Source organism: Ascaphus truei, unplaced genomic scaffold (assembly GCF_040206685.1).
Source record: "Ascaphus truei isolate aAscTru1 unplaced genomic scaffold, aAscTru1.hap1 HAP1_SCAFFOLD_157, whole genome shotgun sequence".
Classification (NCBI taxonomy): domain Eukaryota; kingdom Metazoa; phylum Chordata; class Amphibia; order Anura; family Ascaphidae; genus Ascaphus; species Ascaphus truei.
This window is the reverse complement of record NW_027454460.1, coordinates 390,800-534,978: the sequence shown is the minus strand read 5'-3', so window position 1 is coordinate 534,978 and position 144,179 is coordinate 390,800.

Below are 144,179 nucleotides of genomic sequence, written 5' to 3'. Positions count from 1 at the left end.
TCATTTTATACTGGGTCCCATAACCTGCTTTATATGAAGTATCATTTTACACTAGTAGAGATGTTACATTTTGAAAAAATAGCGCTTCTGGCGACAATGTTCATTTTCTCTACAAATGATAAATGAAAAAGTTGGATAAAACGTTATATGTGTGTGTGCGCGCGCAATATATATATATATATATACTGTAAATATTCCTGTATATTCATTTGCATGTCTTAGACAGGTCTGCAACCCTGTCTTTCACCATTATCTTTAACCTTAATAGTCGTATATATATATATATATATACATATATATATATATATACATATATATATATGTATATATATATATATACATACACATATAGTATGTATATATATATATCATACTATATGTATATATATAGTCTGTTTTATACACACATAGACGTGTGTGTGTGTGTGTGTGTATATGTGTGTGTGTGTATATATATATATATATATGGTATAACCCAGAGGTGCGCAAAGTGGGGGGGGGGAGATTTTTCGGGGGGGGGGGGTGGCGCGGGCGGTTGCAGAGGCCCCGCGCACTTCCTCGAGGCATTAAAATTAAATGACGGGGGATCACGCTAGGCCTCTGCAATGCTATTACTAACCTTGACTCTGCCGGCGTCACTCGTGTCCATGGCAACGCGGTGTTAAATTACGCCGCGGGGTCATGTGACGTCACCCTCGTCAAATGCCGCTGCAGGTCACGTAACGCCGCATCAAGGTAAGTGGGGGGGGGGGCTCGAGCACCAGCAGAGGGAAGGCAGCGAGGCGAGCTGCAAAAGTTTGTGCTCCCCTGGTATAACCAATAAATAATATAGCTGATATAGCAATCTGGTTGTGGCTAGAGAGAGATTATAATGGCAGTGAGAAATAGTGGCCAGAATTAATAACAGTGCAATTACTAAAAAGTAGTTGTAATAAAATAATAATAAACACTATGCCTAAACACAATAAAAGTCCAGAAACCTAGCTCTAATAGCTATGTTATAACTCAATCATAAAAGGATCCAATTCGGGCGTCCTCTGGAGCCCTGGCAGCTCTCTTCAGGGAAACAACCACCTCCTCGATAGATATCTAAACAAAACAAAAAGAAGAGAAAGCGCCCGCTCCATGTGTAAATTTGGTTTAACAATTTCATTTCCTGGACAAGATAAAAATAACAAACTCACAAACGCCCGTTTGGTAAAAGCATTGTGTGAGACAAGCTCGGGCTCCGTGGTAATCCGGTGGTCAATCCGCAGCTCCAGACTTTGGACGATGACCGGGAAACTCGATAGGCTGCGCCCCTCGCAGTGTGGTCCTCCGGCAATCTGTAGTATGCAGTTGTGATTCCACTCTGTAATTCCGGTGTCTCGTCTTGGCTGCGTACCAACTTCCCTTCCGGCGTCAAGACGGATAGTGTGGCAATAACGAGAAGAAAGTACCTACGCGTTTCTTCAGCACACGGCCGATTTCATCAGGGGATAATGCTACAACTCACTCGTAATGGTTTTATAGTCCTACAGTCCAATTGGTAATGGCATAATAGATCACATGTGTTACTGATTTTAGATAATACAGTAATAGATTCTTGTATGACACACACACACACACACACATATATATATATATACACACATACGTATGTTTATATATATATATATATATATATATATATATATATATATATATATATGTGATAAAAAATCACTGGCACTCCAATAGAAATTCAATAATGAATAGGTGCATGTCCCATATAAATAATAAAAGTATACATTACCGCATAGCAGCAAAAAGGGAGACAGCACTCAGGTGAATGAAAATTTTCATTCACCTGAGTGCTGTCTCCCTTTTTGCTGCTATGCGGTAATGTATACTTTTATATATATATATATATATACACACACACATACATCTATTTACACACACACACATACATACATACATATAAAACGGTCTTCTTCGGAGAGAAGAAGATATATATATGTATATATATATATATATATATATATATATATATATATATACATATATATATGTGTGTGTATATGTGTATATATATATTTACACACACATATACACACACATAATGTTATAGGTTAGCGGTGCGTGAACTGGGGGGCGGGAGATTTGTCTGGGGGTGCGCGGGCGGGTGCATAGGTCCCGCGCTCCTCCCCAAGGCATTTAAATGAAATGCCGGGGATCACGTGAGGCCTCTGCAACAGTAACACTGACCGGGATTCAGACACGTCTCCATGGCAACGCGGCATCAAATGACACCGCGGGGTCATGTGACGTCACTCGACCCCGGAGTGTGCTGGCAGGTAGGAGAGGGGGCGCAAGACCGGGGGAGGCCAGGCAGGGGGACGCAGCTTCAGAAGTTTGCGCTCCCCTGTTATAGATTACCATGCCAACAAATTGTAATAGTGCTACAGGGATCAATAAATATTACATTTAATACTTAATTATTGTGATGTTTCTAATCTACTGTGTGTTACAAATAACATTAATATCTTACAACTGAATATATTGCAATAATGTGATACCTATTTATTTGTGATTTAAAGTGTGTTACATAGTGATAAATTATCTAATAAATAAATCTTAAACTAATCCCACACAGTGACTACTTAATTCTGTGAATAAATGTGTTTTTAATGTCATTACTATGAAGGAGATGAAGATATAGTGTATATATAAATTCCTACCTGCAAACGCCGTCTCAGCCTGTCAGAATACGCGCAGAGTGACCTGTCGTGACACGTCAGGTCACTCTGTAACCGAACCCGGATCTGTGACGCATATGTACTGAGGTGGGGTTGGATCCCCCACGGTTATTTCTTGTTTTATTAATAAATAATTTACTATATTTTAATCTCTGGTGCGCATTGTGTGCATTTTTCTTCTTGTCTGCACAGTGCTTCAGATGCTGCATCTGAAAAAATGCCGGTGGATCGGGATGTGAGGTAGGGAAGTGACGTCCGCGCCGGAACGTTATTGCCACGCCTCCAAATATTCATTGCCACGCCCCCAAATCGCGCCCGAAGCATACCCTGCAAAGCCATAAAAAAGCTCAGACTTCAGCAAGTGTATTGCAGCGTGTGCCTTCCCTCCGTCTGAAATACTATAGACGCAGCCTTATCGACGCTTACTAAATAGGCCCGTGTCTCTCTCTCTCTCTCTCTGTGTCTCTGTCTCTCTCTGTGTGTCTCTGTCTCTCTCTGTGTGTCTCTGTGTCTCTGTGTGTGTCTATGTGTCTCTGTCTCTCTCTCTGTGTCTCTGTCTCTCTCTGTGTGTCTCTGTTTCTCTCTGTGTGTCTGTGTGTGTCTCTGTATCTCTGTCTCTCTCTGTGTCTCTGTGTGTGTCTCTGTCTCTCAAATCAAATCAGCTTTATTGGCATGACAAAAGAACATTTCAGTATTGCCAAAGCGTGAGTAATAGGGGGTGTGGGACAATGATTACACGAATACTAGGGGGTACGGTATAATGGTTATACAGTACATTACTTTTGTCTCTCTCTCTCTGTGTCTCTCTCTCATTCTCTGTCTCTCTCTCATTCTCTGTCTCTCTCTCATTCTCTGTCTCTCTCTCATTCTCTGTCTCTCTCTCTCATCCCTGTATGATAGGTATGTTCCAACTCTATTTTTTGCTCTTCTTTTCCGTTTGAGAGGAGGGAGTCCCTCACCTCTTCATAGGGTGACCACCCGTCCCCATTTTGCCGGTACAGTCCCGGTTTTTCGGGAGCTGTACCGATTTTCTGTGTGTACCGGAAATGTCCCGGATTGTCCTCAATGTGTCCCCATTTAAAAAAATTTTGTCGCCGGCGGTGCGCGAGTAAGCTGCGGTGCGCTGTGTGCGAGTAAGCTGCGGTGCGCTGTGCGCGAGTAAGCTGCGGTGCATGTGCGCTGTGCGCGAGTCTGCGGCGGCGCGGAGGAGGAGACTGCAGCAGCCCGGCTGGTAAGTATTTTTTTTTTTTTTAATGCCAACCCCCTCCCCCCCCCCCACCCGGCAGTTTCCTACCTTGTTGGCCAATCCCCAGCGTCCCGGCATTAAGCCCCGCCCCCCGGCATCATCCTTCACCAAGGACCGGCATGTGGAATTGATGGAAGGAAGGGTGCCTGGGGGCGGGGCTTCCGCTTCCTGCGGCAGAGCACACGTGGCTCCTGGCTCTTCTGCGCGGTGTTTCCCCCCCTCTGCCCGCCCGGGGGGATAGGAGGTGGGTTTTTTATCCTTTGCCCCCTGTCCTGGCGCTCCCTTCCCCCCCCCCCCCGTCCCCTTGGTTCGGGAGATGGGCGCGGGGGCTGGCAGTGGTGGCTGCGCGGTGTTCCCCCATTCTGCCCCGGGAGCCCGTGGCTGCCCTCCGGGGGAGGGGGGGCGGCGGCAGTTTACCTTTGTGTCCCGGCGCTCCTATCCCCCCCCCCCCCTAGGTGCGGGAGATGGGCGCGGGGGTGGGTGCAGGGGGAGGCGGAGAGCCACCTGCTCGTGGCTGCCTCTGTACTCCAGTCTGTGTGTGTGTGTGTGTGTGTACCAGTGTCTGTGTGTGTGTGTGTACCAGTGTCTGTGTGTGTGTGTACCAGTGTGTGTGTGTGTACCAGTGTGTGTGTGTGTGTGTGTGTGTGTGTGTGTGTGTGTGTGTGTACCAGTGTGTGTGTGTACCAGTGTGTGTGTGTACCAGTGTGTGTGTGTGTGTGTATGTACCAGTGTGTGTGTGTGTGTGTGTGTGTGTGTGTGTGTGTGTGTGTGTGTGTGTGTGTGTGTGTGTGTGTGTGTGTACCAGTGTACCAGTGTACCAGTGTACGTGTGTACCAGTGTGTGTGTGTACCAGTGTGTGTGTGTGTACCAGTGTGTGTGTGTACCAGTGTGTGTGTGTGTGTGTGTACCAGTGTGTGTGTACCAGTGTGTGTGTGTGTACCAGTGTGTGTGTGTGTGTGTGTGTGTGTGTGTGTGTGTGTGTGTGTGTGTACCAGTGTGTGTGTGTGTACCAGTGTGTGTGTGTGTGTGTGTACCAGTGTGTGTGTGTGTACCAGTGTGTGTGTGTGTACCAGTGTGTGTGTGTGTACCAGTGTGTGTGTGTGTGTGTACCAGTGTGTGTGTGTGTACCAGTGTGTGTGTGTGTGTGTACCAGTGTGTGTGTGTGTACCAGTGTGTGTGTGTGTGTGTGTGTACCAGTGTGTGTGTGTGTGTACCCGTGTCTGTCTCCCCCTCTCCCTCCCCCTCTCTCCCTCCCCCTCTCACCCTCACCCTCTCACCCTCTCCCTCTCTGTCCCTCTCCCTCTCTGTCCCTCTCCCTTTCTGTCCCTCTCTCTCTCTGTCTCTGTCTCTCTCACCCTCTGTCTCTCTCACCCTCTGTCACCTTCTCTCTCTCTGTCACCCTCTCTCTCGCTGTCACCCTCTCTCTCTCTCTCTCTGTCACCCTCTCTATCTCTGTGTCATCCTCTCTCTCTCTCTCTGTGTCATCCTCTCTCTCTCTCTGTGTCACCCTCTCTCTCTCTCTGTGTCACCCTCTCTCTCTCTCTCTGTGTCACCCTCTCTCTCTGTGTCACCCTCTATCTCTCTCTGTCACCCTCTCTATCTCTGTGTCATCCTCTCTCTCTCTCTGTGTCATCCTCTCTCTCTCTCTGTGTCATCCTCTCTCTCTCTCTGTGTCACCCTCTCTCTCTCTCTGTGTCACCCTCTCTCTCTCTCTCTGTGTCACCCTCTCTCTCTCTCTGTGTCACCCTCTCTCTCTCTCTCTCTGTGTCACCCTCTCTCTCTCTCTGTGTCACCCCCTCTCTCTCTCTCTCTCTCTCTCTCTCTCTCTCTCTCTCTCTCTCTCTCTCTCTCTCTCTCTGTCTCAACCCCTCTCTCTCTCTCTCTGTGTCACCCTCTCTCTCTCTGTGTCACCCTCTCTCTCTCTCTCTGTGTCACCCCCTCTCTCTCTCTCTGTGTCACCCCCTCTCTCTCTCTCTGTGTCACACCCTCTCTCTCTCTCTGTGTCACCCTCTCTCTCTCTCTCTGTGTCACCCTCTCTCTCTCTCTCTCTGTCACCCTCTCTCTCTCTCTCTCTGTGTCACCCCCTCTCTCTCTCTCTGTGTCACCTTCTCTCTCTCTCTCTGTCACCCTCTCTCTCTCTGTCACCCTCTCTCTCTCTCTCTGTCACCCTCTCTATCTCTGTGTCATCCTCTCTCTCTCTCTCTGTGTCATCCTCTCTCTCTCTCTGTGTCACCCTCTCTCTCTCTCTGTGTCACCCTCTCTCTCTCTCTGTGTCACCCTCTCTCTCTCTCTGTGTCACCCTCTCTCTCTCTCTGTGTCACCCTTTCTCTCTCTCTGTGTCACCCCCTCTCTCTCTCTCTCTCTCTCTCTCTCTCTCTCTCTCTGTGTCACCCCCTCTCTCTCTCTCTGTGTCACCCCCTCTCTCTCTCTCTGTGTCACCCCCTCTCTCTCTCTCTGTGTCACACCCTCTCTCTCTCTCTGTGTCACCCTCTCTCTCTCTGTGTCACCCTCTCTCTCTCTCTGTGTCACCCTCTCTCTCTCTCTGTGTCACCCTCTCTCTCTCTCTGTGTCACCCTCTCTCTCTCTGTCACCCTCTCTCTCTGTGTCACGCTCTCTCTCTCTGTCACGCTCTCTCTCTCTGTCACGCTCTCTCTCTCTGTCACGCTCTCTCTCTCTCTCTGTCACGCTCTCTCTCTCTGTCACGCTCTCTCTCTCTGTCACGCTCTCTTTCTCTGTCACGCTCTCTCTCTCTGTCACGCTCTCTCTCTGTCACCCTCTCTCTCTTTGTCACCCTCTGTCTCTCTCTCTCTCTCTCTCTCTCACCCTCTGTCTCTCTCACCCTCTGTCTCTCTCACCCTCTGTCTCTCTCACCCTCTGTCTGTCTCTCTCACCCTCTGTCTCTCTCACCCTCTCTCTGTCTCTCTCACCCTCTCTCTGTCTCTCTCACCCTCTCTCTGTCTCTCTCACCCTCTCTCTGTCTCTCTCACCCTCTCTCTGTCTCTCTCACTCTTTCTCTGTCTGCCTCTCTCTCTCTGTCACCCTCTCTCTGTCTCTGTCACCCTCTCTCTGTCTCTGTCACCCTCTCTCTGTCTCTGTCACCCTCTCTCTGTCTCTGTCACCCTCTCTCTGTCTCTGTCACCCTCTCTCTGTCTCTGTCACCCTCTCTCTCTCTGTCACCCTCTCTCTCTCTGTCACCCTCTCTCTCTCTCTGTCACCCTCTCTCTCTCTGTCACCCTCTCTCTCTCTGTCACCCTCTCTCTCTCTGTCACCCTCTCTCTCTCTGTCACCCTCTCTCTCTCTGTCACCCTCTCTCTCTCTCTCACCCACTCTCTGTCTCTCTCACCCACTCTCTGTCTCTCTCACCCACTCTCTGTCTCTCTCACCCACTCTCTGTCTCTCTCACCCACTCTGTCTCTCTCACCCACTCTCTGTCTCTCTCACCCACTCTCTGTCTCTCTCACCCACTCTCTGTCTCTCTCACCCACTCTCTGTCTCTCTCACCCACTCTCTGTCTCTCTCACCCACTCTCTGTCTCTCTCACCCACTCTCTGTCTCTCTCACCCACTCTCTGTCTCTCTCACCCACTCTCTGTCTCTCTCACCCACTCTCTGTCTCTCTCACCCTCTCTCTGTCTCTCTCACCCTCTCTCTCTCACCCTCTCTCTGTCTCTCTCACCCTCTCTGTCTCTGTCTCTCTCACCCTCTCTGTCTCTGTCTGTCTCTGTCTCTCTCTGTCTCTCTCTGTATCTCTCACCCTCTCTCTCTCTGTCTCTCACCCTCCCTGTCTTATTTTAACTGCCGTATACCTACACCGAAGTAACCTACCCTTCTTTCTTCCAGATCTGACTCAAGTTTCACACGGGAGACCTCGAAAGACAGGTAGGGAACACCTCCCCTCCAGTATAGTACCTTGAGGGACTGCGGATCAGGTAAGATCCCAGCTGCTTTAGAAATTGTGAAGAGGGGGCATCCAGACACTGGTTAAGGGGTTCAGAATCATTCACATCTGGGTTTTTTTTGTTCGATTAGTGAGGTCAACACACACACACACAACTATGTAACAAAGACTAATGGTCGTAAGTATAAGTGTACTACAATAAATAAACTGTTATGTAAAAAAAAAATGTCCCGGTTTTTCATTTTCAAAATCTGGTCACCCTACCTCTTCAGCCACACACCAGGAACGCTGGATTGCTTTCAGACGCTCGGAGAGGCGGATACAGTCGTGGATTGCAGGCACTGATTTATCTGGTAAGTACCGCAAACATGCTTGAACAAGGGCCGTAGACATTTTATTTGACGGTTTAGATTACCATTGTCTGTGGTTGTTAGTTATTGGTATTAGAGTTTTTTGATGTTGTTACGAATCAAATACATTTTGAAGTAGTAATCCCCTCCGAACTGGGCATTCCTGGCCAATAATGCCCTGGCTGTAAGAGTTGAAGGGCCCAAGCAAAGCCCCCACCTCTATACACACTAACACTGCAGGGGCATCAGAGTGTCTTGTTGTCATGGCAACGGGGGGGTGTCACGTGATGTAATTTGTTTAATAAATTATTTTTTAAGGTGTCCCGGTTTTTCATTTTCGAAATCTGGTCACCCTATGTATTTATGCTGCATTCAGTGTTGTAATGTGCTGTAATTGGGTTACATGGCGTACATAGTGTATATACCGCATTCAGGGTAAGTGCTGTATGTGGATTATAAAGTGTATATATGCTGCATTCAGGGTTATAAGGTCGTTTATAGAGTATATACTGCATTCACGGTTACGTGCGGCATGTGGAGTATAAGGTGTATATATGCTGCATTCAGTGTTATAATGTGCTTTAAGTGGGTTACATGGCGGGTATAGTGGATATACTGCATTCAAGGTTACGCGCCGTATTGGATTATAACGGGTATATATGCTACAGTCAGTGTTATAATGTGCGGTATTTGGGTTACAGGGGTGTATACGGTACCGCAGTCGTGGTGGCGTGCTGTATTTGGATTATATGGTATACACTGCAATCATGGTTACGTGCTGGGTTCTGAATATAATATTTATAGACCACATGCGCGGTTACATGACGGGTTTGGATTATATGGTGTATATACTTATCCCCCCTCATCCACTGATGAAGTGACCACATTGCGTCACGAAACGCGTATGGAGAGGGAGGAGCTAGAACTGACACGGTCTTCAGAAGCAGGAGCATAGAGATCAGGAGAGACGCCAGAGTGTGACATCAGAGTGTGACATCACGAGGCGTAGCGCGGGCTGACGGCAGTTACCCAGAGAGGTGAGCAGAGCACATTCTGCAGTGCTGGCCACCTCAAGCTGAGATAGAGGAAGCTATAGCAAATAGAGGGGGCGAATCTCGCAGAGTAACTACTGAGAGTTAGACGCCACTTCAGGGTTTGCAAACAACAATAGCGCCATCCTCCCAGAAGCCTGCCTACCTGATTGTATCAAGCTGCGGACAGCACGTTGTCAGCTGTTTTTACACAGCCTGGTTTATGTGAGTAAGCCCTTGGCTGTTTTTTATTTTTATTGTAATAAATTTTTATCAATCTGCACCATCATCTTCCATGTTATTTCCTTTCTGGGAACACATGGGAACTATGACCAAGTGGTAATGCTGTGAACAGACAGAAAACCTGGAGGATAGACATACAACACGTGGCATTCGTGATATCTGGAAGAGAAGAGGTTCAAAGCACAGATTGTCTCAAAGGAACAATAACACAGCAAGTCTGTAAGTTCATTACTTTAATCTGTTGTGGAGTTATTTATGGATTCTTGTGGCTGCGCAATGGTCTTTTCCTTTTTGTCCATTACATACTAGGAGGAGTTCGGAACCAGCAGCCAGCAATTGGATCACCATCGCTCCATCAGCTGGAATATTGAAAAGAACTTTCCATATCTATATGGACTAATCATTGGACTGGGGTATTGTTGTAGCCTGAAGCGCCGGGTCGTTACATTTTTTGTACAAAAGATAGGGCGATGGAAGTCTAACAGATACCGGTCCTATATCAGGCCCGCATTATCTGGTATTTAGCGTGCTTGGATAAACCCCCTCATCCTCTTTATGCCTTCACAGACGCCGCACCCACTTGGATAATCGGAGACTCGCTTATACACTGGGCAGAGAAGCGGGCCGTCAAACGCCCATGCGGGGCTAACCTCGGGTTGCGAACGGAGGAGGCAAATGTGGTATGGGGGGGAGGTAGGGGGCTGCGGTGGGCTCAGTTGCTCCCGCGGCTAATGGTGATGGGCAGGGATAGGAGGGCGCCGCAGATCTTGCTCCTCCACGTCGGGGGCAACGACCTGGCCGCTCGACGCTACTTCGAGCTGGTTAATTCAATAAAACACGACCTAGCCCTCATGCTCGCCCGTTGGCCAGAAGTACAGATCGTTTGGTCGGACATATTGTGCAGGAGAGTGTGGAGGGGCGCAAGGGCACCGGGCGCCATCGACTGAGCGCGGGTCAAACTGAACAAGATGGTGGGGAAGTTTGTGACGCAGTGTGGGGGATGGCAGATCACCCATCCCGAGTTCGACAACAAGTCAACTGGCCTGTTCCCGGCCGACGGCACACACTTATCCGAGATAGGGGCGGACTTGTTCAATAACGAATTGCAGGAGGGGCTGGAGAGGGTCCTTGCGGGGTTGGCGGCACGGTCTAATTTAAGGAGGTTTAAATAGAGCCGTGAGTGGCGGCAGTTCGGGGGTAAGTGCTTGTCCTTGCCAGATGGGCTCGGGGCGGGCGTCGCCCGGGGGTAGGAGCGATTGGGCGGGGTCAAGCTAACGTGACACCCGGGAACCCACTCGCGACAACGGCCGGCTCTTTAGGGGTCGGCCGGGTACGGGGGTGGCAGGCCAAGGCCTGGCTGACCCTCTGACCCCACTCTGGCTTGGACTAGCGCTTACTCCAGTATTATGATTGTTAATAAACAAAGCCGCGGCCTTTTATACCTACAAACTGAGTCTGTCATTACTTGTCTGTTATATGTGGGTACCGTTTCCAAGTGGGAGGGGGTCCCTCGCAGCCTCCCTGGTCAAGCAATCCCTCCAGCCAATTAGGCGAGGGAAGCCCATGACCAGGGGGCAAGCCCCCCTCCCCCCTCACCTCGCTGGGATCTCTGGGCCGCCGTCGCGGCCCCCCCTGGGGGGGGGAGGGGACAGGCCTAGGGCAGTACAAAAGAGACAGCCGGGAGCTGAATCTTCCATTCTGCTCCCGGTCTGCTGCGAAGTATCCAACCCACCCACCCCATTAGCAAGACAGTCGGGGGCAGACGCTTGCCCCCGGCCACTCCGTGGAGTATTTACAATTCCCTTGGTGATAAGCTGTCTGCACTACCTGTAAGCTGTAACATGTACCATCATATTTTACAGGGCAGTGTCCGAAGATCTCCCGAGAAACAAAGGACTGAAGTTCCTTCAGGAGGCTCCAGTTGGTCATTTTACCACTGTCGCGGCGGCAGTTCGGGGGTAAGTGCTTGTCCTTGCCAGATGGGCTCGGGGCGGGCGTCGCCCGGGGGTAGGAGCGATTGGGCGGGGTCAAGCTAACGTGACACCCGGGAACCCACTCGCGACAACGGCCGGCTCTTTAGGGGTCGGCCGGGTACGGGGGCAGAAGGCCAAGGCCTGGCTGACCCTCTGACCCCACTCTGGCTTGGACTAGCGCTTACTCCAGTATTATGATTGTTAATAAACAAAGCCGCGGCCTTTTATACCTCCAAACTGAGTCTGTCATTACTCGTCTGTTATATGTGGGTACCGGTTCCAAGTGGGAGGGGGAGGGGGTCCCTCGCAGCCTCCCTGGTCATGCAGGAGACAGAAAGGTAGATAGAGACACAGACAGAGAGCTACCAGAGAAGGTGTTACATGGGTGAGTGCTGAGTTATTACTGTGACTCTCTGATGCTAACATGACATTAGGTTCTGGGCTCTGCGTCCCACACATGATGAACACCATGACTGTATAAAACTGAGGGGTACATATATATGTATATATATATAGCAACTGTAAATATTACTGTATGTTCATTTGCATGTCTTAGACAGGTCTGCAACCCTGTCTTTCCCCATTATCACCCAGCATACAGCGCTTCCACTGCAGCAAGGGATTCTGGGAAATGACATGCAAATGAGCACTCAGTGCCACCTTTTGTCTCAAGCTCGTATTACACAAGCCAATCCTCAAGCCAATGCATGCTGTTTTAAACACAGCTTTTAGACAGAGGCTGGGATGAGATGCAAAGCCATTAAACCCACTCACAGACATTTTTTTTTTTTACGGTTCACATATTAACAACCATTTAGTATCATTTTACAGAAAATAATAAACCGAAAACATCACTATACAATCCTTATATTGCCAAGACAAAAACCAACCCAAAGGCACAAAACCATTCTAAAAAGCCAAACAAAACAACACATTCCAAGGCATCATCTGTGCATCTACTACCAAACACACTCAATACAAAAAAATATGGTTACTTCCCATTTCTACTCGCGACTTTTCGTACTTTCCACAGGACATTTAACATTGCATCTAATTACTTCACGTGTCCCAGCAATTTCTCTAACGCCTCACGGATATGATACGTACTACATTGTATTCCTAATTTTCTTACTTCCTCTTTAGACACCTCTGCTTTTGGGAACTGTACTTTCAGCCATCCCGTTTTTGAAACATTTAACCCTAAGTCACCTGCCTCTTTATTTATATTATTTATCACCTCTTTTACATGCCACTCCCTCGCCTTCCTTTCTCTCTCGCTTTCATAACTTACTTTTGTTCTTCCACTAAGGCCTGCCTTTTCTCCTTTTCCCCCTTTACTTTCCCTAATCTCTCCCCCTTCACCCCCACTCTGTTGGCCTGCCTTTCCATCACTTTCATTCCCACTTACTCCACTTACACTTCTCTGTATTTTAGTTCCCTCCACGCTTATCTGGCTTTGTGAGGACGAGCTATTGCCCTCACTTCTCTCCTTCTCTCTCACCTCTCCCCTAGCCTCTTTTATTTTAACCCACTGTACATGCTCCTTTTTTAATTCTTCATACTGCTCTTTTGTCAGCTGTTTTCTTTGGTACATCAGTTTTTCTAATCTTTCTATTATCTGTTCCTCACTACTCCCCCCATGCTGCTTCCGAAAAATACCAACCCAAAATAGAACATCTCCCACTGCGTCTTCAAAATGTTCCATCTTCACTTTTAGGGTTACTTTCCCTGATACTTTTACAACTTTACCCTCTACACCTTCCTCTCTAGGCTCCCCTTTACTCTGGCTATCCTTATCTTCTTTTGTTTCTATCCCTTGCAGATTTTTACGCTTTTCAGCTTTTTTCCCTCCTATTTCCATTTCCTCCTCCAAGACATCTTGGGGACCTTCCCTCCCCCTCTGTGCATCTTGAAACTTCATACTTTCCGCCCAGCTAGGTTCCACCACACTCAATGACCGTATTTCCCCCTCCCCCGCATCTTTCTGATGCACTGCTCCCGTCTCCTCCCCTCCCCCCACCTCCAGTTTCTGGGCCAAGGAGTCCAGGAAGAGATCTTCCTCTTTTTTCTCCACGATATCACTTATAGAACCCGCCAAACCCTCTATTGGGCCACTTGCTAGCATTTCTTCTCTTCTTAAATCCTCCTCATACATTGCTGTTATAGCAGGATCACGCCCTCCCTCTTGGGAACTCCATCTCACAAATTCCCAGACCCTCAACTGTCTCTTCCTTTTCGTCTAGCACACTGTCCCCTTTAGCTGCCTGGGCATATGTCCTTTTAGTGCACTGCCGTGCCAAGTGTCCTTCCTCTCCGCATAGATGGCATCTCTTAGGGACTCCACAGTTGGCTGCAGTATGTCCCTCTTCCCCGCAATTACGGCACACAATTCCCGTTCTGGTGCAACCCTCCTTTGTATGTCCATAAGTGTGGCAATGCCTGCAATATAGAGGCTGTCCCGAGTAAAACAAAAATCCTCTGTCTCCTCTAATATTGAACATGGCCGGTGGGTGTGTCACTCCTCCCGCACATGATGGATCCCGTCTGAACCGTACCCAGAAACGTCTCTTCCCGTTGAACATGCCATACGGATTTTTTAGTTCTTCACCTCCTCTAATCATTTCACAATACCGTTTCAAAAAAGTCACAATCTCCTCTTTCCTTGCATACCGAGTGTACATGTGAAGTACAAGTGGTCTCTCCTCCAGCATAAAATTTGGGATTACCTTTACATGAAAATGAACATTTAGTAATATTTACAGTTGCTTTATGCTTTACTGTGGAGGGTTTTTGTCACTTTTTTACCCACCATAACCTTAATAGTAGTGGTGATTACCTAGTCTAGTCTCAAACCTGCTTTGCCATTAAGACCAACCCCACACTGATGAGACCCATCAAGGTCGAAACAGCGGTGTAGCTGAGACTGTGCCCCTTTGGCCTTGAGTCATCGTTCCGGAAGGGACTTAAGACTCATGCTGCTATTAGGGGGGTACGCCATCTCAGGCAGCGGGAGGTGATCAAGAGCGGACAAGGAGAGAGAGAGAGAGAGAGAGAGATGGTGAAGGGCCGGCGCCTTGGCCTTGGGGGATCGTCCTGATGGACTAAACCCCCTCGCTGCTTTTGGGGTGCCGCACCAGATCCTTGACGGTTGGACAGACGGAGCATGACAGCTTGAGCACGGGGCGGTCAGGAGCGGACAAGCACGTGAGCAGGAGAGAGAGAGAGTGACGGGCCGACGCCTTTGCCTGGGGGGATCGCCATAATAGGCTTAACCCCCCTGCTGCTATTAGGGCGTCGCACCGAAGCTCAGGATGACGAGGACAAAGACGGCGGCGATGGAGAACCGAAAGCAGACCATCAGATTCCTGGTGGTTGAGGCGGAGAGAGCCCAGGTGAGACTCCAGTATATCGTGGAGGAGATCTTGATTGACCTGGTGGAGATGAAGATTGCACAAGTCTACTGTCTGCAGGACTTCCAGGAAGAGGGAATCTTTGATGTGACCTTCCGCAAGGAGGAGGACTGCTTGAGTGCATATGAGAGATGCAAGAAAAACGCGAGTGACCAGAGGATGAAGGGGATCAGTGTTATCCCAAGTTTTTTGTTGGAGGAAAGAAGCATAATTGTGCACATGTATGATCCTTTTGTGAAGAAGGAGGAGATAGCCTTGTTTTTGAGACATTATTGTGCAACTGTAAGAGATGGTGAAGAACTTTTGAATTGCTATGGGATATTTAATGGCAAGCGGGAATTTCACGTACGTCTAAGACCGGACCCAGCATGTGCAGGGGGAGTGATGCACCCCCCTGCTGTTTTCAAGGTGGGTGGGAAAAAAGGCTTTTTGGAATATTGGGGCCAACCCAAGAGATGTAAGAACTGTCAACAATATGGACATTTGGAAGAGAGATGTGGGGAGGTGGGAATGGTGTGTCACAACTGTGGTAAAGAGGGTCATGTGGCTGCAAAATGCAGAGTACAAAAGAAATGTGACTTTTGCTATGAGTCTGGACATTTGGCGAGAAAGTGTTTAAAGAAGAGTGAGATTTGGTGCACAAAAAGGACAAGTACGATGTCATCAATTGTGGGTAATCGTGCTAGACAAATGATGAGACAGAGTCCGGAAAAGACTAATGTACAGGTGCAGAATAGTGAGAAAGGTCAGCTCAGAGGTTATGTCAGTGAGGATGGAAAGGGAAAAGAAGGAGAGGCGGGAAAAGTTTTGGAGTTTGTGAGTGAAATATTGTGTGAGTCTGAAGAGAAGGAAGTATATCAGCTTACAACAGAGGAGAGGTTATTTTGTGACTTTCTGTGTGATTATAAAGAGAATGAAGAATGTCAGCCAAGAGTAGAGGAGGAGGTAGAGATTGAGAGGGGAAGTAAGAAGGGTCTTTCTGTGGAAAGGGAAAAGTTAGTGGAGGAAGACTGTGAGGACGATTGGATAATTAGACATGTAGCAGAGGTAGAAGCAGCATCCTGTAAAGCAAAAGAAGAGGAGAGGAGGAGAGAAGAGTTTTGTTCAGGGGAAGAGGTGGAAAAAGTTTTGGAGTTTGTGGGGATTGTAAATGGGGAGGAAATAATGGAATGGGTGTATGTTAAAAAGCAGGAAAAGCAGAAAAAAACAGAAAAAGAAAGCAAAAATAAAGAAAGGAGGTTTAGAAAGAAATAGAGGTATAACATTATGTAAAGAAATGAAGAGGAAAAAGAGAAAGAAAATGTAATGAGAATAGTATATACAGGGAGAATATGCGAATGTAGGTGGTGTTAGTTGAAGGTGTGGAAAAGTGGTTTTGTTGTTGTGTGTTTAGAAGGAAAAGCTGTGGAATGACAAGATAAATTCTGACCTTTTTTGTACAGAAAGTAATGTATTTACAGTATGTGTTTTTGAAGAAATGTAATTATGTGATTTAGTATCTTTTGGAAAAGTTCTCATTTTCTGTTTGTAAATATATGTGATGTGAATAAAACTTTTTAAAAGAAAAAAAAAAAAAAAAGCTGAGCCTGTGTCCCCTTGGCCTTGAGTCATCGTCCCTTCGGGGACTAAAGACTCCTGCTGCTTTTGGGGGAGCACGCCATCTCGAGCTAAGAGGAGTGATCCTGAGCGAGCGGTTCTGAGCGAGCGGATGCGGAAGTGAGGGGCCGGCACCTTTGCCCTGGGACATCGCCTTTACTGGCTAAAGTCCCTTGCTGCTTTTGGGGTGCCGCACCTGAGCTTGGGAGAGCAGAGATGACATCGCAAGCTGGAATGCGCAATTCCATTCGGTTCCTGATCGAGGAGACCGAGAGAAGTCGAGTGAACCTGCTGTGGATAGTGGAGAAGGTGCTGAAGCAATTGATCGGTCTGGACACTGAGAGGATCTTCTGCCTTCAGGATTTCCCTGCACAGGGGATTTATGACCTGACCTGTCATCAAGTAGCGGATGTTTGGTGCACTTTTGAAAAGTGCAAGGAGAAGTCTGGTGACCCGATCTTACATGGCATCAAGGTAATTCCAAGTTTTATGCTGGAGGAGAGACCACTTGTACTTCACATGTACACTCCGTATGCAAGGAAAGAGGAGATTGTGACTTTTTTGAAACAGTATTGTGAAATGATCAGAGGAGGTGAAGAACTTAAAAACCCATATGGCATGTTCAACGGGAAGAGACGTTTCTGGGTACGGTTGAGACGGGATCCATCATGTGCGGAAGGAGTGACACACCTACCGGCCATGTTCAATATCAGAGGAGACAGAGGATTTTTGTTTTACTCGGGACAGCCTCTATATTGCAGGCATTGCCACACTTATGGACATACAAAGGAGGGTTGCAGGAAAACGGGAATTGTGTGCCGTAATTGCGGGGAAGAGGGACATACTGCAGCCAACTGTGGAGTCCCTAAGAGATGCCATCTATGCGGAGAGGAAGGACACTTGGCACGGCAGTGCACTAAAAGGACATATGCCCAGACAGCTAAAGGGGACAGTGTGCTAGAAGAAGAGGAAGAGACAGTGGAGGGTCTGGGAATTTGTGAGATGGAGAGTTCCCAAGAGGGAGGGCTTGATCCGGCTATAACAGCAATGTATGAGGAGGATTTAAGAAGAGAAGAAATGGTAGAGAGTGGCCCAATAGAGGGGGAGGTGGAAGTGGAAATAATGGACACGACCGGACCCAAGAAAGGGGCGCAAAAACTAAGTTTACAAAGTGACAATGATGTTTGTACAGTTGATGGGGAGGGGAAGAGTGAGCTACGGCAAGATAAGGTGACGAAGTCAAAGTTTTGTGCGCTGGATTTGTCCAGTATTGACGTTAGTAGGGAAGAGGAACAGACCGTGAGTAAAGGAAAAGAGGAAAATAAGAAGTTAGATAGGGAAGCGCAAGAAACTGAGGAGAAGGCAGGCCCTGGTGGTGCGAGTGGAAAAGGTAAAGAGGGAAAGAGTAAGTGTAAAGGGTTTGTTGTTAATGGAAGCAAAAACGAGTCTTCGCAAGGGATAGAAACAAAGGATCATAAGGATTGCCAGAGTAAAGTGGAGCCTAGAGAGAAGGGTGTAGAGAGTAAAGTTAAAAAAATATCAGGGAAGGTAACCCTAAAAGAGAAAATGGAACAATTTGAGAACGCAGTGGGAGATGTTCTGTTTTGGGTGGGTATTTTCTGGAAGCAGCATGGGGGTAGTAGTGATGAACAGATAATAGAAAGATTGGAAAAAATGATGTACCAAAGAAAACATCTGACAAAAGAGCAATATGAAGAATTAAAAAAGGAGCATGTACAATGGGTTAAAATAAAAGAGGCTAGGGGAGAGGTGAGGGAGAAAGAGAGTAGCGAGAGCAACAGCTCGTCCTCACAAAAAAGTCAGATAAGCGTGGAGGGAACTAAAATACAGAGAAGTGTAAGTGGAGTAAGTGGGAACGAAAGTGAAGAAAAGGCAGGCAAAAAAGGGATTGTACAGGCAAAAGAGGCAAATTCTGCGGGAGATAGTAAGGGGAGGAGCACCCAGGGAAAGGATGAAGTAGGGCTTACAAAGGAAGAGGTTTTGCACAATCAACTTGCGAGGGGATTTGGGCGGAGATATTGGGATGTGAAAGAGGCAAGGGACGGGTATGAAAAAAGTGTGATGTCTGGATTCCAGTTAGAGGAAAGTAAGAGAGGTTTGGAACGTATGGAGAAAGAATTAAAACAGATGATCGCATCACTTGAGAATAGAGAAAGGGTTTTTGTTTTTAAATGAAAGAATCTTGAAGTATATGGTTCTTATCTTTGTATGATGTTTTGGTTATAGGGTTTTTTCGTAAAGTTATGTTTTTTTTTTCCCTTCTGAAAAGTTTATCTTTGTGTTTGTATATATCTGAAGGATGAAGGAAGAAAATGTAAATATATTATGTTTTGGTGTCTTTCTAATGTTGGGTGACTGTTGTCACTATGGTGTGTTTTTTTGGTTTCCCAAAAAGTCTGTAAACTTAAAAAAGTTGTTGAATAAAAAAGTTAAAAAAAAAAAGGTTGAAACATGTCTGTGAGTGGGTTTAATGGCTTTGCATCTCATCCCAGCCTCTGTCTAAAAGCTGTGTTTAAAACAGTGTGCATTGGCTTGAGGATTGGCTTGTGTAATACGAGCTTGAGACAAAAGGTGGCACTGAGTGCTCATTTGCATGTCATTTCCCAGAATCCCTTGCTGCAGTGGAAGCGCTGTATGCTGGGTGACAATGGGGAAAGACAGGGTTGCAGACCTGTCTAAGACATGCAAATGAACATACAGTAATATTTACAGTTGCTTTATGCTTTACTGTGGAGGGTTTTTGTCACTTTTTTACCCACCATAACCTTAATAGTGTGTGTATATCTATCTATCTATCTATCTATCTATCTATTTGTGAAAGTGTTCTGTGGCCGTGTCTGTATGTGTCTCCCTGTGTCCCCTGTGTCCCTAGCGGCAATCCCATTGGCTCCCTTGGCCCGCCCCCGCACACCTCTCATTGGCCGGACACACACATACACTCACACAGAGATACACACACACACGGAGACACACACAGGCAGGACACGGAGACACACACAGGCAGGACACTGAGACACACACAAAGATACACACACACTGAGACACATACAGATACACACACACACACACACACACTGAGATACACACACACTGAGACACACACAGATACACACACACACACACACACACACTGAGATACACACACACTGAGACACACACAGATACACACACACACACTGAGATACACAGACAGGACACAGATAGACAGACAGGACACATACACATATACAGACAGGACACACACACACACACACACACACACCACCCCCCCCCTCTGTCCATCCCCCCCATCACGTGCGCCGCCCTGCACCGGCTCCAGACGGAGGGGAAGCACGGCCCTCCTACCCCAGCCGCTTCCTTACCTCCCCGGCGCTACCTCCCCCTCAGGTAAGTAACTGCGCGTCCCGCCTCAGCTTATGGCGCCAGTAACTCTCCCATTTCAGGCGCGCAGCCTCGCGCCTCAGGCCCACACAGGCCCACACAGGCCCACACAGGGTGCTTCCTGCCGCCGGCTGCACGCCTCACTCAGCCGGACGGCACATCGGGGGACAAGTGGGCGCCGGCGGGGGGGAGCGCGAGTCACGGGGAACGGGGGGGGGGCGAGTCATGGGGAACGGGGGGGGGGAGCCGCGAGTCACGGGAAACGGGGGGGGACGCGAGTCACGGGGAACGGGGGGGGGGGCGAGCCGCGAGTCACGGGGAACTGAGGGGGGGGGGCGAGCCACGAGTCACGGGGAACGGGTGGGGGGGGCGAGCCGCGAGTCACGGGGAACGGGTGGGGGGGCGAGCCGCGAGTCACGGGGAACGGGGGGGGGGGCTTTGTGTTTTTCAATCAGATCGCCCAACAAATGTAACCCCCCTTCCTTGGGCTATTGTGAACTAATAGTAATAGCATGTTTATTAGGCCAAGGGGGTGATGTAGCGAGGCAAATTGTTGCAAGGTCTTTGCGCCCAAGTTTGGTGCCGGGATTTGAAGGGTGACAACAGGAGGAGTTAGGGAAGAGTTCCCCCGCGTTATACACGGCTGTAGCAGACGTTTTTTGTGTGTGCGTTATGAGGGACGTAATGACACCTGCCTTAACTGTCCAAGCAGTGTGTCGATCCCCCCCTCCCCTTTCTCCCCCCCCTCCCCTTTCTCCCCCCCCTCCCCTTTCTCCCCCCCCTCCCCTTTCTCCCCCCTCCCGCTCCCCTTTCTCCCCCCTCCCCTTTCTCCCCCCTCCCGCTCCCCTTTCTCCCCCCTCCCGCTCCCCTTTCTCCCCCCTCCTGCTCCCCTTTCTCCCCCCGCTCCCCTTTCCACCACCCCCTCCGCTCCCCTTTCCCCCCCCCTCTGCTCCCCTTCCCCCCCCCCTCCGCTCCCCTTTCCCCCCCTCCACTCCCCTTTCCCCCCCCCTCCTCCGCTCCCCTTTCCCCCCCCCCCGCTCCCCTTTCCCCCCCCCCTCCGCTCCCCTTTCCCCCCCCTCCGCTCCCCTTTCCCCCCCCTCCAACGCTCCCCTTTCCCCCCCCTCCTCCGCTCCCCTTTCCCCCCCCCTCCTCCGGTCCCCTTTCCTCCCCCCCTCCGCTCCGGGAGTGTCTCTAGCTTTGAATCATTACAACTCAAAGCTGGATTCCGATTGGCTCACACACATCAGGGGGTGTTCCAACCCATATCCACCCTTTGGATTAACATGCTCAAAGGTTGCTTAGGCCTGCCCCTGAATATTGCTACTATACTCAGAGCTGAAATGCAAACAGGCTAACTGAAGGAATTAACCTTTCCACTGCCTGTTCTAACAGGACTGACAGAGGAAAGGCCCAGAATTAGCAATAGATGCCGAAGGCCAGGCTATATATATGTAGAAAAGCACTTTATGCCCCATGTTAGAGTGTAGCCTTTTCCCCATACAGTAAGGCTGAGTTCAGCGTGGCTGCTGCGGCAGCGTGCGTCCACGCGCACCTCCCCCGCGTGCTCCTGCAGCCTGGCGATCTGTGTTCAGGCTGCAGGAGTCGGGTCGCGGCATTTGGGGGCTTGGCGGGGGGAACGTGTCACGGAGCTGGTTCGCTGAACCAGCTCACGTGATGCGACTGCAGCCCCAAATATCATTTCTGGTTACAGCGGCGTCAACGCTGCACTTTACCGCCGGTGGAGTTTTCAGTTTGAACACTCCCACCAAACAATCTAAAATTGCGACGGACGTGCGCACGCACGCGTCGCGTAGCAGCCACCCCGAACACGGCCTTAGAAAGGCAGCCAGTAATGTAATGTGTGTTTTAGCATTTCTTTGCATGCAGGCACAGTAATTCACTTAGCTGCGTTGTCTGCAGAGAAATGCAGGGTCGTGACAAAGAGCTGGGAGCAGCTAAGTGCCGGGACAAATGGTGAGCGGGGAAGGGCTGATTATCAGGTCCGGGGACGGACTCCCAGTGCGGTAGAGTCTATACACATAATATATAAAGCTTGGCCCCCTGCAGAAGCAATCCCTCCAGCCAATTAGGCAAGGGAAGCCCATGACCAGGGGGCAAGCCCCCTCCCCCCTCACCTCCCTGGGATCTCTGGGCCGCCATCGCGGCCCCCCCTGGGGGGGGGGGGGCAGGCCTAGGTCAGTACAAAAGAGGCAGCCGGGAGCTGAATCTTCCATTCTGCTCCCGGTCTGCTGCGAAGTTTAGTGTCCTCTCCTCTCCTCCAGGTGAGTTTGTAGTCTCCCTTTGGGCCCGATCGCAGCATCCCCCCCCTCCGCCTCCGCTATGGCTGTCCAGGGGATAGTTGCGAGGCGGCCGGGGAGTGCTGCCACGGGGGATCCCCCTACCGCGCGGCTCTCCCTCCCTCAGCCTCCGTGGCTGGCCTGCTCGGCGGGCGGGGAGGGGGGGGCCTCCGGCGAAGGGGGGGATCCGCCTGCCGGACCAAGGGATAGCTAGTGGGGATCCCCCTTACCGCGTGGCTCTCCCTCCATCAGCCTTGGTAGCTGGCGGGCGGGGAGGGGGGGCCTCCGGGGAACGGGGGGATCCCCTTGCCGGTACCAGGGAATAGCCAGGGGGGATTCCCTTGCCACGTGGCTCGCCCTCCATCAGCCTCTGCGGCTGGGGAGGGGGGGGCCAGAGGGAGGACGAGGAGAGGCACAACAACCCCCCACGTTTTTTTGCCACGACGGTTCCCCCAACAGAATGGCCGTGGGTATCCCCCAACCCCCCCCCCCCCGGGGTTGGAGCACGGGACACTCAGTCGGGTTACATGGCAGTGGTATAATGTGCTGTAATTGATTTCTTTCAACATTGGATAAAGTTATGATCAATGCTAGAATGGCCGTGGGTATCGCTGCATACCGCATTCGTAGTGACAGCGGGCTGTATGTGGGGAATAAAGTGTATACACCTCAGTGTGGTTATAATGCGTTGTATTCGGGGTATGGTTATAATGCGTTGTATTCGGGGTATGGTTATAATGCGTTGTATTCGGGGTATGGTTATAATGCGTTGTATTCGGGTTATAAGGCATACGAGCTGCATTTGAGGTACAATTGGCTGTAATTGGGTTACATGGCGTATATTGTATTTGGATTATAGGGGGTGTGTATATACCGCATCCGAAGTTACAATGGGCTTTAATGGGGTGACATGGTGTATATAGTGTGTATACTGCACTCGTAGTTACGTTCTGTACGATAGGGTGTGTATAGGTGCTGCATTCGCCGTTACAATGTACTGTAACTGGGTTACATGGCGTATATAGTGTATATACTGCATTCACGGTTACGTGCTGCATGTGGAGTATAAGGTGTATTTATGCTGCATTCAGTGTTGTAATGTGCTGTAATTGGGTTACATGGTGGGTATAGTGTATATACCGCAGTCAGGGTTAAGTGCGGTATGTGGATTATAAGGTGTACATTTGCTGCACGCAGGGTTATAAGGTGTCGTAATTGGGGTACATGGCGTATATAGAGTATATACTGCATTCACGGTTACGTGCTGCATGTGGAGTATAAGGTGTATTTATAGAGTGACCATTCGTCCCGGTTTTGCCGGCACAGTCCCGTTTTTTTCTGTGCTGTCCCGGTTGACAGTCCGTCCCGGAAATGTCCCGGGTTTTGCCCCTGGTGACTGGTACCGAGCGCGAGTCGGCGGCGGTGCGCGGAGGCGGCAGCATGAGGAGGATGCGGCGGTGCGCGGAGGCGGCAGCGTGAGGAGGATGCGGCAGTGCGCGGAGGCGGCAGCGTGTGGAGGATGCGGCGGCCGTATTTTTTTTTTTCCCCAATAGCAGGATGCCGGGGGCGGGGCTTTAGAGTAGAAGCAGGGGATTGGTTGGAGGTTAGGATATGCCGGGGGCGGGGCTTAGTATCAGGGACGGATGTAGTGTGTGTGTGTGTGTGTGTGTGTGTGTGTGTGTGTGTGTGTGTGTGTGTGTGTGTGTGTGTGTGTGTGTGTGTGTGTGTGTGTGTGTGTGTGTGTGTGTGTGTGTGTGTGTGTGTGTTTTCACCAGAAGGAAGGCTCACAGCTGGCAACTGAAACTGCCGGCAGACTGGAAAAAAGCCTCACTACTTCTGGCTCCCTACAGTGGCACTACAGGTAAGCCCCATGTCGCCTGTGTGTGTGTGACTGCCCCCTTCCCAGTCTGTGTGTGTGTGTCTGCCCCCCTCCCAGTCTGTGTGTGTGTGTATGACTGCCCCCCTCCCAGTCTGTGCAAGTGTGACTGCCCCACCTCCCAGTGTGTGTGGGTATGACTGCCCGCCTCCCAGTCTGTGTGGGTGACTGCCTCCCCTCCCAGTCTGTCTGTGTGTGTGTGTGTGACTGCCCCCCTCCCAGTGTGTGTGACTGCCCCCCTCCCAGTGTGTGTGACTGCCCCCCTCCCAGTGTGTGTATGACTGCCCCCCCTCCCAGTGTGTGTGTGACTGCCCCCTCCCAGTGTGTGTGTGACTGCCCCCCCTCCCAGTGTGTGTGACTGCCCCCCTCCCAGTGTGTGTGACTGCCTCCCCTCCCAGTGTGTGTGTGACTGCCCCCCCACCCAGTGTGGGTGTGTGACTGCCCCCCACCCAGTGTGGGTGTGTGACTGCCCCCCTCCCAGTGTGTGTGTGACTGCCCCCGCACCCAGTGTGTGTGTGTGTGTGTGTGTGTGTGTGTGTGTGTGACTGCCCCCTCCCAGTCTGTGTGTGTGTGACTGCCCCTCCCTCCCAGTGTGTGTGTGACTGCCCCCCTCCCAGTGTGTGTGTGTGTCTACCCCCCTCCCAGTCTGTGTGTGTGTCACTGCCCCCCATCCCAGTCTATGTGTGTGTGACTGCCCCCCCTCCCAGTCTGTTTGTGTGTGTGACTGCCCTCCCCCTCCCAGTCTGTGTGTGTGTGACTGCCCCTCTCCCAGTCTGTGTGTGTGTGACTGCCCCCCCTCCCAGTGTATGTTTGACTGCCCCGCTCCCAGTCTGTGTGTATGTGTGACTGCCCCCTCCCAGTGTGTGTGTGTGACTGTCCCCCCTCCCAGTCTGTTTGTGTGTGTGACTGCCCTCCCCCTCCCAGTCTGTTTGTGTGTGTGACTGCCCTCCCCCTCCCAGTCTGTTTGTGTGTGTGACTGCCCTCCCCCTCCCAGTCTGTGTGTGTGTGACTGCCCCCCTCCCAGTGTATGTTTGACTGCCCCCCTCCCAGTCTGTGTGTATGTGTGACTGCCCCCTCCCAGTCTGTGTGTCTGTGTGTGTGTCTGTCTGCCCCCTGCCACTGTGTGATGCCCCTCTCCCAGTGTGTGTAAGTGCCCCCTCCAAGTCTGTGTGTGTGTGTGTGTGTCTGCCCCCCTCCCATTCTCTGTGTGTGTGTGTCTGCCCCCCTCCCATTCTGTGTGTGTGTGTCTGCCCCCCTCCCATTCTGTGTGTGTGTGTGTCTGCCCCCCTCCCATTCTGTGTGTGTGTGTCTGCCCCCCTCCCATTCTGTGTTTGTGTGTGACTGCCCCCCCAGTGTGTGTGTGACTGCCCCCTCCCAGTGTCTGTGTGTATCAGTGACAGAATGTTGTGACAGAAACCAGGGGTTGGTAATAAACTCCATATACAGGGCTCCCAGGATACTGAACAGTTTCTGTCCTGTCTAAGCTGAACAGGGCAGCCTCGTGGTACAGGCACTCCATTCCACAGTTTGTCTGCTGCCTGTTTTCTGTCACCTGTCATGCTGATTAGAGTTCAGGTATATAAGACCTGTTTCCTGTTTCCTCTGGGCCCCGCCCAAGAGCCTGGGAGGCTGCTGAACTGCAGAGGGGTGAGAAAGCCTCTTTCCCAAATCGCTTCATTCATTCTGTTAGTTTGTCTAAAGACTGCAAAGGTACTTATTTTGTTGGTGGAAGTGGACAAGCCACTTCCAACTCTGAGTCAGGGACATCTAAGTTTTAAGTTATCGCTCAGACGAGCAGCTTTTTGTTTGGCTTTGTTTTCTGTTTACACTGTAGCAGTCCCAGTGCCTGGGACTGAATAAACCAGGTATAGCCTGTTTAAAGGAACAGTACGTGACGTCTCATCATTTAACCTACCCTAAAAGACCGTGTTCTAACAGTCCCGGACAGACGGCGGAGCCCCGGAGTAAGCCGTTTGTCACATATGGTGGAGAATGCGGGCAGAGCACTAGGGGGTCTGCGGGTTGAAGAACTTTGAAGAAAAAAAAAAAAAAAAAAAGTTTTTTTCATCCTCTGCAAACAAGATGGAAGACGTGGTGGGTGCGCTGGTACGCAATGTCGCTGCCCAGAAAGACGCGAATGAAACCCAGCAACAGCTATTAATAGCCCAGCAAGAAACTAATGCAAACCAGCAGCAGACGAATGCAGCCCAGCAACAGCTGCTAATAGCCCAGCAAGAGATTAATGCCAACCAGCAACAGGCGAATGCAAACCAGCAACAGACGAATGCAAACCAGCAACAGACGAATGAAGCCCTGCAAAACGCGAATGCACACCAGCAAGAGACAAACCGCTTGCTGAGAGAGGAGCAACAGCGGTTCGCTCAGGGCTTACAGCAGGAACTCGAGATCCTGAGGGGGACTATCCGTAACCTTCCACTGGCAGCGGCAGCCCCAGTTCCGAAAATGACCAGGGCAAGCCACTACCTTCAGAAGATGGGACCCTTGGATGATGTGGAAGCCTATCTTCTCACGTTTGAACGCACGGCACAGAGAGAGGGATGGCCAGAAGCTGAGTGGGCTGGTCTAATCGCACCCTTCCTAAGCGGCGAACCCCAGAAGGCTTACTTTGATCTAGAGCCAGCCGAAGCTAACGTCTATGCAAAGTTGAAGTTCGAGATCCTCGCCCGCCTTGGCGTAACCACGGCTGTTCGTGCCCAAAGGTTTCACGCATGGTCCTTCACGATGGATAAAGCCACCCGAAGCCAGATGTATGACCTCATCCACCTCGCCCGGAAGTGGCTACAACCCGAGATCAACTCAGCAAGCCACATCGTGGAACGGTTGGTCATGGACCAGTTCTTGAGGAAACTTCCCTCTGCCTTACGTCGTTGGGTCAGTCGGAGTGACCCCCACAATGCGGATGAGCTTGTGGCCCTTGTAGAAAGGTACAGTGCAGCAGAAGAGCACCCGCAACCCACAGTCGTGGAGCAACCCCACTACCCGAGGTTCCAGGACTCTTCCAGAGACGGTAAAAGGGTACCGGGGTTAAGGGGCGCTGAAGAGCGGCGACCACCTTCACGCCGCTCCAGCAACAGTGGTTCGCACACTAAGGGCAATAGCCAACATGGGGAGCCGGGAAAAGGCTCTAAGTGGGACACAGACTATGTACCTAAATGTGTAAATTGTCATGAGAGGGGCCACACAGCAAAAATCTGCCCACTAAATGATGAGCCCATGCAATGCAACAGCGTGGAACCTTATTCGCTGTTGTCCCAATGTATGGGCCCTAGCCCAGAGGACCCCTTGAATAACCATCTGTGGGCATTTGTAAAGGTTAATGGTAAGAGGGTTCGGGCACTTCTTGACTCTGGGAGCATGGTCACACTAGTGTCCGAATACCTATTGCCCATTAAGAAGAAACAGGTAAACAGTTCACAAAGAGTGGCAATTTGTTGTATACATGGGGATAATCATGAATATTCCACTGTTGATGTTTTTTTTTAAACAGAATTTGGTTCTTTAGATTTCAAGGTGGGTGTTGTACCCAAACTGGCACATGATGTGTTAATAGGGACCGACTTTCCCCATTTTCTAAAAATGTGGTCCCCAGCTCAGAATAGCGCACAGAGTTCAATAGCGGACCATAACGAAGTGTTAGAAGAAACAAATCCTTTCCCTTTTTCAGAAATGGATGTTGACGAGGGCCCAAATAAGAAGGGGGAAAAGGAGGAGTGCTGTGAAATTCCCTTCCCCATCACTACTTTGGTAGGGAATACCCCAAATCAAGATGTTGATCAGGCACTTACCACCCCAGTACAGGATAAGACCCTCGCTGACCTAGAGGTCAGTCCTGGGAGTTTTAAGAAGGCCCAGTGGGAGGACCCCACATTAGCGGTAGCAAGGGGAAATATACGGGACCAGAATAGTACTCATGGCCAACCAGATAGGTCACTTGCTTACCCCTACTTCGAGGTAGAGAACGACCTAGTATATCGGGTTGATAAAAGAAAATCAGTTACAACTAAACAATTGTTGGTACCACGGACATTCCGTAACGTAGTATTACACCTCGCACATAGTCATCCATTGGGGGGACACCTAGGGGTGGAAAAGACAAAAGAAAAGGTTCTCCGAAGCTTTTATTGGCCTGGGGTTCTGGCAGAAATTACAAACTATTGTTCCTCATGCCCAGAATGTCAGATCACCGCCCCGTTCAAGGCATACCGCAGCCCATTGGTACCCCTTCCCATAATAGAGGTACCATTTGACCGGATTGCTATGGATCTAGTAGGACCCCTAATAAAGTCTGCTAGGGGACATCAGCATATATTGGTAATATTAGATTATGCTACCCGATATCCGGAGGCAGTTCCCCTACGTAGCACCTCTGCTAAAAACATAGCAAAAGAGTTAGTACTTCTGTTTTCCCGGGTCGGAATTCCTAAAGAGATCTTATCTGACCAGGGAACACCATTTATGTCCCAAGTAACAAAAGAGCTATGTAAACTCCTAAAAATCAAGCATCTCAGAACCTCAGTCTATCATCCACAAACAGATGGTTTAGTGGAAAGGTTCAATAAAACCTTAAAGAGCATGTTACGCCGGGCGGTCGATAAGGATGGGGAAAAACTGGGACTGTTTGTTACCATACCTGTTATTTGCCATTAGGGAAGTTCCCCAGTCATCCACAGGCTTCTCCCCGTTTGAACTATTGTATGGCCGACATCCAAGGGGCTTACTGGATATAGCCAAAGAAACTTGGGAACACGAGGTTACCCCTTACAGAAGTGTAATAGAGCATGTTGCCCAGATGCAGGACCGCATTGCTGCAGTCCTACCCATAGTGAGGGAACACATGGAGAAAGCTCAAGAAGCACAAAGGAATACGTATAATAAGGGTGCTAGGGTCAGAATTTTTTTTCCAGGTGATAGGGTACTAGTTCTGGTTCCCACCGTGGAGAGTAAATTCCTTGCTAAATGGCATGGGCCATATGAGGTCTTGGAAAGAGTGGGAGAAGTAAATTATAGGGTAAGGCAGCCAGGTAGGAGGAAACCTGAGCAAATTTACCATATAAACCTACTCAAGCCCTGGAAAGATAGAGAGGTCTTGTTAACCCTAGTACCCCCAGGTCCGTCAGAGAATCAAGAAACTGACCCAGAGGTTAGCATAGCTGAAACACTGTCCGTGCATCAGAAACGAGAGGTCCAGAGTTTAGTGAGAAGGAACAAAGAAATCTTCTCTACACAGCCAGGTAAAACTAACGTAATTAAACATGACATAGTCTCTGAACCGGGGGTCCGAGTTAACCTTAAACCGTACCGAATCCCAGAGGCCAAGAGAGAGGCTATAAGTTTAGAGGTTAAAAAAATGCTAAAACTAGGCGTAATTGAGGAATCCCAAAGTGGGTGGAACAGCCCTATAGTTTTAGTCCCAAAGCCAGACGGTACAACAAGGTTTTGTAATGACTACCGGAAACTAAATGCGGTGTCAAAATTTGATACTTATCCTATGCCCAGGGTGGATGAACTTGTAGAGAGACTGGGCAAAGCCCGATATCTCACAACCCTAGACCTAACAAAAGGGTACTGGCAGGTTCCCCTCACAGAAAGGGCAAAAGAAAAAACAGCCTTCTCAACCCCAGACGGCCTCTTTCAATATAAGGTGCTGCCTTTTGGCTTACATGGAGCTCCCGCCACATTCCAAAGAATGATGGATAAAATTTTAAAACCACATGTTCGGTATGCTGCCGCCTACCTGGATGATGTGGTAATCCATAGTGAAGATTGGCAGTCCCACCTTCCAAAGGTCCAAGCTGTGCTCGACGCAGTTCGGTCTGCTGGACTAACTGCTAACCCCGCTAAATGCACTATTGGTCTGGAGGAGGCCAAGTATCTGGGGTATTCTATTGGTAGAGGGTTACTCAAACCACAAACACTCAAAGTAGAGGCGATACAAAATTGGCCAAGGCCAGTCACAAAAAAACAAGTAAGGACCTTTTTGGGGTTAATTGGCTACTATAGGAGGTTTATTCCCAATTTTGCAACTAAGGCAACCCGACTAACCGACCTCACAAAAGCAAGAGGACCGCTAATGGTAAAGTGGTCCCCCGAAGCCGAACAGGCCTTTAGAAGCCTGAAAGAAGCTCTCTGTGCCCAACCAGTGTTGGTCACACCTGACTTCTCCAAAGAGTTCGTAGTCCAAACCGACGCATCTGAGGTAGGGCTGGGGGCGGTACTCTCCCAGGAGTCTCAAGGGGAGGAGCACCCCATCCTTTATTTAAGTAGGAAACTAAATCCCCAGGAGAAAAATTACTCCATAGTCGAGAAAGAGTGTCTCGCAATAAAGTGGGCTGTAGAGACACTCAAGTATTATCTGTTGGGGAGAAAGTTCCGATTGGTCACAGATCATGCACCCCTTACCTGGATGTGTCAAAATAGGGAGAAGAACGCTAGGGTGACCAGGTGGTTCCTAAGCCTACAGCCCTTTAAATTTTCTGTGGAACACAGGTCGGGGCACAAACATGGCAATGCCGACGGGTTGTCAAGGATGCACTCCCTAATATCCATGGTCGCTCACCCCTCGAGGTCTGAGCTGGGGGGGAGGATATGTGACAGAAACCAGGGGTTGGTAATAAACTCCATATACAGGGCTCCCAGGATACTGAACAGTTTCTGTCCTGTCTAAGCTGAACAAGGCAGCCTCGTAGTACAGGCACTCCATTCCACAGTTTGTCTGCTGCCTGTTTTCTGTCACCTGTCATGCTGATTAGAGTTCAGGTATATAAGACCTGTTTCCTGTTTCCTCTGGGCCCCGCCCAAGAGCCTGGGAGGCTGCTGAACTGCAGAGGGGTGAGAAAGCCTCTTTCCCAAATCGCTTCATTCATTCTGTTAGTTTGTCTAAAGACTGCAAAGGTACTTATTTTGTTGGTGGAAGTGGACAAGCCACTTCCAACTCTGAGTCAGGGACATCTAAGTTTTAAGTTATCGCTCAGACGAGCAGCTTTTTGTTTGGCTTTGTTTTCTGTTTACACTGTAGCAGTCCCAGTGCCTGGGACTGAATAAACCAGGTATAGCCTGTTTAAAGGAACAGTACGTGACGTCTCATCATTTAACCTACCCTAAAAGACCGTGTTCTAACAGTCCCGGACAGACGGCGGAGCCCCGGAGTAAGCCGTTTGTCACAATGTATACAGACACCAACCCACTCACCCACTCACCCACGTGTCAGTCAGTCACCCACGTGTCAGTCAGTCACCCACCCATATGTCAGGCAGTCAGTCACCCACCCACCCACGTGCCAGGCAGTCTAACGTGTCAGTCAGTCACCCACCCACGTGTCAGTCAGTCACCCACCCACCCACGTGTCAGGCAGTCAGTCACCCACCCACGTGTCAGGCAGTCAACCCAAGTGTCAGGCAGTCACCCACCCAAGTGTCAGGCAGTCTCCCACCCACCCCCCCAAGTTTCAGGCAGTCTCCCACCCACCCAAGTGTCAGGCAGTCTCCCTCCCACCCACCCAAGTGTCAGGCAGTCTCCCTCCCACCCACCCAAGAGTCAGGCAGTCTCCCTCCCACCCACCCAAGAGTCAGGCAGTCTCCCTCCCACCCACCCAAGTGTCAGGCAGTCTCCCTCCCACCCACCCAAGAGTCAGGCAGTCTCCCTCCCACCCACCCAAGTGTCAGGCAGTCAGTCACCCACCCAAGTGTCAGGCAGTCAGTCACCCACCCACGTGTCAGGCAGTCAACCCAAGTGTCAGGCAGTCACCCACCAAGTGTCAGGCAGTCTACCACCCACCCCCCCAAGTTTCAGGCAGTCTCCCACCCACCCAAGTGTCAGGCAGTCGCCCTCCCACCCACCCAAGTGTCAGGCAGTCTCCCTCCCACCCACCCAAGTGTCAGGCAGTCAGTCACCCACCCACGTGTCAGGCAGTCAGTCACCCACCCACGTGTCAGGCAGTCAACCCAAGTGTCAGGCAGTCACCCACCAAGTGTCAGGCAGTCTACCACCCACCCCCCCAAGTTTAAGGCAGTCTCCCACCCACCCAAGTGTCAGGCAGTCTCCCACCCACCCACCCAAGTGTCAGGCAGTCTCCCACCCACCCACCCAAGTGTCAGGCAGTCTCCCACCCACCCACCCAAGTATCAGGCAGTCTCCCACCCACCCACCCAAGTGTCAGGCAGTCTAAGTGTCAGGCAGTCAAAGTGTCAGGCAGTCAACCCAAGTGTCAGACAGTCTCCCACCCACCCAAGTGTCAGGCAGACTCCCATAACCCACCCACCCACCCAAGTGTCAGCAGTCTCCCATAAAAGTGTCAGGCAGTCTCCCATAACCCAGCCACCCGTCAGGCAGTCTCCCATACCCTAGAGAAAGTGCAGCGCACCATGATCCAGAGAAGAGGCAGGTCTGGCAGAAATCTATCTTTATTAGAAAGTCATAAAAACAAGGGATGCAACCCCACCCCACTCTGCCACATAACCAGGATGCTGACGCCCACCTGATGACATCAGAGCTACCATATGGCGCCCCCTAGTGACGTCAGACGTCTAGGTCTAAATCCCTGGCAATACAGCATAGAGCTGCCTTGGAGGACTGCAGCCACAGCCACACCTCTCCCCAGACTGAACACTCCCCCATGTGTGGCTGTGGCTGCAGTCCTCCAAGACAGCTCTATGCTGTATTGCCAGGGATTTAGACCTAGACGTCTGACGTCACTAGGGCGCGCCATATGGTAGCTCTGACGTCATCAGGTGGGCGTCAGCATCCTGGTTATGTGGCAGAGCCGGGAGGGGTGAGTATCAGGGGGGTGTTATATATTGTGACTGTTTCTTGTGTTTGTAGCCTTCACCTTGACTGCCGAAACGTTGGACTTTATGGCATATTAAACCTCCTTTGAGTAAGACCGTGTGCCTAATTCTTCTTCTTTGTCCGGCTACAGGAAGGGTCAGGAGACAGGGAGGACAGAGGCAGGAGAACCCCATCTGGCTCCGGCCTTGCCTGTCCCTACGAATACAAACATACAACCCCTCACTGAATAACATAGCCCTAACCCCATGTAATAATCCTGGGTGTAAACAAAATAATGGTTTTATGAATATTGTAATGGTTTAATAGGGACCTAGGAGGTGGCCAGTGGGGCTGTTATGTGTATTTGTGTTTATTGAGGGTAGCGGGGGTGGGTGAACGGGGTATTGGCCCCAAGGATGGGTGTTTAGGCCTACCGGGTGGGGGGGTAGTGGGAGGGGTTAACCCCTTCATTACCTTAGCGGTATTAACCGCTAAGTTAAAGAAGAGGTTAAGTCATCCCCCAACCCCCTGGCAAGGCCTAAACACCCAGCCAGGGCCAAATACCACCTTCTGCCACCCCCGCTACCCACAATAAGCCTGGCACGGGTGTATAACCCCTTCATTGCCTTGGCGGTAATGAAGTTGCCTGTAAATGCATTTTTTATGCATGGGATTCATGCCGGGGGTCTCTGGTGCTGATATTAATGGATATCAGCTCTGGGACACATGCATGTTATTTTCATCGCAGCTTCACCCCACCTTCTTGCCAACTTTTGTGGCGGGACAATTTGGAGAAGAAACAGCAATTTTAAAGTGGCAATCAGCCGCAATAAGCTGATCAGGGCTTATAGAATTGAGCGTGTTTGAAAAACTGGCGATCAGTGCCGAAAAGTGGCTTATCACCGCGCGTCTGCAGATTTTATTTATTTATTTATTTTCCGGCAAAAAAAAAACGGTTATTTTTGCTCTAATCGCCAGGTTCTCTGGGCTTACTGAATCGCTGTAGGCGATTACTGCATGAGGGCCTTAGGGAGGATTTGTTCCTGTAAAGTACACCTAGTTTGGCATAGGATTTGGATGTCAGGGTATCAATGTGCAACCCAAATGTTAAATGGGAGTTGAACTATATGCCCAGATATTTCAAACCAGTAACAGGGGCTAGGATGGTATTAGAGTTGGTTTTTATCTGAAGCTCTGTCATTGGTAGCTTTAGCAATTTAGCTCTGGTCCCAAATACCATTGTTACAGTCTTGTCAGTGTTTAAAATCAGTTTGTTTTGGGAAATCCAGTTTCAAGTCTCAAAAAATCAGATTGAAGTACGTGTTCAAGGTCAGAGAGGCGAGGGCTGCGTGCATATAGGATAAGATCTAAGGCCTCTCACAATAACCCGTTAGGAATATTAATTCCTCATCTATCCGACATAAGTATAAAATATACTCTAACCAAGACCCCTAATACAGAGTTACCCACCTTATACGGGAGCAGCTGCCAGACGAGTATAGTAAATGTATCTTATTTCTTTTGCCACTGGAGGGCAGCGTGGAGTTACATGGAGTGGCGCCCGTAAGGACGACGTGCCAGTTAGGCGGAAGGAGACGCGCACACACTTTTATGTGAAACGGATATATTTGGGGAGGGATTTAGGAGTCTGAGTGAGAAAATTTATATTTTGTCACAATGGAAAAATGGAAAAATTAACCATTTAAATATGCACAGATTTTATCCCACTTTTGGAAATTAGGGATGTTGCCTAAAAGTTTGAGAATGCATAAAGTGCCACCCCTGGGCTTTAATGAAGCAGCATTTGTGGGATAAAGGGAACAGCATTCTGTATAAAGGTATTTTGGGCTCGATATAAATAATTGAAGCCAAAAACTAATATTAAGGGGCCTATGCAGAGAGCAGCGCGAACGGAAATTTCGGCGTTTTTTAGCGCTATATGGCTATAATAAGGTTGGAAATGGCGAGTTGAGTAAAAAGCGCCATTTTTTATTTTTTTTTAGTAGAACTCGCCGCACGGCTGGCGAGAACCAAAATCTCGCCAGTTTTGAAAAGGGCCGTATGCAGAAAGGTACGATCGCCATCTAGGGGCTGTTCGCGCCATTAAAATGGAGAGAAATTCTACAATTAGCTCCGCCAACAAAAGTTGGCAGGAAACTGGAGCTCACCGGCGAGAGTGAAAAGAAAAAAAAAAACGCGCTTTTTTTACAACATGTTTCACCAGCGCGCATCTCGCCGGTTGAAACTCTCCATAATCAAGCATGATTTTAAATGCAGTTTTCTGACCTTTCTGCATATGGAGATAAAATCACGCCATTACAGGTACAATTTATTACCAATTCCCATTATTTCCAGCGCTGCTCTCTGCATAGGCCCCTAAGTAAATTGAGAATGGAAAAATATTCAGCACAAACGTACAGAATGTGATGTTCTGAGAGATCTTACAGATGTTATCAAATCCCACAATGAATGTATAGAAAATGTCTGTATAGAACGAATCAAACAAGAATATGCCAATAAAACGTTTAATTGGGAGATACAGGGGCCACAATTCAGGTCAGTTAGCTGGAAGAAGGGAAGCCGGTCAGCCGGTAGAGCCGGTCAGCCTGTCAGCCAGTAGAGCAGGTCAGCCGGTCAGCCAGAAGAGCAGGTCAGCCGGTCAGCCAGTAGAGCAGATCAGCCGGTAGAGCAGGTCAGCCGGTAGAGCCGGTCAGCTCTGAGATCAGCATTACTTATATCCCCTAAAAGTTGTCCCCTGCATGTAATGCGCCGAACAGCCTACACTGCATATACTGTACATGAGATACTTAACCCTTTCTTTTCGCTCGACTCTAATCTGAATGATTTGCTAATTGGTTTGTAATTAGAGAGATATTTGTAGCAGAATCCCATGTATGTTCTTTTTACCTTTTTAGATACCGTTTTGTGTTATAAAAGATATGACAGATCAGAGGGGTTCCTGTTTGCACTCGTGTTTTGGCAGAAGTGTATATGTGACCCTATAAATCTCCATCACACCCGGCTTGGCAGTGTGACACTAGTGCAGCGACCTGGGGAAGAATCACTGAGCTGTTAGCAATAGATACAACGGATAGAAAAGACACTACACATAGGTTTGATTAAAGAGAGTATTTTATTTAAATAATTAATCTCTTTGCTGGGAGGGGCCTGCAGCACATTGCAGAGCGATATAGTAACACGCAGAGCAATGCACTGCAGGCCCCTCCGGCAGCAAAGGGGTGAAGACCAATGCAGGGTGTATAAAGATCTCACTGATAATTCATGCACAAAGGGCAGTTTGTTGCTGTGATCCAGAGGAAGGCGAAACATAACCCCTGCTGTGCAATGGGGGAAAAAAATTCCTTCCTGACCCCATTAAATGGCGATCGGATGGTCCCTGGATCACTGCACAGTGAGATCAGATGGAGCAGCACAGATCAGCGTTGTTATACACAGGGGCACACTCAGTATATAGAGATGCGGGTGATGGGGCCCTTGTGCCCCTGTGTATAACTCACCTGCTCCCCCATCCCCCTGCATATCTATCCCATTCACCCCTTTTCCTCCCGCATACCTCGCAGGGCCGGCCGGCCATTAGGCGGTCGCCTAGCGCGCAAAGGTCCTAGGGGCGCATTAATAATCATTATTATTTTTTCCTCTTATTATTTCTAATTTATTTATCTTTTTTTAAAAATTATTATTCTTTTTTTTATCCAGTATTTTGGCGCCCTTTTATTTTTATTTTGCGTCGCGCTGGGGTGCGGTCGCACCCCCTGCAGCCCCGATAGCTACGCCACTGTTTATTTTATTATTTTATTTATCTTATTATTTTTTATACAACTGGGGCACAAATTTTAAGTTTCGCCTGGGGCGCATGAAACCCGTGCTCCGGCCCTGCTCCTTGTTCTCTCTCACCCTCTCACGCCCAATATCCCAATCTCCCTCTAGTACCTGCCCCTCCCGCAGCCTTCCTGATCTTATCTGCCTCTCCTGCGGTCAAACCAACTTCTCAGGGCCCCTAGAATACCCCTGGATCTACGCCCTGGCTCCTCTGTTACCTGCTCCCGGGGTCTGCTGCTCCGCCTAAAAAAGGTGAAGCAGCAGATCTGTCCGCACCTCTCGTATTCTGCTACCTGCTCCCGGGGTCTTCTCCTCCGCCTAAAAAAGGTGAAGCAGCAGATCCGTCCACACCGCTCGTATTCTCCTAGGCCATCGTCCACCACGTCGCCAGACTTGACATCCGCTTCGTCTTCTGCCTCATCGGCCGCCTTGTAGCCCACCTCTTCGCACCACTTGACGCCCGCTTTATCGTATGCCTCGTCGTCCGCCTCGTAGCCCGCCTCGTCGTCTGGTGGCACAAAGGGCACCACCTTCGTGCGTGTCCTGATCTGCAGGAGACATGAAGTGTTTGTAACCAGGGACAGTGATACTCTGTATCGCAAGAGCTCCTGTGCCACTTATACCCCCTCCCCAATACCACGTTATACCGCCCTCCACAGGGCAAATACCCGTTATACCCACCTCCCCAGGCTTAGTACCCAGTTATACAACCCTCCCAAGGCCCAGTACCCAGTTATACAACCCTCCCAAGGCCCAGTACCCTGCTATATGCCCCTCCCCAGGCCCAGTACCCGTTATACCCACCTCACCAGGCCCAGAACCCGTTATACCCACCTCACCAGGCCAGTACCCATTATATACCCTTCCCCAGAAGGTCATGTTTCTATGTATCAAAAATACATTGAGTTACCTCTGGTTTTCAAGCATGTCCTGGGGGAGTTATCACAGAGACACAGAAACGTCGCTGAGTTTGGTGAGTAACTCCCTTAAACTCTCAGCAGTTGAATTCCCCATTAGGCGCTTAATGCGTTAAAAACAAGCGTTGCTATTTCTTTGCATGAAGTTGCAGGTAATTGGAAGAGTTACACAGTGACGGCTATTTCATCACTCACCTTCTTCCATCGAATCGGTCTTAGCGGTAGTGATCTCAGTATTATTTCCTCCTTCACATCGGATATCCATATCCATTCTTCGCCTCTGATCTGTATGCAAGACAATGCTTTAAGACAGGGTTGCGCAACCTTTTTCCCCTGCTCCCCCCTCCACCCTCCCCACCTTGTCTCCGACGTTCTGATGTAACGACGTCATGTGATATCACGTTGCTATGGTAATGCCACATCATGTGACGCCACGTTGCTGTCTCCAGAAGCCGCCGGAGACAAGGAAAGGGAACTTACAGAGGCCTTGCGCGCGATTTCCGGCATTTAATTTAAATGCTGTGGGGAAGAGCGAGGGGCCACTGCAAGCGCCGAGCCCCTCCTCCCCAAGAAAATGTTGCACCCCTCGATTTGCACACCCTTGCTTTAAGAGATATTCTGGGACCCTCCAACTCCTCCATCGGACCCTTCCTCATATTGACTGACCTTGCAGTGCTCTGCACTGACTTGCACTGACCTGCTATGATGACTCTCAAAATACCATGCTAACTCATTCTGAACATACATGTGTCCTTTCTACATGTTACTCAGCTTGTATAGGCCACAGACCGCTTTCCCGGGGTCCAGGACTAGTTGCCACCGGGGACACTCACCCATGGGTCGGCGACCTTGCGAGAACCCACCCCCCCAACCTGTTTTCTCTTGCATTGCCATAGACAACAACATTTCAGCCTGCTGCCTTTCTCGGTAAAGTGGCTAAACCCACTAAATCCAGCAAAGAAAGGCCAGCAGCCGAAACATTGTAGTCTGTGGCACAATAAATTATCTTTTTTTATTCAAATCCGTGTGCCCTTTTCCATCAATCATATTGTATACATTGGACGAAATGCCGGTCTTCCCTGAGACTAAGGGGCACCGGTAAAAGTATGACTAATTGTTTTTTTTGGTGTGCAGCAAATCCCCATCATTTTTGCGTTCTCTTGCTCTGCCCCAATCTGACACACCACCTTGCTCTCTCACCCCCCTCTTACACTCCCGCGTCACCCTTTCCTTCCCCAAAGGTTGTCCTTTAATCAGATCTTACCCAAATTGTCTCCATCTCCCTTGGAAATGTTCTGTCTTTAAACTGTGCGGCTCCTCTTGATCCGAACTTTCTTAGCTGACCCCTTTAGGTTTCGGCTCCGAGGGTCTAAAAAATAAGCGACTCCGAAAAGATGTGAAATATGCACACGGGTCCTAATGGGGCACTGAGGGGGAGACTTAAATACTAGTAAATATAATCTACTGTGCTAACAAATATAATCTATTAACTAACAAATATAACTTATTAAACTAAGAAATATAACTTATTAAACTAAGAAATATAATTTATTAAACTAAGAAATATAACTTATTAAACTAAGAAATATAATTTATTAAACTAAGAAATATAACTTATTAAACTAACAAATATATCTTATTAAACTAAGAAATATAATTTATTAAACTAAGAAATATAACTTATTAAACTAAGAAATATAACTTATTAAACTTACAAATATAATCTATTTAACTAAATAAATATCTATTAAACTAAATAAATATCTATTCAACTAAATAAATATAATCTACTTCAAAACAATACAATAAAAAGCTGGAGAAATGATACGTTAACCAAGCCACAGATGTGATGCCAATGAGCGTTGAACTCCTTGCAGATCCACCGTCAGCTGGTTGTGGCAGAAAGTGGTGACATGCAGTAGAACAGAGTGGTTGAGCTGTAACCACGGCAGTCAGGTCAGAAATCAACACAATATTTTTTGAAATTTAGAATGAGAATGTTCAGTATGTCACATTCTGGGCTCAGACACTGAGCCCTGTCACATGTTAGCAGCTTGTGATAATAGAAAGTATCCATATACTGGGATGTGATAAGAGACATTATAGTCATTTTATACTGGGTCCCATAACCTGCTTTATATGAAGTATCATTTTACACTAGTAGAGATGTTACATTTTGAAAAAATAGCGCTTCTGGCGACAATGTTCATTTTCTCTACAAATGATAAATGAAAAAGTTGGATAAAACGTTATATGTGTGTGTGCGCGCGCAATATATATATATATATATATATATATATATATATATATATATATATATTGTAAATATTCCTGTATATTCATTTGCATGTCTTAGACAGGTCTGCAACCCTGTCTTTCACCATTATCTTTAACCTTAATAGTCGTATATATATATATATATTTATATATTTATATACATACACATATAGTATGTATATATATATATCATACTATATGTATATATATAGTCTGTTTTATACACACATACACGTGTGTGTGTTTATATGTGTGTGTGTGTGTATATATATATATATATATATATATATATATATGGTATAACCCAGAGGTGCGCAAAGGGGGGGGGGAGATTTTTCGGGGGGGGGGGGGGGTGGCGCGGGCGGTTGCAGAGGCCCCGCGCACTTCCTCTAGGCATTAAAATTAAATGCCGGGGGATCACGTGAGGCCTCTGCAATGCTATTACTTACCTTGACTCTGCCGGTGTCACTCGTGTCCATGGCAACGCGGTGTTAAATTACACCGCGGGGTCATGTGACGTCACCCTCGTCAAATGCCGCTGCAGGTCACGTAACGCCGCATCAAGGTAAGGGGGGGGGGGGCGCGAGCACCAACAGAGGGAAGGCAGGGGGGCGAGCTGCAAAAGTTTGTGCTCCCCTGGTATAACCAATAAATAATATAGCTGATATAGCAATCTGGTTGTCGCTAGAGAGAGATTATAATGGCAGTCAGAAATAGTGGCCAGAATTAATAACAGTGCAATTACTAAAAAGTAGCTGTAATAAAATAATAATAAACACTATGCCTAAACACAATAAAAGTCCAGAAACCTAGCTCTAATAGCTATGTTATAACTCAATCATAAAAGGATCCAATTCGGGCGTCCTCTGGAGCCCTGGCAGCTCTCTTCAGGGAAACAACCACCTCCTCGATAGATATCTAAACAAAAAAAAGAAGAGAAAGCGCCCGCTCCATGTGTAAATTTGGTTTAACAATTTCATTTCCTGGACAAGATAAAAATAACAAACTCACAAACTCTGTGACGCATATGTACTGAGGTGGGGTTGGATCCCCCACGGTTATTTCTTGTTTTATTAATAAATAATTTACTATATTTTAATCTCTGGTGCGCATTGTGTGCATTTTTCTTCTTGTCTGCACAGTGCTTCTGATGCTGCATCTGAAAAAATGCCGGTGGATCGGGATGTGAGGTAGGGAAGTGACGTCCGCGCCGGAACGTTATTGCCACGCCTCCAAATATTCATTGCCATGCCCCCAAATCGCGCCCGAAGCATACCCTGCAAAGCCATAAAAAAGCTCAGGCTTCAGCAAGTGTATTGCAGCGTGTGTGCCTTCCCTCCGTCTGAAATACTATAGACGCAGCCTTATCAACGCTTACTAAATAGGCCCGTGTCTCTCTCTCTCTCTCTCTGTGTCTCTGTCTCTCTCTGTGTGTCTCTGTCTCTCTCTGTGTGTCTCTGTCTCTCTCTGTGTGTCTCTGTGTCTCTCTGTGTGTCTCTGTGTCTCTCTCTCTCTCTCTGTGTCTCTCTCTCTCTCTGTGTCTCTGTCTCTCTCTGTGTGTCTCTGTCTCTCTCTGTGTGTCTCTGTGTCTCTGTGTGTGTCTCTGTGTCTCTCTCTGTGTCTCTGTCTCTCTCTGTGTGTCTCTGTTTCTCTCTGTGTGTCTCTGTGTGTGTCTCTGTATCTCTGTCTCTCTCTGTGTGTCTCTGTGTGTGTCTCTGTATCTCTGTCTCTCTCTGTGTCTCTGTGTCTCTGTCTCTCAAATCAAATCAGCTTGATTGGCATGTCAAAAGAACATTTCAGTATTGCCAAAGCGTGAGTTATAGGGGGTGTAGGACAATGATTACACGAATACTAGGGGGTACGATATAATTGTTATACAGTACATTACTTTTGTGTCTCTCTCTCTCTCTCTGTGTCTCTCATTCTCTGTCTCTCTCTCTCATTCTCTGTCTCTCTCTCATTCTCTGTCTCTCTCTCATTCTCTGTCTCTCTCTCTCATCCCTGTATGATAGGTATGTTCCAACTCTATTTTTTGCTCTTCTTTTCCGTTTGAGAGGAGGGAGTCCCTCACCTCTTCAGCCACACACCAGGAACGCTGGATTGCTTTCAGACACTCGGAGAGGCGGATACAGTCGTGGATTGCAGGCACTGATTTATCTGGTAAGTACCGCAAACATGCTTGAACAAGGGCCGTAGACATTTTATTTGATGGTTTAGATCAGCGGTGCGCAAACTGTGGGGCGCGACCCCCAGGGGGGGCGCGACACTGCCGACGGGGGGCGCGGGGTTTACAGAGGCCCCGCGCGCTTCCCGAAGGCACTTAAATTAAGTGCCGGGGGAGCTGCAGGGCCTCTGTAAACCTAACTTACCGTGGCTCCGGCGGCTTCCTCCCTACGGCGCCATGGCAACGCGGCGTCAAAATGACGCTGCGAGGTCATGTGACGTCACGTTGCTATGGCAACGTGACGTCATTACGCCGGAGCACGGGTAAGTTGGGGTTGGGGGGGGGCGCGGGAGCGAGGGGACAGCCGTCAGGGGGGCGCAGGGAAAAAAGTTTGCGCCCCCCTGGTTTAGATTATCATTGTCTGTGGTTGTTAGTTATTGGTATTAGAGTTTTTTGATGTTGTTACGAATCAAACACATTTTGAAGTAGTAATCCCCTCCGAACTGGGCATTCCTGGCCAATAATGCCCTGGCTGTAAGAGTTGAAGGGCCCAAGCAAAGCCCCCACCTCTATACACACTAACACTGCAGGGGCATCAGAGTGTCTTGTTGTCATGGCAACCGGGGGTGTCACGTGATGTCATTTGTTTAATAAATTATTTTTTAAGGTGTCCCGGTTTTTCATTTTCGAAATCTGGTCACCCTATGTATTTATGCTGCATTCAGTGTTGTAATGTGCTGTAATTGGGTTACATGGCGTACATAGTGTATATACTGCATTCAGGGTAAGTGCTGTATGTGGATTATAAAGTGTATATATGCTGCATTCAGGGTTATAAGGTCGTTTATAGAGTATATACTGCATTCACGGTTACGTGCGGCATGTGGAGTATAAGGTGTATATATGCTGCATTCAGTGTTATAATGTGCTTTAAGTGGGTTACATGGCGGGTATAGTGGATATACTGCATTCAAGGTTACGCGCCGTATTGGATTATAACGGGTATATATGCTACAGTCAGTGTTATAATGTGCGGTATTTGGGTTACAGGGGTGTATACGGTACCGCAGTGGTGGTGGCGTGCTGTATTTGGATTATATGGTATACACTGCAATCATGGTTACGTGCTGGGTTCTGAATATAATGTTTATAGACCACATGCGCGGTTACATGACGGGTTTGGATTATATGGCGTATATGCTGCATGCTTGGCTTCGGGCCATTGCGTGGAGCATATGGTGTGTGTATATACTGCCTTTGGGGGTCATGTGCTGTATTGGTCCAGCGTTACATGCTACATTCAGGACGACGTGGGGTATACGGTGCGTTATGCTGCAGGCAGAGGTATAACGCGTGTAGGGGTTAATTTCACTTCCTGTTCAGCGCAGGCCCTGGTAGGGCATGGGTAATCCCTCTTCCTGTTCAGCACTTGGCTCCCTCTATCGTATGGGTAATCCCATTTCCTGTTTAATATACGGCCCTGCGGTTGTATGGGTAATCCCAGTTCCTGTTTAACACACGGCCCTGCTATTGTATGGGTAACCCCACTTCCTGTTCAGCACATGGCCCTGCTATGGACGGGTAACCCCCCACTCCCTGTTCAGCACAGGGCCGCATGCCTCTGGTTTGGTGTGGGTAATCCCACTTCCTGTTCAGCACATGGCCAGGGATGGTGCGGGTAATCCCACTCCCTGACTGGGCACGATCAGGAAACTATGCTGGTATAGCAAATATGCATGCGGGAAGGGGGTAAAGGGGCGGTTGCAAATAGCAAGCCTAACGCCCCTTCTTCGGTTAGCAGGAGGTCCCATGTATCGATGATAACATATCAATTCATGTTTCTTTCAGTCAGTTTCGGTACCTCGTGCGAGTAGCAATTCAGTTTTCATCCGGATCGGATCCGCCTCCGTCGACCCTCGATACTTCCCATACTCACAGAAAAACCCAGTAGACGGAACACATAGTTAAATCACGCAAATTGAAATCACACTCCCGCGACACTTAGCGCATCAATCAGAATGTACTTCGTAGACAAAATCATACAACTGCAGGCTGACGCGCGAAGCAAGGAAGAAGGCTGCTTCCAGAGGCAGCTGTTGATGCTCATGCACCGGCAGAGTCACCAGCAGTAGTGACACCAGCGATAAGCGCAGCGCCAGTTCTAGCAACGCTAATCGCATCAGCAGCGGCGATAGCTCCAGCTATAGCGACAGTCGTAGCGCCAGCATTGGGGGCGGCGCCAGCGGTAGCGACACCTGTAGTTCCAGCAGCGGCAGTGGCCGCGGTTCCCCCGCAGGCGGTTAACAACACACCTCTAGGGGCCGGTGGGCAGGCCGGGCTAGTGGACTCACCATCCTCCATGCTCCCCCTCCCTCAGGCGGCACCCGCCTCAGAGGAGCTAGCCAAGGATAAGAGGATGCCCGATGCGGCATATAAGGTCTCTTATACATCCAGACCTAGCTCAGTGGGCTTGCACTTGCTGAAAGAGGTGAAGGACAAGATATGGGCCGGGGAGTACGTAGATATATTATCTCTGCTACCAGGCTACAGGGAGGCGTTGGCCGCGTCCTCAAAGACGGGGGAAGCGAAGAAGGTGGATGTGGAAAAGAGGCTTTTCCCACACACCTTTCGCAATTGGTCTAAGGCATTTGTTATCCTGGCTGGAGTAATTGGGGAGAAGGATCCCCAGGCGTGCGCCTCGCTCTTTACGTATCACGACATGATCGAGGAAGCACACCACGCTTACGGGGGAACGGGTTGGTGAACATATGACCAGTGCTTTAGGCAATCAATAAAGGCCCAAGAGGTGGTGATACCATGGAACGTCAAGGACGTCAACCTGTATCTGCAGTTTGTGTCTGGGGGCGGGGCAGATTCCTTTCAAGGGTGCGGCACCGGAGGTAGGGGGACATGGCGGAATAACGTACCAGGGACTAGCCAATCGCTGCGCACCAACTCGGGCGTCTGTTGGCCGTTTAACCAGTCCAACTGCACGTACGACAACTGCCGTTTCCAACACATCTGCTCCTTTTGCGGCGGCCGCCACGCCCAGGCAAAGTGTTTTAAGAAGGGCGGTCGCAGGGGGAGGAGCGAAGGGCGGAAGTTTGGACGCGAGGGCAGCGACACCAATAATCGTCGCCAATTTGGCACCGTGGCTAGCAAGGTATCCCAATAGGGAAGCAGCCCAGCTACTCTTAGCTGGGTTTAAGGAGGGGTTTAGGATCCCGTTTGAATATCAAGCGGGATCTGAGTTTAGTCGGAACTTGAAATTGGTCAGGACACACGGTGACGTAGCTAGGGAAAAGGTCTGGAAGGAAGTCCAATTGGGAAGGATGGCTGGCCCCTTCGAGTCCCCTCCCTTGCCTAATCTCAGGATTTCCCCATTGGGAGTGGTCCCCAAAAAAAGAGGCTGGGGAGTATAGGTTGATACAACACCTATCCTACCCCGAGGGGTCGTCGGTAAACGACGGCATTGACAGGGAGTTGAGTTCGGTGTCTTACGCGAACTTCGATCAAGCCGCAGCGCTGGTGGAAAGGATGGGAGAAGGGGCTCTAATGTCAAAAGCCGACATCAAATCGGCCTTCAGACACTTGCCAGTCCACCCCGAGTGCTTTCATTTGCTAGGCTGCATGCTCGAAGGTCAGTACTACATAGACTTATGCTTACCAAAGGGAGGGGCGCTTTCTTGTTTTTATTTCGAGACATTTAGCACCTTCCTAGAATGGGTGGCCCGGAAGAGGGTGCAGGCAGCGGGGGTCATGCACTACTTGGACGACTTCCTTTTTGTTGGCCCCAGGGGTTCGGACTTATGCGCTAGGTGGCTGTTCGAATTTTCAGCCCTGGCGCGTGAGTTCGGCGTTCCTTTGGCCGACGAGAAGACGGTGCGGCCAACAAACACTCTTACCTTTTTGGGCATAGAAATCGACTCTGAGGCGATGGAGTACAGGCTCCCTCCGGAGAAGCTGGTCGCCCTAAGCAGGCTTCTCCGCGAATTCATAGCTCTCAAGAAAACATCATTGAGGCACTTCCAGGCGCTGCTAGGCCACTTAGTATTTGCTGCGCGCGTAATGCCGGCTGGGAGGGTTTTCGCCAGGCGCCTCTCCGCAGCAACGGTCGGGGTGAGACGACCCAACCACTTCATCCGCCTCACCGCCGAAATCCGAAAGGACTTGACGGTGTGGCTGCGTTTTTTAAAGGATTATAACGGCAGAACCTTGTGGCGAGGTCCCCCATCCAACAACACAGAATTGCAGTTGTTTACAGACGCCTCAGGGTCAGTCGGTTTTGGGGCCTACTTCGGTGGGGCATGGTGCGCGGAGCGGTGGCCCCCCACTGGCGGGGGACGCCGCTCATCAAGAACTTGGCGTTCTTGGAACTATTTCCCTTGCTCGTCGCAGTGCGCCTGTGGGGTCACTTATTCGCGAATAAGCAAGTAATTTTTTGGACAGACAACATGGGTGTAGTGGAAGCCGTGAACAATTTCGGCTCACGCTCCCCGCCGGTGCTGTCCCTTCTGCGCTGTTTCGTACTGGCATGCTTGCAATTGAACATAGCGTTCAAGGCTCGACATGTCCCGGAGGTGGCGAATAACATTGCTGATGCCTTATCCCGGTTACAGATGGCGCTGTTTCGGAGACTGGCCCCTGGGGCGGACCTAATCGGCAGTCCATGCCCTGCAGACCTTTGGGTGCTGGCGACGACCCAGTGACCTCGTTGGTACGATCATCGCTGGCTCCGGGTACGTGGCGGGCCTATTCGGCAGCGTGGCGCGATTATCAAAGTCTGGCAGGGGAATTGGGTCTCGACGTATTGGGATTCGGGACCTTGCTATCATTTGTCCTAAACTTAAGGGCAAGGGGTTTAGCGGGAGGATCCATAGGGAAAAAAGTGACAGGGGTCTCCTTCTTTTTGCAGCTAGAGGGCAAGGGGGACCCAACGAAGGCATTTATAATCAAAAGGGTCCTAGCGGGGTTAACAAAGGGGACGGCGACAAATGACAGCAGACGGCCAGTGACACCAGCGATATTAGAAGGTTTAATGCAGGCCACAGACAGAGTGTGCCTATCGGGGTTCGAGGCGAAACTTTTCCGGCTGACGTTTGCATTGGCTTTCTTCGCAGCACTGCGAGCTGGGGAGTTGGTGTGCGCGTCGCGCAAGGGCGAGGGAGGGATGCAGTTTGAGGACATAGTCTTAGGGGAAGGGTGGGTCAAACTACACGTGAAAAGGTCAAAAACAGACCAGCGGGGGAGGGGAGCGTGGATATCTTTGCTAGGGCTACCAGGGACTAAATTTTGCCCAGTGAGCACGCTCAGGGAATACTTGGCATGCAGGCCAGACGGTCAGGGTCCCATGCTCCTTCACACAGACGGGGTACCGTTATCTAGATTCCAGTACATGCGGGTTTTCCGCATGTGCCTAAGACACCAGGGCCTCGAAGAGGCACAATACGGGACACATTCGTTCCGGATTGGGGCGGCAACGGAGGCATCACGCGCGGGGCTGTCAGTAGCTGCGATACAAAAGATAGGGCGATGGAAGTCTAACAGATACCGGTCCTATATCAGGCCCGCATTATCTGGGATTTAGCGTGCTTGGATAAACCCCCTCATCCTCTTTATACCTTCACAGACGCCGCACCCACTTGGATAATCGGAGACTCGCTTATACACTGGGCAGAGAAGCGGGCTGTCAAACGCCCATGCGGGGCTAACCTCGGGTTGCGAACGGAGGAGGCAAATGTGGTATGGGGGGGAGGTTGGGGGCTGCGGTGGGCTCAGTTGCTCCCGCGGCTAATGGTGATGGGCAGGGATAGGAGGGCGCCGCAGATCTTGCTCCTCCACGTCGGGGGCAACGACCTGGCCGCTCGACGCTACTTCAAGCTGGTTAATTCAATAAAACACGACCTGGCCCTCATACTCACCAGTTGGCCAGAAGTACAGATCGTTTGGTCGGACATATTGTGCAGGAGAGTGTGGAGGGGCCATCGACCGACCGCGGGTCAAACTGAACAAGATGGTGGGGAAGTTTGTGATGCAGTGTGGGGGATGGCAGATCACCCATCACGAGTTTGACTACAAGTCAACCGGCCTGTTCCGGGCCGACGGCACACACTTATCCGAGATAGGGGCGGACTTGTTCAATAACGATTTGCAGGAGGGGCTGGAGAGGGTCCTTGCGGGGTTGGCGGCACGGTCTAATTTAAGGAGGTTTAAATAGAGCCGTGAGTGGCGGCAGTTCGGGGGTAAGTGCTTGTCCTTGCCAGATGGGCTCGGGGCGGGCGTCGCCCGGGGGTAGGAGCGATTGGGCGGGGTCAAGCTAACGTGACACCCGGGAACCCACTCGCGACAACGGCCGGCTCTTTAGGGGTCGGCCGGGTACGGGGGCAGCAGGCCAAGGCCTGGCTGACCCTCTGACCCCACTCTGGCTTGGACTAGCGCTTACTCCAGTATTATGATTGTTAATAAACAAAGCCGCGGCCTTTTATACCTCCAAACTGAGTCTGTCATTACTTGTCTGTTATATGTGGGTACCATTTCCAAGTGGGAGGGGGTCCCTCGCAGCCTCCCTGGTCAAGCAATCCCTCCAGCCAATTAGGCGAGGGAAGCCCATGACAAGGGGGCAAGCCCCCCTCCCCCCTCACCTCGCTGGGATCTCTGGGCCGCCGTCGCGGCCCCCCCCTGGGGGGGGGGGGGGGGGACAGGCCTAGGGCAGTACAAAAGAGGCAGCCGGGAGCTGAATCTTCCATTCTGCTCCCGGTCTGCTGCGAAGTTCCCACCCACCCACCCCATTAGCAAGACAGTCGGGGGCAGACGCTTGCACCCGGCCACTCCGTGGAGTATTTTCAATTCCCTTGGTGATAAGCTGTCTGTACTACCTGTAAGCTGTAACATGTACCATCATATTTTACAGGGCAGTGTCCGAAGACCTCCCGAGAAACAAAGGACTGAAGTTCCTTCAGGAGGCTCCAGTTGGTCATTTTGCCACTGTCGCGGCGGCAGTTCGGGGGTAAGTGCTTGTCCTTGCCAGATGGGCTCGGGGCGGGCGTCGCCCGGGGGTAGGAGCGATTGGGCGGGGTCAAGCTAACGTGACACCCGGGAACCCACTCGCGACAACGGCCGGCTCTTTAGGGGTCGGCCGGGTACGGGGGCAGAAGGCCAAGGCCTGGCTGACCCCCTGACCCCACTCTGGCTTGGACTAGCGCTTACTCCAGTATTATGATTGTTAATAAACAAAGCAGCGGCCTTTTATACCTCCAAACTGAGTCTGTCATTACTCGTCTGTTATATGTGGGTACCGGTTCGGAGGGGGAGGGGGTCCCTCGCAGCCTCCCTGGTCATGCAGGAGACAGAAAGGTAGATAGAGACACAGACAGAGAGCTACCAGAGAAGGTGTTACATGGGTGAGTGCTGAGTTATTACTGTGACTTTCTGATGCTAACATGACATTAGGTTCTGGGCTCTGCGTCCCACACATGATGAACACCATGACTGTATAAAACTGAGGGGTACATATATGTATATATATATAGCAACTGTAAATATTACTGTATGTTCATTTGCATGTCTTAGACAGGTCTGCAACCCTGTCTTTCCCCATTGTCACCCAGCATACAGCGCTTCCACTGCAGCAAGGGATTCTGGGAAATGACATGCAAATGAGCACTCAGTGCCACCTTTTGTCTCAAGCTCGTATTACACAAGCCAATCCTCAAGCCAATGCATGCTGTTTTAAACACAGCTTTTAGACAGAGGCTGGGATGAGATGCAAAGCCATTAAACCCACTCACAGACATTTTTTTTTTTTTTTTACGGTTCACATATTAACAACCATTTAGTATCATTTTACAGAAAATAATAAACCGAAAACATCACTATACAATCCTTATATTGCCAAGACAAAAACCAACCCAAAGGCACAAAACCATTCTAAAAAGCCAAACAAAACAACACATTCCAAGGCATCATCTGTGCATCTACTACCAAACACACTCAATACAAAAAAATATGGTTACTTCCCATTTCTACACGCGACTTTTCGTACTTTCCACAGGACATTTAACATTGCATCTAATTACTTCACGTGTCCCAGCAATTTCTCTAACGCCTCACTGATATGATACGTACTACATTGTATTTCTAATTTTCTTACTTCCTCTTTAGACACCTCTGCTTTTGGGAACTGTACTTTCAGCCATTCCGTTTTTGAAACATTTAACCCTACGTCACCTGCCTCTTTATTTATATTATTTATCACCTCTTTTACATGCCACTCCCTCGCCTTCCTTTCTCTCTCGCTTTCATAACTTACTTTTGTTCTTCCACTAAGGCCTGCCTTTTCTCCTTTTCCCCCTTTACTTTCCCTAATCTCTCCCCCTTCACCCCCACTCTGTTGGCCTGCCTTTCCATCACTTTCATTCCCACTTACTGCACTTACACTTCTCTGTATTTTAGTTCCCTCCACGCTTATCTGGCTTTGTGAGGACGAGCTATTGCCCTCACTTCTCTCCTTCTCTCTCACCTCTCCCCTAGCCTCTTTTATTTTAACCCACTGTACATGCTCCTTTTTTAATTCTTCATACTGCTCTTTTGTCAGCTGTTTTCTTTGGTACATCAGTTTTTCTAATCTTTCTATTATCTGTTCCTCACTACTCCCCCCATGCTGCTTCCGAAAAATACCAACCCAAAACAGAACATCTCCCACTGCGTCTTCAAAATGTTCCATCTTCACTTTTAGGGTTACTTTCCCTGATACTTTTACAACTTTACCCTCTACACCTTCCTCTCTAGGCTCCCCTTTACTCTGGCTATCCTTATCTTCCTTTGTTTCTATCCCTTGCAGATTTTTACGCTTTTCAGCTTTTTTCCCTCCTATTTCCATTTCCTCCTCCAAGACATCTTGGGGACCTTCCCTCCCCCTCTGTGCATCTTGAAACTCCATACTTTCTGCCCAGCTAGGTTCCACCACACTCAATGACCGTATTTCCCCCTCCCCCGCATCTTTCTGATGCACTGTTCCCGTCTCCTCCCCTCCCCCCACCTCCAGTTTCTGGGCCAAGGAGTCCAGGAAGAAATCTTCCTCTTTTTTCTCCACGATATCACTTATAGAACCCGCCAAACCCTCTATTGGGCCACTTTCTACCCTTTCTTCTCTTCTTAAATCCTCCTCATACATTGCTGTTATAGCCGGATCAAGCCCTCCCTCTTGGGAACTCTCCATCTCAAAAATTCCCTGACCCTCAACTGTCTCTTCCTCTTCTTCTAGCACACTGTCCCCTTTAGCTGTCTGGGCATATGTCCTTTTAGTGCACTGCCGTGCCAAGTGTCCTTCCTCTCCGCAAAGATGGCATCTCTTAGGGACACCACAGTTGGCTGCAGTATGTCCCTCTTCCCCGCAATTACGGCACACAATTCCCGTTTTCGTGCAACCCTCCTTTGTATGTCCATAAGTGTGGCAATGCCTGCAAAATAGAGGCTGTCCCGGGTAAAACAAAAATCCTCTGTCTCCTCTACTATTGAACATGGCCGGTGGGTGTGTAACTCCTCCCACACATGATGGATCCCGTCTGAACCGTACCCAGAAACGTCTCTTCCCGTTGAACATGCCATACGGATTTTTTAGTTCTTCACCTCCTCTAATCATTTCACAATACCGTTTCAAAAAACACACAATCTCCTCTTTCCTTGCATACGGAGTGTACATGTGAAGTACAAGTGGTCTCTCCTCCAGCATAAAACTTGGGATTACCTTTACATGCAAATGAACATACAGTAATATTTACAGTTGCTTTATGCTTTACTGTGGAGGGTTTTTGTCACTTTTTTACCCACCATAACCTTAATAGTAGTGGTGATTACCTAGTCTAGTCTCAAACCTGCTTTGCCATTAAGACCAACCCCACACTGATGAGACCCATTAAGGTCGAAACAGCTGTGTAGCTGAGCCTGTGTCCCCTTGGCCTTGAGTCATCGTCCCTTCGGGGACTAAAGACTCCTGCTGCTTTTGGGGGGGCACGCCATCTCGAGCTAAGAGGAGTGATCCTGAGCGAGCGGTTCTGAGCGAGCGGATGCGGAAGTGAGGGGCCGGCACCTTTGCCCTGGGACATCGCCTTTACTGGCTAAAGTCCCTTGCTGCTTTTGGGGTGCCGCACCTGAGCTTGAGAGAGCAGAGATGACGTCACAAGCTGGAATGCGCAATTCCATTCGGTTCCTGATCGAGGAGACCGAGAGAAGTCGAGTGAACCTGCTGTGGATAGTGGAGAAGGTGCTGAAGCAATTGATCGTTCTGGACACTGAGAGGATCTTCTGCCTTCAGGATTTCCCTGCACAGGGGATTTATGACCTGACCTGTCATCAAGAAGCGGATGTTTGGTGCACTTTTGAAAAGTGCAAGGAGAAGTCTGGTGACCCGATCTTACATGGCATCAAGGTAATTCCAAGTTTTATGCTGGAGGAGAGACCACTTGTACTTCACATGTACAATCCGTATGCAAGGAAAGAGGAGATTGTGACTTTTTTGAAACGGTACTGTGAAATGATCAGAGGAGGTGAAGAACTTAAAAACCCATATGGCATGTTCAACGGGAAAGGATGAAGTAGGGCTTACAAAGGAGAGGTTTTGCACAATCAACTTGCGAGGGGATTTGGGCGGAGATATTGGGATGTGAAAGAGGCAAGGGACGGGTATGAAAAAAGTGTGATGTCTGGATTCCAGTTAGAGGAAAGTAAGAGAGGTTTGGAACGTATGGAGAAAGAATTAAAACATATGATCGCATCACTTGAGAATAGAGAAAGGGTTTTTGTTTTTAAATGAAAGAATCTTGAAGTATATGGTTCTTATCTTTGTATGATGTTTTGGTTATAGGGTTTTTTCGTAAAGTTATGTTTTTTTTTTCCCTTCTGAAAAGTTTATCTTTGTGTTTGTATATATCTGAAGGATGAAGGAAGAAAATGTAAATATATTATGTTTTGGTGTCTTTCTAATGTTGGGTGACTGTTGTCACTATGGTGTGTTTTTTTGGTTTCCCAAAAAGTCTGTAAACTTAAAAAAGTTGTTGAATAAAAAAGTTTAAAAAAAAAAGGTTGAAACATGTCTGTGAGTGGGTTTAATGGCTTTGCATCTCATCCCAGCCTCTGTCTAAAAGCTGTGTTTAAAACAGTGTGCATTGGCTTGAGGATTGGCTTGTGTAATACGAGCTTGAGCCAGGGGGGATTCCCTTGCCACGTGGCTCGCCCTCCATCAGCCTCTGCGGCTGGGGAGGGGGGGGGCCAGAGGGAGGACGAGGAGAGGCACAACAACCCCCCACGTTTTTTTGCCACGACGGTTCCCCCAACAGAATGGCCGTGGGTATCCCCCAACCCCCCCCCCCCCCCGGGGTTGGAGCACGGGACACTCAGTGGGGTTACATGGCAGTGGTATAATGTGCTGTAATTGATTTCTTTCAACATTGGATAAAGTTATGATCAATGCTAGAATGGCCGTGGGTATCGCTGCATACCGCATTCGTAGTGATAGCGGGCTGTATGTGGGGAATAAAGTGTATACACCTCAGTGTGGTTATAATGCGTTGTATTCGGGGTATGGTTATAATGCGTTGTATTCGGGGTATAAGGCATACGAGCTGCATTCGAGGTACAATTGGCTGTAATTGGGTTACATGGCGTATATTGTATTTGGATTATAGGGGGTGTATATATACCGCATCCGAAGTTACAATGGGCTGTAATGGGGTGACATGGTGTATATAGTGTGTATACTGCACTCGTAGTTACGTTCTGTTGTACGCTAGGGTGTGTATAGGTGCTGCATTCGCCGTTACAATGTACTGTAACTGGGTTACATAGCGTATATAGTGTATATACTGCATTCACGGTTACGTGCTGCATGTGGAGTATAAGGTGTATTTATGCTGCATTCAGTGTTGTAATGTGCTGTAATTGGGTTACATGGCGGGTATAGTGTATATACCGCAGTCAGGGTTAAGTGCGGTATGTGGATTATAAGGTGTACATTTGCTGCATGCAGGGTTATAAGGTGTCGTAATTGGGGTACATGGCGTATATAGAGTATATACTGCATTCACGGTTACGTGCTGCATGTGGAGTATAAGGTGTATTTATAGAGTGACCATTTGTCCCGGTTTTGCCGGCACAGTCCCGTTTTTTTCTGTGCTGTCCCGGTTGACAGTCCGTCCCGGAAATGTCCCGGGTTTTGCCCCTGGTGACTGGTACCGTGCGCGAGGCGGCGGCGGTGCGCGGAGGCGGCAGCATGAGGAGGATGCGGCGGTGCGCGGAGGCGGCAGCATGAGGATGCGGCGGTGCGCGGAGGCGGCAGCGTGTGGAGGATGCGGCGGTGCGCGGAGGCGGCAGCGTGAGGAGGATGCGGCGGTGCGCGGAGGCGGCAGCATGAGGAGGATGCGGCGGTGCGCGGAGGCGGCAGCGTGAGGAGGATGCGGCGGTGCGCGGAGGCGGCAGCGTGAGGAGGATGCGGCGGTGCGCGGAGGCGGCAGCGTGAGGAGGATGCGGCCGTATTATTTTTTTTCCCCCAATAGCAGGATGCCGGGGGCGGGGCTTTAGAGTAGAAGCAGGGGATTGGTTGGAGGTCAGGATTTGCCGGGGGCGGGGCTTAGTATTGGGGACGTGTGTGTGTGTGTGTGTGTGTGTGTGTGTGTGTGTGTGTGTGTGTGTGTGTGTGTGTGTGTGTGTGTGTGTGTGTGTGTGTGTGTGTGTTCACCAGAAGGAAGGCTCACAGCTGGCAACTGAAACTGCCGGCAGACTGGAAAAAAGCCTCACTACTTCTGGCTCCCTACAGTGGCATTACAGGTAAGCCCCATGTCGCCTGTGTGTGTGACTGCCCCCTTCCCAGTCTGTGTGTGTGACTGCCCCCTTCCCAGTCTGTGTGTGTGTGTCTGCCCCCTTCCCAGTCTGTGTGTGTGTGTCTGCCCCCCTCCCAGTCTGTGTGTGTGACTGCCCCCCCTCCCAGTCTGTGTGTGTGACTGCCTCCCCTCCCAGTCTGTGTGTGTGACTGCCCCCCTCCCAGTCTGTGTGTGTGACTTCCCCCCCCTCCCAGTGTGTGTGACTGCCTCCCCTCCCAGTCTGTGTGTGTGACTGCCCCCCTCCCAGTCTGTGTGTGTGACTGCCTGCCTCCCAGTCTGTGTGTGTGTGACTGCTCCCCTTTCCAGTCTGTGCAAGTGTGACTGCCCGCCTCCCAGTCTGTGTGTGTGACTGCCCCCCCTCCCAGTCTGTGTGTGTATGACTGCCTGCCTCCCAGTCTGTGTGTGTGACTGCCCCCTCCCAGTCTGTGTGTGTGACTGCCCCCCTCCCAGTCTGTGTGTGTGACTGCCCCCCCTCCCAGTGTATGTGTGACTGCCCCCCTCCCAGTCTGTGTGTGTGACTGCCCGCCTCCCAGTCTGTGTGTGTGTGACTGCTCCCCTTTCCAGTCTGTGCAAGTGTGACTGCCCGCCTCCCAGTCTGTGTGTGTGACTGCCCCCCCTCCCAGTTTGTGTGTGTATGACTGCCTCCCAGTCTGTGTGTGTATGACTGCCCCACCTCCCAGTGTGTGTGACTGCCCCCCTCCCAGTGTGTGTGTGACTGCCCCCCCTCCCAGTGTGTGTGTGACTGCCCCCTCCCAGTGTGTGTGTGACTGCCCCCCCTCCCAGTGTGTGTGACTGCCCCCCCTCCCAGTGTGTGTGACTGCCCCCCTCCCAGTGTGTGTGTGACTGCCCCCCTCCCAGTGTGTGTGACTGCCTCCCCTCCCAGTGTGTGTGTGACTGCCCCCCCACCCAGTGTGGGTGTGTGACTGCCCCCCACCCAGTGTGGGTGTGTGACTGCCCCCCTCGCAGTGTGTGTGTGACTGCCCCCGCACCCAGTGTGTGTGTGTGTGTGTGACTGCCCCCTCCCAGTCTGTGTGTGTGTGACTGCCCCTCCCTCCCAGTGTGTGTGTGACTGCCCCCCTCCCAGTGTGTGTGTGACTACCCCCCTCCCAGTCTGTGTGTGTGTGACTGCCCCCCCTCCCAGTCTATGTGTGTGTGACTGCCCCCCTCCCAGTCTGTGCGTGTGTGACTGCCCTCCCCCTCCCACTCTGTGTGTGTGTGACTGCCCCTCTCCCAGTCTGTGTGTGTGTGACTGCCCCCCCTCCCAGTGTATGTTTGACTGCCCCGCTCCCAGTCTGTGTGTATGTGTGACTGCCCCTCCCTCCCAGTGTATGTGTGACTGCCCCCCCTCCCAGTCTGTTTGTGTGTGTGACTGCCCTCCCCCTCCCAGTCTGTGTGTGTGTGACTGCCCTCCCCCCTCCCAGTCTGTGTGTGTGTGACTGCCCCTCTCCCAGTCTGTGTGTGTGTGACTGCCCCCCTCCCAGTGTATGTTTGACTGCCCCCCTCCCAGTCTGTGTGTATGTGTGACTGCCCCTCCCTCCCAGTGTATGTGTGACTGCCCCCCCTCCCAGTCTGTTTGTGTGTGTGACTGCCCTCCCCCTCCCAGTCTGTGTGTGTGTGACTGCCCCTCTCCCAGTCTGTGTGTGTGTGACTGCCCCCCTCCCAGTGTATGTTTGACTGCCCCCCTCCCAGTCTGTGTGTATGTGTGACTGCCCCCTCCCAGTCTGTGTGTCTGTGTGTGTGTCTGTCTGCCCCCTGCCACTGTGTGATGCCCCTCTCCCAGTGTGTGTAAGTGCCCCCTCCAAGTCTGTGTGTGTGTGTGTCTGCCCCCTCCCATTCTCTGTGTGTGTGTGTGTCTGCCCCCCTCCCATTCTGTGTGTGTGTGTGTGTCTGCCCCCCTCCCATTCTGTGTTTGTGTGTGACTGCCCCCCCCAGTGTGTGTGTGACTGCCCCCTCCCAGTGTCTGTGTGTATCAGTGACAGAATGTATACAGACACCAACCCACTCACCCACTCACCCACGTGTCAGTCAGTCACCCACGTGTCAGTCAGTCACCCACCCATATGTCAGGCAGTCAGTCACCCACCCACCCACGTGTCAGGCAGTCTAACATGTCAGTCAGTCACCCACCCACGTGTCAGTCAGTCACCCACCCACGTGTCAGGCAGTCAGTCACCCACGTGTCAGGCAGTCAACCCAAGTGTCAGGCAGTCACCCACCCAAGTGTCAGGCAGTCTCCCACCCACCCCCCCAAGTTTCAGGCAGTCGTACTGAGCCACTAATTGAGCCAGCTGTGCTGAAGTAGGGATATCCTAAAAACCTGGCCTGTGTGCGGCCCTCGAGGACTGGAGTTGTGCAGGCCTGCCCTAGAGAAAGTGCAGCGCACCATGATCCAGAGAAGAGGCAGGTCTGGCAAAAATCTATCTTTATTAGAAAGTCATAAAAACAAGGGATGCAACCCCACCCCACTCTGCCACATAACCAGGATGCTGACACCCACCTGATGACGTCAGAGCTACCATATGGCGCCCCCTAGTGACGTCAGACGTCTAGGTCTAAATCCCTGGCAATACAGCATAGAGCTGCCTTGGAGGACTGCAGCCACAGCCACACATGGGGGAGTGTTCAGTCTGGGGAGAGGTGTGGCTGAGGCTGCAGTCCTCCAAGACAGCTCTATGCTGTATTGCCAGGGATTTAGACGTCTGACGTCACTAGGGGGCGCCATGTGGTAGCTCTGACGTCATCAGGTGGGCGTCAGCATCCTGGTTATGTGGCAGAGCCGGGAGGGGTGAGTATCAGGGGGGGTGGTATATATTGTGACTGTTTTCTTGTGTTTGGTAGCCTTCACCTTGAGAAAGGCTGTATTTGACTGCCGAAACGTTGGACTTTATGGCATATTAAACCTCCTTTGAGTAAGACCGTGTGCCTGCTTCTTCTTCTTTGTCCGGCTACAGGAAGGGTCAGGAGACAGGGAGGACAGAGGCAGGAGAACCCCATCTGGCTCCGGCCTTGCCTGTCCCTACGAATACAAACATACAACCCCTCACTGAATAACATAGCCCTAACCCCATGTAATAATCCTGGGTGTAAACAAAATAATGGTTTTATGAATATTGTAATGGTTTATTAGGGACCTAGGAGGTGGCCAGTGGGGCTGTTATGTGTATTTGTGTTTATTGTGGGTAGCGGGGGTGGGTGAACCGGGTATTGGCCCCAAGGATGGGTGTTTAGGCCTACCGGGTGGGGGGGTAGTGGGAGGGGTTAACCCCTTCATTACCTTAGCGGTATTAACCGCTAAGTTAAAGAAGAGGTTAAGTCATCCCCCAACCCCCTGGCAAGGCCTAAACACCCAGCCAGGGCCAAATACCACCTTCTCCCACCCCCGCTACCCACAATAAGCCTGGCACGGGTGTATAACCCCTTCATTGCCTTGGCGGTAATGAAGTTGCCTGTAAATGCATTTTTTATGCATGGGATTCATGCCGGGGGTCTCTGATGCTGATATTAATGGATATCAGCTCCGGGATACATGCATTTTATTTTCATCGCAGCTTCACCCCACCTTCTTGCCTACTTTTGTGGCTGGACAATTTGGAGAAGAAACAGCAATTTTAAAGTGGCGATCAGCCGCAATAAGCTGATCAGGGCTTATAGAATTGAGCGTGTTTGAAAAACTGGCGATCAGTGCCGAAAAGTGGCTTATCACCGCGCATCTGCAGATTTTATTTATTTATTTATTTTCCGGCAAAAAAAAAAACGGTTATTTTTGCTCTAATCGCCAGCTTCTCTGGGCTTACTGAATCGCTGTAGGCGATTACTGCATGAGGGCCTTAGGGAGGATTTGTTCCTGTAAAGTACACCTAGTTTGGCATAGGATTTGGATGTCAGGGTATCAATGTGCAACCCAAATGTTAAATGGGAGTTGAACTATATGCCCAGATATTTCAAACCAGTAACAGGGGCTAGGATGGTATTAGAGCTGGTTTTTATCTGAAGCTCTGTCATTGGTAGCTTTAGCAATTTAGCTCTGGTCCCAAATACCATTGTTACAGTCTTGTCAGTGTTTAAAATCAGTTTGTTTTGGGAAATCCAGTTTCAAGTCTCAAAAAATCAGATTGAAGTATGTGTTCAAGGTCAGAGAGGCGAGGGCTGCGTGCATATAGGATAAGATCTAAGGCCTCTCACAATAACCCGTTAGGAATATAAATTCCTCATCTATCCGACATAAGTATAAAATATACTCTACCTAGACCCCTAATACAGAGTTACCCACCTTATACGGGAGCAGCTGCCAGACGAGTATACACTGGCGACACACTTTATTCGAGCTCGGCTAGTCCCACGAATTCGGGTATACCCGGGTGTATTGAGGTTTGTGACTGTTTTCTGCCCGAGTGCATTGGGTTATTTTCCAGACAGGGATTGAAGCATTTTATTCCCGCTGGCTGCAATACTGCACAGTATATATATATATGCTGCATTACAATTCATGAATTTATGCCATCTGGTAGACACGCGAAGCATTGCAGCCTATTAAATCCTAATCATTATCATTTAACAGATCAGCCGCCCGTCAGCCAGGCATGAACCCAGGCTGGGAAGGCAAACGGAACGGGGCTTGTCAGAGGTGAGGAGCGGCGCATTCCAGGTATCTGCCAGGTACATACTGGGTATTTGCTCGAATAAAGTGTGTCGGTGCAGTAGTAAATGTATCTTATTTCTTTTGCCACTGGAGGGCAGCGTGGAGTTACACGGAGTGGCGCCCGTAAGGACGACGTGCCAGTTAGGCGGAAGGAGAAGCGCACACACTTTTATGTGAAACGGATATATTTGGGGAGGGATTTTGTAGTCTGAGTGAGAAAATTGATATTTTGTCACAATGGAAAAATTAACCATTTAAATATGCACAGATTTTATCCCACTTTTGGAAATTAGGGATGTTGCCTAAAAGTTTGAGAATGCACAAAGTGCCACCCCTGGGCTTTAATGAAGCAGCATTTGTGGATAAAGGGATCAGCATTCTGTATAAAGGTATTTTGGGCTCGATATAAATAATTGAAGCCAAAAACTAATATTAAGGGGCCTATGCAGAGAGCAGCGCGAACGGAAATTTCGGCGTTTTTTAGCGCTATATGGCTATAATAAGGTTGGAAATGGCGAGTTGAGTAAAAAGCGCCATTTTTTATTTTTTTTTAGTAGAACTCGCCGCACGGCTGGCGAGAACCAAAATCTCGCCAGTTTTGAAAAGGGCCGTATGCAGAAAGGTATGATCGCCATCTAGGGGCTGTTCGCGCCATTAAAATGGAGAGAAATTCTACAATTAGCTCCGCCAACAAAAGTTGGCAGGAAACTGGAGCTCACCGGCGAGAGTGAAAAGAAAAAAAAAAAACGCTCTTTTTTTCAAACATGTTTCACCAGCGCGCATCTCGCCGGTTGAAACTCTCCATAATCAAGCATGATTTTAAATGCAGTTTTCTGACCTTTCTGCATATGGAGATAAAATCACGCCATTACAGGTACAATTTATTACCAATTCCAATTATTTCCAGCGCTGCTCTCTGCAAAGGCCCCTAAGTAAATTGAGAATGGAAAAATATTCAGCACAAACGTACAGAATGTGATGTTCTGAGAGATCTTACAGATGTTATCAAATCCCACAATGAATGTATAGAAAATGTCTGTATAGAACGAGTCAAACAAGAATATGCCAATAAAACGTTTAATTGGGAGATACAGGGGCCACAATTCAGGTCAGTTAGCTGGAAGAAGGGAAGCCGGTCAGCCGGTAGAGCCGGTCAGCCGGTCAGCCAGAAGAGCAGGTCAGCCGGTCAGCCAGTAGAGCAGATCAGCCGGTCAGCCGGTAGAGCAGGTCAGCCGGTCAGCTCTGAGATCAGCATTACTTATATCTCCTAACCTTTGCCCCCTGCATGTAATGCGCAGAACAGCCTGCACTGCATATACTGTACATGAGATACTTAACCCTTTCTTTTCGCTCGACTCTAATCTGAATGATTTGCTAATTGGTTTGTAATTAGAGAGATATTTGTAGCAGAATCCCATGTATGTTCTTTTTACCTTTTTAGATACCGTTTTGTGTAATAAAAGATATGAGATCAGAGGGGCTCCCTGTTTGCACTCGTGTTTTGGCAGAAGTGTATATGTGACCCTATAAATCTCCCTCACACCCGGCTTGGCAGTGTGACACTAGTGCAGCGACCTGGGGAAGAATCACTGAGCTGTTAGCAATAGATACAACGGATAGAAAAGACACTACACATAGGTTGGATTAAAGAGAGTATTTTATTGAAATAATTAATCTCTTTGCTGGGAGGGGCCTGCAGCACATTGCAGAGCGATATAGTAACACGCAGAGCAATGCACTGCAGGCCCCTCCGGCAGCAAAGGAGTGAAGACCAATGCAGGGTGTATAAAGATCTCACTGATAATTCATGCACAAAGGGCTGTTTGTTGCTGTGATCCAGAGGAAGGCGAAACATAACCCCTGCTGTGCAATGGGGGAAAAAAATTCCTTCCTGACCCCATTAAATGGCGATCGGATGGTCCCTGGATCACTGCGCAGTGAGATCAGATGGAGCAGCACAGATCAGCGTTGTTATACACAGGGGCACACTCAGTATATAGAGATGCGGGTGATGGGGCCCTTGTGCCCCTGTGTATAACTCACCTGCTCCCCCATCCCCCTACATATCTATCCCATTCACCCCTTTTCCTCCCGCATACCTCGCAGGGCCGGCCGGCCAATAGGCGGTCGCCTAGCGCGCAAAGGTCCTAGGGGCGCATTAATAATCATTATTATTTTTTCCTCTTATTATTTCTAATTTATTTATCTTTTTTTAAAAATTATTATTCTTTTTTTTATCCAGTATTTTGGCGCCCTTTTATTTTTATTTTGCGTCGCGCTGGGGTGCGGTCGCACCCCCTGCAGCCCCGATAGCTACGCCACTGTTTATTTTATTATTTTATTTATCTTATTATTTTTTATACAACTGGGGCACAAATTTTAAGTTTCGCCTGGGGCGCATGAAACCCGTGCTCCGGCCCTGCTCCTTGTTCTCTCTCACCCTCTCACGCCCAATATCCCAATCTCCCTCTAGTACCTGCCCCTCCCGCAGCCTTCCTGATCTTATCTGCCTCTCCTGCGGTCAAACCAACTTCTCAGGGCCCCTAGAATACCCCTGGATCTACGCCCTGGCTCCTCTGCTACCTGCTCCCGGGGTCTGCTGCTCCGCCTAAAAAAGGTGAAGCAGCAGATCTGTCCGCACCTCTCGTATTCTGCTACCTGCTCCCGGGGTCTTCTCCTCCGCCTAAAAAAGGTGAAGCAGCAGATCCGTCCACACCTCTCGTATTCTCCTAGGCCATTGTCCACCACGTCGCCAGACTTGACATCCGCTTCGTCGTCTGCCTCATCGGCCGCCTTGTAGCCCACCTCTTCGCACCACTTGACGCCCGCTTTATCGTATGCCTCGTCGTCCGCCTCGTAGCCCGCCTCGTCGTCTGGTGGCACAAAGGGCACCACCTTCGTGCGTGTCCTGATCTGCAGGAGACATGAAGTGTTTGTAACCAGGGACAGTGATACTCTGTATCGCAAGAGCTCCTGTGCCACTTATACCCCCTCCCCAATACCACATTATACCGCCCTCCACAGGGCAAATACCCGTTATACCCACCTCCCCAAGCCCAGTACCCAGTTATACAACCCTCCCCAGGCTCAGTACCCAGTTATACAACCCTCCCAAGGCCCAGTACCCTGCTATACGCCCCTCCCCAGGCCCAGTACCCGTTATACCCACCTCACCAGGCCCAGAACCCGTTATACCCACCTCACCAGGCCCAGTACCCATTATATACCCTTCCCCAGAAGGTCATGTTTCTATTTATCAAAAATACATTGAGTTACCTCTGGTTTTCAAGCATGTCCTGGGGGAGTTATCACAGAGACACAGAAACGTCGCTGAGTTTGGTGAGTAACTCCCTTAAACTCTCAGCAGTTGAATTCCCCATTAGGCGCTTAATGCGTTAAAAACAAGCGTTGCTATTTCTTTGCATGAAGTTGCAGGTGATTGGAAGAGTTACACAGTGACGGCTATTTCATCACTCACCTTCTTCCATCGAATCGGTCTTAGCGGTAGTGATCTCAGTATTATTTCCTCCTTCACATCGGATATCCATATCCATTCTTCGCCTCTGATCTGTATGCAAGACAATGCTTTAAGACAGGGTTGCGCAACCTTTTTCCCCTGCTCCCCCCTCCACCCTCCCCACCTTGTCTCCGACGTTCTGATGTAACGACGTCATGTGATATCACGTTGCTATGGCAATGCCACATCATGTGACGCCACGTTGCTGTCTCCAGAAGCCGCCGGAGACAAGGAAAGGGAACTTACAGAGGCCTTGCGCGCGATTTCCGGCATTTAATTTAAATGCTGTGGGGAAGAGCGAGGGGCCACTGTAAGCGCCGAGCCCCTCCCCAAGAAAATGTCGCACCCCTCGATTTGCGCACCCCTGCTTTAAGAGATATTCTGGGACCCTCCAACTCCTCCATCGGACCCTTCCTCATATTGACTGACCTTGCAGTGCTCTGCACTGACTTGCACTGACCTGCTATGATGCCTCTCAAAATACCATGCTAACTCATTCTGAACATACATGTGTCCTTTCTACATGTTACTCAGCTTGTATGGGCCACAGACAGCTTTCCCGGGGTCCAGGACTAGTTGCCACCGGGGACACTCACCCATGGGTCGGCGACCTTGCGAGAACCCACCCCCCCAACCTGTTTTCTCTTGCATTGCCATAGACAACAACATTTCAGCCTGCTGGCCTTTCTCAGGTAAAGTGGCTAAACCCACTAAAGCCAATAAAGAAAGGCCAGCAGCCGAAACATTGTAGTCTGTGGCACAATAAATTATCTTTTTTTATTCAAATCCGTGTGCCCTTTTCCATCAATCATATTGTATCCATTGGACGAAATGCCGGTCTTCCCTGAGACTAAGGGGCACCGGTAAAAGTATGACTAATTGTTTTTTTTAGTGTGCAGCAAATCCCCATCATTTTTGCGTTCTCTTGCTCTGCCCCAATCTGACACAGCACCTTGCTCTCTCACCCCCCTCTTACACTCCCGCGTCACCCTTTCCTTCCCCAAAGGTTGTCATTTAATCAGATCTTACCCAAATTGTCTCCATCTCCCTTGGAAATGTTCTGTCTTTAAACTGTGCGGCTCCTCTTGATCCGGACTTTCTTAGCTGACCCCTTTAGGTTTCGGCTTCGAGGGTCTAAAAAATAAGCGACTCCGAAAAGATGTGAAATATGCCCACGGGTCCTAATGGGGCACTGAGGGGGAGACTTAAATACTAGTAAATATAATCTACTGTGCTAACAAATATAATCTATTAACTAACAAATATAACTTATTAAACTAAGAAATATAACTTATTAAACTAAGAAATATAATTTATTAAACTAAGAAATATAACTTATTAAACTAAGAAATATAATTTATTAAACTAAGAAATATAACTTATTAAACTAACAAATATATCTTATTAAACTAAGAAATATAATTTATTAAACTAAGAAATATAACTTATTAAACTAAGAAATATAACTTATTAAACTTACAAATATAATCTATTTAACTAAATAAATATCTATTAAACTAAATAAATATCTATTCAACTAAATAAATATAATCTACTTCAAAACAATACAATAAAAAGCTGGAGAAATGATACGTTAACCAAGCCACAGATGTGATGCCAATGAGCGTTGAACTCCTTGCAGATCCACCGTCAGCTGGTTGTGGCAGAAAGTGGTGACATGCAGTAGAACAGAGTGGTTGAGCTGTAACCACGGCAGTCAGGTCAGAAATCAACACAATATTTTTTGAAATTTAGAATGAGAATGTTCAGTATGTCACATTCTGGGCTCAGACACTGAGCCCTGTCACATGTTAGCAGCTTGTGATAATAGAAAGTATCCATATACTGGGATGTGATAAGAGACATTATAGTCATTTTATACTGGGTCCCATAACCTGCTTTATATGAAGTATCATTTTACACTAGTAGAGATGTTACATTTTGAAAAAATAGCGCTTCTGGCGACAATGTTCATTTTCTCTACAAATGATAAATGAAAAAGTTGGATAAAACGTTATATGTGTGTGTGCGCGCGCAATATATATATATATATATATATATGAGTGAAAAGAGAAAAAAGTAACCCGTATGGGAGCACTCAGGTATGCAGATTAACATATAGTATTTTATTTATTTGACACAGTGCAAAAAAGGATAAGTAAACAGTACATGATTAAAAACACTTAAAAAAGGCTAGGACCCCTGTCACGGGTACTACCCATAGACACAAGTGGGCAAAACTAGGGAATGACTCAAATTGTCAACCCTTAACATGAAAATGGATAGTGACTCAAGAAACACTTGGATAGGTCAGAATAAATCACAACAGCTTAATGGGTTCACAGGCACCTATACAAAGCTAAAGATAATACGTACTACACACCAATGAAGTGACTAGTCAAAATATAAATGACAATCTTAAACCATCATGAATCTGCTTGAGCATACAATTATGTAACCAATACCAACAGCACAAATAAATCACTTGAAGGAAAAAGGTGGCATGATGGGATGAAGTCACTAGATGTGTAGAGCAATGAAGTGTGTGAATAGCATGGACGCGTTTCGTCCAGAGACTTAGACTTGGAGTGGGGGTGCGTCGGAGTGGGGGTGCTAGGCAGGACCCCTGACAGATGTTCACGTAACTATGCTACCCAGCACTGGTGCAACTAATCTCTGGACTGTGACACTCTATTTTTTCATTATGGATACTGACAACACACACAAGGTTATCTAATAGGTGTTCATCAGGCAATTTTCCATACATGCTATTCACACACTTCATTGCTCTACACATCTAGTGACTTCATCCCATCATGCCACCTTTTTCCTTCAAGTGATTTATTTGTGCTGTTGGTATTGGTTACATAATTGTATGCTCAAGCAGATTCATGATGGTTTAAGATTGTCATTTATATTTTGATTAGTCACTTCATTGGTGTGAAGTACGTATTATCTTTAGCTTTGTATAGGTGCCTGTGAACCCATTAACCTGTTGTGATTTATTCTGACCTATCCAAGTGTTTCTTGAGTCACTATCCATTTTCATGTTAAGGGTTGACAATTTGAGTCATTCCCTAGTTTTGCCCTCTTGTGTCTATGGGTAGTACCCGTGACAGGGGTCCTAGCCTTTTTTAAGTGTTTTTAATCATGTACTGTTTACTTATCCTTTTTTGCACTGTGTCAAATAAATAAAATACTATATGTTAATCTGCATACCTGAGTGCTCCCACACGTTTTACTTTTTTCTCTTTTCACTCATACTATTTACAACCCGTGAGCACCGCCAATTCTTACTGATGTAAAGTTATTTATTGGCTTATGGTGGCATTAATATTGCAAAAGTAGATGCGAGGTTTTTTTCCCCACCTTCCCCACCTTTTTCCCCCCGTTATTTGAACATATATATTTATATATATATATATATATATATATATATATATATATATATATATATATATATATATACTGTAAATATTCCTGTATTCTTTTCTTGGGGTTGAGGAGGAGCGCTGGATCTCGTGATATGTGAAAAAATATAAATATATATAGTGCAGATGGTAATTCACTGCTTTAAAAGATGTAAAACATAAGAAATGAACTCACAAAAAACGTATAAAATCACTGCATGTCAGAGATCCTTCTCTCTCTGACTGGAGCCCTTTATGTTACTGGAGTCTGTATCCTCTCAGTGAAGTGGATGATATGAAAATAAAGAAAACCACAAATAGTGCAAATAGTTTGAACTATACAAATGTATTATGCACAGGTAATTAGGAAACTCACATTTTCCATAATAAAGTGGGTGGTGGAGAGAACCGCCGATAGAAGCAGGCTGCTGTTGGGTGCTTCACTTTCCCCTCACAGTGTAGTTCAATGCCTTACTGTTCTTACATCTTACTGATGTAAAGTTATTTATTGGTTTATGGTGGCATTAATATTGCAAAAGTAGATGCAGGGTTTTTTTCCCCACCTTCCCCCCCTTTTTTCCCCCGTTATTTGAACATATATATATATATATATATATATATATACTGTAAATATTCCTGTATATTCATTTGCATGTCTTAGACAGGTCTGCAACCCTGTCTTTCACCATTATCTTTAACCTTAATAGTCGTATATATATATATATATATACATATATATATATATATACATATATATATATTTATATATATATATACATACACATATAGTATGTATATATATATATCATACTATGGGGCCTATGCAGAGAGCAGCGCTATTTCGAAATTCGCCATTTTTTGGAGAAAATCGCGCAGAAAGCAGCAGATAATGGCGAGTTCCGAAAAACGCGCCAATTTTTCTTTTCTATTTGTAAAACTCGCCTCGCGGCTGGCGAGAACCTCAATCTCGCCAGTTTAAAAAATATCCGTATGCAGAGAGGCGCGAACGGCATCTAGCGGCTGTTCGCGCCAATAAAAAGGCGCGATTGTCTCCGTTTTGCCTCGCCAAAAAAAACTGCCGCTCGCGGCCATTGCAAAGGGGAAAAAAAAGGTGCGAATTTGTTTTAACACATTTCTGAAGCGCGCATCTCGCCAATTTAAACTCGCCACACGCATCCATGTTAAACATAGCAGAATTCGCACTTTTCTGCATATGGAGATTAAAACTCTCCAAAAAAGCTACTTTTTAATAAATTCGCCAATTTTAAAATTCGCTGCTCTCTGCATAGGCCCCTAAATGAATATATATAGTCTAGAGAGAGATTATAATGGCAGTGAGAAATAGTGGCCAGAATTAATAACAGTGCAATTGTGTGTGTGTGTGTGTGTATATATGTGTGTGTGTGTATATATATATATATATATATATATATATGGTATAACCCAGAGGTGCGCAAAGTGGGGGGGGGGTGGCGCGGGCGGTTGCAGAGGCCCCGCGCACTTCCTCGAGGCATTAAAATTAAATGCCGGGGGATCACGTGAGGCCTCTGCAATGCTATTACTTACCTTGACTCTGCCGGCGTCACTCGTGTCCATGGCAACGCGGTGTTAAATTACACCGCGGGGTCATGTGACGTCACCCTCGTCAAATGCCGCTGCAGGTCACGTAACGCCGCATCAAGGTAAGGGGGGTGGGCGCGAGCACCAACAGAGGGAAGGCAGGGGGGCGAGCTGCAAAAGTTTGTGCTCCCCTGGTATAACCAATAAATAATATAGCTGATATAGCAATCTGGTTGTCGCTAGAGAGAGATTATAATGGCAGTGAGAAATAGTGGCCAGAATTAATAACAGTGCAATTACTAAAAAGTAGTTGTAATAAAATAATAATAAACACTATGCCTAAACACAATAAAAGTCCAGAAACCTAGCTCTAATAGCTATGTTATAACTCAATCATAAAAGGATCCAATTCGGGCGTCCTCTGGAGCCCGGGCAGCTCTCTTCAGGGAAACAACCACCTCCTCGATAGATATCTAAACAAAACAAAAAGAAGAGAAAAGCGCCCGCTCCATGTGTAAATTTGGTTTAACAATTTCATTTCCTGGACAAGATAAAAATAACAAACTCACAAACGCCCGTTTGGTAAAAGCATTGTGTGAGACAGGCTCGGGCTCCGTGGTAATCCGGTGGTCAATCCGCAGCTCCAGACTTTGGACGATGACCGGGAAACTCGATAGGCTGCGCCCCTCGCAGTGTGGTCCTCCGGCAATCTGTAGTATGCAGTTGTGATTCCACTCTGTAATTCCGGTGTCTCGTCTTGGTTGCGTACCAACTTCCCTTCCCGGCGTCAAGACGGATAGTGTGGCAATAACGAGAAGAAAGTACCTACGCGTTTCTTCAGCACACGGCCGATTTCATCAGGGGATAATGCTACAACTCACTCGTAATGGTTTTATAGTCCTACAGTCCAATTGGTAATGGCATAATAGATCACATGTGTTACTGATTTTAGATAATACAGTAATAGATTCTTGTATGACACACACACACACACATATATATATATATATATACACACATACGTATGTATGTATATATATATATATATATATATATATATATATTATATATATATATATATATACACACACACATACATCTATTTACACACACACACATACATACATACATATAAAACGGTCTTCTTCGGAGAGAAGAAGATATATATATGTATATATATATATATATATAATCAAAAAAATAAATAGATGATACCGTTCTGTGGCTAACGAAATGCTTTTATTTGTGCGAGCTTTCGAGATACACTGATCTCTTCTGCCGGAAGAAGAGATCAGTGTATCTCGAAAGCTCGCACAAATAAAAGCATTTCGTTAGCCACAGAACGGTATCATCTATTTATTTTTTTGATTATTGAAGCTCGGCTAACACGGTACTGATACCTCTACATATATATATATATATATATATATATATATACATATATATATGTGTGTGTATATGTGTATATATATATTTACACACACATATACACACACATAATGTTATAGGTTAGCGGTGCGTGAACTGGGGGGCGGGAGATTTGTCTGGGGGTGCGCGGGCGGGTGCATAGGTCCCGTGCTCCTCCCCAAGGCATTTAAATGAAATGCCGGGGATCACGTGAGGCCTCTGCAACAGTAACACTGACCGGGATTCAGACACGTCTCCATGGCAACGTGGCATCAAATGACACCGCGGTCATGTGACGTCACTCGACCCCGGAGTGTGCTGGCAGGTAGGAGAGGGGGCGCAAGACCGGGGGAGGCCAGGCAGGGGGACGCAGCTTCAGAAGTTTGCGCTCCCCTGTTATAGATTACCATGCCAACAAATTGTAATAGTGCTACAGGGATCAATAAATATTACATTTAATACTTAATTATTGTGATGTTTCTAATCTACTGTGTGTTACAAATAACATTAATATCTTACAACTGAATACATTGCAATAATGTGATACCTATTTATTTGTGATTTAAAGTGTGTTACATAGTGATAAATTATCTAATAAATAAATCTTAAACTAATCCCACACAGTGACTACTTAATTCTGTGAATAAATGTGTTTTTAATGTCATTACTATGAAGGAGATGAAGATATAGTGTATATATAAATTCCTACCTGCAAACGCCGTCTTAGCCTGTCAGAATACGCGCAGAGTGACCTGTCGTGACACGTCAGGTCACTCTGTAACCGAACCCGGATCTGTGACGCATATGTACTGAGGTGGGGTTGGATCCCCCACGGTTATTTCTTGTTTTATTAATAAATAATTTACTATATTTTAATCTCTGGTGCGCATTGTGTGCATTTTTCTTCTTGCCTGCACAGTGCTTCAGATGCTGCATCTGAAAAAATGCCGGTGGATCGGGATGTGAGGTAGGGAAGTGACGTCCGCGCCGGAACGTTATTGCCACGCCTCCAAATATTCATTGCCACACCCCCAAATCGCGCCGAAGCATACCCTGCAAAGCCATAAAAAAGCTCAGACTTCAGCAAGTGTATTGCAGCGTGTGTGCCTTCCCTCCGTCTGAAATACTATAGACGCAGCCTTATCGACGCTTACTAAATAGGCCCGTGTCTCTCTCTCTCTCTGTGTCTCTCTGTGTCTCTGTCTCTCTCTCTGTGTGTCTCTGTCTCTCTCTGTGTGTCTCTGTCTCTCTCTGTCTGTCTCTCTGTCTCTCTCTGTGTGTCTCTCTGTGTCTCTCTCTCTCTCTCTGTGTCTCTGTCTCTCTCTGTGTGTCTCTGTCTCTCTCTGTGTGTCTCTGTCTCTCTCTGTGTGTCTCTGTGTCTCTGTGTCTCTGTCTCTCTCTGTGTCTCTGTGTCTCTGTGTCTCTCTGTTTCTCTCTGTGTGTCTCTGTGTGTGTCTCTGTATCTCTGTCTCTCTCTGTGTCTCTGTGTGTGTCTCTGTGTCTCTCAAATCAAATCAGCTTGATTGGCATGTCAAAAAAACATTTCAGTATTGCCAAAGCATGAGTAATAGGGGGTGTGGGACAATGATTACACGAATACTAGGGGGTACGGTATAATGGTTATACAGTACATTACTTTTGTCTCTCTCTCTCTGGGCCTCATGCAGAGAGCATCGTTATTTCAAAATTCGCCATTTTTTGTACAATTTCGCGCAGAAACCGGCAGAAAATGGCGAGTTACGAAAAACGCGCCATTTTGTTTTTTCTATTGCTAAAACTCGCCTCGCGGCTGGCGAGAACCTCCGTCTCGCCATTTTTAAAACTCTCCGAATGCAGAGAGGTACGAACGGCATGTAGCGGCTGTTCGCGCCAGGGAAATGGCGCGATTTTCTCATTTTTGCCGCGCCAGGAAAAGTTGGCAATAAAATGGCGCTCGCCGCCTATAGCAAAGGGGGGAAAAAAGCCGCGATTTTTTTTTTACACATTTCTGAAGCGCGCATCTTTCCCATTCAAACTCGCCACACGCATCCATGTTAAACATAGCAGAATTCGCACTTTTCTGCATATGGAGAATAAAACTCTCCAAAAAAGCTACTTTTTATGAAATTCGCCAATTTGAAAATTCTATGCTCTCTGCATGAGGCCCTCTGTGTCTGTCTCTCTCTCATTGTCTGTCTCTCTCTCATTCTCTGTCTCTCTCTCATTCTCTGTCTCTCTCTCATTCTCTGTCTCTCTCTCTCATCCCTGTATGATAGGTATGTTCCAACTCTATTTTTTGCTCTTCTTTTCCGTTTGAGAGGAGGGAGTCCCTCACCTCTTCAGCCACACACCAGGAACGCTGGATTGCTTTCAGACGCTCGGAGAGGCGGATACAGTCGTGGATTGCAGGCACTGATTTATCTGGTAAGTACCGCAAACATGCTTGAACAAGGGCCGTAGACATTTTATTTGATGGTTTAGATTACCATTGTCTGTGGTTGTTAGTTATTGGTATTAGAGTTTTTTGATGTTGTTACGAATCAAATACATTTTGAAGTAGTAATCCCCTCCGAACTGGGCATTCCTGGCCAATAATGCCCTGGCTGTAAGAGTTGAAGGGCCCAAGCAAAGCCCCCACCTCTATACACACTAACACTGCAGGGGCATCAAAGTGTCTCATTGTCATGGCAACGGGGGGTGTCACGTGATGTAATTTGTTTAATAAATTATTTTTTAAGGTGTCCCGGTTTTTCATTTTCGAAATCTGGTCACCCTACAGTATGTATTTATGCTGCATTCAGTGTTTAGGATATGCCGGGGGCGGGGCTTAGTATCAGGGACGGATGTAGTGTGTGTGTGTGTGTGTGTGTGTGTGTGTGTGTGTGTGTGTGTGTGTGTGTGTGTGTGTGTGTGTGTGTGTGTGTGTGTGTGTGTGTGTGTGTGTGTGTGTGTGTGTGTGTGTGTGTGTGTGTGTGTGTGTGTTCACCAGAAGGAAGGCTCACAGCTGGCAACTGAAACTGCCGGCAGACTGGAAAAAAGCCTCACTACTTCTGGCTCCCTCAGTGGCACTACAGGTAAGCCCCATGTCGCCTGTGTGTGTGACTGCCCCCTTCCCAGTCTGTGTGTGTGTGTCTGCCCCCTTCCCAGTCTGTGTGTGTGTCTGCCCCCCTCCCAGTCTGTGTGTGTGACTGCCCCCCTCCCAGTCTGTGTGTGTGACTGCCCCCCTCCCAGTCTGTGTGTGTGACTTCCGCCCCTCCCAGTGTGTGTGACTGCCTCCCCTCCCAGTCTGTGTGTGTGACTGCCCCCCTCCCAGTCTGTGTGTGTGACTGCCTGCCTCCCAGTCTGTGTGTGTGTGACTGCTCCCCTTTCCAGTCTGTGCAAGTGTGACTGCCCGCCTCCCAGTCTGTGTGTGTGACTGCCCCCCCTCCCAGTTTGTGTGTGTATGACTGCCTGCCTCCCAGTCTGTGTGTGTGACTGCCTCCCCTCCCAGTTTGTGTGTGTATGACTGCCCCCCTCCCAGTCTGTGTGTGTATGACTGCCCCACCTCCCAGTGTGTGTGACTGCCCCCCTCCCAGTGTGTGTGTGACTGCCCCCCCTCCCAGTGTGTGTGTGACTGCCCCCTCCCAGTGTGTGTGTGACTGCCCCCCCTCCCAGTGTGTGTGACTGCCCCCCTCCCAGTGTGTGTGTGACTGCCCCCCTCCCAGTGTGTGTGACTGCCTCCCCTCCCAGTGTGTGTGTGACTGCCCCCCCACCCAGTGTGGGTGTGTGACTGCCCCCCACCCAGTGTGGGTGTGTGACTGCCCCCCTCGCAGTGTGTGTGTGACTGCCCCCGCACCCAGTGTGTGTGTGTGTGTGTGACTGCCCCCTCCCAGTCTGTGTGTGTGTGACTGCCCCTCCCTCCCAGTGTGTGTGTGACTGCCCCCCTCCCAGTGTGTGTGTGACTACCCCCCTCCCAGTCTGTGTGTGTGTGACTGCCCCCCCTCCCAGTCTATGTGTGTGTGACTGCCCCCCCTCCCAGTCTGTGCGTGTGTGACTGCCCTCCCCCTCCCAGTCTGTGTGTGTGTGACTGCCCTCCCCCTCCCAGTCTGTGTGTGTGTGACTGCCCCTCTCCCAGTCTGTGTGTGTGTGACTGCCCCCCCTCCCAGTGTATGTTTGACTGCCCCGCTCCCAGTCTGTGTGTATGTGTGACTGCCCCTCCCTCCCAGTGTATGTGTGACTGCCCCCCCTCCCAGTCTGTTTGTGTGTGTGACTGCCCTCCCCCTCCCAGTCTGTGTGTGTGTGACTGCCCTCCCCCTCCCAGTCTGTGTGTGTGTGACTGCCCCTCTCCCAGTCTGTGTGTGTGTGACTGCCCCCCTCCCAGTGTATGTTTGACTGCCCCCCTCCCAGTCTGTGTGTATGTGTGACTGCCCCCTCCCAGTCTGTGTGTCTGTGTGTGTTTCTGTCTGCCCCCTGCCACTGTGTGATGCCCCTCTCCCAGTGTGTGTAAGTGCCCCCTCCAAGTCTGTGTGTGTGTGTGTCTGCCCCCTCCCATTCTCTGTGTGTGTGTGTGTCTGCCCCCCTCCCATTCTGTGTGTGTGTCTGCCCCCCTCCCATTCTGTGTTTGTGTGTGACTGCCCCCCCCCCAGTGTGTGTGTGACTGCCCCCTCCCAGTGTCTGTGTGTATCAGTGACAGAATGTATACAGACACCAACCCACTCACCCACGTGTCAGTCAGTCACCCACGTGTCAGTCAGTCACCCACCCATATGTCAGGCAGTCAGTCACCCACCCACGTGTCAGGCAGTCTAACATGTCAGTCAGTCACCCACCCACGTTTCAGTCAGTCACCCACCCACGTGTCAGGTAGTCAGTCACCCACCCACGTGTAAGGCAGTCAACCCAAGTGTCAGGCAGTCACCCACCCAAGTGTCAGGCAGTCTCCCACCCACCCCCCCAAGTTTCAGGCAGTCTCCCACCCACCCACCCAAGTGTCAGGCAGTCTCCATCCCACCCACCCACCCAAGTGTCAGGCAGTCAGTCACCCACCCACGTGTCAGGCAGTCAACCCAAGTGTCAGGCAGTCTACCACCCACCCCCCCAAGTTTCAGGCAGTCTCCCACCCACCCAAGTGTCAGGCAGTTTCCCACCCACCCACCCAAGTGTCAGGCAGTCTCCCACCCACCCACCCAAGTGTCAGGCAGTCTAAAGTGTCAGGCAGTCTCCCACCCACCCACCCACCCAAGTGTCAGGCAGTCTCCCACCCACCCACCCACCCACCCAAGTGTCAGGCAGTCTCCCACCCACCCAAGTGTCAGGCAGTCATAAGTGTCAGGCAGTCAAACCCAAGTGTCAGGCAGTCTAAACCCACCCACCCACCCAAGTGTCAGGCAGTCTAAACCCACCCACCCACCCAAGTGTCAGGCAGTCTAAACCCACCCACCCACCCAAGTGTCAGGCAGTCTAAACCCACCCACCCACCCACCCAAGTGTCAGGCAGTCAAAGTGTCAGGCAGTCAACCCAAGTGTCAGACAGTCTCCCACCCACCCAAGTGTCAGGCAGACTCCCATAAAAGTGTCAGGCAGTCTCCCATAACCCAGCCACCCGTCAGGCAGTCTCCCATACCCTAGAGCAGGCCTGCACAACTCCAGTCCTCGAGGGTCGCAAACAGGCCAGGTTTTCAGGATATCCCTAAATCAGCACAGCTGGCTCAATTAGTGGCTCAGTCGTACTGAGCCACTAATTGAGCCAGCTGTGCTGAAGTAGGGATATCCTAAAAACCTGGCCTGTGTGCGGCCCTCGAGGACTGGAGTTGTGCAGGCCTGCCCTAGAGAAAGTGCAGCGCACCATGATCCAGAGAAGAGGCAGGTCTGGCAAAAATCTATCTTTATTAGAAAGTCATAAAAACAAGGGATGCAACCCCACCCCACTCTGCCACATAACCAGGATGCTGACGCCCACCTGATGACGTCAGAGCTACCACATGGCGCCCCCTAGTGACGTCAGACGTCTAGGTCTAAATCCCTGGCAATACAGCATAGAGCTGTCTTGGAGGACTGCAGCCACAGCCACACATGGGGGAGTGTTCAGTCTGGGGAGAGGTGTGGCTGAGGCTGCAGTCCTCCAAGACAGCTCTATGCTGTATTGCCAGGGATTTAGACCTAGACGTCTGACGTCACTAGGGGGCGCCATGTGGTAGCTCTGACGTCATCAGGTGGGCGTCAGCATCCTGGTTATGTGGCAGAGCCGGGAGGGGTGAGTATCAGGGGGGGTGGTATATATTGTGACTGTTTCTTGTGTTTGGTAGCCTTCACCTTGAGAAAGGCTGTATTTGACTGCCGAAACGTTGGACTTTATGGCATATTAAACCTCCTTTGAATAAGACCGTGTGCCTGCTTCTTCTTCTTTGTCCGGCTACAGGAAGGGTCAGGAGACAGGGAGGACAGAGGCAGGAGAACCCCATCTGGCTCCGGCCTTGCCTGTCCCTACGAATACAAACATACAACCCCTCACTGAATAACATAGCCCTAACCCCATGTAATAATCCTGGGTGTAAACAAAATAATGGTTTTATGAATATTGTAATGGTTTATTAGGGACCTAGGAGGTGGCCAGTGGGGCTGTTATGTGTATTTGTGTTTATTGTGGGTAGCGGGGGTGGGTGAACCGGGTATTGGCCCCAAGGATGGGTGTTTAGGCCTACCGGGTGGGGGGGTAGTGGGAGGGGTTAACCCCTTCATTACCTTAGCGGTATTAACCGCTAAGTTAAAGAAGAGGTTAAGTCATCCCCCAACCCCCTGGCAAGGCCTAAACACCCAGCCAGGGCCAAATACCACCTTCTCCCACCCCCGCTACCCACAATAAGCCTGGCACGGGTGTATAACCCCTTCATTGCCTTGGCGGTAATGAAGTTGCCTGTAAATGCATTTTTTATGCATGGGATTCATGCCGGGGTTCTCTGATGCTGATATTAATGGATATCAGCTCCGGGATACATGCATTTTATTTTCATCGCAGCTTCACCCCACCTTCTTGCCTACTTTTGTGGCGGGACAATTTGGAGAAGAAACAGCAATTTTAAAGTGGCTGATCAGGGCTTATAGAATTGAGCGTGTTTGAAAAACTGGCGATCAGTGCCGAAAAGTGGCTTATCACCGCGCATCTGCAGATTTTATTTATTTATTTATTTTCCGGCAAAAAAAAAACGGTTATTTTTGCTCTAATCGCCAGCTTCTCTGGGCTTACTGAATCGCTGTAGGCGATTACTGCATGAGGGCCTTAGGGAGGATTTGTTCCTGTAAAGTACACCTAGTTTGGCATAGGATTTGGATGTCAGGGTATCAATGTGCAACCCAAATGTTAAATGGGAGTTGAACTATATGCCCAGATATTTCAAACCAGTAACAGGGGCTAGGATGGTATTAGAGCTGGTTTTTATCTGAAGCTCTGTGGTAGCTTTAGCAATTTAGCTCTGGTCCCAAATACCATTGTTACAGTCTTGTCAGTGTTTAAAATCAGTTTGTTTTGGGAAATCCAGTTTCAAGTCTCAAAAAATCAGATTGAAGTATGTGTTCAAGGTCAGAGAGGCGAGGGCTGCGTGCATATAGGATAAGATCTAAGGCCTCTCACAATAACCCGTTAGGAATATAAATTCCTCATCTATCCGACATAAGTATAAAATATACTCTACCTAGACCCCTAATACAGAGTTACCCACCTTATACGGGAGCAGCTGCCAGACGAGTATAGTAAATGTATCTTATTTCTTTTGCCACTGGAAGGCAGCGTGGAGTTACACGGAGTGGCGCCCGTAAGGACGACGTGCCAGTTAGGCGGAAGGAGACGCGCACACACTTTTATGTGACACGGATATATTTGGGGAGGGATTTTGTAGTCTGAGTGAGAAAATTGATATTTTGTCACAATGGAAAAATGGAAAAATTAACCATTTAAATATGCACAGATTTTATCCCACTTTTGGAAATTAGGGATGTTGCCTAAAAGTTTGAGAATGCATAAAGTGCCACCCCTGGGCTTTAATGAAGCAGCATTTGTGGGATAAGGGGAACAGCATTCTGTATAAAGGTATTTTGGGCTCGATATAAATAATTGAAGCCAAAAACTAATATTAAGGGGCCTATGCAGAGAGCAGCGCGAACGGAAATTTCGGCGTTTTTAGCGCTATATGGCTATAATAAGGTTGGAAATGTTAAATGGGAGTTGAACTATATGCCCAGATATTTCAAACCAGTAACAGGGGCTAGGATGGTATTAGAGCTGGTTTTTATCTGAAGCTCTGTCATTGGCAGCTTTAGCAATTTAGCTCTGGTCCCAAATACCATTGTTACAGTCTTGTCAGTGTTTAAAATCAGTTTGTTTTGGGAAATCCAGTTTCAAGTCTCAAAAAATCAGATTGAAGTATGTGTTCAAGGTCAGAGAGGCGAGGGCTGCGTGCATATAGGATAAGATCTAAGGCCTCTCACAATAACCCGTTAGGAATATAAATTCCTCATCTATCCGACATAAGTATAAAATATACTCTACCTAGACCCCTAATACAGAGTTACCCACCTTATACGGGAGCAGCTGCCAGACGAGTATACAGTAGTAAATGTATCTTATTTCTTTTGCCACTGGAGGGCAGCGTGGAGTTACACGGAGTGGCGCCCGTAAGGACGACGTAAGGCGGAAGGAGAAGCGCACACACTTTTATGTGAAACGGATATATTTGGGGAGGGATTTTGTAGTCTGAGTGAGAAAATTGATATTTTGTCACAATGGAAAAATTAACCATTTAAATATGCACAGATTTTATCCCACTTTTGGAAATTAGGGATGTTGCCTAAAAGTTTGAGAATGCACAAAGTGCCACCCCTGGGCTTTAATGAAGCAGCATTTGTGGGATAAAGGGAACAGCATTCTGTATAAAGGTATTTTGGGCTCGATATAAATAATTGAAGCCAAAAACTAATACAGCTAAACCCCGTTATAACGCGCCTCGTTATACCGCGATTCGGTTATAACGCGGTTTTCCCGTGGCTCCCGTTTTTAAAAAAAAAAAAATAAATACATTTTTTTAATTTTTTAAAAAAAAAAATTTTTACATTTTTTTTTTTGCACACTGCACTCACTCACTGCACACACACTGCTCATTGCTCACACTGCCACACTGCACACACACTGCACACTGCACACACACTGCTCATTGCTCACACTGCACACACTCACTGCACACACACTGCTCATTGCTCACACTGCCACACTGCACACACACTGCACACTGCACACACACTGCTCATTGCTCACACTGACACACTGCACACACACTGACACACTGCACACACACTGCACACACTCACACACACTCACACACACTCACACACACTCACACACACCCACACACACTTACGCACACTTACGCACACTCACGCACACTTACAGACACTCTCACACACACACACACACACACACACACACTTACACACACTTACACACACTTAGACACTCACAGACACTCACACACACTTACACACACTCACACACACTCACACACACTTAGACACTCAGACACTCACAGACACTCACAGACACTCACAGACACTCACACACACTTACACACACTTACACACACTTACACACACTCAGACACTTACACACACTCACAGACACTTACACACACTCACACACACTTAGACACACTTAGACACACTTAGACACTCACAGACACTCACAGACACTCACACACACTTACACACACTTACACACACACTCAGACACTTACACACACTCACAGACACTTACACACACTCACAGACACTTACACACACTTAGACACTCACAGACACTCACAGACACTCACACACACTTACACACACTTACACACACACTCAGACACTTACACACACTCACAGACACTTACACACACTCACACACCCATATACACACACACACACACTTTCTCTCCCATATATACATACACACACACTCTCTCACTCTACACAGACGGGGGGTGGGGTCGGAGCAGAGGAAAGGCCGCGACCAGCACCACCACCCGCTCCCCCCCTCCTCCCGCGCAGGCAGCGGGAGCACCGGGGACAGCGGTGGGGAGAAGAAACCCCCCGCTACAACCTCCATGCAGGCAGCGGGATCTCAGGTAAGCGGCGACCTGAGGGACATCCCCACTCCCATCTCCTGCCCCGCGGCCTGTCCCGCGGTGACAGGGGGAAGCGGGGACAGGAGGGACATCCCCACTCCCATCTCCTGCCCCGCGGCCTGTCCCGCGGTGACAGGGGGAATCGGGGACAGGAGGGACATCCCCGCTCCCATCTCCTGCCCCGCGGCCTGTCCCGAGGTGACAGGGGGAAGCGGGGACAGGAGGGACATCCCCGCTCCCATCTCCTGCCCCGCGGCCTGTCCCGCGGTGACAGGGGGAAGCGGGGACAGGAGGGACATCCCCGCTCCCATCTCCTGCCCCGCGGCCTGTCCCGCGGTGACAGGGTGAAGCGGGGACAGGAGAGACATCCCCGCTCCCATCTCCTGCCCCGCGGGCTGTCCCGCGGTGACAGGGGGAAGCGGGGACAGGAGAGACATCCCCGCTCCCATCTCCTGCCCCGCGGCCTGTCCCGCGGTGACAGGGGGAAGCGGGGACAGGAGAGACATCCCCGCTCCCATCTCCTGCCCCGCGGGCTGTCCCGCGGTGACAGGGGGAAGCGGGGACAGGAGGGACATCCCCGCTCCCATCTCCTGCCCCGCGGCCTGTCCCGCGGTGACAGGGGGAAGCGGGGACAGGAGGGACATCCCCACTCCCATCTCCTGCCCCGCGGCCTGTCCCGCGGTGACAGGGGGAAGCGGGGACAGGAGAGACATCCCCGCTCCCATCTCCTGCCCCGCGGCCTGTCCCGAGGTGACAGGGGGAAGCGGGGAGCGGAGGGACATCCCCGCTCCCATCTCCTGCCCCGCGGCCTGTCCCGCGGTGACAGGGGGAAGCGGGGACAGGAGAGACATCCCCGCTCCCATCTCCTGCCCCGCGGCCTGTCCCGCGGTGACAGGGGGAAGCGGGGACAGGAGAGACATGCCCGCTCCCATCTCCTGCCCCGCGGCCTGTCCCGCGGTGACAGGGGGAAGCGGGGACAGGAGAGACATCCCCGCTCCCATCTCCTGCCCCGCGGCCTGTCCCGCGGTGACAGGGGGAAGCGGGGACAGGAGAGACATCCCCGCTCCCATCTCCTGCCCCGCGGCCTGTCCCGCGGTGACAGGGGGAAGCGGGGACAGGAGAGACATCCCCGCTCCCATCTCCTGCCCCGCGGGCTGTCCCGCGGTGACAGGGGGAAGCGGGGACAGGAGAGACATCCCCGCTCCCATCTCCTGCCCCGCGGGCTGTCCCGCGGTGACAGGGGGAAGCGGGGACAGGAGGGACATCCCCGCTCCCATCTCCTGCCTCGCGGCCTGTCCCGCGGTGACAGGGGGAAGCGGGGACAGGAGAGACATCCCCGCTCCCATCTCCTGCCCCGCGGGCTGTCCCGCGGTGACAGGGGGAAGCGGGGACAGGAGGGACATCCCCGCTCCCATCTCCTGCCCCGCGGCCTGTCCCGCGGTGACAGGGGGAAGCGGGGACAGGAGAGACATCCCCGCTCCCATCTCCTGCCCCGCGGCCTGTCCCGCGGTGACAGGGGGAAGCGGGGACAGGAGGGACATCCCCGCTCCCATCTCCTGCCCCGCGGCCTGTCCCGCGGTGACAGGGGGAAGCGGGGACAGGAGAGACATCCCCGCTCCCATCTCCTGCCCCGCGGCCTGTCCCGCGGTGACAGGGGGAAGCGGGGACAGGAGAGACATCCCCGCTCCCATCTCCTGCCCCGCGGGCTGTCCCGCGGTGACAGGGGGAAGCGGGGACAGGAGGGACATCCCCGCTCCCATCTCCTGCCCCGCGGCCTGTCCCGCGGTGACAGGGGGAAGCGGGGACAGGAGAGACATCCCCGCTCCCATCTCCTGCCCCGCGGGCTGTCCCGCGGTGACAGGGGGAAGCGGGGACAGGAGAGACATCCCCGCTCCCATCTCCTGCCCCGCGGCCTGTCCCGAGGTGACAGGGGGAAGCGGGGACAGGAGAGACATCCCCGCTCCCATCTCCTGCCCCGCGGCCTGTCCCGCGGTGACAGGGGGAAGCGGGGACAGGAGGGACATCCCCGCTCCCATCTCCTGCCCCGCGGGCTGTCCCGCGGTGACAGGGGGAAGCGGGGACAGGAGGGACATCCCCGCTCCCATCTCCTGCCCCGCGGCCTGTCCCTCGGTGACAGGGGGAAGCGGGGACAGGAGGGACATCCCCGCTCCCATCTCCTGCCCCGCGGGCTGTCCCGCGGTGACAGGGGGAAGCGGGGAGCGGAGGGACATGCCCGCTCCCATCTCCTGTCCCGCGGGATGAATATGCGCTAAAGCGCAGCGGCCATTTTTTTTTCTCGCGACCCCGTTAGTAACGCGGTGGTCTCGGGGTGGACCCCGAGACCCGCGTTATAACGGGGTTTAGCTGTATTAAGGGGCCTATGCAGAGAGCAGCGCTAACGGAAATTTCGGCGTTTTTTAGCGCTATATGGCTATAATAAGGTTGGAAATGGCGAGTTGAGTAAAAAGCGCCATTTTTTATTTTTTTTTAGTAGAACTCGCCGCACGGCTGGCGAGAACCAAAATCTCGCCAGTTTTGAAAAGGGCCGTATGCAGAAAGGTACGATCGCCATCTAGGGGCTGTTCGCGCCATTAAAATGGAGAGAAATTCTACAATTAGCTCCGCCAACAAAAGTTGGCAGGAAACTGGAGCTCACCGGCGAGAGTGAAAAGAAAAAAAAAAAACGCGCTTTTTTTCAAACATGTTTCACCAGCGCGCATCTCGCCGGTTGAAACTCTCCATAATCAAGCATGATTTTAAATGCAGTTTTCTGACCTTTCTGCATATGGAGATAAAATCACGCCATTACAGGTACAATTTATTACCAATTCCAATTATTTCCAGCGCTGCTCTCTGCATAGGCCCCTAAGTAAATTGAGAATGGAAAAATATTCAGCACAAACGTACAGAATGTGATGTTCTGAGAGATCTTACAGATGTTATCAAATCCCACAATGAATGTATAGAAAATGTCTGTATAGAACGAGTCAAACAAGAATATGCCAATAAAACGTTTAATTGGGAGATACAGGGGCCACAATTCAGGTCAGTTAGCTGGAAGAAGGGAAGCCGGTCAGCCGGTAGAGCCGGTCAGCCGGTCAGCCAGAAGAGCAGGTCAGCCGGTCAGCCAGTAGAGCAGATCAGCCGGTCAGCCGGTAGAGCAGGTCAGCCGGTCAGCTCTGAGATCAGCATTACTTATATCTCCTAACCTTTGCCCCCAGCATGTAATGCGCAGAACAGCCTGCACTGCATATACTGTACATGAGATACTTAACCCTTTCTTTTCGCTCGACTCTAATCTGAATGATTTGCTAATTGGTTTGTAATTAGAGAGATATTTGTAGCAGAATCCCATGTATGTTCTTTTTACCTTTTTAGATACCGTTTTGTGTAATAAAAGATATGAGATCAGAGGGGCTCCCTGTTTGCACTCGTGTTTTGGCAGAAGTGTATATGTGACCCTATAAATCTCCCTCACACCCGGCTTGGCAGCGTGATACTAGTGCAGCGACCTGGGGAAGAATCACTGAGCTGTTAGCAATAGATACAACGGATAGAAAAGACACTACACATAGGTTGGATTAAAGAGAGTATTTTATTGAAATAATGAATCTCTTTGCTGGGAGGGGCCTGCAGCACATTGCAGAGCGATATAGTAACACGCAGAGCAATGCACTGCAGGCCCCTCCGGCAGCAAAGGAGTGAAGACCAATGCAGGGTGTATAAAGATCTCACTGATAATTCATGCACAAAGGGCTGTTTGTTGCTGTGATCCAGAGGAAGGCGAAACATAACCCCTGCTGTGCAATGGGGGAAAAAAATTCCTTCCTGACCCCATTAAATGGCGATCGGATGGTCCCTGGATCACTGCGCAGTGAGATCAGATGGAGCAGCACAGATCAGCGTTGTTATACACAGGGGCACACTCAGTATATAGAGATGCGGGTGATGGGGCCCTTGTGCCCCTGTGTATAACTCACCTGCTCCCCCATCCCCCTACATATCTATCCCATTCACCCCTTTTCCTCCCGCATACCTCGCAGGGCCGGCCGGCCATTAGGCGGTCGCCTAGCGCGCAAAGGTCCTAGGGGCGCATTAATAATCATTATTATTTTTTCCTCTTATTATTTCTAATTTATTTATCTTTTTTTAAAAATTATTATTCTTTTTTTTATCCAGTATTTTGGCGCCCTTTTATTTTTATTTTGCGTCGCGCTGGGGTGCGGTCGCACCCCCTGCAGCCCCGATAGCTACGCCACTGTTTATTTTATTATTTTATTTATCTTATTATTTTTTATACAACTGGGGCACACATTTTAAGTTTCGCCTGGGGCGCATGAAACCCGTGCTCCGGCCCTGCTCCTTGTTCTCTCTCACCCTCTCACGCCCAATATCCCAATCTCCCTCTAGTACCTGCCCCTCCCGCAGCCTTCCTGATCTTATCTGCCTCTCCTGCGGTCAAACCAACTTCTCAGGGCCCCTAGAATACCCCTGGATCTACGCCCTGGCTCCTCTGCTACCTGCTCCCGGGGTCTGCTGCTCCGCCTAAAAAAGGTGAAGCAGCAGATCTGTCCGCACCTCTCGTATTCTGCTCCCTGCTCCCGGGGTCTTCTCCTCCGCCTAAAAAAGGTGAAGCAGCAGATCCGTCCACACCTCTCGTATTCTCCTAGGCCATCGTCCACCACGTCGCCAGACTTGACATCCGCTTCGTCGTCTGCCTCATCGGCCGCCTTGTAGCCCACCTCTTCGCACCACTTGACGCCCGCTTTATCGTATGCCTCGTCGTCCGCCTCGTAGCCCGCCTCGTCGTCTGGTGGCACAAAGGGCACCACCTTCGTGCGTGTCCTGATCTGCAGGAGACATGAAGTGTTTGTAACCAGGGACAGTGATACTCTGTATCGCAAGAGCTCCTGTGCCACTTATACCCCCTCCCCAATACCACGTTATACCGCCCTCCACAGGGCAAATACCCGTTATACCCACCTCCCCAGGCTCAGTACCCAGTTATACAACCCTCCCAAGGCCCAGTACCCTGTTATACAACCCTCCCAAGGCCCAGTACCCTGCTATACGCCCCTCCCCAGGCCCAGTACCCGTTATACCCACCTCACCAGGCTCAGTACCCAGTTATACAACCCTCCCAAGGCCCAGTACCCAGTTATACAACCCTCCCAAGGCCCAGTACCCTGCTATACGCCCCTCCCCAGGCCCAGTACCCGTTATACCCACCTCACCAGGCCCAGAACCCGTTATACCCACCTCACCAGGCCCAGTACCCATTATATACCCCTCCCCAGAAGGTCATGTTTCTATTTATCAAAAATACATTGAGTTACCTCTGGTTTTCAAGCATGTCCTGGGGGAGTTATCACAGAGACACAGAAACGTCGCTGAGTTTGGTGAGTAACTCCCTTAAACTCTCAGCAGTTGAATTCCCCATTAGGCGCTTAATGCGTTAAAAACAAGCGTTGCTATTTCTTTGCATGAAGTTGCAGGTAATTGGAAGAGTTACACAGTGACGGCTATTTCATCACTCACCTTCTTCCATCGAATCGGTCTTAGCGGTAGTGATCTCAGTATTATTTCCTCCTTCACATCGGATATCCATATCCATTCTTCGCCTCTGATCTGTATGCAAGACAATGCTTTAAGACAGGGTTGCGCAACCTTTTTCCCCTGCTCCCCCCTCCACCCTCCCCACCTTGTCTCCGACGTTCTGATGTAACGACGTCATGTGATATCACGTTGCTATGGCAATGCCACATCATGTGAGGCTCGTTGCTGTCTCCAGAAGCCGCCGGAGACAAGGAAAGGGAACTTACAGAGGCCTTGCGCGCGATTTCCGGCATTTAATTTAAATGCTGTGGGGAAGAGCGAGGGGCCACTGTAAGCGCCGAGCCCCTCCTCCCCAAGAAAATGTCGCACCCCTCGATTTGCGCACCCCTGCTTTAAGAGATATTCTGGGACCCTCCAACTCCTCCATCGGACCCTTCCTCATATTGACTGACCTTGCAGTGCTCTGCACTGACTTGCACTGACCTGCTATGATGCCTCTCAAAATACCATGCTAACTCATTCTGAACATACATGTGTCCTTTCTACATGTTACTCAGCTTGTATGGGCCACAGACAGCTTTCCCGGGGTCCAGGACTAGTTGCCACCGGGGACACTCACCCATGGGTCGGCGACCTTGCGAGAACCCACCCCCCCAACCTGTTTTCTCTTGCATTGCCATAGAACCAACATTTCAGCCTGCTGGCCTTTCTCAGGTAAAGTGGCTAAACCCACTAAAGCCAATAAAGAAAGGCCAGCAGCCGAAACATTGTAGTCTGTGGCACAATAAATTATCTTTTTTTATTCAAATCCGTGTGCCCTTTTCCATCAATCATATTGTATCCATTGGACGAAATGCCGGTCTTCCCTGAGACTAAGGGGCACCGGTAAAAGTATGACTAATTGTTTTTTTTAGTGTGCAGCAAATCCCCATCATTTTTGCGTTCTCTTGCTCTGCCCCAATCTGACACACCACCTTGCTCTCTCACCCCCCTCTTACACTCCCGCGTCACCCTTTCCTTCCCCAAAGGTTGTCCTTTAATCAGATCTTACCCAAATTGTCTCCATCTCCCTTGGAAATGTTCTGTCTTTAAACTGTGCGGCTCCTCTTGATCCGGACTTTCTTAGCTGACCCCTTTAGGTTTCGGCTCCGAGGGTCTAAAAAATAAGCGACTCCGAAAAGATGTGAAATATGCGCACGGGTCCTAATGGGGCACTGAGGGGGAGACTTAAATACTAGTAAATATAATCTACTGTGCTAACAAATATAATCTATTAACTAACAAATATAACTTATTAAACTAAGAAATATAATTTATTAAACTAAGAAATATAACTTATTAAACTAAGAAATATAACTTATTAAACTAAGAAATATAACTTATTAAACTAAGAAATATAACTTATTAAACTAAGAAATATAACTTATTAAACTTACAAATATAATCTATTTAACTAAATAAATATCTATTAAACTAAATAAATATTCAACTAAATAAATATAATCTACTTCAAAACAATACAATAAAAAGCTGGAGAAATGATACGTTAACCAAGCCACAGATTTGATGCCAATGAGCGTTGAACTCCTTGCAGATCCACCGTCAGCTGGTTGTGGCAGAAAGTGGTGACATGCAGTAGAACAGAGTGGTTGAGCTGTAACCACGGCAGTCAGGTCAGAAATCAACACAATATTTTTTGAAATTTAGAATGAGAATGTTCAGTATGTCACATTCTGGGCTCAGACCCTGAGTCCTGTCACATGTTAGCAGCTTGTGATAATAGAAAGTATCCATATACTGGGATGTGATAAGAGACATTATAGTCATTTTATACTGGGTCCCATAACCTGCTTTATATGAAGTATCATTTTACACTAGTAGAGATGTTACATTTTGAAAAAATAGCGCTTCTGGCGACAATGTTCATTTTCTCTACAAATGATAAATGAAAAAGTTGGATAAAACGTTATATGTGTGTGTGCGCGCGCAATATATATATATATATATATATATATATATATATATATATATATATATATATATATATATACTGTAAATATTCCTGTATATTCATTTGCATGTCTTAGACAGGTCTGCAACCCTGTCTTTCACCATTATCTTTAACCTTAATAGTCGTATATATATATATATATATACACATATATATATATATACATATATATATATATATATATATATATATATATATATATATATATATATATATATATATATATATATATTTATATTTTTATATATATATACAGAGGGGGGGTGGAATGACCAAAAGGTCATAATGTGTGCACCTTGCACTATACTAAGGTGAAAGGAGGGAAAACCTAAATATTATAACCTGTGTGATATAGGAACAAAAACTGCAATAAAGTGTATAGGTGGTGCTGGCAGGGAAGAGGTTAATATTGATCAAAAAGATAAAGAAAAGCTCCCTATACGCCGCACTAGAGATCACCTAAATCTATGTTAAAACTTAATATTTATTAATAAACAATTAAAATGTGTTTATTGCAGCAGTAATGTGAACCAAAGTAATTAAAATGATTGAAATAAAAACGGAGAGGTTAGCTGTGTACCTAATAGAAACTGACAGTGTACACTACCGACACACTTTATTGAAGTGTGGTCGGTACCGCAAGCCGGGAAATCTCCCGGCTTGCTAGTGGCCGCCCCTCGGCGTGCCGCGCGTCATAGACGCGCGGTCACGCGTCATCGGGAGCGTGCGCCCCCTGCACGCGTGTCCAGGGGCTCCCCGAGGGAGCCCTGGTGTCCCGCGATCGCGGGACAGCGGCAGGGGGTTCCGGGGGACCCGGCGGACCCGGCAGCGGTAGGGAGAGCGCCCCGATCGGAGGGCGCTCTTCCGCTGCTTCGGCGCGCGCCCGTCACACTCGGGCGCGCGCCAGGCTACTGCTGCGGCACAGAACGGGCAAATGCTCGAATAAACTGTGCCGCAGCAGTAGGTCAAAACCACTATTGTCAATTAGAGTGTCCCACAACTATATAATTATACTAGAGGTGGTAGTGATTTGGCTACAATATTGTGTCATTTGAAAACTACTCCTAGATGGTAGTGATGGGTGTAACCTGAATTGATGTGTACGCTCGGTTTGCCAAGTAGATACAGTAGTGGATCAGGTATACATACACATTTGTGCCAGACCGTCAGGTTCAAAATTTAGTGAGCCTGTGGGTCTGTCCTGGTGAGCAATAGCAGTTGATGCAAGATCACAAAGTATGTGTCTTGTACTATGAACCATGAACCATACAATGATTAAGGAGTAGTCAGAGTGTTGTGCTTCCTAATGAAGTCTCCGAAACACTCTGAGAGGAATTAGGCAACAGACCTCTCCGATATAGCCAGCGTACTAGGTGGTAACGCTTAGCCTGCCCTACATATGTTTCACCTGTAGTGGCTTCATCGGGGGCTACTCCTTAATCATTGTATGGTTCATGGTAAGTGCTGTATGTGGATTATAAAGTGTATATATGCTGCATTCAGGGTTATAAGGTCGTTTATAGAGTATATACTGCATTCACGGTTACGTGCGGCATGTGGAGTATAAGGTGTATATATGCTGCATTCAGTGTTATAATGTGCTTTAAGTGGGTTACATGGCGGGTATAGTGGATATACTGCATTCAAGGTTACGCGCCGTATTGGATTATAACGGGTATATATGCTACAGTCAGTGTTATAATGTGCGGTATTTGGGTTACAGGGGTGTATACGGTACCGCAGTGGTGGTGGCGTGCTGTATTTGGATTATATGGTATACACTGTGTAAGGGGGTCACCCCCGGTTCCCCTGATTTTCCTTTGCCCCCTGCCTTACCCCTGTGGCAGTGGGGGAAGGGGATGGAGACTTCTCCCGGCGGGCACCGCCCTCTTGGTTTTGGCGCGAGCTTCGCCCATGCACAGTAAAGATCGCGCACGCGGTCCCCATAGAAAAGAGCTTTGCCAAGGACTACAATTCCCAGCAGCCTCTGGGGACTGCACTTTCACCCTTGTCACAGGCAGCATTGAAGCCAATAGAGCTGGCAGCTTCTCATGCTGCAGAGTTGCAACAATGTTGTGTGCAGACAGGGTTTCTGTCAGTTGCAGCACGTTAGGCAGTCAGGAAGAGGCAGACAAGGGAAGGAGGTAGGGTACGGGAGAGAGGGATCCCCTGTACTAGCCAGCACCCCCTTGGCCCAAGATAGCTCTAGTTATCCCATATAGTGAGTGTTGCCAGGGATGCCCTAGAGTAAGGGACCCTGTCACTCAGGTTAGTCAGTTGTTAGTGGGAGTCAGGACTGGGCCTCGTTAGGGGAGTAGGCAGACGCTTAACCCCTTAGGCCCCAGATAGACTCTCCCTCTCCAGTGTATGGTGTATGTAGGATTGGTTGCTGTGTGTTGTCGCTGCATGTGCTGGGCGCAGTGTGTGCAGCGTGTGTGGATGTCTGCAGGCTGACGGTGTTAGCTGTGTGTCTGCTGCAGGCTGTTAGTATCTAGGAGTAGCGAGTAGCTAGATGTTAGGGAGGATTAGGGACTTGGGTAGCTAGGGGAGTGGGGCAGGGTATTACTCCGCAGGCCCTAGGAGATTTCCCCAAGCCACCCCAGGTTGCGGTTCATCAGGGACAGGCCCTAGGTTAGGGTTCCTGTCACGTTAGGGTTAGTTAGGGATAGATAGGGATAGCGGCGGTTGCTGTTCCCGTGATTCGGTTGCTGTTACCGTGAGACGGTGGGACCCTCGTTGGGGTTCCTGGAGAAGTACCTGGATAGGATCAGACGGATGCATCGCACGTCTGACCCTTTGAGAAGAGTGTTGCAGGCCCGAGCATCGGAGTGCTCGGAAGGTACCTCTGAATTATATGTGCACCAACAGGCCTATTAGTTCATAGTGACTGCGCAGTCACCCACGACCTCCGTAGGAGTACGGGACATTGGGTGTGGGGGATTACAGGACAGTGGGTGGGAACGCCAGACATTGGGCCTGAGGTGATAAGGTTATGATGTTATGTAATGTGTGATATGTGTGTTAGTAAAGTCATATAGTTAATATACATGCTGTCGTGTAAGTGATTATTATTGTGATTGTCCTGCGAGGAACCACTCCTCCTCTGGTGGGAGCCATCGCAGGTGGAGGCGCTGTACCGAGAAGATGTTGTAAGTGATCACCCCTAGTATAATTACCCCAGGTTCCCCGTGGCGGAAGCTCAGCCCTCCTGTGAGCCAACAGGTAATGCACCACACCTGAGTAACCTTGTATGTTCCTACACCTCCATAGTATAATCTGCGATTGGGGGGGGGAATACCCGTTACAACTGCAATCATGGTTACGTGCTGGGTTCTGAATATAATGTTTATAGACCACATGCGCGGTTACATGACGGGTTCGGATTATATGGTGTATATGCTGCATGCTTGGCTTCGGGCTGTTGCGTGGAGCATAGGGTGTGCGTATATACTGCCTTTGGGGGTCATGTGCTGTTTTGGTCCAGCGTTACATGCTACATTCAGGACGACGTGGGGTATACGGTGCGTTATGCTGCAGGCAGAGGTATAACGCGTGTAGGGGTTAATTTCACTTCCTGTTCAGCGCAGGCCCTGGTAGGGCATGGGTAATCCCTCTTCCTGTTCAGCACTTGGCTCCCTCTATCGTATGGGTAATCCCATTTCCTGTTTAATATACGGCCCTGCGGTTGTATGGGTAACCCCACTTCCTGTTCAGCACATGGCCCTGCTATGGACGGGTAACCCCCCCACTCACTGTTCAGCACAGGGCCGCATGCCACCGGGTTTGGTGTGTGTGATCCCACTTCCTGTTCAGCGCATGGCCAGGGATGGTGCGGGTAATCCCACTCCCTGACTGGGCACGATCAGGAAAATATGCTGGTATAGCAAATATGCATGCGGGAAGGGGGTAAAGGGGCGGTTGCAAATAGCAGGCCTAACGCCCCTTCTTCGGTTAGCAGGAGGTCCCATGTATCGCTGATAACATATCAATTCATGTTTCTTTCAGTCAGTTTCGGTACCTCGTGCGAGTAGCAATTCAGTTTTCATCCGGATCGGATCCGCCTCCGTCGACCCTCGATACTTCCCATACTCACAGAAAAACCCAGTAGACGGAACACATAGTTAAATCACGCAAATTGAAATGACACTCCCGCGACACTTAGCGCATCAATCAGAATGTACTTCGTAGACAAAATCATACAACTGCAGGCTGACGCGCGAAGCAAGGAAGAAGGCTGGTTCCAGAGGCAGCTGTTGATGCTCATGCACCGGCAGAGTCACCAGCAGTAGTGACACCAGCGATAAGCGCAGCGCCAGTTCTAGCAACGCTAATCGCATCAGCAGCGGCGATAGCTCCAGCTATAGCGACAGTCGTAGCGCCAGCATTGGGGGCGGCGCCAGCGGTAGCGACACCTGTAGTTCCAGCAGCGGCAGTGGCCGCGGTTCCCCCGCAGGCGGTTAACAACACACCTCTAGGGGCCGGTGGGCAGGCCGGGCAAGTGGAATCACCATCCTCCACGCTCCCCCTCCCTCAGGCGGCACCCGCGTCAGAGGAGCTAGCCAAGGATAAGAGGATGCCCGATGCGGCATATAAGGTCTCTTATACATCCAGACCTAGCTCAGTGGGCTTGCACTTGCTGAAAGAGGTGAAGGACAAGATATGGGCCGGGGAGTACGTAGATATATTATCTCTGCTACCAGGCTACAGGGAGGCGTTGTCCGCGTCCTCAAAGACGGGGGAAGCGAAGAAGGTGGATGTGGAAAAGAGGCTTTTCCCACACACCTTTCGCAATTGGTCTAAGGCATTTGTTATCCTGGCTGGAGTAATTGGGGAGAAGGATCCCCAGGCGTGCGCCTCGCTCTTTACGTATCACGACATGATCGAGGAAGCACACCACACTTACGGGGGAACGGGTTGGTGGACATATGACCAGTGCTTTAGGCAATCAATAAAGGCCCAAGAGGTGGTGATACCATGGAACGTCAAGGACGTCAACCTTTATTTGCAGTTTGTGTCTGGGGGCGGGGCAGATTCCTTTCGAGGGTGCGGCACCGGAGGTAGGGGGACATGGCGGAATAACGTACCAGGGACTAGCCAGTCGCTGCGCACCAACTCGGGCGTCTGTTGGCCGTTTAACCAGTCCAACTGCACGTACGACAACTGCCGTTTCCAACACATCTGCTCCTTTTGCGGCGGCCGCCACGCCCAGGCAAAGTGTTTTAAGAAGGGCGGTTGCAGGGGGAGGGGCGCAGGGCGGACGTTTGGACGCGAGGGCAGCGACACCAATAATCGTCACCAATTTGGCACCGTGGCTAGCAAGGTATCCCAATAGGGAAGCAGCCCAGCTACTCTAAGCTGGGTTTAAGGAGGGGTTTAGGATCCCGTTTGAATATCAAGCGGGATCTGAGTTTAGTCGGAACTTGAAATCGGTCAGGACACACGGTGACGTAGCTAGGGAAAAGGTCTGGAAGGAAGTCCAATTGGGAAGGATGGCTGGCCCCTTCGAGTCCCCTCCCTTGCCTAATCTCAGGATTTCCCCATTGGGAGTGGTCCCCAAAAAAAGAGGCTGGGGAGTATAGGTTGATACAACACCTATCCTACCCCGAGGGGCCGTCGGTAAACGACGGCATTGACAGGGAGTTGTGTTCGGTGTCTTTTGCAACGCTGGTGGAAAGGATGGGAGAAGGGGCTCTAATGTCAAAAGCTGACATCAAATCGGCCTTCAGACACTTGCCAGTCCACCCCGAGTGCTTTCATTTGCTAGGCTGCATGCTCGAAGGTCAGTACTACATAGACTTATGCTTACCAATGGGAGGGGCGCTTTCTTGTTTTTATTTCGAGACATTTAGCACCTTCCTAGAATGGGTGGCCCGGAAGAGGGTGCAGGCAGCGGGGGTCATGCACTACTTGGACGACTTCCTTTTTGTTGGCCCCAGGGGTTCGGACTTATGCGCTAGGTGGCTGTTCGAATTTTCAGCCCTGGCGCGTGAGTTCGGCGTTCCTTTGGCCGACGAGAAGACGGTGCGGCCAACAACCACTCTTACCTTTTTGGGCATAGAAATCGACTCTGAGGCGATGGAGTACAGGCTCCCTCCGGAGAAGCTGGTCGCCCTAAGCAGGCTTCTCCGCGAATTCATAGCTCTCAAGAAAACATCATTGAGGCACTTCCAGGCGCTGCTAGGCCACTTAGTATTTGCTGCGCGCGTAATGCCGGCCGGGAGGGTTTTCGCCAGGCGCCTCTCCGCAGCAACGGTCGGGGTGAGACGACCCAACCACTTCATCCGCATCACCGCCGAAATCCGAAAGGACTTGACGGTGTGGCTGCGTTTTTTAAAGGATTATAACGGCAGAACCTTGTGGCGAGGTCCCCCATCCAACAACACAGAGTTGCAGTTGTTTACAGACGCCTCAGGGTCAGTCGGTTTTGGGGCCTACTTCGGTGGGGCATGGTGCGCGGAGCGGTGGCCTCCCCACTGGCGGGGGACGCCGCTCATTAAGAACTTGGCGTTCTTGGAACTATTTCCCTTGCTCGTCGCAGTGCGCCTGTGGGGTCACTTATTCGCGAATAAGCAAGTAATTTTTTGGACAGACAACATGGGTGTAGTGGAAGCCGTGAACAATTTCGGCTCACGCTCCCCGCCGGTGCTGTCCCTTCTGCGCTGTTTCGTACTGGCATGCTTGCAATTGAACATAGCGTTCAAGGCTCGACATGTCCCGGGGGTGGCGAATAACATTGCTGATGCCTTATCCCGGTTACAGATGGCGCTGTTTCGGAGACTGGCCCCCGAGGCGGACCTAATCGGCAGTCCATGCCCTGCAGACCTTTGGGTGCTGGCGACGACCCAGTGACCTCGTTGGTACGATCATCGCTGGCTCCGGGTACGTGGCGGGCCTATTCGGCAGCGTGGCGCGATTATCAAAGTCTGGCAGGGGAATTGGGTCTCGACGTATTGGGAGTCGGGACCTTGCTATCATTTGTCCTAAACTTAAGGGCAAGGGTTTTAGCGGGAGGATCCATAGGGAAAAAAGTGACAGGAGTCTCCTTCTTTTTGCAGCTAGAGGGCAAGGGGGACCCAACGAAGGCGTTTATCATCAAAAGGGTCCTAGCGGGTTTAACAAAGGGGACGGCGACAAATGACAGCAGACGGCCAGTGACACCAGCGATATTAGAAGGTTTAATGCAGGCCACAGACAGAGTGTGCCTATCGGGGTTCGAGGCGAAACTTTTCCGGCTGACGTTTGCATTGGCTTTCTTCGCAGCACTGCGAGCTGGGGAGTTGGTGTGCGCGTCGCGCAAGGGCGAGGGAGGGATGCAGTTTGAGGACATAGTCTTAGGGGAAGGGTGGGTCAAACTACACGTGAAAAGGTCAAAAACAGACCAGCGGGGGAGGGGAGCGTGGATATCTTTGCTAGGGCTACCAGGGACTAAATTTTGCCCAGTGAGCACGCTCAGGGAATACTTGGCATGCAGGCCAGACGGTCAGGGTCCCCTGCTCCTTCACGCAGACGGGGTACCGTTATCTAGATTCCAGTACATGCGGGTTTTCCGCATGTGCCTAAGACACCAGGGCCTCGAAGAGGCACAATACGGGACACATTCGTTCCGGATTGGGGCGGCAACGGAGGCATCACGCGCGGGGCTGTCAGTAGCTGCGATACAAAAGATAGGGCGATGGAAGTCTAACAGATACCGGTCCTATATCAGGCCCGCATTATCTGGGATTTAGCGTGCTTGGATAAACCCCCTCATCCTCTTTATACCTTCACAGACGCCGCACCCACTTGGATAATCGGAGACTCGCTTATACACTGGGCAGAGAAGCGGGCTGTCAAACGCCCATGCGGGGCTAACCTCGGGTTGCGAACGGAGGAGGCAAATGTGGTATGGGGGGGAGGTTGGGGGCTGCGGTGGGCTCAGTTGCTCCCGCGGCTAATGGTGATGGGCAGGGATAGGAGGGCGCCACAGATCTTGCTCCTCCACGTCGGGGGCAACGACCTGGCCGCTCGACGCTACTTCAAGCTGGTTAATTCAATAAAACACGACCTGGCCCTCATACTCACCAGTTGGCCAGAAGTACAGATCGTTTGGTCGGACATATTGTGCAGGAGAGTGTGGAGGGGCCATCGACCGACCGCGGGTCAAACTGAACAAGATGGTGGGGAAGTTTGTGATGCAGTGTGGGGGATGGCAGATCACCCATCACGAGTTTGACTACAAGTCAACCGGCCTGTTCCGGGCCGACGGCACACACTTATCCGAGATAGGGGCGGACTTGTTCAATAACGATTTGCAGGAGGGGCTGGAGAGGGTCCTTGCGGGGTTGGCGGCACGGTCTAATTTAAGGAGGTTTAAATAGGGCCGTGAGTGGCGGCAGTTCGGGGGTAAGTGCTTGTCCTTGCCAGATGGGCTCGGGGCGGGCGTCGCCCGGGGGTAGGAGCGATTGGGCGGGGTCAAGCTAACGTGACACCCGGGAACCCACTCGCGACAACGGCCGGCTCTTTAGGGGTCGGCCGGGTACGGGGGCAGCAGGCCAAGGCCTGGCTGACCCTCTGACCCCACTCTGGCTTGGACTAGCGCTTACTCCAGTATTATGATTGTTAATAAACAAAGCCGCGGCCTTTTATACCTCCAAACTGAGTCTGTCATTACTCGTCTGTTATATGTGGGTACCGGTTCGGAGGGGGAGGGGGTCCCTCGCAGCCTCCCTGGTCATGCAGGAGACAGAAAGGTAGATAGAGACACAGACAGAGAGCTACCAGAGAAGGTGTTACATGGGTGAGTGCTGAGTTATTACTGTGACTTTCTGATGCTAACATGACATTAGGTTCTGGGCTCTGCGTCCCACACATGATGAACACCATGACTGTATAAAACTGAGGGGTACATATATGTATATATATATAGCAACTGTAAATATTACTGTATGTTCATTTGCATGTCTTAGACAGGTCTGCAACCCTGTCTTTCCCCATTGTCACCCAGCATACAGCGCTTCCACTGCAGCAAGGGATTCTGGGAAATGACATGCAAATGAGCACTCAGTGCCACCTTTTGTCTCAAGCTCGTATTACACAAGCCAATCCTCAAGCCAATGCATGCTGTTTTAAACACAGCTTTTAGACAGAGGCTGGGATGAGATGCAAAGCCATTAAACCCACTCACAGACATTTTTTTTTTTTTTTTTACGGTTCACATATTAACAACCATTTAGTATCATTTTACAGAAAATAATAAACCGAAAACATCACTATACAATCCTTATATTGCCAAGACAAAAACCAACCCAAAGGCACAAAACCATTCTAAAAAGCCAAACAAAACAACACATTCCAAGGCATCATCTGTGCATCTACTACCAAACACACTCAATGCAAAAAAATATGGTTACTTCCCATTTCTACACGCGACTTTTCGTACTTTCCACAGGACATTTAACATTGCATCTAATTACTTCACGTGTCCCAGCAATTTCTCTAACGCCTCACTGATATGATACGTACTACATTGTATTTCTAATTTTCTTACTTCCTCTTTAGACACCTCTGCTTTTGGGAACTGTACTTTCAGCCATTCCGTTTTTGAAACATTTAACCCTAAGTCACCTGCCTCTTTATTTATATTATTTATCACCTCTTTTACATGCCACTCCCTCGCCTTCCTTTCTCTCTCGCTTTCATAACTTACTTTTGTTCTTCCACTAAGGCCTGCCTTTTCTCCTTTTCCCCCTTTACTTTCCCTAATCTCTCCCCTTTCACCCCCACTCTGTTGGCCTGCCTTTCCATCACTTTCATTCCCACTTACTCCACTTACACTTCCCTGTATTTTAGTTCCCTCCACGCTTATCTGGCTTTGTGAGGACGAGCTATTGCCCTCACTTCTCTCCTTCTCTCTCACCTCTCCCCTAGCCTCTTTTATTTTAACCCACTGTACATGCTCCTTTTTTAATTCTTCATACTGCTCTTTTGTCAGCTGTTTTCTTTGGTACATCAGTTTTTCTAATCTTTCTATTATCTGTTCCTCACTACTCCCCCCATGCTGCTTCCGAAAAATACCAACCCAAAATAGAACATCTCCCACTGCGTCTTCAAAATGTTCCATCTTCACTTTTAGGGTTACTTTCCCTGATACTTTTACAACTTTACCCTCTACACCTTCCTCTCTAGGCTCCCCTTTACTCTGGCTATCCTTATCTTCTTTTGTTTCTATCCCTTGCAGATTTTTACGCTTTTGAGCTTTTTTCCCTCCTATTTCCATTTCCTCCTCCAAGACATCTTGGGGACCTTCCCTCCCCCTCTGTGCATCTTGAAACTCCATACTTTCCGCCCAGCTAGGTTCCACCACACTCAATGACCGTATTTCCCCCTCCCCCGCATCTTTCTGATGCACTGTTCCCGTCTCCTCCCCTCCCCCCACCTCCAGTTTCTGGGCCAAGGAGTCCAGAAAGAAATCTTCCTCTTTTTTCTCCACGATATCACTTATAGAACCCGCCAAACCCTCTATTGGGCCACTTGCTAGCATTTCTTCTCTTCTTAAATCCTCCTCATACATTGCTGTTATAGCCGGATCAAGCCCTCCCTCTTGGGAACTCTCCATCTCACAAATTCCCAGACCCTCAACTGTCTCTTCCCCTTCGTCTAGCACAATGTCCCCTTTTGCTGCCTGGGCATATGTCCTTTTTGTGCACTGCCGTGCCAAGTGTCCTTCCTCTCCGCAAAGATGGCATCTCTTAGGGACTCCACAGTTGGCTGCAGTATGTCCCTCTTCCCCGCAATTACGGCACACAATTCCCGTTCTGGTGCAACCCTCCTTTGTAGGTCCATAAGTGTGGCAATGCCTGCAATATAGAGGCTGTCCCGAGTAAAACAAAAATCCTCTGTCTCCTCTGATATTGAACATGGCCGGTGGGTGTGTCACTCCTCCCGCACATGATGGATCCCATCTGAACCGTACCCAGAAACGTCTGGGGTTTTGCCCCTGGTGACTGGTACCGTGCGCGAGTCGGCGGCGGTGCGCGGAGGCGGCAGCATGAGGAGGATGCGGCGGCCGTATTTTTTTTTCCCCCCCAATAGCAGGATGCCGGGGGCGGGGCTTTAGAGTAGAAGCAGGGGATTGGTTGGAGGTCAGGATTTGCCGGGGGCGGGGCTTAGTATTGGGGACGGATGTAGTGTGTGTGTGTGTGTGTGTGTGTGTGTGTGTGTGTGTGTGTGTGTGTGTGTGTGTGTGTGTGTGTGTGTTCACCAGAAGGAAGGCTCACAGCTGGCAACTGAAACTGCCGGCAGACTGGAAAAAAGCCTCACTACTTCTGGCTCCCTACAGTGGCACTACAGGTAAGCACCATGTCGCCTGTGTGTGTGTGACTGCCCCCCTCCCAGTCTGTGTGTGTGACTGCCCCCCCTCCCAGTCTGTGTGTGTGACTGCCCCCCTCCCAGTCTGTGTGTGTGACTGCCCCCCTCCCAGTCTGTGTGTGTGACTGCCCCCCTCCCAGTCTGTGTGTGTGACTGCCCCCCTCCCAGTCTGTGTGTGTGACTGCCCCCCTCCCAGTCTGTGTGTGTGACTGCCCCCCTCCCAGTCTGTGTGTGTGACTGCCCCCCTCCCAGTCTGTGTGTGTGTCTGCCCCCCTCCCAGTCTGTGTGTGTGTGACTGCCCCCCTCCCAGTCTGTGTGTGTGACTGCCTCCCCTCCCAGTCTGTGTGTGTGACTGCCCCCCTCCCAGTCTGTGTGTGTGACTGCCCCCCTCCCAGTCTGTGTGTGTGTCTGCCCCCCTCCCAGTCTGTGTGTGTGACTGCCCCCCTCCCAGTCTGTGTGTGTGACTGCTCCCCCTCCCAGTCTGTGTGTGTGACTGCCCCCCTCCCAGTCTGTGTGTGTGACTGCTCCCCCTCCCAGTCTGTGTGTGTGACTGCCCCCCTCCCAGTCTGTGTATGTGACTGCCCCCCTCCCAGTCTGTGTGTGTGACTGCCCCCCTCCCAGTCTGTGTGTGTGACTGCCCCCCTCCCAGTCTGTGTGTGTGACTGCCCCCCTCCCAGTCTGTGTGTGTGACTGCCCCCCTCCCAGTCTGTGTGTGTGACTGCCCCCTCCCAGTCTGTGTGTGTGTCTGCCCCCCTCCCTGTCTGTGTGTGTGTCTGCCCCCCTCCCAGTCTGTGTGTGTGTGTGTATGACCGCCCCCCTCCCAGTGTGTGTGTGTGTGACTGCCCCCCTCCCAGTCTGTGTGTGTGTCTGCCCCCTTCCCAGTCTGTGTGTGTGTGTCTGCCCCCTTCCCAGTCTGTGTGTGTGTGTCTGCCCCCCTCCCAGTCTGTGTGTGTGACTTCCCCCCCTCCCAGTCTGTGTGTGTGTGACTGCCCCCCTCCCAGTCTGTGTGTGTGACTGCCTCCCCTCACTACTTCTGGCTCCCTACAGTGGCACTACAGGTAAGCCCCATGTCACCTGTGTGTGTGACTGCCCCCTTCCCAGTCTGTGTGTGTGTGTCTGCCCCCCTCCCAGTCTGTGTGTGTGACTGCCCCCCTCCCAGTCTGTGTGTGTGTGTCTGCCCCCCTCCCAGTCTGTGTGTGTGACTGCCCCCCTCCCAGTCTGTGTGTGTGACTGCCCCCCTCCCAGTCTGTGTGTGTGACTTCCCCCCCTCCCAGTGTATGTGACTGCCTCCCCTCCCAGTCTGTGTGTGTGACTGCCCCCCTCCCAGTCTGTGTGTGTGACTGCCCCCTCCCAGTCTGTGTGTGTGACTGCCCCCCTCCCAGTCTGTGTGTGTATGACTGCCTGCCTCCCAGTCTGTGTGTGTGACTGCCCCCTCCCAGTCTGTGTGTATGACTGCCCCCCTCCCAGTCTGTGTGTGTGACTGCCCCCACTCCCAGTGTATGTGTGACTGCCCCCCTCCCAGTCTGTGTGTGTGACTGCCCCCCTCCCAGTTTGTGTGTGTATGACTGCCTGCCTCCCAGTCTGTGTGTGTGACTGCCCCCTCCCAGTCTGTGTGTATGACTGCCCCCCTCCCAGTCTGTGTGTGTGACTGCCCCCACTCCCAGTGTATGTGTGACTGCCCCCCTCCCAGTCTGTGTGTGTGACTGCCCGCCTCCCAGTCTGTGTGTGTGTGACTGCTCCCCTTTCCAGTCTGTGCAAGTGTGACTGCCCCCCTCCCAGTCTGTGTGTGTGACTGCCCCCCCTCCCAGTTTGTGTGTGTATGACTGCCTGCCTCCCAGTCTGTGTGTGTGACTGCCTCCCCTCCCAGTTTGTGTGTGTATGACTGCCCCCCTCCCAGTCTGTGTGTGTATGACTGCCCTACCTCCCAGTGTGTGTGACTGCCCCCTCCCAGTGTGTGTGTGACTGCCCCCCCTCCCAGTGTGTGTGTGACTGCCCCCTCCCAGTATGTGTGTGACTGCCCCCCCTCCCAGTGTGTGTGACTGCCCCCCTCCCAGTGTGTGTGACTGCCTCCCCTCCCAGTGTGTGTGTGACTGCCCCCCCACCCAGTGTGGGTGTGTGACTGCCCCCCACCCAGTGTGGGTGTGTGACTGCCCCCCTCGCAGTGTGTGTGTGACTGCCCCCGCACCCAGTGTGTGTGTGTGTGTGTGACTGCCCCCTCCCAGTCTGTGTGTGTGTGACTGCCCCTCCCTCCCAGTGTGTGTGTGACTGCCCCCCTCCCAGTGTGTGTGTGACTACCCCCCTCCCAGTCTGTGTGTGTGTGACTGCCCCCCCTCCCAGTCTGTGTGTGTGACTGCCCCCCCTCCCAGTCTGTGCGTGTGTGACTGCCCTCCCCCTCCCAGTCTGTGTGTGTGTGACTGCCCCTCTCCCAGTCTGTGTGTGTGTGACTGCCCCCCCTCCCAGTGTATGTTTGACTGCCCCGCTCCCAGTCTGTGTGTATGTGTGACTGCCCCTCCCTCCCAGTGTATGTGTGACTGCCCCCCCTCCCAGTCTGTTTGTGTGTGTGACTGCCCTCCCCCTCCCAGTCTGTGTGTGTGTGACTGCCCTCCCCCTCCCAGTCTGTGTGTGTGTGACTGCCCCTCTCCCAGTCTGTGTGTGTGTGACTGCCCCCCTCCCAGTGTATGTTTGACTGCCCCCCTCCCAGTCTGTGTGTATGTGTGACTGCCCCCTCCCAGTCTGTGTGTCTGTGTGTGTGTCTGTCTGCCCCCTGCCACTGTGTGATGCCCCTCTCCCAGTGTGTGTAAGTGCCCCCTCCAAGTCTGTGTGTGTGTGTGTCTGCCCCCCTCCCATTCTCTGTGTGTGTGTGTGTGTGTCTGCCCCCCTCCCATTCTGTGTGTGTGTGTGTCTGCCCCCCTCCCATTCTGTGTTTGTGTGTGACTGCCCCCCCCAGTGTGTGTGTGACTGCCCCCTCCCAGTGTCTGTGTGTATCAGTGACAGAATGTATACAGACACCAACCCACTCACCCACTCACCCACGTGTCAGTCAGTCACCCACGTGTCAGTCAGTCACCCACCCATATGTCAGGCAGTCAGTCACCCACCCACCCACGTGTCAGGCAGTCTAACATGTCAGTCAGTCACCCACCCACGTGTCAGTCAGTCACCCACCCACGTGTCAGGCAGTCAGTCACCCACCCACGTGTCAGGCAGTCAACCCAAGTGTCAGGCAGTCACCCACCCAAGTGTCAGGCAGTCTCCCACCCACCCCCCCAAGTTTCAGGCAGTCGAACCACCCACCCACCCAAGTGTCAGGCAGTCTCCCTCCCACCCACCCAAGTGTCAGGCAGTCAGTCACCCACCCACGTGTCAGGCAGTCAGTCACCCACCCACGTGTCAGGCAGTCAACCCAAGTGTCAGGCAGTCTACCACCCACCCCCCCAAGTTTCAGGCAGTCTCCCACCCACCCAAGTGTCAGGCAGTCTCCCACCCACCCACCCAAGTGTCAGGCAGTCTCCCACCCACCCACCCACCCAAGTGTCAGGCAGTCTCCCACCCACCCAAGTGTCAGGCAGTCTACCACCCACCCACCCAAGTGTCAGGCAGTCTCCCACCCACCCACCCAAGTGTCAGGCAGTCAAACCCAAGTGTCAGGCAGTCTCCCACCCACCCACCCAAGTGTCAGGCAGTCAAAGTGTCAGGCAGTCAACCCAAGTGTCAGACAGTCTCCCACCCACCCAAGTGTCAGGCAGACTCCCATAAAAGTGTCAGGCAGTCTCCCATAACCCAGCCACCCGTCAGGCAGTCTCCCATACCCTAAAGCAGGCCTGCACAACTCCAGTCCTCGAGGGTCGCAAACAGGCCAGGTTTTCAGGATATCCCTAAATCAGCACAGCTGGCTCAATTAGTGGCTCAGTCGTACTGAGCCACTAATTGAGCCAGCTGTGCTGAAGTAGGGATATCCTAAAAACCTGGCCTGTGTGCGGCCCTCGAGGACTGGAGTTGTGCAGGCCTGCCCTAGAGAAAGTGCAGCGCACCATGATCCAGAGAAGAGGCAGGTCTGGCAAAAATCTATCTTTATTAGAAAGTCATAAAAACAAGGGATGCAACCCCACCCCACTCTGCCACATAACCAGGATGCTGACGCCCACCTGATGACGTCAGAGCTACCACATGGCGCCCCCTAGTGACGTCAGACGTCTAGGTCTAAATCCCTGGCAATACAGCATAGAGCTGTCTTGGAGGACTGCAGCCACAGCCACACATGGGGGAGTGTTCAGTCTGGGGAGAGGTGTGGCTGAGGCTGCAGTCCTCCAAGACAGCTCTATGCTGTATTGCCAGGGATTTAGACCTAGACGTCTGACGTCACTAGGGGGCGCCATGTGGTAGCTCTGACGTCATCAGGTGGGCGTCAGCATCCTGGTTATGTGGCAGAGCCGGGAGGGGTGAGTATCAGGGGGGGTGGTATATATTGTGACTGTTTCTTGTGTTTGGTAGCCTTCACCTTTAGAAAGGCTGTATTTGACTGCCGAAACGTTGGACTTTATGGCATATTAAACCTCCTTTGAGTAAGACCGTGTGCCTGCTTCTTCTTCTTTGTCCGGCTACAGGAAGGGTCAGGAGACAGGGAGGACAGAGGCAGGAGAACCCCATCTGGCTCCAGCCTTGCCTGTCCCTACGAATACAAACATACAACCCCTCACTGAATAACATAGCCCTAACCCCATGTAATAATCCTGGGTGTAAACAAAATAATGGTTTTATGAATATTGTAATGGTTTATTAGGGACCTAGGAGGTGGCCAGTGGGGCTGTTATGTGTATTTGTGTTTATTGTGGGTAGCGGGGGTGGGTGAACCGGGTATTGGCCCCAAGGATGGGTGTTTAGGCCTACCGGGTGGGGGGGTAGTGGGAGGGGTTAACCCCTTCATTACCTTAGCGGTATTAACCGCTAAGTTAAAGAAGAGGTTAAGTCATCCCCCAACCCCCTGGCAAGGCCTAAACACCCAGCCAGGGCCAAATACCACCTTCTCCCACCCCCGCTACCCACAATAAGCCTGGCACGGGTGTATAACCCCTTCATTGCCTTGGCGGTAATGAAGTTGCCTGTAAATGCATTTTTTATGCATGGGATTCATGCCGGGGTTCTCTGATGCTGATATTAATGGATATCAGCTCCGGGATACATGCATTTTATTTTCATCGCAGCTTCACCCCACCTTCTTGCCTACTTTTGTGGCGGGACAATTTGGAGAAGAAACAGCAATTTTAAAGTGGCGATCAGCCGCAATAAGCTGATCAGGGCTTATAGAATTGAGCGTGTTTGAAAAACTGGCGATCAGTGCCGAAAAGTGGCTTATCACCGCGCATCTGCAGATTTTATTTATTTATTTTCCGGCAAAAAAAAAACCGGTTATTTTTGCTCTAATCGCCAGCTTCTCTGGGCTTACTGAATCGCTGTAGGCGATTACTGCATGAGGGCCTTAGGGAGGATTTGTTCCTGTAAAGTACACCTAGTTTGGCATAGGATTTGGATGTCAGGGTATCAATGTGCAACCCAAATGTTAAATGGGAGTTGAACTATATGCCCAGATATTTCAAACCAGTAACAGGGGCTAGGATGGTATTAGAGCTGGTTTTTATCTGAAGCTCTGTCATTGGTAGCTTTAGCAATTTAGCTCTGGTCCCAAATACCATTGTTACAGTCTTGTCAGTGTTTAAAATCAGTTTGTTTTGGGAAATCCAGTTTCAAGTCTCAAAAAATCAGATTGAAGTATGTGTTCAAGGTCAGAGAGGCGAGGGCTGCGTGCATATAGGATAAGATCTAAGGCCTCTCACAATAACCCGTTAGGAATATTAATTCCTCATCTATCCGACATAAGTATAAAATATACTCTACCTAGACCCCTAATACAGAGTTACCCACCTTATACGGGAGCAGCTGCCAGACGAGTATACACTGGCGACACACTTTATTCGAGCTCGGCTAGTCCCACGAATTCGGGTATACCCGGGTGTATTGAGGTTTGTGACTGTTTTCTGCCCGAGTGCATTGGGTTATTTTCCAGACAGGGATTGAAGCATTTTATTCCCCCTGGCTGCAATACTGCACAGTATATATATATATATGCTGCATTACAATTCATGAATTTATGCCATCTGGTAGACACGTGAAGCATTGCAGCCTATTAAATCCTAATCATTATATCATTTAACAGATCAGCCGCCCGTCAGCCAGGCATGAACCCAGGCTGGGAAGGCAAACGGAACGGGGCTTGTCAGAGGTGAGGAGCGGCGCATTCCAGGTATCTGCCAGGTACATACTGGGTATTTGCTCGAATAAAGTGTGTCGGTGCAGTAGTAAATGTATCTTATTTCTTTTGCCACTGGAGGGCAGCGTGGAGTTACACGGAGTGGCGCCCGTAAGGACGACGTGCCAGTTAGGCGGAAGGAGAAGCGCACACACTTTTATGTGAAACGGATATATTTGGGGAGGGATTTTGTAGTCTGAGTGAGAAAATTGATATTTTGTCACAATGGAAAAATTAACCATTTAAATATGCACAGATTTTATCCCACTTTTGGAAATTAGGGATGTTGCCTAAAAGTTTGAGAATGCACAAAGTGCCACCCATGGGCTTTAATGAAGCAGCATTTGTGGGATAAAGGGAACAGCATTCTGTATAAAGGTATTTTGGGCTCGATATAAATAATTGAAGCCAAAAACTAATATTAAGGGGCCTATGCAGAGAGCAGCGCGAACGGAAATTTCGGCGTTTTTTAGCGCTATATGGCTATAATAAGGTTGGAAATGGCGAGTTGAGTAAAAAGCGCCATTTTTTATTTTTTTTTAGTAGAACTTGCCGCACGGCTGGCGAGAACCAAAATCTCGCCAGTTTTGAAAAGGGCCATATGCAGAAAGGTACGATCGCCATCTAGGGGCTGTTCGTGCCATTAAAATGGAGAGAAATTCTACAATTAGCTCCGCCAACAAAAGTTGGCAGGAAACTGGAGCTCACCGGCGAGAGTGAAAAGAAAAAAAAAAAACGCGCTTTTTTTCAAACATGTTTCACCAGCGCGCATCTCGCCGGTTGAAACTCTCCATAATCAAGCATGATTTTAAATGCAGTTTTCTGACCTTTCTGCATATGGAGATAAAATCATGCCATTACAGGTACAATTTATTACCAATTCCAATTATTTCCAGCGCTGCTCTCTGCATAGGCCCCTAAGTAAATTGAGAATGGAAAAATATTCAGCACAAACGTACAGAATGTGATGTTCTGAGAGATCTTACAGATATTATCAAATCCCACAATGAATGTATAGAAAATGTCTGTATAGAACGAGTCAAACAAGAATATGCCAATAAAACGTTTAATTGGGAGATACAGGGGCCACAATTCAGGTCAGTTAGCTGGAAGAAGGGAAGCCGGTCAGCCGGTAGAGCCGGTCAGCCGGTCAGCCAGAAGAGCAGGTCAGCCGGTCAGCCAGTAGAGCAGATCAGCCGGTAGAGCAGGTCAGCCGGTCAGCTCTGAGATCAGCATTACTTATATCTCCTAACCTTTGCCCCCTGCATGTAATGCGCAGAACAGCCTGCACTGCATATACTGTACATGAGATACTTAACCCTTTCTTTTCGCTCGACTCTAATCTGAATGATTTGCTAATTGGTTTGTAATTAGAGAGATATTTGTAGCAGAATCCCATGTATGTTCTTTTTACCTTTTTAGATACCGTTTTGTGTAATAAAAGATATGAGATCAGAGGGGCTCCCTGTTTGCACTCGTGTTTTGGCAGAAGTGTATATGTGACCCTATAAATCTCCCTCACACCCGGCTTGGCAGTGTGACACTAGTGCAGCGACCTGGGGAAGAATCACTGAGCTGTTAGCAATAGATACAACGGATAGAAAAGACACTACACATAGGTTGGATTAAAGAGAGTATTTTATTGAAATAATTAATCTCTTTGCTGGGAGGGGCCTGCAGCACATTGCAGAGCGATATAGTAACACGCAGAGCAATGCACTGCAGGCCCCTCCGGCAACAAAGGAGTGAAGACCAATGCAGGGTGTATAAAGATCTCACTGATAATTCATGCACAAAGGGCTGTTTGTTGCTGTGATCCAGAGGAAGGCGAAACATAACCCCTGCTGTGCAATGGGGGAAAAAAATTCCTTCCTGACCCCATTAAATGGCGATCGGATGGTCCCTGGATCACTGCGCAGTGAGATCAGATGGAGCAGCACAGATCAGCGTTGTTATACACAGGGGCACACTCAGTATATAGAGATGCGGGTGATGGGGGCTTGTGCCCCTGTGTATAACTCACCTGCTCCCCCATCCCCCTACATATCTATCCCATTCACCCCTTTTCCTCCCGCATACCTCGCAGGGCCGGCCGGCCATTAGGCGGTCGCCTAGCGCGCAAAGATCCTAGGGGCGCATTAATAATCATTATTATTTTTTCCTCTTATTATTTCTAATTTATTTATCTTTTTTTTAAAATTATTATTCTTTTTTTTATCCAGTATTTTGGCGCCCTTTTATTTTTATTTTGCGTCGCGCTGGGGTGCGGTCGCACCCCCTGCAGCCCCGATAGCTACGCCACTGTTTATTTTATTATTTTATTTATCTTATTATTTTTTATACAACTGGGGCACAAATTTTAAGTTTCGCCTGGGGCGCATGAAACCCGTGCTCCGGCCCTGCTCCTTGTTCTCTCTCACCCTCTCACGCCCAATATCCCAATCTCCCTCTAGTACCTGCCCCTCCCGCAGCCTTCCTGATCTTATCTGCCTCTCCTGCGGTCAAACCAACTTCTCAGGGCCCCTAGAATACCCCTGGATCTACGCCCTGGCTCCTCTGCTACCTGCTCCCGGGGTCTGCTGCTCCGCCTAAAAAAGGTGAAGCAGCAGATCTTTCCGCACCTCTCGTATTCTGCTACCTGCTCCCGGGGTCTTCTCCTCCGCCTAAAAAAGGTGAAGCAGCAGATCCGTCCACACCTCTCGTATTCTCCTAGGCCATCGTCCACCACGTCGCCAGACTTGACATCCGCTTCGTCGTCTGCCTCATCGGCCGCCTTGTAGCCCACCTCTTCGCACCACTTGACGCCCGCTTTATCGTATGCCTCATCGTCCGCCTCGTAGCCCGCCTCGTCGTCTGGTGGCACAAAGGGCACCACCTTCGTGCGTGTCCTGATCTGCAGGAGACATGAAGTGTTTGTAACCAGGGACAGTGATACTCTGTATCGCAAGAGCTCCTGTGCCACTTATACCCCCTCCCCAATACCACGTTATACCGCCCTCCACAGGGCAAATACCCGTTATACCCACCTCCCCAGGCTCAGTACCCAGTTATACAACCCTCCCAAGGCCCAGTACCCTGCTATACGCCCCTCCCCAGGCCCAGTACCTGTTATACCCACCTCACCAGGCCCAGAACCCGTTATACCCACCTCACCAGGCCCAGTACCCATTATATACCCCTCCCCAGAAGGTCATGTTTCTATTTATCAAAAATACATTGAGTTACCTCTGGTTTTCAAGCATGTCCTGGGGGAGTTATCACAGAGACACAGAAACGTCGCTGAGTTTGGTGAGTAACTCCCTTAAACTCTCAGCAGTTGAATTCCCCATTAGGCGCTTAATGCGTTAAAAACAAGCGTTGCTATTTCTTTGCATGAAGTTGCAGGTAATTGGAAGAGTTACACAGTGACGGCTATTTCATCACTCACCTTCTTCCATCGAATCGGTCTTAGCGGTAGTGATCTCAGTATTATTTCCTCCTTAACATCGGATATCCATATCCATTCTTCGCCTCTGATCTGTATGCAAGACAATGCTTTAAGACAGGGTTGCGCAACCTTTTTCCCCTGCTCCCCCCTCCACCCTCCCCACCTTGTATCCGACGTTCTGATGTAACGACGTCATGTGATATCACGTTGCTATGGCAATGCCACATCATGTGACGCCACGTTGCTGTCTCCAGAAGCCGCCGGAGACAAGGAAAGGGAACTTACAGAGGCCTTGCGCGCGATTTCCGGCATTTAATTTAAATGCTGTGGGGAAGAGCGAGGGGCCACTGTAAGCGCCGAGCCCCTCCTCCCCAAGAAAATGTCGCACCCCTCGATTTGCGCACCCCTGCTTTAAGAGATATTCTGGGACCCTCCAACTCCTCCATCGGACCCTTCCTCATATTGACTGACCTTGCAGTGCTCTGCACTGACTTGCACTGACCTGCTATGATGCCTCTCAAAATACCATGCTAACTCATTCTGAACATACATGTGTCCTTTCTACATGTTACTCAGCTTGTATGGGCCACAGACAGCTTTCCCGGGGTCCAGGACTAGTTGCCACCGGGGACACTCACCCATGGGTCGGCGACCTTGCGAGAACCCACCCCGCCAACCTGTTTTCTCTTGCATTGCCATAGACAACAACATTTCAGCCTGCTGGCCTTTCTCAGGTAAAGTGGCTAAACCCACTAAAGCCAGTAAAGAAAGGCCAGCAGCCGAAACATTGTAGTCTGTGGCACAATAAATTATCTTTTTTTATTCAAATCCCTGTGCCCTTTTCCATCAATCATATTGTATCCATTGGACGAAATGCCGGTCTTCCCTGAGACTAAGGGGCACCGGTAAAAGTATGACTAATTGTTTTTTTTAGTGTGCAGCAAATCCCCATCATTTTTGCGTTCTCTTGCTCTGCCCCAATCTGACACACCACCTTGCTCTCTCACCCCCCTCTTACACTCCCGCGTCACCCTTTCCTTCCCCAAAGGTTGTCCTTTAATCAGATCTTACCCAAATTGTCTCCATCTCCCTTGGAAATGTTCTGTCTTTAAACTGTGCGGCTCCTCTTGATCCGAACTTTCTTAGCTGACCCCTTTAGGTTTCGGCTCCGAGGGTCTAAAAAATAAGCGACTCCGAAAAGATGTGAAATATGCGCACGGGTCCTAATGGGGCACTGAGGGGGAGACTTAAATACTAGTAAATATAATCTACTGTGCTAACAAATATAATCTATTAACTAACAAATATAACTTATTAAACTAAGAAATATAACTTATTAAACTAAGAAATATAATTTATTAAACTAAGAAATATAACTTATTAAACTAAGAAATATAATTTATTAAACTAAGAAATATAACTTATTAAACTAACAAATATATCTTATTAAACTAAGAAATATAATTTATTAAACTAAGAAATATAACTTATTAAATTAACAAATATAACTTATTAAACTTACAAATATAATCTATTTAACTAAATAAATATCTATTAAACTAAATAAATATCTATTCAACTAAATAAATATAATCTACTTCAAAACAATACAATAAAAAGCTGGAGAAATGATACGTTAACCAAGCCACAGATGTGATGCCAATGAGCGTTGAACTCCTTGCAGATCCACCGTCAGCTGGTTGTGGCAGAAAGTGGTGACATGCAGTAGAACAGAGTGGTTGAGCTGTAACCACGGCAGTCAGGTCAGAAATCAACACAATATTTTTTGAAATTTAGAATGAGAATGTTCAGTATGTCACATTCTGGGCTCAGACTCTGAGCCCTGTCACATGTTAGCAGCTTGTGATAATAGAAAGTATCCATATACTGGGATGTGATAAGAGACATTATAGTCATTTTATACTGGGTCCCATAACCTGCTTTATATGAAGTATCATTTTACACTAGTAGAGATGTTACATTTTGAAAAAATAGCGCTTCTGGCGACAATGTTCATTTTCTCTACAAATGATAAATGAAAAAGTTGGATAAAACGTTATATGTGTGTGTGCGCGCGCGCAATATATATATATATATATATATATATATATATATATATATATATATATGAGTGAAAAGAGAAAAAAGTAACCCGTATGGGAGCACTCAGGTATGCAGATTAACATATAGTATTTTATTTATTTGACACAGTGCAAAAAAGGATAAGTAAACAGTACATGATTAAAAACACTTAAAAAAGGCTAGGACCCCTGTCACGGGTACTACCCATAGACACAAGTGGGCAAAACTAGGGAATGACTCAAATTGTCAACCCTTAACATGAAAATGGATAGTGACTCAAGAAACACTTGGATAGGTCAGAATAAATCACAACGGGTTAATGGGTTCACAGGCACCTATACAAAGCTAAAGATAATACGTACTACACACCAATGAAGTGACTAGTCAAAATATAAATGACAATCTTAAACCATCATGAATCTGATTGAGCATACAATTATGTAACCAATACCAACAGCACAAATAAATCACTTGAAGGAAAAAGGTGGCATGATGGGATGAAGTCACTAGATGTGTAGAGCAATGAAGTGTGTGAATAGCATGTATGGAAAAATGCCTGATGAACACCTATTAGATAACCTTGTGTGTGTTGTCAGTATCCATAATGAAAAAATAGAGTGTCACAGTCCAGAGATTAGTTGCACCAGTGCTGGGTAGCATAGTTACGTGAACATCTGTCAGGGGTCCTGCCTAGCACCCCCACTCCGACGCACCCCCACTCCAAGTCTAAGTCTCTGGACGAAACGCGTCGGAGTGGCGGTGCTAGGCAGGACCCCTGACAGATGTTCACGTAACTATGCTACCCAGCACTGGTGCAACTAATCTCTGGACTGTGACACTCTATTTTTTCATTATGGATACTGACAACACACACAAGGTTATCTAATAGGTGTTCATCAGGCAATTTTCCATACATGCTATTCACACACTTCATTGCTCTACACATCTAGTGACTTCATCCCATCATGCCACCTTTTTCCTTCAAGTGATTAATTTGTGCTGTTGGTATTGGTTACATAATTGTATGCTCAAGCAGATTTATGATGGTTTAAGATTGTCATTTATATTTTGACTAGTCACTTCATTGGTGTGTAGTACGTATTATCTTTGGCTTTGTATAGGTGCCTGTGAACCCATTAACCTGTTGTGATTTATTCTGACCGATCCAAGTGTTTCTTGAGTCACTATCCATTTTCATGTTAAGGGTTGACAATTTGAGTCATTCCCTAGTTTTGCCCACTTGTGTCTATGGGTAGTACCCGTGACAGGGGTCCTAGCCTTTTTTAAGTGTTTTTAATCATGTACTGTTTACTTATCCTTTTTTGCACTGTGTCAAATAAATAAAATACTATATGTTAATCTGCATACCTGAGTGCTCCCATACGGGTTACTTTTTTCTCTTTTCACTCATACTATTTACAACCCGTGAGCACCGCCAATTCTTACTGATGTAAAGTTATTTATTGGCTTATGGTGGCGTTAATATTGCAAAAGTAGATGCAAGGTTTTTTTCCCCACCTTCCCCCCTTTTTCCCCCCCTGTTATTTGAACATATATATATATATATATATATATATATATATATATATATATATATACATGTAGAGGTATCAGTACCATGTTAGCCGAGCTTCAATAATCAAAAAATAAATAGATGATACCGTTCTGTGGCTAACGAAATGCTTTTATTTGTGCGAGCTTTCGAGATACACTGATCTCTTCTTCCGGCGATCTTACAATGAATGAAGCAAGGATAACTTAAAAACAGTGTCTCTTGGAATGTTATCTGTGCTTCTCCTTCCCCCGGTGTGGATGTGTTTTATGGCTAGAGGTGTCAAAGGGTAACTGAAAGCAAGTGAAGAAAGAGTGTGTATGTGTATCAGTGTGAATAAAAATGAATGGAGAGCCCACAGTATAAACAGTGCTCTACACAAGGTGTGTGTGGAGTGAGAGGGATATAAATGGTGTGGGTGGGTGTGGAAATGTGAAAGTTTGTAGCACAACTAAAAGTGTGTGTGGATACTATGTGGTCCCTATTGGTGTATATGGATGGAAAAATAAGGAGTATTAGTATGTGTGAGAGACAGCTGTGTGTGCATACATATAGCACAGTATGTACAGACATGGCCTTTAGCGCTCATGGAAAAGAGAGTTCGCTAGTGTCAGTAATGACTCATAAAATTTCGATCTCTGTTTAGGCCACTGCTAAGTGTCCCGAACAGTTGCATAAATTTGTATTCATGCAACCGTCTCTCTTTCGGGGTTTTAAGATTACTTTTGAGTATGGCAACCCTCAGATCGTTCATCTTATGGCCAGAGTCAGAGAAATGTTCGCCAACAGGACTGTCTCTTGTTCCGCGTGTGATGCTGTGGCGATGCAGGTTCATTCTCTTGTTTAGCCCATGTCCTGTCTCACCTATGTAGTAGCATGCACATGATGAGGTACACGACATTGCTGGAGGAACAGGTGAACCCTCCTCTGATTTTGTATTCCCGATTCTTGTGTGGTACAGCTAAACCCCGTTATAACGCGCCTCGTTATACCGCGATTCGGTTATAACGCGGTTTTCCCGTGGCTCCCGTTTTAAAAAAAAAAAAAAAAAAAATTAAAAATTTTTTTTTTTTACATTTTTTTTTTTGCACACTGCACACACTCACTGCACACACACTGCTCATTGCTCACACTGCCACACTGCACACACACTGCACACTGCACACTGCACACACTGCTCATTGCTCACACTGACACACTGCACACACACTGCACACTGCACACACACTGCACACTGCACACACACTGCTCATTGCTCACACTGCACACACTGACACACTGCACACACACTGCACACTGCACACACACTGCACACACACTGCTCATTGCTCACACTGCTCATTGCTCACACTGACACACTGCACACACACTGCACACTGCACACACACTGCTCATTGCTCACACTGCACACACTGACACACTGCACACACACTGCACACACACTGCACACTGCACATTGCTCACACTGACACACTGCACACACTGCACACACACTGCACACTGCACACACACTGCACACTGCACACACACTGCTCATTGCTCACACTGCACACACTGACACACTGCACACACACTGCACACACTGCTCATTGGACACACTGCACACACACTGCACACTGCACACACACTGCTCATTGGACACACTGCACACACACTGCACACACACTGCACACACACTGCTCATTGCTGACACTGCACACACTGACACACTGCACACACACTGCACACTGCACACACACTGCTCATTGCTCACACTGCACACACTGACACACTGCACACACACTGCTCATTGGACACACTGCACACACACTGCACACTGCACACACACTGCTCATTTGACACACTGCACACACACTGCACACTGCACACACACTGCTTATTGCTCACACTGCACACACTGACACACTGCACACCCACTGCACACAATTATTATATAGAAATAAACAGACAACTGCACTTTAACAGATGTACAGTATTTTGCCTGTACAACGTCTTGTGACTTTTGTTTCACAAAGTTAAGGGGGTGGGAAGTCATTGTGCTGTGGGGGTTGGGGGGGTGGCGGGGCCCTGCGCTGCGGCTACGGCGGGCCCTGTACTGCGGCGGGGGGGGGGGTTAGCGGTCTGTGTGTGTGAGTGCGAGTGCCTGTCTGTGTGTGTGTGTGTGAGTGCGTGAGTGCCTGCATGTGTGTGCGCGCGTGTGTGTGTATGAGTGCGTGAGTGCCTGTGTGTGTGTGTGTGTATGTGTGTATGTATGAGTGCTCCAGCCCGAGTCCGTGGAGGGAGGGGGGGGGAGAGTAGCGGGTCCCTCCTGCAGCCAGTGGAGGGAGTGGGGGGAGAGTAGCAGCTCCCTCCTGCAGTCCGGGGAGGGGGGGGAGAGTAGCAGCTCCCTCCTGCAGCCCGTGTAGGGAGGGGGGGGGGAGAGTAGCATCTCCCTCCTGCAGTCCGGGGAGGGGGGGGGAGAGTAGCAGCTCCCTCCTGCAGCCCGTGTAGGGAGGGGGGGGGGAGAGTAGCATCTCCCTCCTGCAGCCAGTGGAGGGAGTGGGGGGAGAGTAGCAGCTCCCTCCTGCAGTCCGGGGAGGGGGGGGAGAGTAGCAGCTCCCTCCTGCAGCCCATGTAGGGAGGGGGGGGGGAGAGTAGCATCTCCCTCCTGCAGCCAGTGGAGGGAGTGGGGGGAGAGTAGCAGCTCCCTCCTGCAGTCCGGGGAGGGGGGGGAGAGTAGCAGCTCCCTCCTGCAGCCCATGTAGGGAGGGGGGGGGAGAGTAGCATCTCCCTCCTGCAGTCCGTGGAGGGAGGGGGGGGAGAGTAGCGGGTCCCTCCGCTCAAGCCACGCCCCCCTCCCTGTCAAACCTCCCACCTCCCGCTCCGGCTCTTACACTTACTTACACACACACTCAGACACTTACACACACTCACAGACACTTACACTCACACACACTTACAGACACTCACACACACTCACACACACTTACAGACACTCACACACACTCACACACACTCACACACACTTACAGACACTCACAGACACTCACACACACTTACACACACTTACACACACACTCAGACACTTACACACACTCACAGACACTTACACACACTCACACCCACTTACACACACCCATATACACACACACACTTTCTCTCCCATAAATACATACACACACACACTCTCTCACTCTACACAGACGGGGGTGGGGTCGGAGCAGAGGAAAGGCCGCGACCAGCACCACCACCCGCTCCCCCCCCTCCTCCCGCGCAGGCAGCGGGAGCACCGGGGACAGCGGTGGGGAGAAGAAACCCCCCGCTACCACCTCCATGCAGGCAGCGGGATCTGAGGTAAGCGGCGACCTGAGGGACATCCCCGCTCCCATCTCCTGCCCCGCGGCCTGTCCCTCGGTGACAGGGGGAAGCGGGGACAGGAGGGACATCCCCGCTCCCATCTCCTGCCCCGCGGCCTGTCCCGAGGTGACAGGGGGAAGCGGGGACAGGAGGGACATCCCTGCTCCCATCTCCTGCCCCGCGGCCTGTCCCGCGGTGACAGGGGGAAGCGGGGACAGGAGAGACATCCCCGCTCCCATCTCCTGCCCCGCGGCCTGTCCCGCGGTGACAGGGGGAAGCGGGGACAGGAGAGACATCCCCGCTCCCATCTCCTGCCCCGCGGCCTGTCCCGAGGTGACAGGGGGAAGCGGGGACAGGAGGGACATCCCCGCTCCCATCTCCTGCCCCGCGGCCTGTCCCGCGGTGACAGGGGGAAGCGGGGACAGGAGGGACATCCCCGCTCCCATCTCCTGCCCCGCGGCCTGTCCCGCGGTGACAGGGGGAAGCGGGGACAGGAGAGACATCCCCGCTCCCATCTCCTGCCCCGCGGGCTGTCCCGAGGTGACAGGGGGAAGCGGGGAGCGGAGGGACATGCCCGCTCCCATCTCCTGCCCCGCGGCCTGTCCCGCGGTGACAGGGTGAAGCGGGGACAGGAGAGACATCCCCGCTCCCATCTCCTGCCCCGCGGCCTGTCCCGCGGTGACAGGGGGAAGCGGGGACAGGAGGGACATCCCCGCTCCCATCTCCTGCCCCGCGGCCTGTCCCGCGGTGACAGGGGGAAGCGGGGACAGGAGAGACATCCCCGCTCCCATCTCCTGCCCCGCGGCCTGTCCCGCGGTGACAGGGGGAAGCGGGGACAGGAGAGACATCCCCGCTCCCATCTCCTGCCCCGCGGCCTGTCCCGCGGTGACAGGGGGAAGCGGGGACAGGAGGGACATCCCCACTCCCATCTCCTGCCCCGCGGCCTGTCCCGCGGTGACAGGGGGAAGCGGGGACAGGAGGGACATCCCCGCTCCCATCTCCTGCCCCGCGGCCTGTCCCGCGGTGACAGGGGGAAGCGGGGACAGGAGAGACATCCCCGCTCCCATCTCCTGCCCCGCGGCCTGTCCCGCGGTGACAGGGGGAAGCGGGGACAGGAGGGACATCCCCGCTCCCATCTCCTGCCCCGCGGCCTGTCCCTCGGTGACAGGGGGAAGCGGGGACAGGAGGGACATCCCCGCTCCCATCTCCTGCCCCGCGGCCTGTCCCGCGGTGACAGGGGGAAGCGGGGACAGGAGAGACATCCCCGCTCCCATCTCCTGTCCCGCGGCCTGTCCCGCGGTGACAGGGGGAAGCGGGGACAGGAGGGACATCCCCGCTCCCATCTCCTGCCCCGCGGGCTGTCCCGCGGTGACAGGGTGAAGCGGGGACAGGAGGGACATCCCCGCTCCCATCTCCTGCCCCGCGGCCTGTCCCGCGGTGACAGGGGGAAGCGGGGACAGGAGAGACATCCCCGCTCCCATCTCCTGCCCCGCGGCCTGTCCCGCGGTGACAGGGTGAAGCGGGGACAGGAGGGACATCCCCGCTCCCATCTCCTGCCCCGCGGCCTGTCCCGCGGTGACAGGGGGAAGCGGGGACAGGAGAGACATCCCCGCTCCCATCTCCTGCCCCGCGGCCTGTCCCGCGGTGACAGGGGGAAGCGGGGACAGGAGAGACATCCCCGCTCCCATCTCCTGCCCCGCGGCCTGTCCCGCGGTGACAGGGGGAAGCGGGGACAGGAGGGACATCCCCACTCCCATCTCCTGCCCCGCGGCCTGTCCCGCGGTGACAGGGTGAAGCGGGGACAGGAGAGACATCCCCACTCCCATCTCCTGCCCCGCGGCCTGTCCCGCGGTGACAGGGGGAAGCGGGGACAGGAGAGACATCCCCGCTCCCATCTCCTGCCCCGCGGCCTGTCCCGCGGTGACAGGGGGAAGCGGGGACAGGAGGGACATCCCCACTCCCATCTCCTGCCCCGCGGCCTGTCCCGCGGTGACAGGGTGAAGCGGGGACAGGAGAGACATCCCCGCTCCCATCTCCTGCCCCGCGGCCTGTCCCGCGGTGACAGGGGGAAGCGGGGACAGGAGGGACATCCCCGCTCCCATCTCCTGCCCCGCGGCCTGTCCCGCGGTGACAGGGGGAAGCGGGGACAGGAGGGACATCCCCGCTCCCATCTCCTGCCCCGCGGGCTGTCCCGCGGTGACAGGGGGAAGCGGGGAGCGGAGGGACATGCCCGCTCCCATCTCCTGTCCCGCGGGATGAATATGCGCTAAAGCGCGGCGGCCATTTTTTTTTCCCGCGACCCCGTTAGTAACGCGGTGGTCTCGGGGTGGACCCCGAGACCCGCGTTATAACGGGGTTTAGCTGTATTTGTATTGTGTCCGCTGTGTAGAGCATTGCGCAGGTTTTGCATCTTGGGTCCTGGCATGGTTTTGTCCCGCATTCAGTTGTACTGCTGAATACTTTACTCCTCACCATAATATTCTTGAGATTATGGGGTTGTCTGTATGATAATAAGGGTGTTTCAGGGAAGACCTGTTGCAGTCTTGTATCTTCCTGGAGGATGGGTTGTAGTTTCCTGGCGATCTTGCGTAGGGCTCCTAGGTGTGGGTTATATGTGACCACCAAAGGTACCCTGTCGCTTGTCTCCTTCTGTTTGTATTCAAGGAGATCACTTCTTGGTATTCTGGTGGCCATATATATATATATATATACTATAAATATTCCTGTATATTCATTTGCATGTCTTAGACAGGTCTGCAACCCTGTCTTTCAACATTATCTTTAACCTTAATAGTCGTATATATATATATATATATACATATATATATATATATATATATATACATATATATATATATTTATATATATATATACATACACATATAGTATGTATATATATATCATACTATATGTATATATATAGTCTGTTTTATACACACATACACGTGTGTGTGTGTGTATATGTGTGTGTGTGTATATATATATATATATATATATATATATATGGTATAACCCAGAGGTGCGCAAAGTGGGGGGGGGGGAGATTTTTCGGGGGGGGGGGGGTTGGCGCGGGCGGTTGCAGAGGCCCCGCGCACTTCCTCGAGGCATTAAAATTAAATGCCGGGGGATCACGTGAGGCCTCTGCAATGCTATTACTTACCTTGACTCTGCCGGCGTCACTCGTGTCCATGGCAACGCGGTGTTAAATTACGCCGCGGGGTCATGTGACGTCACCCTCGTCAAATGCCGCTGCAGGTCACGTAACGCCGCATCAAGGTAAGGGGGGGGGGGCGCGAGCACCAACAGAGGGAAGGCAGGGGGGCGAGCTGCAAAAGTTTGTGCTCCCCTGGTATAACCAATAAATAATATAGGTGATATAGCAATCTGGTTGTCGCTAGAGAGAGATTATAATGGCAGTGAGAAATAGTGGCCAGAATTAATAACAGTGCAATTACTAAAAAGTAGCTGTAATAAAATAATAATAAACACTATGCCTAAACACAATAAAAGTCCAGAAACCTAGCTCTAATAGCTATGTTATAACTCAATCATAAAAGGATCCAATTCGGGCGTCCTCTGGAGTCCTGGCAGCTCTCTTCGGGGAAACAACCACCTCCTCGATAGATATCTAAACAAAACAAAAAGAAGAGAAAGCGCCCGCTCCATGTGTAAATTTGGTTTAACAATTTCATTTCCTGGACAAGATAAAAATAACAAACTCACAAACATCCGTTTGGTAAAAGCATTGTGTGAGACAGGCTCGGGCTCCGTGGTAATCCGGTGGTCAATCCGCAGCTCCAGACTTTGGACGATGACCGGGAAACTCGATAGGCTGCGCCCCTCGCAGTGTGGTCCTCCGGCAATCTGTAGTACTGCACCGACACACTTTATTCGAGCAAATACCCAGTATGTACCTGGCAGATACCTGGAATGCGCCGCTCCTCACCTCTGACAAGCCCCGTTGCGTTTGCCTTCCCAGCCTGGGTTCATGCCTGGCTGACGGGCGGCTGATCTGTTAAATGATAATGATTAGGATTTAATAGGCTGCAATGCTTCGCGTGTCTACCAGATGGCATAAATTCATGAATTGTAATGCAGTATATATATATATTCTGTGCAGTATTGCAGCCAGCGGGAATAAAATGCTTCAATCCCTGTCTGGAAAATAACCCAATGCACTCAGGCAGAAAACAGTCACAAACCTCAATACACCCGGGTATACCCGAATTCGTGGGACTAGCCGAGTTCGAATAAAGTGTGTCGCCAGTGTATGCAGTTGTGATTCCACTCTGTAATTCCGGTGTCTCGTCTTGGCTGCGTACCAACTTCCCTTCCGGCGTCAAGACGGATAGTGTGGCAATAACGAGAACAAAGTACCTACGCGTTTCTTCAGCACACGGCCGATTTCATCAGGGGATAATGCTACAACTCACTCGTAATGGTTTTATAGTCCTACAGTCCAATTGGTAATGGCATAATAGATCACATGTGTTACTGATTTTAGATAATACAGTAATAGATTCTTGTATGACACACACACACACACACATATATATATATATACACACATACGTATACACACACATACATATATATATTTACACACACATACATACATACATACATATAAAACGGTCTTCTTCGGAGAGAAGAAGATATATATATGTATATATAAATATATATACATATATATATATATGTGTGTGTGTATATGTGTATATATATATTTACACACACATATACACACACATATACACACACATAATGTTATAGGTTAGCGGTGCGTGAACTGGGGGGCGGGAGATTTGTCTGGGGGTGCGCGGGCGGGTGCAGAGGTCCCGCGCTCCTCCCCAAGGCATTTAAATGAAATGCCGGGGATCACGTGAGGCCTCTGCAACAGTAACACTGACCGGGATTCAGACACGTCTCCATGGCAACGCGGCATCAAATGACACCGCGGGGTCATGTGACGTCACTCGACCCCGGAGTGTGCTGGCAGGTAGGAGAGGGGGCGCAAGACCGGGGGAGGCAAGGCAGGGGGACGCAGCTTCAGAAGTTTGCGCTCCCCTGTTATAGATTACCATGCCAACAAATTGTAATAGTGCTACAGGGATCAATAAATATTACATTTAATACTTAATTATTGTGATGTTTCTAATCTACTGTGTGTTACAAATAACATTAATATCTTACAACTGAATACATTGCAATAATGTGATACCTATTTATTTGTGATTTAAAGTGTGTTACATAGTGATAAATTATCTAATAAATAAATCTTAAACTAATCCCACACAGTGACTACTTAATTCTGTGAATAAATGTGTTTTTAATGTCATTACTATGAAGGAGATGAAGATATAGTGTATATATAAATTCCTACCTGCAAACGCCGTCTCAGCCTGTCAGAATACGCGCAGAGTGACCTGTCGTGACACGTCAGGTCACTCTGTAACCGAACCCGGATCTGTGACACATATGTACTGAGGTGGGGTTGGATCCCCCACGGTTATTTCTTGTTTTATTAATAAATAATTTACTATATTTTAATCTCTGGTGCGCATTGTGTGCATTTTTCTTCTTGTCTGCACAGTGCTTCAGATGCTGCATCTGAAAAAATGCCGGTGGATCGGGATGTGAGGTAGGGAAGTGACGTCCGCGCCGGAACGTTATTGCCACGCCTCCAAATATTCATTGCCACGCCCCCAAATCGCACCCGAAGCATACCCTGCAAAGCATTAAAAAAGCTCAGACTTCAACAAGTGTATTGCAGTGTGTGCGCCTTCCCTCCGTCTGAAATACTATAGACGCAGCCTTATCGACGCTTACTAAATAGGCCCGTGTCTCTCTCTCTCTCTCTGTGTCTCTCTCTCTCTCTCTCTCTCTCTGTGTGTGTCTGTCTCTCTCTGTGTGTCTCTGTCTCTCTCTGTGTGTCTCTGTGTGTGTCTCTGTGTCTCTGTGTCTCTCTGTGTCTCTGTGTCTCTGTGTCTCTCAAATCAAATCAGCTTGATTGGCATGACAAAAGAACATTTCAGTATTGCCAAAGCGTGAGTAATAGGGGGTGTGGGACAATGATTACACGAATACTAGGGGGTACGGTATAATGGTTATACAGTACATTACTTTTGTCTCTCTCTCTCTCTCTGTGTCTCTCTCTCATTCTCTGTCTCTCTCTCATTCTCTGTCTCTCTCATTCTCTGTCTCTCTCTCATTCTCTGTCTCTCTCATTCTCTGTCTCTCTCTCTCTCTCTCATTCTCTGTCTCTCTCTCATTCTCTGTCTCTCTCTCTCTGTGTCTCTCTCTCATTCTGTGTCTCTCTCTCATTCTCTGTCTCTCTCTCATTCTCTGTCTCTCTCTCATTCTCTGTCTCTCTCATTCTCTGTCTCTCTCTCATTCTCTGTCTCTCTCATTCTCTGTCTCTCTCTCTCTCTGTGTCTCTCTCTCATTCTCTGTCTCTCTCTCATTCTCTGTCTCTCTCTCTCTGTGTCTCTCTCTCATTCTCTGTCTCTCTCTCATTCTCTGTCTCTCTCATTCTCTGTCTCTCTCTCATTCTCTGTCTCTCTCTCATTCTCTGTCTCTCTCTCTCATCCCTGTATGATAGGTATGTTCCAACTCTATTTTTTGCTCTTCTTTTCCGTTTGAGAGGAGGGAGTCCCTCACCTCTTCAGCCACACACCAGGAACGCTGGATTGCTTTCAGACGCTCGGAGAGGCGGATACAGTCGTGGATTGCAGGCACTGATTTATCTGGTAAGTACCGCAAACATGCTTGAACAAGGGCCGTAGACATTTTATTTGATGGTTTAGATTACCATTGTCTGTGGTTGTTAGTTATTGGTATTAGAGTTTTTTGATGTTGTTACGAATCAAATACATTTTGAAGTAGTAATCCCCTCCGAACTGGGCATTCCTGGCCAATAATGCCCTGGCTGTAAGAGTTGAAGGGCCCAAGCAAAGACCCCACCTCTATACACACTAACACTGCAGGGGCATCAGAGTGTCTTGTTGTCATGGCAACGGGGGGTGTCACGTGATGTAATTTGTTTAATAAATTATTTTTTAAGGTGTCCCGGTTTTTCATTTTCGAAATCTGGTCACCCTATGTATTTATGCTGCATTCAGTGTTGTAATGTGCTGTAATTGGGTTACATGGCGTACATAGTGTATATACCGCATTCAAGGTAAGTGCTGTATGTGGATTATAAAGTGTATATATGCTGCATTCAGGGTTATAAGGTCGTTTATAGTGTATATACTGCATTCACGGTTACGTGCGGCATGTGGAGTATAAGGTGTATATATGCTGCATTCAGTGTTATAATGTGCTTTAAGTGGGTTACATGGCGGGTATAGTGGATATTCTGCATTCAAGGTTACGCGCCGTATTGGATTATAACGGGTATATATGCTACAGTCAGTGTTATAATGTGCGGTATTTGGGTTACAGGGGTGTATACGGTACCGCAGTGGTGGTGGCGTGCTGTATTTGGATTATATGGTATACACTGCAATCATGGTTACGTGCTGGGTTCTGAATATAATGTTTATAGACCACATGCGCGGTTACATGACGGGTTTGGATTATATGGCGTATATGCTGCATGCTTGGCTTCGGGCCATTGCGTGGAGCATATGGTGTGTGTATATACTGCCTTTGGGGGTCATGTGCTATATTGGTCCAGCGTTACATGCTACATTCAGAACGACGTGGGGTATACGGTGCGTTATGCTGCAGGCAGAGGTATAACACGTGTAGGGGTTAATCTCACTTCCTGTTCAGCGCAGGCCCTGGTAGGGCATGGGTAATCCCTCTTCCTGTTCAGCACTTGGCTCCCTCTATCGTATGGGTAATCCCTCTTCCTGTTCAGCACTTGGCTCCCTCTATTGTATGGGTAATCCCATTTCCTGTTTAATATACGGCCCTGCGGTTGTATGGGTAATCCCAGTTCCTGTTTAACACACGGCCCTGCTATTGTATGGGTAACCCCCCACTTCCTGTTCAGCACATGGCCCTGTTATGGACGGGTAACCCCCCACTCCCTGTTCAGCACAGGGCCGCATGCCTCTGGTTTGGTGTGGGTAATCCCACTTCCTGTTCAGCGCATGGCCAGGGATGGTGCGGGTAATCCCACTCCCTGACTGGGCACGATCAGGAAAATATGCTGGTATAGCAAATATGCATGCGGGAAGGGGGTAAAGGGGCGGTTGCAAATAGCAGGCCTAACGCCCCTTCTTCGGTTAGCAGGAGGTCCCATGTATCGATGATAACATATCAATTCATGTTTCTTTCAGTCAGTTTCGGTACCTCGTGCGAGTAGCAATTCAGTTTTCATCCGGATCGGATCCGCCTCCGTCGACCCTCGATACTTCCCATACTCACAGAAAAACCCAGTAGACGGAACACATAGTTAAATCACGCAAATTGAAATGACACTCCCGCGACACTTAGCGCATCAATCAGAATGTACTTCGTAGACAAAATCATACAACTGCAGGCTGACGCGCGAAGCAAGGAAGAAGGCTGGTTCCAGAGGCAGCTGTTGATGCTCATGCACCGGCAGAGTCACCAGCAGTAGTGACACCAGCGATAAGCGCAGCGCCAGTTCTAGCAACGCTAATCGCATCAGCAGCGGCGATAGCTCCAGCTATAGCGACAGTCGTAGCGCCAGCATTGGGGGCGGCGCCAGCGGTAGCGACACCTGTAGTTCCAGCAGCGGCAGTGGCCGCGGTTCCCCCGCAGGCGGTTAACAACACACCTCTAGGGGCCGGTGGGCAGGCCGGGCTAGTGGACTCACCATCCTCCATGCTCCCCCTCCCTCAGGCGGCACCCGCCTCAGAGGAGCTAGCCAAGGATAAGAGGATGCCCGATGCGGCATATAAGGTCTCTTATACATCCAGACCTAGCTCAGTGGGCTTGCACTTGCTGAAAGAGGTGAAGGACAAGATATGGGCCGGGGAGTACGTAGATATATTATCTCTGCTACCAGGCTACAGGGAGGCGTTGGCCGCGTCCTCAAAGACGGGGGAAGCGAAGAAGGTGGATGTGGAAAAGAGGCTTTTCCCACACACCTTTCGCAATTGGTCTAAGGCATTTGTTATCCTGGCTGGAGTAATTGGGGAGAAGGATCCCCAGGCGTGCGCATCGCTCTTTACGTATCACGACATGATCGAGGAAGCACACCACACGTACGGGGGAACGGGTTGGTGGACATATGACCAGTGCTTTAGGCAATCAATAAAGGCCCAAGAGGTGGTGATACCATGGAACGTCAAGGGTGTCAACCTTTATCTGCAGTTTGTGTCTGGGGGCGGGGCAGATTCCTTTCGAGGGTGCGGCACCGGAGGTAGGGGGACATGGCGGAATAACGTACCAGGGACTAGCCAGTCGCTGCGCACCAACTCGGGCGTCTGTTGGCCGTTTAACCAGTCCAACTGCACGTACGACAACTGCCGTTTCCAACACATCTGCTCCTTTTGCGGCGGCCACCACGCCCAGGCAAAGTGTTTTAAGAAGGGCGGTCGCAGGGGGAGGGGCGCAGGGCGGACGTTTGGACACGAGGGCAGCGACACCAATAATCGTCGCCAATTTGGCACCGTGGCTAGCAAGGTATCCCAATAGGGAAGCAGCCCAGCTACTCTTAGCTGGGTTTAAGGAGGGGTTTAGGATCCCGTTTGAATATCAAGCGGGATCTGAGTTTAGTCGGAACTTGAAATCGGTCAGGACACACGGTGACGTAGCTAGGGAGAAAGTCTGGAAGGAAGTCCAATTGGGAAGGATGGCTGGCCCCTTCGAGTCCCCTCCCTTGCCTAATCTCAGGATTTCCCCATTGGGAGTGGTCCCCAAAAAAAGAGGCTGGGGAGTATAGGTTGATACAACACCTATCCTACCCCGAGGGGTCGTCGGTAAACGACGGCATTGACAGGGAGTTGTGTTCGGTGTCTTACGCGAACTTCGATCAAGCCGCAGCGCTGGTGGAAAGGATGGGAGAAGGGGCTCTAATGTCAAAAGCTGACATCAAATCGGCCTTCAGACACTTGCCAGTCCACCCCGAGTGCTTTCATTTGCTAGGCTGCATGCTCGAAGGTCAGTACTACATAGACTTATGCTTACCAATGGGAGGGGCGCTTTCTTGTTTTTATTTCGAGACATTTAGCACCTTCCTAGAATGGGTGGCCCGGAAGAGGGTGCAGGCAGCGGGGGTCATGCACTACTTGGACGACTTCCTTTTTGTTGGCCCCAGGGGTTCGGACTTATGCGCTAGGTGGCTGTTTGAATTTTCAGCCCTGGCGCGTGAGTTCGGCGTTCCTTTGGCCGACGAGAAGACGGTGCGGCCAACAACCACTCTTACCTTTTTGGGCATAGAAATCGACTCTGAGGCGATGGAGTACAGGCTCCCTCCGGAGAAGCTGGTCGCCCTAAGCAGGCTTCTCCGCGAATTCATAGCTCTCAAGAAAACATCATTGAGGCACTTCCAGGCGCTGCTAGGCCACTTAGTATTCGCAGCGCGCGTAATGCCGGCTGGGAGGGTTTTCGCCAGGCGCCTCTCCGCAGCAACGGTCGGGGTGAGACGACCCAACCACTTCATCCGCATCACCGCCGAAATCCGAAAGGACTTGACGGTGTGGCTGCGTTTTTTAAAGGATTATAACGGCAGAACCTTGTGGCGAGGTCCCCCATCCAACAACACAGAATTGCAGTTGTTTACAGACGCCTCAGGGTCAGTCGGTTTTGGGGCCTACTTCGGTGGGGCATGGTGCGCGGAGCGGTGGCCTCCCCACTGGCGGGGGACGCCGCTCATTAAGAACTTGGCGTTCTTGGAACTATTTCCCTTGCTCGTCGCAGTGCGCCTGTGGGGTCACTTATTCGCGAATAAGCAAGTAATTTTTTGGACAGACAACATGGGTGTAGTGGAAGCCGTGAACAATTTCGGCTCACGCTCCCCGCCGGTGCTGTCCCTTCTGCGCTGTTTCGTACTGGCATGCTTGCAATTGAACATAGCGTTCAAGGCTCGACATGTCCCGGGGGTGGTGAATAACATTGCTGATGCCTTATCCCGGTTACAGATGGCGCTGTTTCGGAGACTGGCCCCCGAGGCGGACCTAATCGGCAGTCCATGCCCTGCAGACCTTTGGGTGCTGGCGACGACCCAGTGACCTCGTTGGTACGATCATCGCTGGCTCCGGGTACGTGGCGGGCCTATTCGGCAGCGTGGCGCGATTATCAAAGTCTGGCAGGGGAATTGGGTCCGACGTATTGGGAGTCGGGACCTTGCTATCATTTGTCCTAAACTTAAGGGCAAGGGTTTTAGCGGGAGGATCCATAGGGAAAAAAGTGACAGGGGTCTCCTTCTTTTTGCAGCTAGAGGGCAAGGGGGACCCAACGAAGGCATTTATCATCAAAAGGGTCCCAGCTGGGTTAACAAAGGGGACGGCGACAAATGACAGCAGAAGGCCAGTGACACCAGCGATATTAGAAGGTTTAATGCAGGCCACAGACAGAGTGTGCCTATCGGGGTTCGAGGCGAAACTTTTCCGGCTGACGTTTGCATTGGCCTTCTTCGCAGCACTGCGAGCCGGGGAGCTGGTGTGCGCGTCGCGCAAAGGCGAGGGAGGGATGCAGTTTGAGGACATAGTCTTAGGGGAAGGGTGGGTCAAACTACACGTGAAAAGGTCAGGGAGGGGAGCGGGGATATCTTTGCTAGGGCTACCAGGGACCAAATTTTGCCCAGTGAGCACGCTCAGGGAATACTTGACATGCAGGCCAGACGGTCAGGGCCCCCTGCTGCTTCACGCGGACGGGGTACCGTTATCTAGATTCCAGTACCTGCGGGTTTTCCGCATGTGCCTAAGACACCAGGGCCTCGAAGAGGCACAATACGGGACACATTCGTTCCGGATTGGGGCGGCAACGGAGGCATCACGCGCGGGGCTGTCAGTAGCTGCGATACAAAAGATAGGGCGATGGAAGTCTAACAGATACCGGTCCTATATCAGGCCCGCATTATCTGGGATTTAGCGTGCTTGGATAAACCCCCTCATCCTCTTTATACCTTCACAGACGCCGCACCCACTTGGATAATCGGAGACTCGCTTATACACTGGGCAGAGAAGCGGGCTGTCAAACGCCCATGCGGGGCTAACCTCTGGTTGCAAACGGAGGAGGCAAATGTGGTATGGGGGGGAGGTTGGGGGCTGCGGTGGGCTCAGTTGCTCCCGCGGCTAATGGTGATGGGCAGGGATAGGAGGGCGCCGCAGATCTTGCTCCTCCACGTCGGGGGCAACGACCTGGCCGCTCGACGCTACTTCAAGCTGGTTAATTCAATAAAACACGACCTGGCCCTCATACTCACCAGTTGGCCAGAAGTACAGATCGTTTGGTCGGACATATTGTGCAGGAGAGTGTGGAGGGGCCATCGACCGAGCGCGGGTCAAACTGAACAAGATGGTGGGGAAGTTTGTGATGCAGTGTGGGGGATGGCAGATCACCCATCACGAGTTTGACTACAAGTCAACCGGCCTGTTCCGGGCCGACGGCACACACTTATCCGAGATAGGGGCGGACTTGTTCAATAACGATTTGCAGGAGGGGCTGGAGAGGGTCCTTGCGGGGTTGGCGGCACGGTCTAATTTAAGGAGGTTTAAATAGAGCCGTGAGTGGCGGCAGTTCGGGGGTAAGTGCTTGTCCTTGCCAGATGGGCTCGGGGCGGGCGTCGCCCGGGGGTAGGAGCGATTGGGCGGGGTCAAGCTAACGTGACACCCGGGAACCCACTCGCGACAACGGCCGGCTCTTTAGGGGTCGGCCGGGTACGGGGGCAGCAGGCCAAGGCCTGGCTGACCCTCTGACCCCACTCTGGCTTGGACTAGCGCTTACTCCAGTATTATGATTGTTAATAAACAAAGCCGCGGCCTTTTATACCTCCAAACTGAGTCTGTCATTACTTGTCTGTTATATGTGGGTACCATTTCCAAGTGGGAGTGGGTCCCTCGCAGCCTCCCTGGTCAAGCAATCCCTCCAGCCAATTAGCCGAGGGAAGCCCCCCTCCCCCCTCACCTCGCTGGGATCTCTGGGCCGCCGTCGCGGCCCCCCCTGGGGGGGGGGGGGACAGGCCTAGGGCAGTACAAAAGAGGCAGCCGGGAGCTGAATCTTCCATTCTGCTCCCGGTCTGCTGCGAAGTTCCCACCCACCCACCCCATTAGCAAGACAGTCGGGGGCAGGCGCTTGCCCCCGGCCACTCCGTGGAGTATTTACAATTCCCTTGGTGATAAGCTGTCTGCACTACCTGTAAGCTGTAACATGTACCATCATATTTTACAGGGCAGTGTCCGAAGACCTCCCGAGAAACAAAGGACTGAAGTTCCTTCAGGAGGCTCCAGTTGGTCATTTTGCCACCGTCGCGGCGGCAGTTCGGGGGTAAGTGCTTGTCCTTGCCAGATGGGCTCGGGGCGGGAGTCGCCCGGGGGTAGGAGCGATTGGGCGGGGTCAAGCTAACGTGACACCCGGGAACCCACTCGCGACAACGGCCGGCTCTTTAGGGGTCGGCCGGGTACGGGGGCAGAAGGCCAAGGCCTGGCTGACCCTCTGACCCCACTCTGGCTTGGACTAGCGCTTACTCCAGTATTATGATTGTTAATAAACAAAGCCGCGGCCTTTTATACCTCCAAACTGAGTCTGTCATTACTCGTCTGTTATATGTGGGTACCTGTTCCAAGTGGGAGGGGGAGGGGGTCCCTCGCAGCCTCCCTGGTCATGCAGGAGACAGAAAGGTAGATAGAGACACAGACAGAGAGCTACCAGAGAAGGTGTTACATGGGTGAGTGCTGAGTTATTACTGTGACTCTCTGATGCTAACATGACATTAGGTTCTGGGCTCTGCGTCCCACACATGATGAACACCATGACTGTATAAAACTGAGGGGTACATATATGTATATATATATATATAGCAACTGTAAATATTACTGTATGTTCATTTGCATGTCTTAGACAGGTCTGCAACCCTGTCTTTCCCCATTGTCACCCAGCATACAGCGCTTCCACTGCAGCAAGGGATTCTGGGAAATGACATGCAAATGAGCACTCAGTGCCACCTTTTGTCTCAAGCTCGTATTACACAAGCCAATCCTCAAGCCAATGCATGCTGTTTTAAACACAGCTTTTAGACAGAGGCTGGGATGAGATGCAAAGCCATTAAACCCACTCACAGACATTTTTTTTTTTTACGGTTCACATATTAACAACCATTTAGTATCATTTTACAGAAAATAATAAACCGAAAACATCACTATACAATCCTTATATTGCCAAGACAAAAACCAACCCAAAGGCACAAAACCATTCTAAAAAGCCAAACAAAACAACACATTCCAAGGCATCATCTGTGCATCTACTACCAAACACACTCAATGCAAAAAAATATGGTTACTTCCCATTTCTACACGCGACTTTTCGTACTTTCCACAGGACATTTAACATTGCATCTAATTACTTCACGTGTCCCAGCAATTTCTCTAACGCCTCACGGATATGATACGTACTACATTGTATTTCTAATTTTCTTACTTCCTCTTTAGACACCTCTGCTTTTGTGAACTGTACTTTCAGCCATTCCGTTTTTGAAACATTTAACCCTAAGTCACCTGCCTCTTTATTTATATTATTTATCACCTCTTTTACATGCCACTCCCTCGCCTTCCTTTCTCTCTCGCTTTCATAACTTACTTTTGTTCTTCCACTAAGGCCTGCCTTTTCTCCTTTTCCCCCTTTACTTTCCCTAATCTCTCCCCCTTCACCCCCACTCTGTTGGCCTGCCTTTCCATCACTTTCATTCCCACTTACTCCACTTACACTTCCCTGTATTTTAGTTCCCTCCACGCTTATCTGGCTTTGTGAGGACGAGCTATTGCTCTCACTTCTCTCCTTCTCCCTCACCTCTCCCCTAGCCTCTTTTATTTTAACCCACTGTACATGCTCCTTTTTTAATTCTTCATACTGCTCTTTTGTCAGCTGTTTTCTTTGGTACATCAGTTTTTCTAATCTTTCTATTATCTGTTCCTCACTACTCCCCCCATGCTGCTTCCGAAAAATACCAACCCAAAATAGAACATCTCCCACTGCGTCTTCAAAATGTTCCATCTTCTCTTTTAGGGTTACTTTCCCTGATACTTTTACAACTTTACCCTCTACACCTTCCTCTCTAGGCTCCCCTTTACTCTGGCTATCCTTATCTTCCTTTGTTTCTATCCCTTGCAGATTTTTACGCTTTTGAGCTTTTTCCCTCCTATTTCCATTTCCTCCTCCAAGACATCTTGGGGACCTTCCCTCCCCCTCTGTGCATCTTGAAACTCCATACTTTCCGCCCAGCTAGGTTCCATCACACTCAATGACCGTATTTCCCCCCTCCCCCCCCGCATCTTTCTGATGCACTGCTCCCGTCTCCTCCCCTCCCCCCACCTCCAGTTTCTGGGCCAAGGAGTCCAGGAAGAGATCTTCCTCTTTTTTCTCCACGATATCACTTATAGAACCCGCCAAACCCTCTATTGGGCCACTTGCTAGCATTTCTTCTCTTCTTAAATCCTCCTCATACATTGCTGTTATAGCCGGATCAAGCCCTCCCTGTTGGGAACTCTCCATCTCACAAATTCCCAGACCCTCAACTGTCTCTTCCCCTTCGTCTAGCACAATGTCCCCTTTTGCTGCCTGGGCATATGTCCTTTTTGTGCACTGCCGTGCCAAGTGTCCTTCCTCTCCGCAAAGATGGCATCTCTTAGGGACTCCACAGTTGGCTGCAGTATGTCCCTCTTCCCCGCAATTACGGCACACAATTCCCGTTTTCGTGCAACCCTCCTTTGTAGGTCCAAAAGTGTGGCAATGCCTGCAATATAGAGGCTGTCCCGAGTAAAACAAAAATCCTCTTTCTCCTCTGATATTGAACATGGCCGGTGGGTGTGTCACTCCTCCCGCACATGATGGATCCCGTCTGAACCGTACCCAGAAACGTCTCTTCCCGTTGAACATGCCATACGGATTTTTTAGTTCTTCACCTCCTCTAATCATTTCCCAATACCGGTTCAAAAAAGTCACAATCTCCTCTTTCCTTGCATACGGAGTGTACATGTGAAGTACAAGTGGTCTCTCCTCCAGCATAAAACTTGGGATTACCTTTACATGCAAATGAACATACAGTAATATTTACAGTTGCTTTATGCTTTACTGTGGAGGGTTTTTGTCACTTTTTTACCCACCATAACCTTAATAGTAGTGGTGATTACCTAGTCTAGTCTCAAACCTGCTTTGCCATTAAGACCAACCCCACACTGATGAGACCCATTAAGGTCGAAACAGCTGTGTAGCTGAGCCTGTGTCCCCTTGGCCTTGAGTCATCGTCCCTTCGGGGACTAAAGACTCCTGCTGCTTTTGGGGGGGCACGCCATCTCGAGCTAAGAGGAGTGATCCTGAGTGAGCGGTTCTGAGCGAGCGGATGCGGAAGTGAGGGGCCGGCACCTTTGCCCTGGGACATCGCCTTTACTGGCTAAAGTCCCTTGCTGCTTTTGGGGTGCCGCACCTGAGCTTGGGAGAGCAGAGATGACATCGCAAGCTGGAATGCGCAATTCCATTCGGTTCCTGATCGAGGAGACCGAGAGAAGTCGAGTGAACCTGCTGTGGATAGTGGAGAAGGTGCTGAAGCAATTGATCGGTCTGGACACTGAGAGGATCTTCTGCCTTCAGGATTTCCCTGTACAGGGGATTTATGACCTGACCTGTCATCAAGAAGCGGATGTTTGGTGCACTTTTGAAAAGTGCAAGGAGAAGTCTGGTGACCCGATCTTACACGGCATCAAGGTAATTCCAAGTTTTATGCTGGAGGAGAGACCACTTGTAATTCACATGTACAATCCGTATGCAAGGAAAGAGGAGATTGTGACTTTTTTGAAACGGTATTGTGAAATGATCAGAGGAGGTGAAGAACTTAAAAACCCATATGGCATGTTCAACGGGAAGAGACGTTTCTGGGTACGGTTGAGACGGGATCCATCATGTGTGGGAGGAGTTACACACCCACCGGCCATGTTCAATATCAGAGGAGACAGAGGATTTTTGTTTTACTCGGGACAGCCTCTATATTGCAGGCATTGCCACACTTATGGACATACAAAGGAGGGAGGGTTGCAGGAAAACGGGAATTGTGTGCCGTAATTGTGGGGAAGAGGGACATACTGCAGCCAACTGTGGAGTCCCTAAGAGATGCCATCTTTGCGGAGAGGAAGGACACTTGGCATGGCAGTGCACTAAAAGGACATATGCCCAGGCAGCAAAAGGGGGCATTGTGCTAGAAGAAGAGGAAGAGACAGTTGAGGGTCTGGGAATTTGTGAGATGGAGAGTTCCCAAGAGGGAGGGCTTGATCCGGCTATAACAGCAATGTATGAGGAGGATTTAAGAAGAGAAGAAATGCTAGCAAGTGGCCCAATAGAGGGGGAGGTGGAAGTGGAAATAATGGACACGAGCGGACCCAAGAAAGGGGCGCAAAAACGAAGTTTACAAAGTGACAATGATGTTTGTACAGTTGATGGGGAGGGGAAGAGTGAGCTACGGCAAGATAAGGTGACGAAGTCAAAGTTTTGTGCGCTGGATTTGTCCAGTATTGACGGGAGTGGGGAAGAGGAACAGACCGTAAGTAAAGGAAAAGAGGAAAATAAGAAGTTAGATAGGGAAGCGCAAGAAACTGAGGAGAAGGCAGGCCCTGGTGGTGCGAGTGGAAAAGGTAAAGAGGGAAAGAGTAAGTGTAAAGGGTTTGTTGTTAGTGGAAGCAAAAACGAGTCTTCGCAAGGGATAGAAACAAAGGATGATAAGGATTGCCAGAGTAAAGTGGAGCCTAGAGAGAAGGGTGTAGAGGGTAAAGTTAAAAAAGTATCAGGGAAGGTAACCCTAAAAGAGAAAATGGAACAATTTGAGAACGCAGTGGGAGATGTTCTGTTTTGGGTGGGTATTTTCCGGAAGCAGCATGGGGGTAGTAGTGATGAACAGATAATAGAAAGATTGGAAAAAATGATGTACCAAAGAAAACATCTGACAAAAGAGCAATATGAAGAATTAAAAAAGGAGCATGTACAATGGGTTAAAATAAAAGAGGCTAGGGGAGAGGTGAGGAAGAAAGAGAGTAGCGAGAGCAACAGCTCGTCCTCACAAAAAAGTCAGATAAGCGTGGAGGGAACTAAAATACAGAGAAGTGTAAGTGGAGTAAGTGGGAACGAAAGTGAAGAAAAGGCAGGCAAAAAAGGGATTGTACAGGCAAAAGAGGCAAATTCTGCGGGAGATAGTAAGGGGAGGAGCACCCAGGGAAAGGATGAAGTAGGGCTTACAAAGGAAGAGGTTTTGCACAATCAACTTGCGAGGGGATTTGGGCGGAGATATTGGGATGTGAAAGAGGCAAGGGACGGGTATGAAAAAAGTGTGATGTCTGGATTCCAGTTAGAGGAAAGTAAGAGAGGTTTGGAACGTATGGAGAAAGAATTAAAACAGATGATCGCATCACTTGAGAATAGAGAAAGGGTTTTTGTTTTTAAATGAAAGAATCTTGAAGTATATGGTTCTTATCTTTGTATGATGTTTTGGTTATAGGGTTTTTTCGTAAAGTTATGTTTTTTTTTTCCCTTCTGAAAAGTTTATCTTTGTGTTTGTATATATCTGAAGGATGAAGGAAGAAAATGTAAATATATTATGTTTTGGTGTCTTTCTAATGTTGGGTGACTGTTGTCACTATGGTGTGTTTTTTTGGTTTCCAAAAAAGTCTGTAAACTTAAAAAAGTTGTTGAATAAAAAAGTAAAAAAAAAAAAAAAAAAGTTGAAACATGTCTGTGAGTGGGTTTAATGGCTTTGCATCTCATCCCAGCCTCTGTCTAAAAGCTGTGTTTAAAACAGTGTGCATTGGCTTGAGGATTGGCTTGTGTAATACGAGCTTGAGACAAAAGGTGGCACTGAGTGTTCATTTGCATGTCATTTCCAAGAATCCCTTGCTGCAGTGGAAGCGCTGTATGCTGGGTGACAATGGGGAAAGACAGGGTTGCAGACCTGTCTAAGACATGCAAATGAACATACAGTAATATTTACAGTTGCTTTATGCTTTACTGTGGAGGGTTTTTGTCACTTTTTTACCCACCATAACCTTAATAGTGTGTATATATATAGATATCTATATATATATATCTTATACTATATTAGTGAAAGCACTGTATGTTTGCCTGCCTGGATGTCCGGTGTCCCTAGGGGCAATCTCATTGGTCCCTAGGCCCGGCCGCCCCCGCACACCTCTCATTGGCCTCACACACTCACACCACCCCCTTGGCCCGCCCCCCACACCTCTCATTGGCCTGAGGCGGAGTGACGGGCCAAAGGTCCAAAAAAAAACCACACACACACACACCTCCCCGCTCCAAATCACCTCTCCCCCCTCCCCGCTCCAAATCACCTCTCCCCCTCCCCAGCGGCATCACCTCTCCCCCTCCCCAGCGGCATCACCTCTCCCCCTCCCCAGCGGCATCACCTCTCCCCCTCCCCAGCGGCATCACCTCTCCCCCTCCCCGCTCCAAATCACCTCCCCCCTCCCCAGCGGCATCACCTCTCCCCCTCTCCAGTGGCATGACCTCTCCCCCTCCCCGCTCCAAATCACCTCCCCCCTCCCCGCTCCAAATCACCTCTCCCCCCTCCCCGCTCCAAATCACCTCTCCCCCTCCCCAACGGCATCACCTCTCCCCCTCCCCAGCGGCATCACCTCCCCCCTCCCCAGCGGCATCACCTCTCCCCCTCCCCGCTCCAAATCACCTCTCCCCCCTCCCCGCTCCAAATCACCTCTCCCCCCTCCCCGCTCCAAATCACCTCTCCCCCTCCCCGCTCCAAATCACCTCTCCCCCCTCCCCGCTCCAAATCACCTCTCCCCCCTCCCCGCTCCAAATCACCTCTCCCCCTCCCCGCTCCAAATCACCTCTCCCCCTCCCCAGCGGCATCACCTCTCCCCCTCCCCAGCGGCGCTCAAACTCAACTCTCCCCCTCCCCGCTCCAAATCACCTCTCCCCCCTCCCCGCTCCAAATCACCTCTCCCCCCTCCCCGCTCCAAATCACCTCTCCCCCTCCCCGCTCCAAATCACCTCTCCCCCTCCCCGCTCCAAATCACCTCTCCCCCCTCCCCGCTCCAAATCACCTCTCCCCCTCCCGCTCCAAATCACCTCTCCCCCTCCCCAGCGGCATCACCTCTCCCCCCCCCCGGCGGGGGAACAGGCAGCTGCCACGCGGCGCGTAAGATGGCGGACCCCGTTCCTCCCTCGCGGCGCCGAGTCAGATAATGGCGGCGCCCGGAAGTACAGATAGGTGTCGCTCCCCCACCTCTGGCGCCAAACGGAACTGAGAAAGGGCGCATAACTGAGACACGTGTGTGTGTGTGTGTGTGTCTCACTGTCCACTGCCCCCCCCTCCTGTCCACTGCCCCCCCTCCTGTCCACTGCCCCCCCCTCCTGTCCACTGCCCCCCCCTCCTGTCCACTGCCCCCCCCTCCTGTCCACTGCCCCCCCCTCCTGTCCACTGCCCCCCCTCCTGTCCACTGCCCCCCCTCCAGTCCACTGCCCCCCCCTTCCTGTCCACCGCCCCCCCCTCCTGTCCACCTCCCACCCTCCTGTCCACCTCCCCCCCTCCTGTCCACCTTCCCCCCCTCCTGTCCACCTCCCCCCCCTCCTGTCCACCTCTCCCCCCTCCTGTCCACCTCCCCCCCCTCTCCTGTCCACTGCCCCCCCTTCCTGTCCACTGCCCCCTCCTGTCCACCTCCCACCCCCTCTCCTGTCCACTTCCCCCCCTCCTGTCCACTGTCCGTCCCTCCTGTCCACTGTCCGTCCCTCCTGTCTACTGTCCGTCCCCCCCTCCTGTCCACTGTCCATCCCTCCTGTCCACTGTCCCCCCATCCTGTCCACTGTCCGTCCCCCCCTCCTGTCCACTGTCCGTCCCCACACCCTCCTGTCCACTGTTCATCCCCCCCCCCTCCTGTCCACTGCCCCCCTCCTGTCCACTGCCCCCCCCTCCTGTCCACTACCCCCCCCTCCTGTCCACTGCCCCCCCTCCTGTCCACTGCCCCCCCCCTCCTGTCCACTGCCCCCACCCCCCCCCCTCCTGTCCACTGCCCCCCCCTCCTGTCCACTGCCCCCCTTCCTGTCCACCTCCCCCCCTCTCCTGTCCACCGCCCCCCTCCTGTCCACCTCCCCCCCCCTCTCCTGTCCACCGCCCCCTCTCCTGTCCACCTCCCCCCCTCCTGTCCACCTTCCCCCCCTCCTGTCCACCTCCCCCCCCTCTCCTGTCCACTGCCCCCCCTCCTGTCCACTGCCCCCCCTTCCTGTCCACCTCCCTCCCCCCTCCTGTCCACTGCCCCCCCTCCTGTCCACTGTCCGTCCCTCCTGTCTACTGTCCGTCCCCCCCTCCTGTCCACTGTCCGTCCCTCCTGTCCACTGTCCCCCCATCCTGTCCACTGTCCCCCCCCCCCTCCTGTCCACTGTCCGTCCCCACACCCTCCTGTCCACTGTTCATCCCCCCCCCCTCCTGTCCACTGTTCGTCCCTCCCCTCTGGGGAACACGGAGAGAGAAGGGAGCGGGAAATTTTACTCACGGGCAACGCCAGGTCTCTCTCTCCCTTGCCGCTACAACTCACCTTTCTCCCTCCCCGCCGCCGCTCCAACTGGAACAGATGGCGGCGCCCGGAAGGACCCCCTTTGACGCCACCCCCCCTGCCTTTGACGCCACCCTCCCCTCTCCCTTTGATGCCCCCCCTCCCTTTGACGCCCCCCCCCTGCCTTTGACGCCCCCCTCCCTGCCTTTGACGCCTCGCCTCCCCTGACTCCCCTCCCTGGTGCTCCCCTCCCCGGCGCTCCACTCACATCACCTCCCACACACTGACTGACACACACAACTTACTGACACACACACACGCTGACTGACGCACGCACACTAACTGACGCGCGCACACACACTGACTGACACACACACACACACACTGACTGACACACACACACTGACTGACACACTGACACTGACTCACACACACACACTGGCTCACACACACACACTAACTGACGCGCGCACACACACACACACACACACACACACACACACACACACACACACACACACACACACACACACACACACACACACACTGACTGACACACACACTGACTGACACACACACTGACTGACACACACACCGACTGACACACACACACAGACTGACACACACACACCGACTGACGCGCGCACACTGACTGCCGCACGTGCACACACACCCCCACACTGACTGCCGCACGCGCACACACACTGACTGACTGACTGCCGCACGCACACACTGACTGACGCGCACACAAACCCTGACTGACGCACACATGCACGCACACACTGACTGAGGCACACGCACACACTGACTGTGTGTGTGTCAGTCAGTCTGTGTGTGTTTGTGTTTCTGCCTCAGACTCACTGACGCGCGCGCAAACACACAGTGACTGACGCACACACGCTACATGAAGCTGTAAAGGAGGGAGGGTGGGGGGACTGGATTGATGTGAATGGGGGACAAACAGAGAGAGGGGGGAGGAGGGAGAGAGGAACGGGAACATTACATCCCGGGCAACGCCGGGTCTCTCAGCTAGTATATATATATATAAAATTGAGTCCAGTCCGCGCTCTTGCTCTTTAGGATAGTGGAATGGTGGTTCCTCTCTAATCTCTTGCAGCTCTTAGTGTTGAAGGTGTCTGCCCCCACCTCCAATATGGATCCCAGCAGGAAAACTCCAACCGCGATACCAAGTCCCAGAAAAAAAGAAAAAACACAAAAGCGCACCAAGATTGAGATATGATATGTATTGACAACAAATAAAGATAATAATATGCACTTACATATATAAAAACTTTAATGGTCCAGATCACGATCGTCACTTCTATTGGTAGGGCAACATATGGGATGAAGAGGGGGGGTAAATCTCTGTCCTCAGGAACAAGCCCCGCGCGCTGGGGCTGTATTCAGAGGCTGCGCTGCGTCTCTGCTTCACACGCTTGTCGGCGTGTTGATCTGCTCAGTATATATATATATCTACTATATATTTGTGAAAGTGTTCTATGTGGCCGTGTCTGTATGTGTCTCCCTGTGTCCCTCCCTGTGTCCCTAGCGGCAAACCCATTGGCTCCCTTGGCCAACCCCCGCACACCTCTCATTGGCCGGACACACACATACACTCACACAGAGATACACACACACACACGGATACACACACAGGCAGGACACGGAGACACACACACAAAGATACACACACACTGAGACACACACAGATACACACACACACACACACACTGAGATAAACACACACTGAGACACACACAGATACACACACACACACTGAGATACACACACACTGAGACACACACAGATACATACACACTGAGATACACAGACAGGACACAGATAGACAGACAGGACACACACACACATATACAGACAGGACACACACACACACACACACACCACCCCCCACTCTGTCCGTCCGTCCCCATCACCAGCTCCAGACGGAGGGGAAGCGCGGCCCTCCTACCCCAGCCGCTCCCTTACCTCCCTGGCGCTACCACCCCCTAAGGTAAGTCACTGCGTGTCCCGCCTCAGCTTATGGCGCCAGTAACTCTCCCATTTCAGGCGCGCAGCCTCGCGCCACAGGCCCACACAGGGCGCTTCCTGCCGCCGGCTGCACGCCTCACTCAGCCGGACGGCACATCGGGGGACAAGCGGGCGCTGGGGGGGGGGGGGGGAGCGCGAGTCACGGGGAACGGGGGGGGAGCGCGAGTCACGGGGAACGGGGGGTGAGTCATGGGGAACAGGGGCGCGAGCCGCGAGTCACGGGAAACATGGGGGGGGGGGGGAGCGCGAGTCACAGGGAACTTTGTATTTTTCAATCAGATCCCCCAACAAATGTAACCCCCCTTCCTTGGGCTAATGTGAACTAATAGTAATAGCATGTTTATTAGGCCAAGGGGGTGATGTAGCGAGGCAAATTGTTGCAAGGTCTTTGCGCCCAAGTTTGGTGCCGGGATTTGAAGGGTGACAACAGGAGGAGTTAGGGAAGAGTTCCCCCGCGTTATACACGGCTGTAGCAGACGTTTTTTGTGTGTGCGTTACGAGGGACGTAATGGCACCTGCCTTAACTGTCCAAGCAGTGTGTCGATCCCCCCCACTCCCCTTTCTCCCCCCCCACTCCCCTTTCTCCCCCCCACTCCCCTTTCTCCCCCCCACTCCCCTTTCTCCCCCCCACTCCCCTTTCTCCCCCCCCACTCCCCTTTCTCCCCCCCCCGCTCCCCTTTCTCCCCCCCCGCTCCCCTTTCTCCCCCCCGCTCCCCTTTCTCCCCACCTCCGCTCCCCTTTCTTTCCCCCATCCGCTCCCCTTTCCTCCCCTCCTCCGCTCCCCTTTCCTCCCCCCTCCGCTCCCCTTTCCTCCCCCCCTCCGCTCCCCTTTCCCCCCACCTCCGCTCCCCTTTCTTTCCCCCCTCCGCTCCCCTCCTCCGCTCCCCTTTCCCCCCCCCTCCGCTCCCCTTTCCCCCCCCCTCCGCTCCCCTTTCCCCCCACCTCCGCTCCCCTTTCTTTCCCCCCTCCGCTCCCCTTTCCCCCCCCCTCCGCTCCCCTTTCCCCCCCCCTCCGCTCCCCTTTCCCCCCACCTCCGCTCCCCTTTCTTTCCCCCCTCCACTCCCCCCCCTCCGCTCCCCTTTCCCCCTCCGCTCCCCTTTCACCCCTCCTCTCCCCTTTCCCCCCCCTCCTCTCCCCTTTCCCCCCCCTCCTCTCCCCTTTCCCCCCCCTCCTCTCCCCTTTCCCCCCCCCTCCGCTCCCCTTCCCCCCCCCTCCGCTCCCCTTTCCCCCCTCCTCTCCCCTTTCCCCCCCCTCCTCTCCCCTTTCCCCCCCCTCCTCTCCCCTTTCCCCCCCCTCCTCTCCCCTTTCCCCCCCCTCCTCTCCCCTTTCCCCCCCCTCCGCTCCCCTTCCCCCCCCCTCCGCTCCCCTTTCCCCCCCCTCCGCTCCCCTTTCCCCCCACCTCCGCTCCCCTTTCTTTCCCCCATCCGCTCCCCTTTCCTCCCCTCCTCCGCTCCCCTTTCTTTCCCCCATCCGCTCCCCTTTCCTCCCCTCCTCCGCTCCCCTTTCCTCCCCTCCCCTTTCCTCCCCCCTCCGCTCCCCTTTCCTCCCCCCCTCCGCTCCCCTTTCCTCCCCCCCTCCGCTCCCCTTTCCTCCCCACCTCCGCTCCCCTTTCCTCCCCACCTCCGCTCCCCTTTCCTCCCCTCCTCCGCTCCCCTTTCCTCCCCTCCTCCGCTCCCCTTTCCTCCCCCCTCCGCTCCCCTTTCCTCCCCCCCTCCGCTCCCCTTTCCTCCCCCCCTCCGCTCCCCTTTCCTCCCCCCCTCCGCTCCCCTTTCCTCCCCCCCTCCGCTCCCCTTTCCTCCCCCCCTCCGCTCCCCTTTCCTCCCCCCCTCCGCTCCCCTTTCCTCCCCCCTCCGCTCCCCTTTCCTCCCCTCCTCCGCTCCCCTTTCCTCCCCTCCTCCGCTCCCCTTTCCTCCCCCCTCCGCTCCCCTTTCCTCCCCCCCTCCGCTCCCCTTTCCTCCCCCCCTCCGCTCCCCTTTCCTCCCCCCCTCCGCTCCCCTTTCCTCCCCCCCTCCGCTCCCCTTTCCTCCCCCCCTCCGCTCCCCTTTCCTCCCCCCCTCCGCTCCCCTTTCCTCCCCCCCTCCGCTCCCCTTTCCTCCCCCCCTCCGCTCCCCTTTCCTCCCCCCCTCCGCTCCCCTTTCCTCCCCCCCTCCGCTCCCCTTTCCTCCCCCCCTCCGCTCCCCTTTCCTCCCCCCCTCCGCTCCCCTTTCCTCCCCCCCTCCGCTCCCCTTTCCTCCCCCCCTCCGCTCCCCTTTCCTCCCCCCCTCCGCTCCCCTTTCCTCCCCCCCTCCGCTCCCCTTTCCTCCCCCCCTCCGCTCCCCTTTCCTCCCCCCCTCCGCTCCCCTCTCCCCCCCTCCGCTCCCCTTTCCTCCCCCCCTCCGCTCCCCTTTCCCCCATCCTCCTCCTCTTCCCCTCCCTCCTCCTCTTCTCCTCCCCTTTCCCTCCCCCCTCCCTCCCCCTCCTCCCCTTTCCCTCCTCCCCTCCCACCCCCCAGCCCCCTTCCCACCCCCCTTCCCCCCTCTCCTCCACCCCTTCCCACCACCCTTCGCCTTCCTGCCTCCCCGCCTCTGCTTTCGCGCCCACCCGCCTCTGCCTTTCACCCACTCTTACTCCGCCCGCCTCTGCCTTTCACCCGCCGCCTCACAGCCGCTGCACGCACTCAACAGACACCCGCCACACTCGACACATACCTGCCGCCACACACACCTGCTGCCTCCCGCCCCTACGCACCGACATCACTGACCCACCGTCTCACACCCTAGCAGGACCCCCACTCACAGACAGCACTCACAACCCACGCACCACCCGCCGCCTCACACCCTAGCAGGACCCCCACTCACAGACAGCACTCACAACCCACGCGCCACCCGCCACCTCACACCCTAGCAGGACCCCCACTCACAGACAGCACTCACAACCCACGCGCCACCTGCCGCCTCACACCCTAGCAGGACACACGCCTCACATTTTTACATCTGTTATGTCACCAAAATATACATTGTACTGTGGTGTGTTTACAACAAACCATTTTTAAACAACATCGTATTATATTACATTTTATTCCATCTTTCTTTTCAACATTATTATCCAACCTTTACAACAAATAGTCATCTATTGTTCCACGATTTATAAATAACTAGCTGAGAAACCCGGCGTTGCCCGGGATGTGAAGTGTGAATAAGTATGTGTAAATGTTGTATGTGAAAGTTGTAATGTGATGCCAATGTTATGTAATATTAGTTAGAATTGTGTTTGTAAATCAACAGTAGTAGAAAGCACATGTATATGAGGGCAAATGTTTGAAGTGTATGTTAGTTGTTACGGTAGTTATTTTTGAAAATGTTATTGTTGGAAATGCTTCTTGAAAGATGTGAATGTCCATTGTTGAGAGGAGTGTATTTGATGTAATGTTAAAGTGTGTGTTGTAAAATAATGTAGTAATAAAAGATGACAGTAGTGTATTGAGTGTCTTTCATTTTTTTGTAATTTCTTATGGCAATATGTAGAGTTCATGGAAATTGAGGAAAGTCAATGTTCATTGTAATGCTTGTTTGTAAACGACATTTTTGGTAGTTCCAGTTGGAGCAAAGATGTACAATTGTTGGGGGGATCCAACTCTAGAGCACGCAACATATAACTGGCCGTGGGAGAAACATGGTGATTCTAAGTTGATACCAGTGCACTTTATAGATTGTCCTTGTGCTTTGTTAATGGTGATAGCAAAAGCTAGTTTGATGGGGAACTGTAGCCGTTTGAAAGTAAAAGGCATGTCTGTAGGAATGAGTGGAATGCGGGGGATGAAGACATCTTGGCCTTTGGCGTTGCCAGTTAAGATAGTAGCTTCAATTAGGTTGGGCATCAATGTTTTTATGCACAGTCTGGTTCCATTACAAAGGTTAGGTGTGTGTACACTACCGACACACTTTATTGAAGTGTGGTCGGTACCGCAAGCCGGGAAATCTCCCGGCTTGCTAGTGGCCGCCCCTCGGCGTGCCGCGCGTCATAGACGCGCGGTCACGCGTCATCGGGAGCGTGCGCCCCCTGCACGCGTGTCCAGGGGCTCCCCGAGGGAGCCCTGGTGTCCCCGAGGGAGCCCTGGTGTCCCGCGATCGCGGGACAGCGGCAGGGGGTTCCGGGGGACCCGGCGGACCCGGCAGCGGTAGGGAGAGCGCCCCGATCGGAGGGCGCTCTTCCGCTGCTTCGGCGTGCGCCCGTCACACTCGGGCGCGCGCCAGGCTACTGCTGCGGCACAGAACGGGCAAATGCTCGAATAAACTGTGCCGCAGCAGTAGGTTGCGAAGTAGCATGATGGGTGCTCCAACTTTGAGGCGAAGATGATGTGGTGGCATCCTTGATGGTTCGAGGGAGTGTAGGAATTCAGGTGGATAGTTAACGGCTTCATCGCAATCCACAACTGTATCGATTGAGTTGTATTGAGTAATTGTGTTTGGAATAATGTCTTGAATTTGATGATTGATGTCATTGACAGAAGTATTTTTGGCAGCAAGGATGGCTCTTTCACAGAGCCACTGGTGGTTTGTGTAATTGTGTAAGAGATTTGGATAGACGTGATGTATGAGATCTTCAAGTGATGTCATCATGTGACAAAAATGTGTGGGAAAAGCAATTTCACCTGATGTTAAGTCAGTAGGTAAAGTGCCTTCACCTATTTGAAGAAGTGTGTGTGCAAAAAGTTGTTCATTTGAGTGGCCGAGAAGTTGGACTCGCATATTGGTTGTTAATGGAAAATGTTTGACATGTCGCCATAAAATAGAGGATTTAAGGCATGCATGAAGTTCGTCTGCTGGTGTGGATCGTGGTATGACTGGAAGTGTTTGTCTGAAATCACCAGCTAAAAGAATGACAGCACCACCCATTATTTGTTTATTGTTACGCAAGTCTTGCAAGGTTCTATTAAGGGCTTGAAGTGCTTTTTTATGCGCCATGGTACACTCATCCCAAACAATAAGTTTGCAAATTTGAAGAACACGGGCTTGGCCAGATGTCTTGGTAATATTACATGTTGGGTTTTCTTCATGAGCAATGTTTAGTGGTAATTTAAGAGCTGAGTGCACAGTTCTTCCTCCATCCATAAGAGTGGCTGCAATGCCAGATGATGCAAGTGCAAGTGCAACATGATTGTGCATTCTTATTTCTGCAAGGAGTAAATTTATGAGAAATGTTTTGCCTGTTCCACCTGGAGCATCAAGAAACAGGATTGCACCTTGTTCGTTGTTTATGTGCTGCATGATGTTGTCATAGGTGTTAAGTTGTTGTGGAATTAACATTGGTTTTCTTGTGGCAACATATTCTTGTAGTATGGAAATATTGTATTGTTTCTCTC